Here is a 116,066-nt window from a genome sequence, read left to right as displayed (position 1 = left end):
GCTTAAAGCAAGCACCCAAAAGTTGGTACAGTAGAATCAACAAGTATTTTGCTGATCTGGGATACATGAAGTCCAATGCAGATCATACTCTCTACTACAAAGTTCAAGGGGAAGACATTACTATTGCACTTTTGTACATAGATGATCTGATTGTGATCAGAAGCAAGGATATCTTCATCAAAAAGCTGAAACAATACTTATCTGCAGAGTTCAACATGAAAGATCTTAGACTTATACATTGTTGTCTTAGTATTGAGTTCTGTAGAGACTCAGTCATAACCTTCATGAGTCAGCTCAAGTATGTAAGCAGTCTCCTAAAGAAGTTTCATATAGCAGAGTGCAAGATTGCAGCCACTCCCATGGAATAGAGTTTAAAACTTACTAAAGATTGAGAAAAGCCTATAGTCAATGATAGGTACTACAAGCAGCTCATCGGATCTCTCATATATCTAAATATAACATGGCCAGATATTTGTTATGCAGTAAGTTCACTTGCACAGTTTATGGCAAATCCAAAATAGTCTCACTAGAATGCAGCCAAAAGAGTCTTGAGATACATCAAAGGTACAAGACAGTTTGGGATAGAATACAGAGGAAGTCATCCATGGTTGCATGGATACTATGATAGTGAGTATGCCAAAGATCATGAGAACAGGAGATCCACACAGGGATATGCATTTTTCCTTGGTCAAGGTGCTATATCATGGTTGTCCAACAAACAACCAACTATTTCTTTGTCTTTGAGTGAAGCAGAATATAGAGCACTCACGACAGATGCATGTGAGGCTCTATGGCTTAGGAGACTATTGTCAGAAACATACTACTTTGATGAGTCAAAGCCGACAACAATATACTGGGATAACCAATTGGCTCAAGCATTGGCCAAGAATCAAGTATATCACTCCAAGACAAAGCACATTGATGTCAGAGAGCACTTCATCAGAGAAAGTGTTACTTGGTGACATCACACTGCAACATTGTGATAGCAAAGAGAATGTTTCATACATCTTTACCAAACCACTCGATAAAGAGCTTTTTAAGAAACAACGACTAGCTCTTGGTTTGACGCAAAGGAAGGAGTACATTCCCATTAAAGGGGTATGATGGAATGTAATGCTCAGTCCGTCTTTGATTCCCCAGAATCATCATCTTGAGGGAAGGCCTACTTCATGATGTTGATCTTGAGGGAAGGTGTTGAGAGATCACACTCAACATCATGTGATCATATGTGCATAGCACTAACCCAATAGAGTGCTATAAAGGAAAGGGTTAGATGCCCTAACCCTAACCCTAAGTGGATTTGTATATATTCTACATTTTTAACTAAATCTAGTGTATAGTTAGTCATTTGTGGTGTGCTCTCTATCTCTCCTCATCTCCACTTTTCTCCTCTCCCCTCTTCATATTTTGTCAACATGAGTGAAATGTTCTCATCGGCAGAGATCAACTATGTACTTGACAATGACTAAATGAGAAGCCTTGGGGAGCATGATAGCATATAATATTCAAAGAATTTAGCACTATGTACTCAACAACCCATTCATCTTCTATGTGGATCATCACATGTTGCTCTAATTGATCAACAAAACAATCATGAGGCCATCTTACTCTGAAAAGGCTAATCACATTGTCTTTACCCATTCCTTTTGCCGATGCTACTAAATTTTAATAAAAAGACTAACCAAGTCATATGGCTTGATTATAAAGTCTTTAGCAATGATTGCTATGTAGAAGTATTAAATTAGGGGGATTAATTACTATAAAATCTATGCAATCATTCAAAGTCTTTCATTATAAATCCATTCTTTACCAATTAATCACATAAGACCCTCATCTTATTCAAATGGTTTACTTTGACACGCCCATCTTACATTCTTAATTTTTTCAATTTATGTATTGAGATTGAGACGTGTGATTTATCCTAATTCCACTGGGACAATCCTATCCACAAAGGTTGCCTAAGTTTACAAGGATAGATTCACACTGAATCCCTAGTCACAGAAGGGTTTAAAAGAATAAGCATAACCCTGCACATATATACACATCTACACGTTATTTACACATGAAAAGGACCAAACAATTACCCATACATAAGACACTAAAATAGACTCATATAGCTATGGTTAGTATATAAGGATGTTTGCCAAGATATATTTAAAGACATCTTATTTGAACACATACATAAGGCAGGCATCCTTGTATTTGTAGAGCTTCTTTCTTTTAAAAATACTTTAACTCTAGAGTTTCTTACAAGCAACTCTTGAAATGATTTTATTCATAGCTATGAACGATCTTAGAGTAGTGATGTTCTTGATGTTATAAGGATCTAAGAGACAATCCTAAGGATCTTATGGAGGTAAAAAAGAGAGAAAATAGCAATTTCCTTAATGTTATGCAAAATGGACCATGGGAAATTGAGGGGAAATACATGGGATAGGGGGGATCATGGGAAATAACATTCCAAGGGAAATAGGGGGACCATGGAAAGCAACACTCCTTTTTCTAGACCTCAAAGATGCTATTTCCCGCACCTTCGAGAACAATTGATGTATGGCATTTCTTTATAGCCTTCTCTCAATTTTTGTTGGATTGTTATGTCATACACCAATGGCATGGGAAAAACGTCCAAAATATGCTCTTTCAAGGGCTAAAAATCCCAAAATAGCCATCCTTGTTTCCCATCTTTTCCCCCTCCATGACATAAGGCCCTAAGGAATCTTGGACAATCTAGATCATGGGAAGCCTCTCAAATGAGGAGGTTAAAGAAAAAATGCCGTCGAGAGAAGCCAGAGATGAAGATTTAAAAGAAACAAAGTGGGAAAAGGAGACACATGATCACGTACAAGAGACAATGGGAAGAAGGTCATGAGCCTTGGAGAAGACATCCATGCTTTGAGAACAGATCCTCATCTGAAGCATTTTCACTGTTACATCGACATATTTTCAGCAGGTTCTCTGAGTTCGTTGTCACGAGTTATACGGCAAATTAGATGTCGATACTGACGTCTTTGCCTGGTGTACACGTAGATGCAAGCTGAAGCTCGTGACCATACGCAAAGAGGTTTTTGTCGAGCTTTTCAACGGTACCCAGGTCGAGGTTGATGGATGCTGCGATCGCCCGTTTGGGGAGCTTGAAAAGAGCGTTTCCAGTGGTCTGTTCCAGATACGGCGCAGTACGTTAACTTAAGGTTTGAGAAGCGAACAGACATTGGCAGAGAGTAATATGAAATGCGATTTTTGTGTGTGTGTGTGTGTGTGTGAGAGGAAGTACCAAAGTGCCTGGATTCTGACTGTTGAGTGCTGAAATGAAGAAAGCAGTTTCCGAGCCCACGTTGAGCTCAAAATGCATCAAGCCGCGTGGAAATATTGTGACATCCCCAGGACTCAGAATATCGATGTGAGCTTTTCCTGTTAGAGCGAAGATGCGCTTTAAGTCGATTGCAATGAAAAATCGCTCCCTATTCGTCCAATACCCCATGCGCTCCAGAGGCTTGAGGATGAAATCCACTCACCTTGACTATCTATGAAACCAGCTTGCAACGGGCCGCCGCTGATGAGTGTGAGCATCTCCGTGGCCCTAGGGTGTGTGTGTGGCAGGTTCACTCCACAAGGCTTCATTTTGAATTGGACATACGTTATACCCTGGCCACTGCTCGCAGAACGCATCCATGGAAACCCTGATATTAGTCCTCCATACTTTTGAAGCCATTAAAGTCAAAAGAATCATGCATCAAAGCTGCACAGAAACTTGCCGACGAACGAGCAGATTCAAAGTAGAAATGAGTGGCTCACGTGATGGCTGGAAATATATCGGTGTTGAGAGCAGCGCGGATGCCACCTGGCCCTCTCGAGACATCTCCATTCTTGAATATGTCTTTAAGAGTGAAGCCGGAGGAGGTGGTTCTGACCTCAAGATCAAAGCTTGAGGCATTCGGCACGGCGGGTTGAAAATCCTGCAAAGCGTCTGGATCTGCCGCGAAAGTGAAGCTGGCAAGCAGCAAAATCAGCGATCCCAATCTCACAAGAACGGAAGAGGCCAGCATTTTACAGGTTCTTACAAGGCAAGATAGATGAGGAAAATGATCTCTCTCTCTCTCTCTCACACTCTCTCTCACTCGCGCTCTCTCTCTCACATACACACACTCACGCACACACGTCACTCAGTCACTCTCCCTCGGCTGTTTTGCTTCGGAAAAAGCTACTTTCTCTATTTCGCCCTCGTTCAGATCACACAGCCACAGGCTTGCAGGCCTGTCGTCTATGTCTGGAATGACCTATTAACTCACTTAAAGCCTCTCTCTCTCTCTCTCTCTCTCTCGCTCTCTCTCTCTCCTTGCTTGTTTTGCTTTCACGGCAGCTTCTCTGTGTGTGTGTGTGTGTGTATCGTCTGTGTGTGAGTGTTGCAGCTTCGACGGAGGCACAGCTTGTCCCTCTTCTCGCGTGTTGTCTCTCTTTTGGGCGATCTAGTTACATCTGGTACGACGGATCTGAAGTTTTTAATTGATTGTCGTGAGGAGTGCATGCACGCCTTGGATTGGCCTTGGCCGTGCATGCACGCGTACTGCAGGCCTGCTCTCCAAGATCCCCTGCAGCCACGTGGCGCACCCCAACATTCCAAGGATTTTCAATCAACAAATTTTGGACCTCGCCTTGGCCTTTAGCTTGACCTCCAGCACTAGAGAGTTTTACGGAATTCTCAAATCTTATGAAGCCACTTGGTACATTCCAAGACGTTAGATTTCACATAAGAAAAGCTTGAACAGAGTCCAGATCTTGATTCAGCTCTGTCCGTCCGTTCATCTCCGCGATCCTAGTCAGCCTCCTTGATGTCCAACCAATGGCTTACCAGCACAAGCTGGGCTACCCAAGCGATAGCTCCCAAAGGCTATGAGGGAAAAGAGATTTCAAAGATGGTGCCCGCACCCGCCGGGTGGAATGAATGAAGTACGCTATTCTCTCTTTGCGGTCCTACAGAACTCTCCTCAATTTAAGCTCTCCCTCACAAAGATTGTTTATTCATCCCATGGATTGATGCAGCTTCTGCTGTGTGATTGATCAATTTTCATTCGTGATTGTTTGAATTTCGTTGTTCGACATTTTTGTGTTCTGTTGATTCGAGCCCTCGCTTCGCCTGGTGGTCATATCAGTGGGGTGGTGGCTATGCCATGCTGTCCCAAAAATATGCGAATGGTACTTTTGTGAAGAGCGTCCGTGCCACAGATGAAGACCTCTTCTGGTCATCGAGAATTGGATTTGGGCTGATTCGCACCGGCAAGTTGGGGAGGGGCTGTTACGTTAATAAGAAGTCGAAGTTAGCGATGTGGGGACAAAGGATAGCATAAGGACCACAATAGGAGCAATGCCAATCGCGTGAAGAAGCTGGAGGAGGAAGAAAGGGGACTGTTTGAGTAGTGGTCTGCCAGCAATCTTGTCAAGTGCAGGCGCACGAAAGAGCTTGTCGCCTATCGAAGGAAGAGATTTTACGACTATAGCGTACAAAGAGCAAGCAAGAGCTCTGGAGATGGCAAGCTATGGCAATGGGCAACGTTGACAGAATGTCTTCTCGCTATGTTGTGATCCCAAGTAAACGTCGAAGAAGAGCATGGAAAGAGAGCCCAAAGAGAGAGAGAGAGAGAGAGAGAAGGCTTTGCATTAGCATCGTGCCCTCATTGGTGATTGCATACTTTGACTATTATAGAGGTGCTTGTTGGCCATACTTTTTAGATCCATGGCTTCATCTATGCCTTCAACTACACGGAAGAACTAGAGAAAGAGAGGTAGACTAATGCTTGTATTTTGGGGATGCTTCACCATTTTGTGCACCAAGGAGAGGGATGCTAAGCTAATCAATACATCTTAGCACCACCAACACCTTGAAGAGAAATTTAGATGATCATATACGCAATGAAACAATAATTATGCCCACCATCGGGAAGAGTCTTTTGCAATGTAAGTCATCAATGCACTCACCCATGGCAAACACAAAGGCATTGACCATGCGGACATAAATCTTTCCTTGCTTCCACCCAACGAGCTTGAACATTTTTAATATTTTATTGGTATAATCTTTTAAAACATTAACATTCAATCATCATTATTAATTTGCAGGTAGTATCAAGCCAATAGCAAATGATCAGAGTGAATTTGTCAACCAAAAAGATGCATTTAACACTCCACGTTAGTACGGCATTGCAAGATTGCTTTATTTTTGTGCTATACATCCAACAATGGATGTGCTCTCCCATTGCTACACCTCTAACACTAGTGGTGATCTTTTCTAAGATGGGGGAAAAGCACGTTCCCCTATTATTATAAACTTATGGAGAGATTTATGCCGGCTCTCCGCCATACATTTTGTATGGATTTTCTTTTCTTTTTTTCTTTTTCCACTTTCTTCCCCATCCTTGTGCATGCATTCCCATGAGCACCTTCGTCTAATGTGTGTTTGTCTTACTTCAGCATTCCATGCCAAACTTCTAATCGTCTTTGTCATTGTTTGTCTTTGCTAGACTTCGCAAACCCAAAACAAACTCCATAGTTTGGACGAATATATACCACATGCCACAACCTTTTACCTATGTTACAATTTGAAATGGATGTTCAGAAAAAACAATGTTTGAACATTAGAAAATAGATTGTATTCATCACGTCAATTACCATGCACTTTGAAAATTCTAATCACAGGAAAGAGGTTAGCAAGTTTACATGCCACTTATGCCCAATAACCTCAATATGAGTTCTGCACATGCAATTTGCATCCGAGCTAGCCAAGCATTCTAGTTTATGGGTTATAGCATAAGTGTAGGGCCATTTTGGAGCCATTTTTCTTCCAAAGGGCTTATTTCTTCATGAACATAATGCTTTCCCTTGACAAAACTTGGAATTTGCATTGAAAATCCTTTTATTTAGGCTTTCACCTACTAACAAAGAAACATTATTTTGTATTAAGTGACAATATTACGTGTTACCCACTTTGAAGATTCCCTCAAAATAGTATTAGATTTTAACTAAATTTTAAAATTGAGGTGAAATTTGAACCTATCCATTAAAAAAATAATACGTATATATATTTATTTATTTTTGGGGATAATTTTAGACATCCTAAAATTACTTTTTTTAATATTAGATCTTTAAAAGTAAATTTAAATTAAAATCTATAACTTTGGATCGGTTGTAAGATTCTAGGCTTGAGACTTCTTATTTTCATGTAATCCATGACAAACTATACAAGCCATGAAGAACACTTTAGTGAATATAGAACTACATAATATTCAAATACTCTCAAAGGGAGGCTCTCTTTGAGATGAGAAGCACTACATGTTTCAAAGTTGTACACCACTTTAATCTCATTTCTACTACTTAAAAGACCTATAAAATATAGCTTCACCCTCCAAAATTCAAAGTGATTGGGTGCAAAGGGAGCTCAAAGAGAGTAGGAAGACGTCTGATGATTGCTAAAGAATAGGTCTCTGATAAAGAAGCCCATGGCAATGATGGGGTAAGTGTATTCGGAATGGCTTCAGAGGAGGAATATCATAGAGTCTAGGGGGAATGGATTATTGAGGTCGATGTGATTTTGTATGGAGCTAGCAATGAGTGTCATGATGTGATGGTGCAAAGTGGTTTCTATTGAGCATACGTGCAAGGAGTGCATGACTAATCATGTGGATGTTGCGAGAAGCCTATCAAGCTCCTCGTATTGTCATTGAGTCATTAATGGTGACCTTTGTGTTAGTGTAGCATTCCTCTCAAGTAGTAGCAGTGGTACCTCAAGATATATTGATTTGTCCAACTCAATAGGTTCTTGTGATTCTACTTCATTTTTAGGAGCAAGTCTATGGACATAGATAATTAGATGTCGGTTTGGAACTCTATCTCTGAGATTTGCGGTACGGTAGTCTGTTCCAAGATTGAACGAGAAAAATATCATGGGGCCAGTGATGGCAGGGTTAGGTCAGACCTGGTAGCAAGTTCTTGTGATTCTACTCCAATTCTAGGAATAGGTTCTTGTGTTTCTACTATTGGTGCACCTTTGGTATGGGAGATATTACACCCTTTGCACTCTTGGGCCTCCATTCTTGCCATTGTTGTTGGAGAAGTACATGAACATTCTTGGATAGGTAGGGTTTGGTTGTCCCTTGCATGGATAAATCTATGGTATCTATAGTTTTGAGTTGTCCTCATAGTGTCCCTAGGCTTGTAATAAGGCTTGTGAGTTGTCCTTGTAGTGTCCCTAGTCTCAGGTATCGAAGATTCTCATCCCACTTTAAATGCATGCATAGGTCATCCAAGAAAACTTCTAAGAAGTTCCTTAGATATTCCTTACAAGCTATACTCTAAATTGTTGAAATGTTTTCAAAGCATCTATGAGCCCAAAAGGCATCACCCTAAACACAAATATGTCCCATTCAATGGAAAATGTTGTTTTATACTGGCCTTCAACTCTCCTTCAACTGCAATAATTACTTGATTGTAACCAAAGAATGCTTCAAAGAAAATGTATGCTCCCTTACCAGTTTTACTATTTCTAATACATGCTCAGTGAATGGTAGTGGGTAATGATCACGATGAGTGATGGCATCAGCATTTTGAGTTGTACACACACTCTAAATTTGCCAATCTTTTTAATTATGAGCACTATTGGAGACACCGACTCTGTATGTTCAACTCATAAATGAATCCTACATTGATTAGTTTTTAAATTTCTTCCTTTATAGTTATATGGTGTCCATAGGATATGGCCAATATTAGACTAGTTATCTATCATTGGAATGGTGTGTTGCATGACTTCCAGTAGCACACCTTTCATACCAAAATATTTCCTTAAAGCAGAACAATCCTCATATTGACAAAGGAGTGAGATCTAGTAGCACCTTTAGTTATTCCATTATTACAAATAGGTTTCTCGAATACTCACCATGTTCCTTCGGTGTCATGGCATGATTTTGGCTCGTGGGTCTTCTTGTACCTCAGAGCTCCACATGCAAGCGATTGGTCATACCATCATTTGAGGGAGGTTTGAGGACATAGCACTAGAGAAAGTGTTGCAAACAAACCACTCAAAATTAGGCAAAAATAATTGACCAAAAGTTGGAAAAATATTATTGAATGTTGTCTTGAAACCATCAGGAGTACAAGCCTGATAACTACTCCCGGAAGTGGAGCGGGGTAGTAGCAAAACTATTGCCAAAATAGTAATCTTCTCTCCTAAGTATGCACCAGATCCAGCCCCTCTACTTTCCCAATTGCTCAATTCAGCCTTCTATTTCATAAAATAAAATAGCCTAGGGGAGAGAGCTAAGTATTAGGACTCCCATCCATTTGAGAGTTATTTTCTTTGGTAGAGGGTAGCATTCCTATTACAAAGGAGAATGTTGCATTATTATCAACCATTTGAACAAGTAGAATGGATCATGTCACAAAAAGTTAGTTGCAATACTGACAATGGAATCAGAGCAAGAATTAAAAAGTTGAGAAAGATCAAGTATGGCCAAAATTACTCATGTTGTAGGGGAAACAAGACAGCATAAGTTAGGCAACTAAATACTAGCATAACCAACCAAGCAAGAAAGCCTAGAGTAGGGAACATGAGGAGGCTAAAAAAAGTAGGGGACCATAATAGAGGTCTCTAAAGTGTGTAATGTCTCCAGTTTCTAGTTTTTTCTAGAGCATGTGATGTACTACAAATACAACAAAGAGTGAAGCTGCCATGCTTCAACAATGCAATGAAGCTTTTAAGTAAGGTATGAGTGGAAGCTGCTACTTCCACAACAATTGGTCATCGGAGCTAGTGAGGAACAACTTTGGCAAGTAATACAATTAATAAACTAGTAATCGTGATAAATAAGTAAGAAGCACAATAGAGCACCATCAAAGTCTAAAGACACAAATCTCTTCGTAGTCTACAAACAGAGCATGCCAGGTAAAGGAAGATAGCAAGTTCTACACCTCATGCTTGCTCTAGAAACCGTGTGGTGATACACCTATGGGAGATACAATCGTCTCAACAAAATAGATATAGAGTAAATATTACTGGGTTGGAGGTCACTACAGCTAGCTGCTCCCTCGTAGATCATTCCTTATAGAAAACTTTAATAGGCCAAGCTAAGCATTCCATGCATCTTGTTCTTTGTAAAGATAGTGTCACCAAGGGCCAAGCTAAGTGTTGTATGCATTGTATTAAAAGATAACCTGACCAAGCATAGTTCTTACACCTGGAAGGGCTCTGTTGTTGCTTCACCCATAAGTAATTGCAGACGTTGCAATTCTTCAAATTGTTTGGAAATATGGAATTTGTGTAGTGTAGTATTTGTCTGCTAGCACAAGTAGTTCTAGAACAGCTCACCTTGATCCATGGATGAGTTTTCCAAGTGACTCAGGGCAAGCACCTTTAGCCATACGAGAGTTCGCAATGCTTCGAGTAATCGAGATGGCAAAAAGCTCAAAGAATCCCAATATTTGTCTTTAAGCTTAAGAAGTAGAAAGCTCCATAGAACCTCTGACTATAATGCAAAGGCTTGCCCAAGTCATTGTGTGGTCATTCATGTCTCAATGCAACCCCTTTTGCATACCATATTTGGGAATGATGCTTGGCCTTACGTATGGTACATCATGTATGATGTACCATCTCTAATGAGAAACATCAGGGGCAATATGGGTGGCTATAAATCATAGTATGGGACGTGGCCATAAATCATTTATATTGTCATATTATGGTGACACCCTAAGAGGACCCATAGCCAAAATTCATCTACATTGTCCCATAGTGCTGACAACCAAAATAAAATTTAGAAACACACAACCATGCTCAAATTTCACCCCATCTCCAAAGGTTACAAGGATCCCCAATGGGATGTGTGTGTGTGTGTGTGTGTGTGTGTGTGTGTGTGCGCGCGCACGCGCATGCGCTTGAGTGCATGTGTGTATCATGTGCATGTGCATGCGCATGTGCATGTGTGTATGTGTGTGCTGGGTGTGCGATTATTATGTGTGTGTGTGTGTGCACGTGCGTGTGTGTGTGCATGCGCGCGCGCGCGTGTGTGTGTGTGTGTGTGTGTGTGTGTGTTTAGATTAAAAAGTCCCATCAATAATTGAGCCATACAATTAATTCCATCAATTCGATAAAAAGTTTCTTTTAAGGGAATTATATAAGAAAAAAATGTTTAAGACATCTAAGTTGAAAAATGCAATAACTAAATTTTGCAAACAAATTCACCAAAATTAAGAATTTTCAATAATATTGAGTTTGACAATCACGATATTGAAAAAAGATGTCCACTTACCTGCCACCATCCAAACAAACTAGATGTTAGAACATCATAGTTAAGATTGGGTAGACAGGTAATGCATGTTTTCCCCAGCTTGTTATCGCTTTACCTAGGAATATAAACAAGCATATGGATTCTTCGATTATATATATATATATATGACGTTTAAGTCACAAGTGGACTAAGAAGTGAATCAGTGCATGGGTTGAGAAGGGATTAGTGAAGGTATGGGAGGATTAGTATGCTTGGTGCGTGGATTGACTAAAAAGATAGTGCAAAGGAGAGATTTCACAGGGGGTTACTTAAACAAATAATTCATAGTTAGGGAAGTATACGTGTGTGTGTGTGTAAAGAAATAAGTGTTTCTGTGAGATACATTTACTAATCAAATTTTGTGTGTGTGTTTAAGTTTAAAAAGACCCATAATTGATTGAGTCATACAATTAAATCCATCCATATGATAATTTTGTTAAAAATGAGACCATGATAATCAAGAATTATATTGGAGCACTATAGACACAAAATATAAAAAATAATTTTATTAAAAATTCAAAATGCCTTTTAGAAACTAATACAAAAATAACTTAAAGTGTCAAATCTTTTCGAAGTTCCAGGTACTTTGGTTGGGGTTCACTTGCCTGTCGCCATCCACGGAAAACCATTTGTTAGAACAAAATTGACATCATGTAAGAAGACAAGTAATGCTTGAGTTCCCCAGCTTGTTATCGTTTATACCAAAGAAACATAGAACACCAAAAAGATTCAAAATGTGTAGCACAACAAGAAAGCTTGGATGCCAAAAGTAATCTATTATTTCTCGCATTTTGCTTTACGATAAAAAAAAGGTCTACTTCTAGTTTTTTGTCCAATAGTTTCCATTTCCCTTCGTCCCTCCATCAATTTTTGATTAATATAGGTAATTTTAGCAGGGTCATAACAAGCGGACATCCTAGCGGTCTTATGAAATTTGTTTGAGTTCTTCATTGGAATTTCCTATAAAATTTAGTTACCAACCAAGTCAGGGGGTGGTCCATAACTATGGTATAGACAAAAAATTAAAATAGAGCAATAATATAACAAAGTTTAAGAGACCAAAAAAGTTTTTTTGATAAATGTATACTCTTGGGGGTTAATAAAGAAACTCAAAAAATAGGGGGGTCAACCACACCCTTGTGAAAATTACACCTTTAAACCTTTGTAAGTACATGTATTAATCAAAGTGAAGTACTAAAATTGAGGGATTAATTCAAAACCTAGATAAGGAGATCAAAAGACCGAGTTAAGAGTGTAAGTAACTTGGGGTGTTATAACAAAGTGTAAAAGAATTCAATTAAGGGGGGGATCAAACTGTCCCCAAGTGAAGAAAAGATACTGTTAAACAATTTTCCTTTGTATCTAAGTGCATAAAATGAAACATGATTAAAGGGGGTAATTTATGTCATAAAAATCTTAGGGGGGTACTGTGCATCCATAATTAAGAACGTATTTACAAAAAATGGGGGGTATTCCACACCCAAATTTTATTTATGATGACCAAACAATCATTAATAACATCAAAAGTATAAACAAAAATCTCTCTTGAACGAGGGGGGTATTCTACACCCACTTTTATTAATTTCAATGCTTTTAACAAATAAAAAGAGCATTAATTAAATAGCTTTACAAGGAAATAATAAAGTATAATTATGGGCGCATTTAAGTACATACTTATGTGTTTGTTTTGCAAATTACTATATAATTTAAGGCTCAAGTTTTAAAGAAATAGTTATGTTAAGAGGAGATTTAAACAATTACAAAAAGCCATGGAAAATTCATTAGTAATGAACAGTTTATAAGCATAAGGGATAGGGAGAAAAGGGTTTAAGACTCATGAAATCTTTTAAGAGTAAAAACCAACCAACCAAAAAAAACCTAATAAGACAAGCAATAAAAATTACACTGAAAGGAATTAAAAAAAGGAAAAGAAAAGTTGTATTAGCGAACAATGACCATAACTCATAAATGCATCAATTAGTAAAAAGGCTCAGTAGAGGAGAAGGGGCGCAAAAGCACTTTATGACCAAGGTCAACCAAATGGTTGACTGTTAGCAATAAAGAAAACAAGTGGTCACAAGGTAAGTATAAGCAGCAAAAGATGATAACCAATCTACATACTACGAGACAACCAAGTAGAGAAAGACCAAAACAGCGTATAGTAACAAGTAAGGCAAAGTCCGAAACAGTAGCTAAATTCTAAGCAATAGATCACTTATGAAAACTTTACGTAAAAAGGAGAGCTATCGAAAATTGGAATGAAGAAGATGGCTATTATAAGGAGCCCGTTGTATGCAACTAAGGGCAGGTGGGAAGTAGGTGAATACCAAGCTACTATAAGCCTAGCATTAAGCGACGCGAATGCCAGTGCCAAGGTCTCAAAAATTGTCTGCTACTATGAAGCAAGACAGAGCTTGCAGTAGGGAAAAGTAACCCAAAAGCAGGCAACACGCAACCAAAAAGTGTTAGCCAGTCCCAACAGTTAAACCAATCACCATAAATGCAAAGGGATGCGGAATAACGTGGGTTAAAATGAGCCATGAAGAAAAGCACGAGGACGGTCATAACTCAGACCCACAACTATGTACGACTACAATACACTACAGAGGGGAGAATATGTCTCAGTCTAGATGGTGGGAGCAAGTATTAAGCAGAAAGTACTAACCAGGGAAGTCGTAGAAGCCATTGCGCAGTGAGGATAAGAGGGAAAGGAAGCAAGCGAGGAGGAGACCAGTAAACACCACGATGGGGAAGAGAGGCTCAACAATATGAGCAAAAGAAGCATACCTTGTGAGTATAAGAAGGGTGAAGGACATGAAAGAAGTGGCAATCGTGGGGTGTGGTTCAAAAGAAACGGTTCCAAGGTAAGGGATGTGGCTGTTACTTGCAAGGTAAGGCTAAATTAGAAGGAAGGTATGGCTTGGGGGGAAATTGAGTTAGTGAGCATAGAATTCATGAAAGTAGTTTAAGCTAAATACTCTCCTTAGTTACAAGCGAGCTCTATAGAGTTAGAAGCTTACCATAATGAGGTACAAAGGGTGGGGTTTAGACACAAGAAACTAACTGAGGTACAAAGGGTGGGGTTTAGACACAAGAAACTAACTTGTAAGTAGTTAGTTGACTAAACCAATAGGAACAAAGTCTAAGTGAAAATTTTATTAAAATTTTGGTAGTTTTTTAAAAAAATATTAGTAAATTAATGGGAATGTTATACTCGGAGAAGTCCATGGTGTAAAAGGAAATATATATAACTGATAACTATATCGTAAATGGCATTAAAGAACAAAAAAAAGGAGAAAGTCAAAGTCTTTTTTTTTTAAACATGGTTTACTTATGTTGTAAGGGAGGGAAACAAAAAAAAATGAAAGCTTGTTGTTGAATTACATCTACAATACCGTGGGTCCTAACAATATTATGTAATAATTATCCTAAAAAACTATATGCTTAGAGAAGATCAATAAATAGCAAATTAAAGGTTAACTAAAGAAAAATTAAATGTATAAAACAAGAAAATTAAGTTAGGAAAGCACCTAAACAAGGGAGTCATACCAAGAAAGGTCAATTATTTATTTCTCTACCCAAGATAAATAATTCTTAAACAAAGGACACTAGGCCAATTATTATAACACATATTAAGAAAGGCAAGGGGTTAATACTACAATGTCCAAGGTAATGCAAAAATAGTTGTGTAAGCCAGTAAGTTTAAAACAAAAGCTGAAGCATGTATAAGAACTGATCACACTCAAAAAATTAGATTCATGTACAAGTTTTCAATCTTCCATCAAAGCTCAAGTTCCCATAATCACCAAAAAAGTAGAATCCATGATCTTCATAGCTATAAGAAGTCAATCATCCATCAGAGAGATAGTTCCCTGAAAATATAACCATAACCGGTTAACGGGAACATTTAAAAGATTTTGAAAACTATGTGTTTGTGCATCATATGCTCATGTAAGTGTGTGTGTTTGTGTGAAAAGCAGTAAATTTGTGTGTGTGTGTGTGTGTGTGTTTTGCCTATCAAACAACTATCCTACTACACTACTAGACCAGTTTTCAATGTCAAAATAAATCAATTCCAAACGTCCGCTCTTGCCCTTTTCAAACAATTAATGAGAGTAATCCATTGCTAACCACTCTCTTAATACTACCTAAGTGAGAGTAATTCATATCATATCGTTCCTTCTAGCAAAGTTACACAATGAAAGTCAATTTTTATACTCACATTCATGTCAAAACATTGCAAAAAGTACAACAATATTGATGGCTAGTCTCCAATAGAATGTTTAATCATATTTACTAGTACTTGGAGATAATCCACTGTAGAGTACGTTTCGAAGATGCCAACACCACCTTCCTGCCATAGAATTATCAATACAAATCTGATGGAGAGGTAGGCCAACTCACATACATCCATCCACAAACATAGCATGTTAGAACATGTATACTATGAATTGTGGGACTGCAGGCTTCAATGCTGGCACACAGTTGTTATTCGTGTCACTTGATCTAGATTAGCAAAATCAAATCGGCATTTTACTATTCAATAGTAATCAGAGGTGGGCAATTAAAGATACGACAAAATATAGATAAAATGTTAGTGAAATCCAAGTAATAATTGGGAATCTCAAATAAACCATAAATATGGGAGTTCCAACCAAGTCCAAGGAAATTCCCAAAGTCCAAAAATCTAGATATAGCCTCGGTATACTTATACCTTTTCTTGATTTCCCATTGGCATTTTCCAATTACCAATATCATAATTAAATTTATGCATACTTCAAAATTATAACAATGGGAAGTACCATGAAAATGAGGCCTATGCTTAGGAATTTTTCTAACTGAATCTTTCTAAAAAGGGAAATTCCTAATTACTTACCCCAATAATAACAAGCTCAAGCACCAATTCCAAAATAATATTAGATAGTGCTAAAAGAAATTATAAGATAATGTCTCCAATTTGTCCAAGGGAATGTCCAAGCTCTCAAAGTGGTGCCAAATGATTAACAAATGCTAGTTGCTACCCCAAGAATCACGTAATACAGGTTTATATGGCAAGGATCATAAGTAAAATGTCAATCTATACGTAATGACCATATCAATTCCCAATTTAAAATAGTTTAAATATATTTCCCAAGAGGTTCTCATCAGGCCTCTTGTAAAACGAGATTCTAAAATCAGCGTAAAGGAAGAGTAGAACCCAACCAAAAGATTCTAAAATCAATGTAAAAGATTTTCAGAGTATTCTTGGACATTAGAGTCAAGCCGGCCTGCCGTTCAGAACTTCTTGTTCTTGTGATCTTTCTTTGCATCTCGAAAGCATTAGCTTAGGCAAGAGATTTTTGCCTAGATCTAATCGTGAAGTAACCATAGCTTACTAGAATCCTACGGCTCATTTTGGACCTAAGCTGTTGGACAAAATTTATCACTATTGCCCTCTAAGATCGTATACTGGTGTATACTGGTGCCCATGCAAATTTTGGTCGATGACCGGCTCGAGGGACAGTTCAAACGATCTCTTACAGTGCATGGAATACCATCTCCCTGTGGGCGTACCCCTATGTAACATTAAACAAAATGAAAAATGGCCTCTCTCAGCTAATTTGTATCTCTGTCTATCCCAGATGAGATAAACATTTACCGCTTAAATCATATGTGAGTCCTTAAACCACTTCTCAAGGATCTCGGAATCCCGGTGCAAGAGTATATACGTAGGCAGGCTTTTTCGAGCTACAAAATCTAGTCACTAGTCTTCTTGAACAGAGCATTGCGCTCCTCAATCCCAGTGGGATGTAACGGGTATTTCAATCCATGCTTGGTGGAAGTTACTGAAGTAATACGAACTGCAGTTTCCTATTCTCGTGCAGACTCCATTCCGACTCGATAATGGCGGAAGCGCATAGGTATTATGTCGCATAGGACATGTAGGAGATGTATATTCTAACAACAATGGCAAATGTGGGGAAGAAGATGGGAAAACGATTGCCTGGGTAGCTAGCGTACAACCTCGAATGGAGCTAGGCCTCGTATATATGGGCTCCCAAGCAACAGACACATCTCTAGTGGCAGCTAAGCAAACACATCAACGTAGGTGTACCTCAAGCCCAGTCGAAAAGCATGCATGAAATACCTCTTAAAGGGCCGTCGTGCCGTTGGAAATATGCATTCGCACGGAGAGTTATATGCGCACAGAGAGTTATATCCTTCAACACAGAAATCCTTCAAAGGGACAGGCCATCGCTTGGCTACGTGATGACTGCCGGCTAGTGTTGGTGCTCCATGTATCATGCGTTGGATCAGGACATTCGTGAGCTTCCTGGCTGCGCCAGCGGACGACTAGTCTAAGGGCCATCAACAACACAACACTTTACCGGGAAAGATTGCCAACAATATAATACTTCTCGTTGGTGGGCGGCAAGTACCAAGCAACAGAGTATCAATGAGTATATGTCACGAAGTAAGTACAAACACAGTAGTCAGTGCGAATGTAGAAGGCACGTACAGCTTTCTGGGGTCGCACAGACTGATATCTCTTACAGTGCCCCAGCAAATCCAGCAAACCGAGTTCACAAAGGCTACAATCCATGGACAAATGGAGGGGTTCGAAAGGAGCGTGAAGCCGGGAAAAACTTCTCGATGAGCGAAGGGAGTGCATTGCTGCCTAGGCGACTGCTGCTAAAGTTTACCCTTCACCAGATGGGTAGGTAGGTGAACGACGAAGAAGAAGTGGATGCAGGAAGCTGAAGGGCGATGAGGGACAAACCTGAAGCTGGAAGGTGTTGATTAAGAAAAGAAATCTTTATTGCTGCTAGACATGCAATGACGTCGAGCGGAGCAGCCATCCCTATGGTGCATAGTAGCTTCGTCTTGTGAAGGAATACAACCGATTCAGATACAATTAAAGACTCTGTTGAGCTCCTATGCGAGTCCCTTCGGGCGGGGCTAGCGTGCTTGATGTATGAGGTCATTCCTCCGATATACACCCGAGAGTCACCGACAACCCGTGAACTGGTGTCCAGTTCAGTCTCCACGCCTGAGAGTCATGACCTTCATAGTTTTGAGCAGCAGATCATGGAGGGGTCTCTTCCGCGAGGTCATCTCCTAAGTTTGAGCGGGAGGTGGGGATGTCTTTTGTGCGAGGTCTAAGGTCTTCAAAGCAAGCCTCCATCATCTGCCCTTGATGGATACCATTTGTAATGGGCAATGTGGTCCCTAGACCACGTTTTTAATGGCTAAGTAATGCTTACATTTCCTAAGTACTATATGTCCTTAGACATTCTTAATGATCTATCCCTACACATAGGATTCTGTTCCCAAAAAAAATCATCATGCATTCCTTAAGAAACTAAAAAGCTAGGAGACATACCAAATAATCACAAGGTCTTACTGCATTCTACATTTTAGAAAACTTCAAGAGCCCATACGTCCAAATTCATCAATTACAAGAGGGTGAAGGTGAGGCATGGTGCTTTCAACACATAAGCTTAACAAATAGAAAGATTCCTAATCTCCAAGTAGTGATCCAAACCTTTTCAGTGTAGTCTTCTCAATGACACGGGGTCAAAGCTAGTAATATTTGTGTGGATTACCCAAATGTCGATAACTCCAAGATCACAAGAATCATGAAGGGGACGTGTGCGTGTGTGTGTGTGTGTGTGTGTGTGTGTGTGTGGACTAGGGATTCACTCCTGGAAACAGGTAGTGGTTCTATCCTGGTTAACAGAAATCTGAATTTGCAATTCTTTTTTGAAATATAACTTTATTAAATTATATATATATATATATACACACACAATTCTAAAAAGATGGATCTCCTGGCGAACGGGATGAGAGGAGTTCTGGTGTCAAGGATTGTTAACTGCATCCATCCAAGAGAAGAGATGTTAGTATAGACATAACTTCATCATGGGACTGCAGGTGTCATTATCCTTGACTGCTTGTTATCTCAGTCAAGAACACCCATCCACAGTTAACCCAGAGATTCAACATCTTAAGAATGTGGTTTCAATTGAGAATTTTGCCTCAGGAGAAGATATATACTACGATATATTAAATGGTGGAGCCCAAAATAATACTGTAATAATCTGTAGTTTATCACCTTATAACCAAGTTTGCTTTAAAACATGATTATATAACACGGACCTATTAAAACTGTCCCTTTTTTTTTAACTAGCAGATATTATGTGAGTGCAGGTCATATAAGCAGCCTGACAAACATCAATTTTGAGTAGCAATTAATCAAGAGATATTATGGGCATAAGTGAGAATGACGTGTGAACTGTTGGGTTAGGGCTGGGACTGCATAATCATCATTAGATGGTGGTATGAATCAACAAATATTATGAGAGCTACAAGTTATAATAAGCCTCCTGTCAGATAACAGTTTTGAGCAGCAATTAAATGGACACAAGTGAGATTGATGTGTGGACTATTGGGCTAGGGCTGGGATTGTATAGCCATCATTAGTGGGTGGTATGCAAGACCAGACTCTTAACTGTTCGTACCAAAATAACTACAACTTAGACAGAAAAAACAGAAAAAATAGCAAACATAACTTGTCAATGGATTCAAATAATGCAGGAACATACATGTGGCCATAGCCCATTTTATGAAATATGGTGTGCATGAAGTCATTTATGCAAGTAAATTACCAAGCAATCAATACTTCACAAGCTTATGAGAGTAAGGGAATAAGGGAGAGCTCACGTACTATAGACCAATATTATGGGTTTGAATGAGCAGAAATCCAAGGTTAAGAGCTATAGACACAGAGTCTAGCAATCATTAGTAAAGATAAAGGCAATCATTCACCACTTCACATATCTTTATGAGATTAAGGAACAGGGAGAGCTCACTACAGACCATTATCATGGGTCTGGGTGAGTAGATATCCCTAGTTAAGAGCTATATACAAAGAACCATGCAGCATTATTAAAGATAAAGGGAAGACTCGAATGCATCAAACACGAAAGGCATTCAACCTGTAAGTGATATATGCTAATCAACCATAAGTTACAATGCATTCATATGAATACCCAATATTATCTACAGGTTCCCTTCTCATGGCTGATCACCAACACATAGGCGAGTACTTAGATCAAGGACCTGATTTATTAGACACCTAATATGGGTTAATCATTGCTAGCCATCTCCATTAAATAGACATGCAAACCTCTAGGGATGTCACATTATGTATCCTAGCTGAAAAGATTTCAAAGTGCAATCTTATGGATAAACTGTAAAGTTAGACATGCATTATCGTAGCTATTATTCTCTGAATGACCCATCATTATGGTTAACCAATTTTGGATAAGCCAATAGTTAGATCAGACTTTAAATACCAGAGGAAATGAAATACTAAAATATACAAAAGGGGTTAATCATTGCTAACCAGCTCCAATAGATGCCTTACGAGTTCAGCCATTCTATTATAGAGTGAAAGGGAGATCCTCTAAGATCCTTTTGAATGGACCAAGCGACTAAGAACATTTTTAAATCCATATTTATAAATCTGCAAAGGCATTCGAAATTCTACAAAGACATACAACTTGGCCATTCAAAAATTAAGGGGCCTTTGATATATCAGAACTTGAGAAAAAACCAGTTAACAATAGGTGCTTTGGACAACAGATACCATTTGGAAATCTAACGTATGGCTAATGCTCAGCCATCTATCCATATGCCTCAGCGAGCTCCATTTCAGCCAGATTTAACACTAAACCCATTTAAGTCCACATATAACGCATCTATTCTACCTGTTGTGAACGGCATATTGAGAATGCAAAGGATGTAAAAGGTTGCTGTGAGTACCATAAACGGACATAGCAGAAATTTACAAGGCAAGAAACAAGAGACATAGTTACAAGTGGTATCCGGTAGAGGATAAACGTGGACTGTATCAAATTTATCAATCTAGAAGCAAATCAACGACAGTTTGCTACGAAAAGCAAGAAATCATGTGCGTTTGTAATGGAGATAGGTCATGAAAACAAGCTAGATAAGATGGTACTCTCTGCCTAGCAGTTGCCATGAACCAAGAGTGGTTATGGCAGCATGCACAGAGTTAATAGAGGGAGCGGGACCTGAGAAGCTGACAAGGCATCCTCAGCTGCGCCAAACACGTCAGAAACTATGACATGAGTTGAATCGATAGAGTCCGTCTACCGGTGATGAGTATGCTGCAAGGATCGAGGAACTGTCAAAGGAGTAAGGAGTAAGGAGTAGGAGGGAGCGAAAGGAAAGAAGCAAGGGATGAAGTGAGTGACGTGAGGTAGGAAACTAGGGAAGAGAGGTAGGCTGGCAGGTAAAGAGAATAGAGAGGTGTGCGAAAAGAAGGTAGTGTTGCAATATGTGAGGAAAGAGAGGAAGAGGCAAAGGAAGTGGCACGAGCATAGATGGTGGATGGAGTAGTCGAGTGCAGATAGGTAGATGGAGAAGGGAAGAGACTGCCTTCTTGCTTTAGAGGAGCGAGGCACATGAAGTGGAGATAAGTAGCCATTAGGTTACGAGATACAGGGTGAGGAGTAAGGGTTAGATATAGGCTAGGTAAAAGCTATGAGGAAGCCATTACCATAAATGCTAGTTATGGCCATTAGCCAGCTAATGTCAATCACCCGCTGTGTACCATATGTTCAAGTTCTCTTCTTGACTAATATGTTAAAAGAGCCTTAGGGACCAATCCAACTAGTCTACCTAAGAAATGGGAATCCAAGGGGAGAAAAGCTAAATTAGTACTATACCTTTTTAAAGGTTCTCGGTGACATTTTTTACAAGAGCTTTAACTGGTAAAGGAATAATTATGGAGGATAGGTAAAAACATTCATTCCAATGGACTGATAAGATACGTTGATATTATCTAAGGATAAATCCTAAGAGATTTACTACACCTAAGGTGAGAGTGGGAGAATTATAATTCCGATTAATGTCATATGTAGGATGGGAGAAGTGATAGTAGGTATGTGCCAAAATATCCGTCGTACAAATAAATATTAACTCATATAACTAATTGAGCATAAGAACTGGTAGTAGGTAAAGCTTAAGTATGTGTGTGTGTGTGTCTATGTGTGGGACGGTTCCAAGGTAAGGGACGTGGCTGTTACTTGCAAGGTAAGGTTAAATTAGAAGGAAGGTATGGTTCAGGGGGAAATTGAGTTAGTGAGCGTAGAATTCATGAAAGTAGTTTAAGCTAAATACTCTCCTTAGTTACAAGTGAGCTCTATAGAGTTAGAAGCTTACCATAATGAGGTGCAAAGGGTGGGGTTTAGACACAAGAAACTAACTTGTAAGTAGTTAGTCATAAACCAGTAGGAACAAAGTCTGAGTGAAAATTTTATTAAAATTTTAGTATTTTTTTTAAAAATATTAGTAAATAAATGGGAATATTATACCAGAAGAAGTCCATGGTGTAAAAGGAAATATGTATAACTAGATAACTATATCAGTAAATGGCATTAAAGAGCAAAAAAAAGAGGGAAGTCAAAAAGTCCTTTTTCTAAATCATGGTTTACTTATGTTATAAGGGCGGGGAACAGAAAAAAATGAAATCTTGTTGTTGAATTACATCTACAATACCGTGGGTCCTAACAATATTATGTAATAATTGTCCTAAAAAACTATATGCTTAGAGAAGATCAATAAATAGCAAATTAAAGATTAACTTAAAAAAAATTGAATGTATAAGACAAGAAAATTAAGTTAGGAAAGCACCTAAACAAGGGAGTCATACCAAGAAAGGTCAATTATTTATTTCTCTATCCAAGATAAATAATTCTTAGACAAAGGGCACTAGACCAATTATTTTAACACATAGAAAGAATCCATGATCTTCATGGCTATAAGAAGTCAATCATCCATCAAAGAGATAGTTCCCTACAAATATAACCATAACCGATTGAAAAGGAACATCAATGTGTTTGTGCATCAAATGCTCATGCAAGTATGTGTGTTTGTGTGAAAAACAGTAAATTTGTTTGTGTGTGTGTGTGTGTGTGTGTGTGTGTGCATGCATGTGTGCATGCATGCGTGCATGAGTGTATTCGTTTGTACATATGTGGGATTAGACAGTCAGGTCAAGGGGGTTGTTGGTGAGGTTAGGTGGAAATGGTAGAGTTAGTTTTATAGAGTGAATAAGTTGTGTATTTAAGAAAAAAGTAGTAATAGTGAGAAAGAGAGGGAAAATTTTGGGGAAATATGGGAAAAAAGGATTAATATGAGAAATTAAGGAAGAAATAGGAAAAAGAGGGGGGGGGGGATAGAGAGAATTAGGGAGAATAAGGGAGAGGAGAAAATAACGAGAAATCTAGGCTTCAATGTTGGCACACAGCTGTTATCCGTGTCACTCAATCTAGATTAGCATAATCAAATCTAGGCATTTTACTATTCAATAGTAATCAGAGGTGGGCAATTAAAGATATTAATAAATGCGTATAAAATGTTCATAAAATCCAAGTAATAAATGGGAATCTTAAGTAAACCATAAATTCATCATTTCACACTTAAAATCATGCCATATTCTCGACTCCTATTGGTAAAATCCCAATGGAAATCTCATACAGTAAAAAATGTTCAATGGAATCACATAAAATCCCAAGTCAAAGTAAAATCCCATGGTCCAATTCCAACTCCAATTCTCTTAATTATGACAGGCCTATGGTAGTCGAAAGTATAGGAATCCCAAGTAGAAGGATGCCTCAGTGCAAGTGTATGATTCCCAAGTAACAAGTGGTAGTAAGAGAGCTTATAAGAGTGGAATCTCCCCCTTAGCATCATAAACACTGTGAAGTGCAAGAAATCTATACTTTCTTGCCCTTCTACAAATCCTAAAAAGAACATCTTGAAAAAATCCTCGTAAAATTATTTTTAAGGAATAGAAAGATCCCATAAGAAATAAAGGGGATACCCATGGATACCCTAAGTCAAAGACCATGTAATAAAAATTACAATGGCAATATCCTTTTTGTTCATGAATCATTATACCAATCTATAGATTTTAAATACAGTCTAACCTTCTGATTTCAATTGGTAAGCTCAATTCCAGAAAGTAATAAATACTCTTCACACCTAGGTAAAAGTTATAATGAGCTCATCTCAAAGATATAATGAGCTCAAAGTTCTAATGACCTTGAGACTTCAAAATTATAATGAGTTCCTCTCTAATAAATTAAGATTTTTGTAAGCCCTGTAAGTCCAAGATTCCAACTAAGGTCATGACAACCTCAATGTATGTACATCTTCCCTTGATCTCCTATTGGGTTTTCCACTTCTTGGTTTTACAATTAGATCTAAGTACACATCAAAGTGAGGTAAAGTTATTGAGAGGGTCACAAGTTAGCATTCGAGAATTAATTACTTAGCAAATTATCTAAAAGAAATCCCCAAAGTAATGCTAATGGGAACCTCAAAATAATCTCTAATGGATCATAACCACAAGATCTCCCTAGTATATAATGAAATTTAGGTGGGTTCAATTCTCCATATCATAAGAAATGAGAACGGCCCAAGAACTGCAGTAAATATTAGAATGGGACTGCCCAAGGCCATGTTATAGACTATCAAAGGGCAAATAACCAAAGATGGTCCTTATAGTAAAACAATGCCATAAGAATAAAATGGCACATTTTCCTTTTCCTCTCGAGTCAGTTAATGTCTATTGAAATATCTATGGCCATGAAACAAATCTTATATGTAACATTCTATTTTATGAGTCTCCTATACTCATCTAGGAGTCCAACAAAGTAACATATATCCTACATAATATATCACAAGATTTTTTCTCATTTTTCACATTCCAAGGCTTTATGCTCAGGCTGGCTTCATTACTTACATGCAAGAAGGCATGCTTTAAGTTCAATGAATAACTCACAAACAACTTTCATCAATAGTAAATCCAAATCCTAAAAGCTAATTAAAAGGGTTTAGTGCCAAATTTAAAGTGACCTCCTATTATATCCATTCTCCTAGTAAAAGGATTACTTCCAAAGCTTAGCAAAAAATTATGTCAATAAAAAAGATTTTCCTCATATCAGTAATGACTAGGAAAACCCTTTCTATATCAATTAGTCCAAGAAATGCCATGTAACTACTTGGCCAAGCATGAAGCCTAACAATAAGCTAAAGAGTGTCAGGGTGAAGCTATAGTCTTCCAAGTAATCCCTTTTTGAAGGACAAGCCCCTTAAAACTACACTACCAAGAAATCCCTTTATGAAAGAATTACCTGTGGGAACATCACTAAAAAAGGAAAGGCATTAAGCAAGCTCTCTCAACATATATACATAAAACCCTTTTAAAGAGAAGTTTCCTTTCTACATACCCATACATAAATTATGCACTACATTGATATATCAGGTCTAAATCTTCTCATAGTCGATCCATCCTTCTACTTTCCACTTATAATTCCATATATCCAACTATTCTATGAATCAACCAATGTGGCATAAGTAGCTGTGGGCTGCGACAGTGGCAAGTATATGATAGTATCCTATTTCACTTCAGCAAGAAATATCGCAGAGACTAAAAAAGCTCAACGTAGAGCTCATGCCCAGAATTAACAACTAGTGAAGCGAGGCGAGACAACAAAGGTACTCAGCCATCACCGTCATTGTTTGCTACCTCCATAGCTAGTAGCTCGCTGAAACGAGGTTCTACCCACAGTTGGCGATCCAGTGGTTTTCAAGTTGTTCAGTTCAAATTCAGACTACACAGACACGTCCGATTCGACCAGTAAGTCCTCCATCGATAACTCTAGTCAATACAAATGGTGTTCATAATGAAAGAACAGGTTTCTTCTCACGGTCAGCCGTCCAGCGAAAGATGTTCACTAGAATGACAAACATAGGTGAAAGATGTTCATGGTATGGCAACAGGTCGGGTCTTTTAGCTATCAGAACTCTGGAACTTTAAAGTAGTGAGTGTCCTCAGCTACAGACTCGCTTCTCTGGTCCTTATATCTTTGTTAATGAGCCTATATTCCATGTGAGAGATCTTTTGACATATTTTTGTCGTGGGACTACTGGCTATAGGCAGAATAGCACTAAGCAATAGTCCAAAAGTGCCCAGTGAAGAATGCAAGCAAAATGTGTAAGAGATAAATACACGCAGTTCAAAAGCCAGTGAAGAGCACCAGCTCTCTACGCAAGCAAAATGTGTAAGAGATAAATACCGGCCCGCAGTTCAAAAGCCAGTGAAGAGCACCAACTTGGGGAGCTACGCTCCAACCAGTCCCACTGTTGTGACCTCTTTTTCCAAGGTATGGTTGCCGTTGGGATTGCATGGCTCCCACTGGCTCCTTCACTTGTCTTGCAATAGAGCGGACATAGGACTCAGAAAGTAGTGTTCCCATCCAGTTCCAGGTAGTGTTAATGTATCCACAGCTTACGACAAGTGATAATCGACAGGGCAACGAGGTCCTAAGTTTTCGCGATCTCGTCTTACTATGGTCCCCCGATGATCCGTGGAGGTATTATATACCATTAGCCTTACGTTGGTCCTCTGTCTACTTCCAGCATATAAGTGAGATAAGTTACGACAAGCGTAGCCAGGAGACAAGGAGAAGTGGATGCAGGAAGCTGAAGGGCAGGGATGATAGTATCGATGAGAGACAAACCTGAAGCTTGAAGGTGTGGAGCAAGAGAAGCAATCTTTACTGCTGCTAGACATGCAATGACGTCGAGCGGAGCAGCCATCCCTGTGGCGCATAGCAACTTCGTCTTGTGAAGGAATACAACATGAAGGAGGAGGGTAGAGACCTTTGAGGTTCGAGGCAGTGGTCATTAGTTGAGAAGGAAGGAGAGGCGAGTGGTTCGGCCAATAGAATGAAGAAGAGTCCTCCGAGAATTTTGATTCCTCAAGTGGATATCTCTCTCCACTATCATAAAGGCCCCATGTACTATCCTTTTTCTATACCCAATTAAATCTCCAATTTTCTACTAAAGGACTGTGCAAAGTACCCACAATATTTATGCCTTAGAATTCATCAATAAGCTTCTTCTGGTTTTTATTCAAGCTTATATAATATTATAATAATATGGGTTTGCCTTGACAGTCTCACGTATACTATATAACATAATGTCATTCAAAAATATCAATATCCCATCCACACACACACACACAAGTACTCCAAGCTTCCCGCTTAAGAAGCTTCCCCCTTAAGATTGCATCTGGCATCTCTCATAAATTCAAACCTATAAATGCTCTATCTGTCCAAGCAATTAGACATCCCGCATTTCACTTATATATCCATTAAATGATAGTAAAAAATCCCACCATTTTTTCTTTTATTGGTCACGTATTTCTTCTTGGATTGATCCTAGCCTCTTTTTCATTATAATAATGCCCAAGTATAATACTCCCTTCTATAGTGTTTCAGTAGAATAAGCAGAATAAGCGCGTGATTTACTTGCTGAGTTCTTGCTTAACCCGCCATGAATTCTCTATGTGGTCCCAACACACTTCCATCAAGTGTAGTTAGTCCTCTCCAATAATGGTCCAAGGGATATCATGATCCAAGTGATTGTCCAATGGATATTTTGGTATCCAAGGCCCGATAAATACCCCATGCATATTATGCCTTTAATACCACAATATATTCCAATGAAAATGTTTATAACCTCACTTATGTCATTGATATTCATAAGGATCTCCCCATGACCATGAGCATGCATGGTTGCTCATAAGGATCTTCCCATGACCATGAGCATGTATGGTTGGTCATAACCTTTCCCAACATGATTAACCCCCCAACCACAAGTCCAAGTTCTTTTTGTGGGGAACGATGCCAATAATGTACCCCAAATTCTTCCTCTAAAGTGTTCTCACATATAGACTCTACACAGGTCCCCCCGCGGGATGAATATGTATACTCAAAAATCACAAGGGACCCCAAGGGGAAGTGTGTGTGTGTGTGTGTGTGTGTGTGTGTGCGCGCGCATGCATGCATGAGTGCATTCGTTTGTGCATGTGTGGGATTAGACAATCGGGGACCAGGACAGTTGGGGTCGGGGGGTTATTGGTTAGATTAGGTGGAAATGGTAGAGTTAGTTTTATATAGTGAATAAGTTGTGTATTAAAGAAAAAAGTAGTAATAGTGAGAAAGAGGGAAATTTTTGGGGAAATAGGGGAAAAAAGGGTTAATATGAGAAATTAAGGAAGAAATAGGGAAAAGAGGGGGGGGGGGATAGAGAAAATTAGGGAGAATTAGGGAGAGGAGAAAAATAGGGAGAACAAGAACAATTTAGGGAGAGGAGAAAATAACTAGAAAAAAAGGGGTTTTTTGGAAAATTTAGGGAAAATGAAAAAAATCAAGAAAGAAATTAGGAGTAATAGGGGGAAATAGGAAATTTTAGGAGGTTAGGAAAACAAGGAAGATTAGGGTAAATTAGGAAAAAGGAAAAAAGGAGAATAATGTTTGGAGAAAAGTAGGGGAAATTAAGGAAAAAATTAGGCAAGAAATAGGGAGATCTTAGGAAGAAATTAGGGAAAAATAGGGACAAAGGGGGGAAGTAGATGGAGGAGGGGTGGGGCTAGAGGGGGGGGGGAGGGGGGGAGGGAAATTAGGATTAAAAAAGGAAAATTTTGACGAAAATTAGAAGAAAAACTATGGAAATTTTGGAAAATCAAGTTAGGCAAAAATTAGGGAAAATTTTGGGATAAAATTAGGAGAAAATAAGGAAAACTTAGGATAGTGGAGGGGTAAGTTGGGAAGGGAGAGGGTTTGGGGGAAATTAGGAAAAAGTGGAAGACGGGTAGAGACAGAGATAGAGACAAAGACAGAGAGTGGGAAATAAGTCTTTTTTGGGGGAGAAGGAGAGAGATAAAGAGAGACGAGGGAATTGTAGTTTAAAAGGGGTTTAATTAAAGGGGTATAAAGGTAAGAAATGTAATTTACATGGGAAGAAGAGAAAAAATTCGAGACAGAGTGAGGAAAAAATTCCAGAGAGAGAGAAAGGGGGAAGGAAGTTTTAAAGAAATTTCAAAGGAAAATAAAGGGCAGAAAAAAATAATTAGTGTGGTCAAGGGGAAAATAGGAAAAGTGTGTGTGTGTGTGTGTGTGTGTGTGTGTGTACCCACCTTTGCCCTAGTAGGATACAACACACTAGGTGAGATAGTAGGTCATCACCTAGTGTGATGACCTACTGTCTACCTGAAAAGGTAAAGAAGTATTGAGAAGTGAAATTTAAGGAATGAAAGGAGTGCCATTTTAAGTATTGAGAAGTGCCATTTTGAGAAGTGCTCAAAGGAGAAATGAAAGGAGTCAAAAGGCCAAAGGCCATGATTACTTAAATGTATTATTTGGGAGGTGGGAGCTGTAGTGAGTTGTAGAGAGTTTTGGATTTGGAGTATGACATCCGATGAATAATTATGCAAGTATAAGAGAAGGATTATAAAGACGTTTATTAGAAAAATCAAAAAAAATAAAGAACAAGTGTACTATGTGCAACCGTCTAGAGTGTACTATGTGCAACCATCCAGAGTTGCAGGGGAGATGAACTATGTGCCTTAATGACTTAAGTGTACTATGTGCAACCGTCCAGAGTTGCAGGGGAAATGAACTGTGTGTGGAAGACTCGATAACCCCCTTTGCATAGTAAAAAGACAAAAGAGCAAAGCTAGACAATGGAATAGGACTAATTGTATTAATGAAAAAGTTTGTACAAGTCATTAAAACCCGGTTTATAAAGGAAACTAGCAGTGGGCTACTTTGTGGAAATTGTATAGAAGTTTAGCTTGGATAAGTCCTGGCAAGCACCACTTTTATTAAAGAGGGGAGTCTGCCTACCTGCCAACATCCAACAAGAAAAACATGGTAAGAACCAGCTTCAAACTTAGTTGGGAAGGCAGGTGTCATAAACACCCCTCCCTTGTTATTGGGGTCACAATAAAAATAATAACTAAACCATAAACTTATCAAGCTGGATGTAATCCTATGAGTGTAAGGTTGAAAAAAAAGGATAACAATGATAGACAAACTTGGAAATAGAAGAGCGGTTAAGAATAATTAGGTAAAAAGGGGGGGGGAGTCTTTAAAAGGATAAGGGGTGGAAGAATTAATTTTATCAATCAAAAGTAAAGAGAGATTAATCATAACGAAAATAAAATTTTTTGACATGTAGAGTAATGAAAAATAATAATGAGGGATTAATCTTATCAATTAAAATAAAGGAGAGACTAATATAATGAAAAGAAAAATAATCTTTACGACAAGTAGAGTAATGAGGAAAAAGAAGCATATGTGAGTGATTAATTACAATAAGATTAGGAAAGATGAAATTAAATAAATAGGAGAAAAAGGGGGATATATATAGAGGGGGGGAATACGGGAGAATATGAATATGTAGGGGGGGGGGGAGGGGAGTGAAAATAGATAAAAATATATCGAAAGGGAGAGGAAGAAAAAGCCCTATAAAAGGGGTAAAATAAGTAAAATAGACAGGGGGAAGAATTAAAGGAAAATTAAGGCCTAACAGTCTATTTCAGTAAAAAGGTCGAGAGGGGACGAGGCTCAAAGCCCGAAACCAAACGTAGAGGCACATAAAGAAGTGCTTTGAGGACTCAGGAGTGCTCAACTGAGGGCGCAACAAGACCTATAGGCTAGGCCGGGGATCGGAGGGTGGGAGCTAGCGACGCAATGAAAAGTTTCGAAAGCATCTTTGTCCCTAGCATTCAATTGGAGGCTTGCCTACCTTTTCCATTTCATCCTATGAATAATGCTTATGTACGAGTAACTAGATCACTATCTTCAATCAATAGGGTGGGTACGAATAGTAGGGGGTGCATGAACAGCAAGGCTAGAGAATCGAGAAGAAGCAAACTATAGTGCGGGCACGAATAGTAAGAACAACACGGGCACGAATAGTATGAATATCAAGGAGGATAAGAGGGATTGAGAGGTATGTGAAGGAGTACGTAACACAAGTAGGGGTTTAACTAGAGAGATGGAGCAACCATCCCGAGGAGAATTTGGACAGTCGGGGTCCGGGGATTAGACAGTCGAGAACCAAGACAGTCGAGGTCAGGGGGGACGTTGGTTAGGTTAGGTGGAAATGGTAGAGTTAGTTTTATATAGTGAATAAGTTGTGTATTTAAGAAAAAAGTAGGGGGTCCGCATTACAGATGACCTGCAAAATGAGGAGATCCAATAGGTCATGGCAGGGATTTGGGAGCAGTCAGAGAAGACACCATGCGGGTTGGGCTACATGGGTGGCCAATGCAATTCAGAGGAGTAGTGAGGAGGAGGAGGAACCTTCAGGAGCATGAGCAGAGGACCCTTCAGGCTGCAACCTCATCCCCTAGGTGGAGGAGGACCCTTCAGGAGCGTGAGCAGGCTTTGAGGAGAGACCTTGCCTCCATCGAGAGGCTCAGGGAGTAGGACCCAGGTTTTTTTAGTGGCTTAGCGACAGATTCGAGAGCGCTCGTCTTGAGCTTCGAGACACAGAGTTGCGGCGGGATGAGTTCTCCTATCACTCCTCCCAAGCTTGATGGGTGCAGTAGGGGGACATGATGATGAAGCAGTTCTTTCAAACCATTGGGCCCTGATTGACAGGCACACAACAGCAACATCAGCGAGACTCGCAGGGCAATCATGCACACTGACTGGCAGGAGATTCTAGACATGGCCACCAGTTTTTACAGGCATCTCTTTCAGATGGAGAGGATGACCCCAGCTGGTCTTGTGGCCCAAGAGCTAGTTTGGGATCACGTTCCAAAAGTAGTCTCACAAGATTTATGCAGTAGACTTGAGGAGCCTTTCACAGATGAGGAGCTCTAGGAAGCCCTCAAGGCTCTCCCAACCTAGAAGTGCCCAGGTGAGAATGGCTTGACTCCCTTCTTCTGGAACTTCTAGGAGATTATCTCCACCCCTTTCCATTTAGCTTGCCAGGAGATTTTCGACACAAGCTTTCTCCCTCAGTCCTTGAGCAGGGGGTGGATTTGTTTGATCCTGAAAGCGGGAGATAGGTCAGACATCCAACAGTGAAGGCCGATCACTTTGCTTGTTATCACATACAAGATCCTCACCAACTGCTTGAGTTTGCGGTTATTATGGCCCCATCTTACCGACATCATCCACGACACACAGACTGGGTTTGTCCAAGAGCACAGCATCTTGGACAACATCTTCATGTTCTGGGAGGCAGTGGATTGGTCCAAGGAGGAGTCACAGCCGCTGGTTGTCCTTCTCTTGGACTTTGAGAAGGCCTATGATAGGGTCGAGTGGTCCTTCCTAGAGGGCACTATGAGGAGATTGGGTTTCTCAGACAGATGGGTCAGAGGAGTTTCAACACTATATGCAAGGAGCTCTAGTCATATGCTTATCAGAGGGCACACGGGTGAGGCCTTTTCTCTCTCGCTCAGTCCGCCAAGACTGCCCACTCAGTCCCTTCCTCTTCTTGTTTGTGGCAGAGGCTTTGGGCTACTACTTGAGATCACAGGTGGCGGGTCTCATAGGGTTGAAGCTCCTCCCAATCAGACAAGAGGAGGAGCTACTTCAGTCGAAATTTGTAGATGACACAGCCTTGTATGTTGAGGGCACCACATCGAGTCTAGAGAGAGTTAGGGGCGCCCTAGCTATTTACTATGAGGCCTCGGGGCCACATATCAACTAGACGAAATCTATAGGTTTCTTCACAAGCCTTGTGGAGACACAAGAGATCCATGAGTGGGTGAGTGACTTTGGCTTCAAATGTATACCGCGGGGCCAGAGAGCGAGATACCTTGGATGCCATGTGGATATTGACATTACAGCAAAGCAGCAGATTGCCTGGGTCCTTAAGAGTATTCAATGCAAGCTTCTCTATTGGAGCTCAGCCAAAGCTCATCCAAACTCTCCCTAGCAGGTCGTGCCTTAGTGGCAAACTAGGTCCTTGCCACGGCCTGGTATATTGCCTCCTGCTGGTGCTTTCATAGAGGATGCATTGGGCAGCTCCAACGGTTGGTAAGGAACTTCCTTTGGGCAGGTTCAGACAGCATGAGGAACACTAGGACCCAAGTAGCTTGGTAGATGGTGATCATGCCACATGCACTGGGAGGCTTGGGTATCATTGATCCAAAGATGCAAAGCAAAGCCCTTCTGGGTAAGTTGGTGGTTCATGGCCTCACCCCAAGTGCAGAGCCTTGGAAGCTCCTCTTATAGCGAGGGCTTCTAATGAACACCCCATGCACTGGGTGGCGGCCTTCACATAGATGGATCTTCACAGAGGACCCCCTTATGGGGAAGGGCTCTCCTTTGATGAGGAGCCTTCATAGGGTCTGGCGAGACTGGCAGAGGGTCTCATCCGTGCCGCCTAGCTACAGAGAGGAGTTTGAGCACCAGCCCCTTATGTGGCACCCAGACATCAAAGATCAGAAGGGATGTATGCTCAAACAGCAGACTCACATTGGTTGGGCACAGTGGGACAATGGTCCAGCAGGGTCGTTTGGCCGTTGGAGTAGATTACTTATGGAGACAGAGGCAAGGCTTGATGCCCTAGCACATCTACGAGGGGTAGGATAGCGGATGGGCGAGATTGACTTAGCCATTCTTGAGTCCTAGTGGGAAGGACTTCATGTTTGGAGAGACAGTATATTGTTGGGGCAAATTTCCCGTACTAGTGCTCCCTTGAGGATGTTGATGCAACGAGGCAGCACGCACCTCGGCTTCTTCCATGTAGGACTTGGAGGCCTACTTCAGCCACTCATTGAGAGACCCTAAGATGGATGGGCGTCTCGATGGGATTCACTAGTAGATGATTAGAGTGGTGGGACGTTTGGGGAAGGAGTGGCACATTGACCCTCCCAGTATCTCAGAGCAAGACGCCTCTAGATAGCGCCTTTGGCTATGGGAGTGTAGACCCTTGAGGGAGGTCCAGTGGGATCTGGGAGAGTGGTTTTGGCCCTCCAGGGGCAGCCTAGGTGAGCCATGGATGAGGTGCCCTTCTTTTCCTACACCACATGGATTGGCAAGAGGCTTCAGATGGTGGACTAGTTGAGGTGGACCCCTTCGAGGGAGAGGCATTGGGTGACCCAGAGAGTGCCCAGGGATGTTCGCTCCAGGTTTTGGATGCAGTTGTGGTCCATCTTGCACAGCCGAGGAAGATTTCATAGTTATTTTGGCTGGCCGCCCATGGAGGCTTGCCCATCGGACCGTGGTTGTTGGAGCAGTGGAGGGGCAGTGCCATTGTTGCTCCGATGGTGTCCTAGCCACATTGCCTGTGGAGCTAGCAAGGATCTGGATGGGAACCCTCAGGATCATGACACGTATGCAGAGTCTTCATAGAGACTACACCTGGGGTTGGCTTGGTTGACAAAGGGAGGACACGTGTTTCAGATTGATAAGATCTCCCTAGTCTACCGGATACTGATTCAGAGCATCGATAGGATTGCACTCCACGAGGCAGTCCCTCTTGATAGCCCAGCTCCTCCTCCTAGGGAGGATAGTGTTTGGGAGGTGGTAGCCAGCATCACGGCTTGGAACATTTGGGTGGCTCGCTACTGCAGTCTTGTGATGGGTGAGCACCCGGTTCCACCCTCGACTACCCTAGTTGTCATCTAGCAGGATATCATTTACACTCTATGGTCCACCTAGGAGAGTGGAACTCCAGGCTCCAAGGCGACTATCGAGAGGCGTGCTCATTTTTGCAAGGCTTGGCCTACAAGAGTTTTCTACATCTTCACCCCACAAGGGACTTTGCTGGCCATATAGTCCCCCTACTTGGCTGTTAGCCCTAGTTCCAGAGATCCCCTGGGCAGTGAGCTGGGTTTCTCTGGAACAAGCCGGTTTCTTTCTTTCAGCCTTTTCTGGTTTTTTTGATACTCAGCACCTTCGGGGCTACTGTTTTGTATGAAATCTTTCAAGCACTAATAGAAGGTTCCTTTCTTTGGAAAAAAAAAAAAAACCCAATCATCCAAATGGATAACTGATTTGGCAATCAATAGCTAGGGGTTCTCATCATTACCTTCAGATTTTGGGTTCTCTTCCGCCATGTATTTATTTTTTCTTGTTTTAGACACCCATTTTTAGTTGTCGCATAGACCCTTCAGTCTTTTGTAGATGTCAATAAACTCCTCTCTCTCTCAAAGGGTCTTTCGTTGAAACTCCTCTCTCTCTCTCTCTCTCTCTCTCTCTCTTTCTCTCTCTCTCTCTCTCTCTCTCCCTCTCTCTCTCTCTCTCAAAGAGGACATCCTTATGATCCAGGAGCACATGTTTTCAGCCACAAACATCAGACATCATCACCCTCTCCCAAGGATAGGTCTAGAGGAGTGGTCCCCCACAGTAGGACGGCAGAGTAGAGGGGTCTGCATCTTAGTCTCACAGAATTTGGCTCTAGAGGTCTACTATCAAGGCGGTCTCCAGGACAAGCAATTTGGATGGAAGTTCGGATGGGAGAGTCCAGGATTAGGATCTTGAACGTGTATGCCCCAGCGTGTAGCAACGCCCAACCTTTTGGAGGAGGTTGTCAGAGGGTTTTCCGGATGTAGACTCCTGGATTGTTGGAGGTGACTTCAACAACCTGGAGTTTGGCGAAGACCAGCAGAGCGGTGCCTCGTTCTCTGAGATGCCAGCACCAAAGCGTAGGACCTGGGAGCAGTTCATTTTCATCATTAGTGGGTAGAGAGCCGTGGAGAGAGCTAGATTTCAATAGGACACCTGGCAGCCTTCTCTTCTCCTTTGGATAGAGGAGACACGATGGATTGCTAGAGAGACTAGACCATTTCTATGTTGGGGACTGGACACTACACAGAGGCGGATCTATCGAGATTCTAGCAGGTACCATGATGTCAAACCACTCTCCAGTGGTACTTCACTGGGATTAGCCCCACCGAGGTCTCCCCCAGAAGGGGGTCTGCATTACAGACGACCTCCTGCAAAATGAGGAGATCCAACAGGTCATGGTAGGGATTTAGGAGCAGTCAGAGATGACACCGTGCGGGTTGGGCTAAATGGGTGGCTGATACAATTCAGAGGAGTAGTGAGGAGGAGGAGGACCCTTCAGGAGCATGAGCAGAGGAGGACCCTTCAGGCTGCAGGCTCATACCCTTAGGTGGAGGAGGACCCTTTAGGAGCATGAGCGGGCTTTGAGGAGAGACCTTGCCTCCATCGAGAGGCTCAGGGAGTAGGACCTAGGTTTTCAGTGGCTTAGCGACAAATTCGAGAGCACTCGTCTTGAGCTTCAAGACACAGAGTTGCGGCGAGATGACCTCCCAGGCCCGATGGGTGCAGTATGGGGACATGATGATGAAGCAGTTCTTTCAAACCATTCGGCCTCGATCGACAGGCACACAACTGCAACATCAGCAGGACTCGCAGGGCAATCATGCACACTGACCAGCAAGAGATTCTAGACATGGCCACCAGTTTTTATAGGCATCTCTTTCAGACGGAGAGGATGACCCCAGCTGGTCTTGTGGCCCAAGAGCTAGTTTGGGATCACATTCCAAAAGTAGTCTCGCAAGATTTATGCAGCAGACTTGAGGAGCCTTTCACAGATGAGGAGCTGTTCGAGATGGAAGCCTCCTTCATGATGAAATGGGCATGGAAGATCGGTATTGAGCCGGTATCCACCCTAGTACGACGCCGCACAGACACCAACTACTCGCCCTCCAAACCCCTGGCAAAGTCACACAAGGCAGTCTTTTTGGGACAGGCACCCACTCACAGGAGAGCCTTGTTCCCGACATCCACATCCTCATGAGCTAGACTATAGTGAGTTGGAACGTACACGAGCTCCACGATTGTGTTCGTAACTAACCACAGTAACTGATACTCTGGCAGGAGTTGTAGAGGGCAATGGTAGGGCGGGCAGTGGGGACATCCTTATGATTCAAGAGCACATGTTTTCAGCCGCAGAAATCAGACATCATCACCCTCTCCCAAGGAGAGGTCTAGAGGAGTGGTCCCCCACAATAGGACGGCAGAGCAGCGGGATCTGCATCTTAGTCTCACAAAATTTGGCTCCAGAGGTCTATGATCAAGGTGCGGGCAATTTGGATGGAAGTTTGGATGGGAGAGTCCAGAATTGGGATCATGAACGTGTATGCCCCAGTGTGTAGTAGCGCCCAACCTTCTGGAGGAGGTTGTCGGGAGGTTGTCAGAGTGTCTTCCGGATGTAGACTCTTGGATTGTTGGAGGTGACTTCAACAACCTGGAGTTTGGGGAAGACAAGCAGGGTGGCACCTTGTTCTCTGAGATGCCAATAGCAAAGCGTAGCACCTGGGAGCAATTCATTTTCATGATCAGTGGGCAGAGACCCGTGGAGAGAGCCAAATTTAAGCAAGACATCTGGCAGCCTTCTCTTCTCCTTTGGATAGAGGAGACACGATGGATTGCTAGAGAGACTAGACTGTTTCTATGTTGGGGACTGGACACTACACAGAGGCGGATCTATCGGGATTTTGGCAAGTACCATGATGTCAGACCACTCTCTAGTGGTACTTCACTTGGATTAGCCCCGCCGAGGTCTCTCCTAGAAGGGGTTCCGCATTACAGAGGACCTCCTGCAGGATGAGGAGATCCAACAGGTCATGGCAGGGATTTGGGAGCAGTCAAAGATGACATTGTGCGGGTTGGGCTACATGGGTGGCCGATGCAATTCAGAGGAGCAGTGAGGAGGAGGAGGGGACCCTCAGGAGCGTCAGCGGAGGAGGACCCTTCAGGCTACAGACTCATACCCTTAGGTGGAGGAGGACCCTTTAGGAGCGTGAGCGGGCTTTTAGGAGAGACCTTGCCTCCATCGAGAGGCTCAGGGAGCAGGACTCGGGTTCTCAGTGGCTTAGCGACAGATTCGAGAGTGTTTGTCTTGAGCTTCAAGACATAGAGTTGCGGCAGGATGAGTTCTCCTATCACTCCTCAAAGGCCCACCTCCCAGGCCCGATGGGTGCAGCAGGGGGACAGGATGATGAAGCAGTTCTTTCAAACCATTGGGGCCCGATCGTCGACAGGCACACAACTGCAGCGTCTTCGGGACTCGTAGGGCAATCATGCACACTGACCGACGGGAGATTCTAGACATGGCCACCAGTTTTTACAGCCAGCTCTTAGAGACAGAGAGGATGACCCCAGCTGGTCTTGTGGCCCAACAGCTAGTTTGGGATCACGTTCCAAAAGTAGTCTCGCAAGATTTATGCAGCAGACTTGAGGAGCCTTTCACAGATGAGGAGCTCTGGGAAGTCCTCAAGGCTCTCCCAACCCACAAGTGCCTGGGTGAGGATGGCTTGACTCCAGCCTTCTTTTGGAACTTCTAGGAGATTATCTCCACCCCTTTCCATTTAGCTTGCCAGGAGATTTTTGACACATGCTTTCTCCCTCAATCCTTGAGCAGGGGGTGGATTTGTTTGATCCCTAAAGGGGGAGATAGGTTAGACATCCAACAATGAAGGCCGATCACTCTGCTTGTTACTGCATACAAGATCCTTGCCAAGGTCTTGAGTTTGCGGTTATTACAGCCCCATCTTACCGACATCATCCACGACACATAGACTGGGTTTGTCTAGGAGCGCAGCATCTTGGACGACATCTTCATGTTCTGGGAGGCAATGGATTGGTCTAGGGAGGAGTCATAGCCGCTAGTTGTCCTTCTCTTGGACTTTGAGAAGGCCTGTGATAGGGTGGAGTGGTCCTTCCTGGAGGGCACTATGAGGAGATTGGGTTTCTCAGACAGATGGGTTAGAGGAGTTTCAACGCTATATGCAAGGAGCTCTAGTCAGGAGGACACACGAGCGAGGCCTTTTCTCTCTCGCTCGATCCGCCAAGACTGCCCACTTGCTCCCTTCCTCTTCTTGTTTGTGGCGGAGGCTTTGGGCTACTACTTGAGATCACAGGTGGTGGGTCTCACAGGGTTGAAGCTCCCAATCAAACAAGAGGAGCTACTTCACTTGAAATCTGCAGATGACATGGCCTTGTATGTTGAGGGCACCACAGCAAGTCTGGAGAGAGTCGGGGTGCCCTGGTTATTATTTACTATGAGGCCTCAGGGCCACAGATCAACTGGATGAAATCTATAGGTTTCTTAACAGGCCTTGAGGAGACACAAGAGATCCATGAGTGGGGGAGTGACTTTGGCTTCAAATGGATACCACAAGGCCAGACAGCGAGATACCTCGGATGCCAGGTGGATATTGACATTACAGCAAAGCAGCAGATTGCCCCAGTCCTTAAGAGTGTTTGGCGCAAGCTTCTCTATTGGAGCTCAGCCAAACTCTCCCTAGCAAGTCGCGCCTTAGTGGCAAACCAGGTCCTTCTTGCCATGGCTTGGTATATCGCATCCTGCTAGTGCTTTCACAGAGGATGCATTGGGCAGCTCCTATGGTTGGTAAGGAACTTCCTTTGGGCAAGTTAAGATGGCACGAGGAATAGTAGGGCCCAAGTAGCTTGGTAGATGATGATCATGCCGTAGGCACTGGGAGGCTTGGGTATCATTGATCCAAAGATGCAAAGCAAAGCCCTTCTGGGCAAGTTGGTGGTTCGTGGCCTCACCCCAGGTGCAGAGCCTTGGAAGCTCCTCTTATAGCAAGGGCTTCTAAAGAACACCCCATGCACTGGGGGACAGTGGCGGCCTTCACATAGATGGATCTTCTCAGAGGACCCCCTTACGGGGAAGGGCTCTTCCCTGATGAGGAGCCTTCATAGGGTCTGGCAGAGACTGGCAGGGGGTCTCATCCGTGCTCCGCCCAAATGCAGAGAGGAGTTTGAGCACCATCCCCTTATGTGGCACCCAGAGATCAAAGATCAGAAGGGATGTATGCTCGGACAGCGGACTCACATTGGTTAGGCACAGTGGGACAGTGGTCCAGCAGGGTCGTTTGGCCATTAGAGCAGATTACCTATGGAGACAGAGTCGATGCTTGATGCCCTAGCGCATCTACGAGGGGCAGGGCAGCGGATGGGGGAGATTGACTTAGCCATTCCTGAGTCCTGGTGGGAAGGACTTCATGTTTGGAGAGACAACAGATGGTTGGGGCAGTTTTCCTGTACTGGTGCTCCCTTGAGGATGTTGATGCAGCAAGGCAGCACGCACCCCGACTTCTTCCATGTAGGACTTGGAGGCCTACTTCAGCCACTCATTGAGAGACCCTGAGATGGTTGGGAGTCTCAATGGGTTTCACTGGCAGATGATTAGAGTGGTGGGATATATGGGAAAGGAGTGGCACATTGACCCTCTCAGTATCTCAGAGCACGATGCCTCTAGATAGCGCCTTTGGCTATGGGAGGGTAGACCCTTAAGGGAGGTCCAGTGGGATCTGGGAGAGTGGTTTTGGCCCTCCAAGGGCAGCCTAGCTGAGCCGTGGATGAGGTGCCCTTCTTTTCCTACACCACACGGATTGGCAAGAGGCTTCAGATGGACTCATCGAGGTGGACCCCTTCGAGGGAGAGGCATTGGGTGACCCAAAGAGTGCCAAGGGATGTTCATCCACAGCTTTTGGATGCGGTTTGTGGGGTCCAACTTGCGCAGCCGAGGAAGATTTCATACTTCTTTTGGCTGGCCGCCCACGGAGGCTTGCCCATTGGACCGTGGTTGGAGCAGATGCGAGTGGAGGGGTAGTGAAATTGTTGCTCCGATGGTGTCCTAGCCACATTGCCTGTGGAGCTAGCAAGGATCTAGATGGGAGCCCTCAAGATCATGGCACGTACGCAGAGTCTTCATAGAGACTACACTTAGGGGTGGCTTGGTTGACAGAGGGAGGACACATGTTTCAGATTGATGAGATCTCCCAAGCCTACCGGATATAGATTCAGAGCATCCAGAGGAATGCACTCCACGAGGCAGTCCCTCCTAACAGCCTAGCTCCTCCTAGGGAGGATAGTGTTTGGGAGGTGGTAGCCAGCATCACGACTTGGAACATTTAGGTGGCTCGCTGCTGCAGTCTTGTGATGGGTGAGCACCCGGTTCCACCCTCGACTACCCTAGTTGTCATCTAGCAGGATATCATTTACGCTCTACGGTCCACCTAGGAGAGTAGAACTCCAAGCTCCAGGGTGACTATTGAGAGGCGTGCTCATTTCTGCAAGGCTTGGCCTGTAAGAGTTTTCTACATCTTCACCCCACAAGGGATTTCGCTGGCTATGTAGTCCCCCCACTTGGCTATTAGCCCCAGTTCCAGAGATCCCTTGGGCAATGAGCTAGGTTTCTATGGAACAGGCTGGTTTCTTTCTTTCAACCTTTTTCGATTTTTTCGATCCTCACCACCTTCGGGGCTGCTGTCTTGTATGAAATCTTTCAAGCATTAATAGAAGGTTCCTTTCTTTGAAAAAAAAAAAAAAGCCCAATCATCCAGATGGATAAGTGATTTGGCAATCAATAGTTGGGGGTTCTCATCATTACCTTCAAATTTTGGGTTCTCTTCCGCCATGTATTTATTTTTTCTTGTTTTAGACACCCATTTTTTAGTTGTCACATAGACCCTTCAGTCTTTTGTAGATGTTGATAAACTCCTCTCTCTCTTAAAGGGTCTTTCGTTGACATTAATAAACTCCTCTCTCTCTCTCTCTCTCTCTCTCTCTCTCTCTCTCTCTCTCTCTTTTTTAATTTTTGGATGTAAGAGACACAATCTATTTGGTAGTGGTGTCCAATCCCATAGATCTTAAAGGTCTAAAGCAAATCATATCATCTCTACATGTGTGGGCATGCGTGAGTGCATATGTGCATGTGTGTGCACATGTGCGCGCATGGGGAGGCTGGGTGTGGGTGCATGTGTTTGTGTGGCACACGTGCGTGTCATACACATGCACATACACATACATGTATAAGATCTATATTCCACATCAGACAAAAAGGCTTTCTCATTTACATATGTTATATCTTAAATCCCTCATCATTTTAATATCTTAACTTTCCATGGTTTGGTGGTCACATCACCTTTAAATTATACTAATTATTTTAATGATGAGGCCTCAATAGTTTTGGAGCCTTGTGCAGTTTCTTCTAAACCTTAGTTGCCATATGAAATGAAATTGTAAATATCTTTCTTAGTCTCCTTCCGAATGTGGGAAACAAGCCGAATATTCATTTAGATCTTCTATACAAAAGAGCCCACTTATTACCTCTACAAACGACGCTTTAATTCCTCACCCCATAAACACCTTACATAATCAACTCTCTCTTGTTACTGGGATGATACCAACAAGTAGTGGTTCTAGATGCCAGATATTGCTGGTATGTTATGTAGTGCACCTGTTTGAAAGTTCATCTAGGTCACCAATGACACCTGAGTATTACCACATTGGTGGTTGTTCCCATTGCTTCACTGGCAATTAGTTGTTCCCTTAATTTTCTTCCCTTTGGCAACTGTTAAGGGATTTCGAAATAGGAAACACAGAGCATTGGAGCCTTGCACATTAGTTATCCATATTGACTGCTTTCACATATGAGAGCATATCCCTCGCTACTACATCAACACATTTTAATATTCTTCTTTCCTTGATTCTTTTGCAAAGAGCTTTCAAGTCATTTGTCAAAATCCTAATCGCTTTCTTGGCTAGGATTTGTCGCTCTTTGTCCCAAGTTTGAGACAAACATCTAGGTTGAGTAAAATGCTCATTCGCAAGTCCTGAAGCGTTAATTTTTTTTCAAATTTGACAACGGGGCATTCTGCTTCAATCAATTCATCACAATATTCTACATCTATTTCTTCCCCTTGCACTTGCACCTTTCTGTTCTTACTCGCATTGGTTTTGTGTTTGGTTTGTTCCTCAACAGACTTCACATTTTCCTCTGCTTGTCTTTGACTCTCTCTCTCAGCCTCTAGTTCCCCTTCAGCCTTGTTTGCACTCCTAGCTGTGTGGACCTGTTCATCCCTATGGAAGGTCATCTTCTCAGGATCTTTCTGGCCTTGTCTAACACTGAACCTCTCAGCCTCAACTTCTTCTTCACCCTGTTCCCTCTTCCTTGGAAAAGGGCCCCGTGTCTCTGTTTTGAGATACCTCCTTGCCTGGTTATTCTGGCCTTCCATAAGGCTTTGTTTCTCTGATTCCACCTCTCTCTCAACTTCTTCAACAATCTCTTTTCTTCTTCTTGCAAGTAGGGCCTGGGCCTCCATTTTGATGCGCCTTTCCATTCGTTCTATTATTTCTCTGCGCAAAGAGTCAAGAATATCTGATTCCTCCTGTTGGACTTGCGTACAAACTCTCTCTAGCATTTCAACTCGTTCTTGCTGAAGCACAATGCGCTCTTCATCGACTAATTTCTCCTCTATTCTATCCCTCATCTGAGACATCCTGCCTTCAATTATCTTCATCTCCTCTTCCTGCATCCTTCTCACTTGCACATTCATATTCTCCCTTTTTCTCAATCTTGGTTGCGGTTCCTCCTCTGCTCCAGCCACACTTGAAGGGAAACTAAGATTTTCAGTTTCCCAAAGATGGGAATTCGGCATTGATTCTGAAAAAGAACAGAACCTAGTCAGTCGTTGCAAAATAGAAGATTAGATATTACTTCAAGTTTCCAATGACAAACACAAGTTTTAAAATTAATTCGGCATGCTTTCATTGCTCTTGAAACAATCCCATATTATAGTTTTACAATGAAAACCAAGGGGTGTGTCCATATATCGCAGTAGGCCTGTATTGACAATAGTTTTGCTAACCAAGGGAACTGAAAATGCAAAAATCAACGGACATTTTGGGATAGTGTTCTATTCAGGTGATTTGAGAAAGGGTTTACTTATGATTTGACACAACTGGCGGTGTTAACAGTAGCATTTCTCACCCACTTTTTCCTTCTTGTTTTCCAACAAAGATCCTTCTATTTGAGTTAGAAAACAGACAAGACAGAAAGTAACAGATCCATTCTAAAGTGACTGGTTGCACGAACTTTGGAGCAGTGGCCTAGGACACATCTGAGGAGAAGAAATCCCAAACCTTTCCCCAGTCACACAATTCTTGATCGAAAATGGTCAAAGCAACCAAAGTGCAAAACAGGAGAGCTTGCTGACGAGCGGCTAGGTCAGGGGAGAGTGCTTTCCAGAAACTGGGATGAACATGACTCAAGATTGTTAAAAGAGTCTCAGGTCTATCCTGAGAACCCAGGAATCTGCCTGGCTCTCTCAACTACCTCTCACTGACAAACAACTAGGCCAAGGGAGAGTAATGCCACTTGCTTCCGGCGCACTGGTGATTATCATTCCCGATTCTTTTTTAAAAACTCAGATCTATCCTGAGAAACCCTGGAATCCTCCTGGCTCTCTCTCAAATACCTCTGGTTTAACACTTTCAATGACTTTAGTATTTGGAATACACATGAGCTCACACTTTTGCACGATTTAGAATTACAATGTATATTGCTTGTTAAAAACAAAAATGCAAATACTTATTTCAATCAAAAGGATGTATACACAATATTGTTTTTAGGCCATCCACCTAGTACTCTAGAGGTCTCAGCAGATGGCAGGCTCTTTCAGATGGTACAAAAAACTTGCCATTGAAAGATGCAAAAGCTTGGTCCTGTCTTGTCTGAGGTGCTGGCAAACTCCTAGTCACAAAATTTCTTCTGTAGGTTGAGAGCTCCACTGGAAAGCATGATACAGAAAAACTCTTGCAAGCACCCTTGAAACCTGTGGTGACCAGAAACAACACAATCGTAATGAGGTGAAATGATGCTATTAAATACATTCAATAAATCACCTGAAACACGATGCATTAAACTTCACTCTTTATCAAAGAACTTTCAATAAGAGACAAAATAGAAGGAACACAAATCAAGTCATGAACTTAATTGGAAACCAAAGAGATAGAAGGTGAGAACGATATGCAAATAATGGTAGCACAATGTATTCAGCTTATCCATAATACTTAATAAACATTGAAACAACAGGCAGCTTTTTGCACATCTTGTCCCTCGCCTGAATTTCAGATATCATCTCTAGATATGCTGACATACATGCTTCTACATGCAGATACAGAAAATGGCTGGAAACTCCATGCATTTCATCTGTGAACACCAGCATTTAGCTATCTTATGCTCCACAAAATATATGCAGGTACCAGACAACAAATGACATCCGGACAAAGTTCTTACATCACCCCCCTGGAGGAAGGAGAACCTCAGAATCACTCCATTCTTGACAATGTTCACTGTAGACACGAATTAAGAATATTATCTAAATCAAAAGTAAAGGAATATCTTGGAGTGATGCAATTTTTGTAGATGACACACCTGCACATTAAAGTCCTATGAGTTTTGCACAAATAGGGATATTGCAACAAAAGACACTAGTCTTACTATGATTTCTCAATGAAACACACTTTCCAAACAAGCCCAGATTTCACATTTTCCTAATACCATTTGATATGATAATTGTGGTGAAAGGATGCTTATTATCTGTAGGATCAATGGCCTCATGATGTCTACTTACTATATATCATTTGACGTGTTTAAATTATATTGGTATGTGTTGAAATGAGAAATGTCGCAATATTATTTTGGCATATATATGTATATATATATTGATTTAGCATATGAAAGATTGGTTTGTCTACTCTTGAAGGCATTATTATTAGTGCACTTCAAGAAGAAGAAAGGAAGAGGGATGCTCGAAGAGCCACTAAAAAAGCCTTTGCACTAAAGTTTAAGAAGGGCAGGCTCAAACCTTGCAAGACCAATCACTTGGAAAAAGATCATTTCAAAATCAACCCTTGCAAGAATGTGGCAAGACACTGCACCATTCAGTCACAGCATTCAGCTATCTTATGCTGCACAAAATATATGCAGGTAGCAGACAACAAACGACGTCCGGACGAAGTTCTTACACCACCCCCCTGGAGGAAGGAGTAGCTCAGAATCACTCCATTCTTGATAATGCTCGCTGTACACTTGAATTGAGAATATCATCTAAATCAAAAGTAAACGAATGTCTTAGTGATGCAGTTTTTGTAGATCTGCACATTAAAGTCCTATGAGTTTTGCACAAATAGGGATAGTGCAAAAAAAGACACTAGTCTTACTATGATATCTCGATGAAACACACTTTCCTCCAAAAATAAGCCCAGATTTCTCATTTTTCTAATACCATTTGATATGATATTGTGTTTCAACAATGTTATCCTTGACATAACTACCATGCGTAGGATAGGTATGGGTATTGGAAGTGCAGGAGTGGATCAGCAATTGACCATTATGGAACAGCCTAGCCGACCAAGAAGTGGCACGAGGAGCCGAAAACTAGGGGGGATCCAGAAAGAAGCAGATTGTCATCATAGCCAGGTGAAGACACAAGGCCTGGGTGTAGCTGAAGAGTGAAAATGGAAAGCGGCACATCAATCTACTGTAAGGAGCCACAGGAGTCAAGGTTCCAAGGGCAACTCTGCTACCATCATGGGCATTATAGGCCCATAAGCATCTGTCTAGGGCAACTACAAGAGCTGCCAACAGCAGCAGGTCTGCAACAAGGGAAGATGACAGTAGGCAATGTGGAACTGCCATGCAGGCAGCCACCTGGAATCTGTTAGGTTAGCCCTAGGTGTGGCCTTGTAGGCTAGTGCTAGTTATTGTTCTAGTACTACTAGTTCATTTTAACAAAGTCAAATCTTATAACATAAAGTTGCCCATGTGTTGACCAGGTTAGGGCTTAGGTGAGGGAGGGTGAGAGAGATAGGCAGCTGCTCCCCTCCACAATCGGCCTTCATAGGCTCGTCTTTTCAAGTCACTTGTACACTTTTGCACTTGAGTACTTGCTACAACAAGACGTACTGTTTGATTCTTTCCTCGATTGCAGCGCCATGTTTCTATAACTTGAGCTGCTGCGTTTCTGCTATCATTCCCATAAGTTGCATAACAATTGGGATCTCTTCGGGCTTCATATTCCACCACTTGGGGTCTAAAAGATACCCAACACTATGCAAGGGATTGTGAGCTTGCTCCCATCGAGGCCTAAACAATTGCCACAATTCCTTGCGTTTTGTAGCATTAAATGGTCTTCTCTCATTCTCTTGGCCTAGGCAAGTAGGGGGATTCCTCGCAATAAGAGCTTGCTCAATACTCCAAAAGTACATCCATGCTTTTTTGATTGTTGGAGCCTTTCAGTCCAAAGCCCTAAGTGCATATAATACAAGTTTCATAACATTAGCAGCCTCCTCAAACCGTTTCCATAATGTAGGGGATCCCGATGTTTCTTTCAGGTCATGCATTTTCTCCTTCGTTGCCCTATCGGTCAACTCTGACATCCATCATTCAAATGCATCACAATGAAATGTCTCTTTAAGAAAACTCCTATTCTCTACCAAGGATTGCAAAGTGTAGAAGTACGTGCCAATCTCATGGTTGCTGGCAATTGTAACATGGTAGAACCATCACGAGACATAAAGATTGCTTCGAGACATTGCTTCGATCGTATTAACTTCACGATGTCTCAAGCCTCACAAACAATCTCTTTGAACCATGGCACTTGTTTATACCAATCTTTCAATGCAAGATTGCGTTCAAAATGCAGCTGCATATAGATTGGTATACTCCCTTTGCAATATTCTACCCGCCTTTTTACAATCTTGGCATTATCCATGACAACCTACACAACCTTTTCAAGGCCTAACTCTCTTATAACCTTTGCTAATATACTAGCTATATAGGTCCCCTATTTCTTTACATGTGAGGCATCAATTGATGTGTGGAAGGCCTCCCCACACGGCGATATAACCATCACATTCAATAAAGCATGGCGTTTTATGCTTGTCCACCCGTCTGAGACAATTGTGCATCCGGTGTTGTGCAATTGCTCGAAAATGCTGCGATTTATGTGATCTTTCTCTTCTACAAATTCCTTGTCTACCGATGTTGTACGCAATGTGTGGTATGAAGGGGACTTGAAGCCCGGTCCATAGTTAGCAATGCAATTCCATGCAGCTCTCATATCATTGTTATCGACCATACTCAATGGATATTCTAACCACAAGATTGATCTACCAAGTACATACTGTGCATTCTCCAAAACTTGAATCCGGATGCTCTCAACTATTGTGGGTTGCCTGAAATTAGGAGTCGCACTTGCCGATCTAGCTTCTGGGTCATACGTGCTATCTTGCATGTTAGTGTCCACACAAGGAGTTCTGGCATGGAAGCCTACAACACTTGTACTTCCGCCGTCACCATGTGCTTACAGACTCTACTCCACTTACACCTTGACTTTCCCAAATTGATCCTCTTCGAATTTTCCAGAAGATTGCAACTTCTCTGTCAAGGTGCGAGTTGCTGCAGCAACTCATGGGGCCACACAACACTGAATGCTCTTTCTTGAGTCACCAAGCAAGTGACCCCTTTGCGAGGCGCTCCCCCTTACATTGCACCTGTTAAAGGTTAGCCAATGCATGCATTCTAAGTCTTTAGAGTAATTCTAGTCCTCGGTGGGAATCCCCACCATGCAATAGGCAAACTCAATTAAAAAGATAGAAACTTTTCTAGTTGACAAAAGTCAACTCAATTTGACCAAAGTCAATTGACCAGAGTCAATAACCTTTGACCAAAGTCAAAATAAAATATTTCTCTCTTTATTTTTAGGGATAAATACCGTTTTGTGACATGTCGCCCAGAACAGCTGTTATAGTCATCCAAAACAAGAGTTTTGTGACATGTCACCAGAACAACAGTTGTCTTCGTCACCTTTCTTAGAGGACTTTTGCTCTTTGAAGACTAAGTTTTTTGCAAGTCGTCGTCAGTGAACAAACTTTAACAATGCATAGTCTTGACCATGTTGATATTGTTTTTTTATTGTACAGTCCATATAAACTACGGAATCTGTTAGTTACACGTGACAATAGCTTGCATTCAGTTCACTACAGACTGCAACGGCCAGCTGTCAATTTGGAGCCTTGCAAAAGCACTGGACTCTTGCTTCAATCAAAGTTTCTCATAAACTGTGAATCTGTATTTTATTGCATTTACTGCCCAAGCTGTACAAGTTTCTCGTCAAAGAGTTTGGGCCTGCTTCACCCTTTCTTTCTTTTTTCCAGAGAAGAAACTTCTATTGATGCTTGAAAAAAAACCCATGCTTCTAGCCTCCATAAGGGGGCTGAAGACGTAAATATAGTGAAAAGGCTGAAGACGGTAAATATAGTAAGAAAACAGCTTGTTCCTAGGGCACCGGCTCACTGCCCAGGTTGCCTCAAGAACAAGGGCTGACAGCCACCATGGAGGTGGTCTATACATCTAGTGGATATCACACGCGGAGAAAGTGTAAAAAATCCATGCATGCCAAGCCTTGCAAAAGCAGTCCCACCTTTCGGTGGTCCCTCTTGAACCTGGACTGCCATGCTCCCAAGTAGCACGCAGCGTGACGATGATATCCTAGCAAATGGCCACCAGGGTGGCTATTGGAGTCGTCGTCTGTCCCCCCATCACCTGACTACAACAAGCAACCCAAATATTCTAGGCGGTAATGCTGGCCACCGTCTCTTAGACATTGTCCTCGGGTGAGAAAGAGGGACGTCAGCAGGAAGGCGGTACAACATCATAGGCCTCTATCCAAGAGACCTACTGGCCATGGATCCTATAAGCTGGCGACACTGGGTCAATGGAAAAAGCGTGCCCACCCTCTGTGAGTCATGCTACCATCCCCAAGTGAAGTCCCTCTGCATCCGCTATGTACTGCCACTATCCGAAAAGATGCAAGCCAAATCCTCTGAGCAGCTACGCAGCCCCACAGGCAATGGGGGAGATCTCGTCTCCAGCACGCCCTCTGCACAACACGGCATCTGCCATCGACTTGCATCTGCTTGTGCCAAGGGCCAATAAGCAATAGGAGATCTTCCGTGGTCTCAGGCTAGTCCAGATACGCGAGGCCAGAATCGTGAGATCCTCCTGTCTGATGGAAAGACGCATCCCCGTGAGCCCAGCTGTCTGGAAGCGAAGGAAGTAGCCCAAAGCCTCCACTACAAAGAGGAAGAGAAAGGGGGCGAGGGGACAGCCTTGGCGAACCGAGCATGAAAGAGAAAAGGTCTCCCCAGTGTGTCCGCCAATCATCACACCTGACTAGAGCTCCCCACGTAAAAAGCCGACACCCCTCTAATCCATCTATCCGTGAATCCTAGCCTCCACATCGTGCCCTCTATAAAAGACCACTCCACCCTATCATAGGCCTTCTCAAAATCCAAGAGAAGAATCACGAGAGGCTGTGAATCCTCCCTCGCCCAATCCACCGCCTCCGAAAAAGTAAAAATGTTGTCCAAGATGCTCCTCTCCTGAACAAAACCTGTCTGCATGTCGTGGAGTATGTCCAAAAGGTGGGGCCGCAACGGCAAGCTCAAGACCTTGGCCAAGATCTTGTATAAGGTATCCAAAAGCATGATTGGTCTCGACTCTCCACTGGTAAATGTCTGATCTATCTCCCCCTTTCGGGATCAAGCATATCTAGCATCAACTTTATAGACTGCAGGCCAAAGTCAAAGATCTCCTGGCAGGCTAGCCTAAAAGGCGTACTAATCTGAGCTCTTGGTCCATGAACGGAGCCTCCAAAGACCTACTCAAACTCAGTGTGACCACTGTAGGAACCTGGTCCCAAACTGCCTCACATGCTATAAGTGTCTCAGGGGACGCCACCTCTTCCTGAAACAACTACCAATATAAAGCTAGGGTCATCTCAAGGATCTCCTAAGGGTCTGAGTGCATCTGTTGCTATGCATCTCACAACCACTACAATTGTGTCCCTGCTGAACAGAGTCGAATAGTCTGAAAGAACTGCCTGGTCATCCTGTCCCCCTGCTGGAGACCCATCTAGACGAGTGATACAAAAATTCAGCCCTGCGAACCTCCGTATCCTGTAAGATGAGTCTCGCAGCCTCATGACGGTCTCAAAGCCACTGAGAGTCCGAGTCGTGAGTCCGAGTCATGCTCCTTGAGTCTCTCTATAGAGGCTAGATCCTCAGAGCTCTCTCACGCTCATGAAGAGCATGTCTCCGTCGCAAGGCCTGGGAGTGAAGCTCCTCACTGCTCCTCTAAATTGCATCTGCAACCCAAGCCACCCATCCCTCAAATGGCCCTTCGCCCTATTTATGGGCACATTTGACCTTTGTAGATTGGGGCTTTTGTTGCCTTTGTTTTTTCAATAGGCCAACATACCTCGGGGTTTGATTGTATGTCATTTCATTTGCAGCATTGTGCAGCCAACACATCTTTTGGTACTGACATACCACGTAGGCTATTGACCTTGTGTGGTCAGAATCGGACATTTGCGCTTCTTTACTGGAGTCATTTGATTCAGTCATATTTCTTTGGGTTCTTTGCAATTGTGCCTTAGCTGCAATGGCAAACAATGACCTCTTTGGCATGCTTGCTCCTAAAGACAAGATGGCACCAAGTACACATTTGTGGTATATCATTGTAAGTTTTGAGGTGAGACCTCCGTCGCAAGCACCTTCCAGTGCACTTGTCACGACAGGTGGTGGCAATGTTATTGACTCTTCATCTCCTACCACTTCTTCCCTAGTCCTCCTACACAGGAACAATTCAGATGGGATGGCAGAGATGCTCATGCTCGTGCCTTAATTGCATTGTTAGTTAAGAGGATGATATGCAAGACTGCAAAGGATGCTTGGGATAAGTTAGCCTCTTTGAATTAAATACAAAAGGAAGCCTGGGTCACATATTTGTGGAAGCAATTAGATCCCTTGAAGATGGATGAAGGTGAAAGCATGAATTCATGTTTGACTAAGTTCAAGAACTTCAAAGAGCAATTGGCCAACATTGATGAGATTATGTGAGATAGTCAGATTGTGTCCAACGACACTAAGCGGACTTCCTCACTCATATCAAGGGTTTGCAACCACGTTGAGGTTAGTGGCTATGGGCGATCCCAACCATTTGAGCTTTGATGAACTGCCACTTTATTATTGCAGGAAGAGCAAAGCCGTGCTAATTGAAATGACTCTGTTTCAAGTGCTCGGGCCTTTGCTACCCATCATAAGGGGAATGCAAAAACAACTAAGCTTTCTGGGAAACCCAAGCACAATTGTGGCAGTACTTCAGATGAAAACAAGAATGCAAATAAGAAAAAGAAGAGATGCAACTATTGCAGGTAACCAGCTCATGATATTTTTGAATGCCAAAAGCGCATCAAATTAGAGAAGAAGAAACAATCTAGCCTTGCAGTTACCGATGCTTCATCTTCTCATGAGAAGGATGAATCAGCCAATGTTGCTCATCATGATTGGGCCTTTGTGGTTACATGCCAATATAATCCCTCCATTCATGATTCTTGCATGGCTGTTTTTTATGCATTCAGCACTTGGTATTTTGACAGTGGTTCTTCTGAGCACATTGCTTGTTGCAAGAAGTTGGTTCTTGCTTTGCATGGTGCACCGAAGGGGGGCCCTGTGACTTGTGCCAATAATGCATCTTATTCCATGAAGGGCATTGGCCAACTTGAGCTTACTACAACATCAAGTGATCCTGTCTCACTACAAGATATTTAGAATGTTCCAGTAATAAAAAAGAACCTCATATCCATTTCAGCCATTGCTACATCCTGATATAGAGTTGTATTTGACGGTCCATCTACCATTGCTACATCCTGATATAGAGTTATCTTTGATGGTTGCTATCTAACAAGGGTTTGCAACCACGTTAGATTGGTGGCCATGGGCGATCCCAGCCATTAGAGCCTTGATGAACTACCACTTTGTTATTGCAGGAAGAGCAATGCTGTGCTAATCGGAATGCCTCTATTTCAGGTGCTCAAGCCTTTGCTACCCATCACAAGGGTAATGCAAAAACAGATATGCTTTTTGGGAAACCCAAGCACAATTGTGGTAGTATTTCAGATGCCAACAAGAATGCAGATAAGAAAAAGCGAGATGCAACTATTGCAGGAAACCAGGTCATGATATTTCTGAATGCCAAAAGTGCATCAAATTAGAGAAGAAGAAGAAGCAATCTAGCCTTGCGGGTATTACTGATGCTTCATTTTCTCATGAGAAGGATGAACCAGCCAATGTTGCTCATCATGATTGGGCCTTTGTGGTTACATGCCAATATAATCCTTCCATTCATGATTCTTGCATGGCTGTTTTTTATGCATTCAGCATTTGGTCTTTTGATAGTGGTTCTTCTAATCACATTGCTTGTTGCAGGAAGTTGGTTCTTGCTTTGCATGGTGCACCGAAGGGGGGCACTGTGACTTGTGCATATTATTCCATGAAGGGCATTGGCCAACTTGAGATTACTACAACATCAGGTGATCCTATCTCTCTACAAGATATTTAAAATGTTCCAGAAACCTCATATCCATTTCAGCCATTGCTACATCTTGATATAGAGTTATCTTTGACGGTTGCCATCTGCCATTGCTACATCCTGATATAGAGTTATCTTTGACTGTTGCCATTTAGAAATGGCAATACCATTGTCATTACTGGAACATTAACTAGGGGTCTATATAGACTTGATGCCTATGAAAAAGGGACAGACACTAAAGCACTTGCAATAGAGGATCTTGGTTACAGACACTCACTTGTGGCATGAGCATTTTGGGCATCTAAATTATGGCAGTTGTCATGTGCATGGATCTTATCTGACGTGTGCTCAGGCGCACAGGACTAGCTTTGATAGCCTAGGGAGGCTAGTGGCTAGGCAGGCGATTCTCAAGTTGGGTTGCAAGGGCAACGAACGAGTAAGGTTTCCTGCTATTTTTAGCAGCACTGGAACAGAGCCTATATAACGGGCCCAAGAGTTCAGTTTTCATCCACGCAAGTCAGAGCAGGTCTAGCTCTTCCTTGCTGATTTGGACCTTGGATCATGTTGCAAACTTGCACCTGCTTTGTAGCGTAGTCCAGATTCCCAACGTGGCCCTGAGGCCCTATGGGCGCCTTCTGGTGGTATGGGATGCCAAGAGGTTGTGGACTGGTTGGATATACATGTCGTGCCAGCAGCCCGGCCTCTGGCTCGGGGGATGGTCGGATTCTGTGGGTCCTACACCTGTGAGCCTCATGGTTGGGTAGTGAGCATGCCTTCGCCTCTCTTTGTGGTTCTATGATCGGTTGTTTGTGCTTGTGTGTAGGTCCGGATTCCCAGAAGCGATCGTGGTAATTCTTAGACACTTCTTGTGTTTATTATACTTCTCAAGCACTCTTCTCTCACCCTGATAACCTGCATCAGAGCCACTCCTGGATGGCGAATTTCTGAAGGAGATAGTGATTCCTGTTTGGATCTTCCAGATAGGTGTGAATTTCACTTTTGCACTGCTTGGCTAGAAACTTCACATTTTTTGTTAGTAGGTAGGGATGGAGTGATCTCCATGTGTAGGAAGATGCATCCTGGCTGGTTTGGTACCAGTTAGGGAGTGAATCGTCAATTCGTTGGAGAGGAAGGGGTCCAGTTGAGATAGGAGTGGCGATGGATTCCGGGGGTGATTAGATGACATTTTTTGGGTCTGGAGTTGCAATTTGTGAAGGACAAGAGACACGGGGTGGAGCTACTTGATTGGAAAGCCTAGAGAGACCTTCTGTTGTAGGCACCTACCGGGTAGAAATCCGTCAGGATGCGTTGAGATGTCAAAAAGCACCCTTGCTTTTTCGTTAGAGTACACTGCAAGGCATCCAGGTAAATTTGGAGGATTGTGCTTTTTCGGAAATTAGGGCACCAATTTAGGATTTAGAGCTTTATTCCCTATAAAACTGGGGCACCCTAACCTCTCCCTCCAGATTGTTCATGTTTAGTGGATGCGCCGTCAACTAGCCGAATCAATTTCTTCCCTGCAACCTGCCACCAGCCGCCACTTCAAGGCCATCTCTCCCCTCTGGGAAATTTGTCCAGCTCAAGGCTTGTAGGCGCCTTCATCATTCAGGTTTTGGCACAGCTCACGGGCTGTGTGGCCAGCAGGCTGTTCGCCTCTGTTTGGGCTCCTCAAATTCATTCGTCATCTCTTCTTTCAGCTGTTCTTCAGAAAGGGCAGCCTATAGTCATTTCTATCTCATCGTTCAGTTGGTGCACCATGCCTTCCCCCTCCAATCATCATCTCTAACAGGTTTTGCAGTTTACAGCCTATTTCGTTGGATATTTCCTTGCTGGTTTTTCCATGGCTGATACTAGTAATGCCCCTAAGTATAACCAATTCCAACCAGCTTTCCCCATGTCTGAACGGGGATGTTGATGGGGACAACTATGATGTCTATGAGGATCTGGTTATAAGGAGCCTTTCAACCAATTCCTCACGGGATCGGATGAAAAGATTATGTTCCTGAGCTCGAATCGTGAGCAGTTGTTCCAGCAAATCGTTCCTATAGAAAGAAGTCGTGGATACTTGGCTGCATAAATAGCAGTCCACTTCGACTTTCACCCCTACCCGCAGGACAAGAGAATACAATTAGCAGTTGGATACCTAGCCGGAAATGCTCCACTCTGGTGGAAGGAATTGAGGCCTCAGCCATCCACTTGGGCAGAGTTTGAAGAAGCTTTTAGAACTGAGTTAAAAAAGGAAGATGATTATGACATTGTAGCCAAGTTCAGGGCCTTGGATATCACCAAACAGAGCCACACTTTTGAGACCTATCTCCAAAAATTCCGAGACCAATAGACCCTCGCTACAAAGATGGATCATGTCATCCTCTTGGGTTTCTTTGTAGTTGGCTTACCTGATTCCTACTGGTTGCAGGTCAAGAACAATCAAAGCTCGACCCTGAAGGAGGTCATTCACTTTGCGCACACTTATGATGATACCAAGAAGTTGACTACACGCGAGACCCAAGGCAAGAACAAGAGAAAGTTCTTTAATGCAGTTACTAGCACGGGAGAAGTCAGATCCTCCAATACTCCTCAAAAGAAGCAAAAATTCGCTAAGGGCAATAAGGAGCGCTTCCTCCGTTCGCTTCGGCTTCAGAAAGAAGGACAATACTTTATTTGTGAGGAGTGTGGCATACCCAGGTTGATTGCCCAAAGAGGCCCAAAGCCTCACAAGGACCTCTACCAAAGCTCAAAGGGCCACCTACGAAGTCAAAGACAGCCGCTCGGACTACTTTGACAAGTATTTGTGTCAATGTCCTCTCACGCCCTCATTCTTGTGATTGTTCTTTTATAATTCATTGTTTGGCCCCCATGATCTCTACCGGGCTTATGGTGAGATCCAAGGGACCCAGCTTCACATTCTTTTTGACCCAAGTAGTTCTCACAACTTTGTTAATCACAAACTTGTGCAGAAGCTACAACTGATTACGACACCTAGTGATCACACCTACGAGGTGCAGCTTCCAACTGGGAAGCAGTTTCGGCAGCCCATAAGTTGCATTTGGTTCCCAGTGATGCAAACAGCATCGATTAGGGGCTATGCATCCTTTGTTACTTTTTTGTATGATTTCACTCAACATACTTGGGTTTACACATTGAAATCCACATCACATGTCTTTGCTTGCTTTGAGCGATTCCTTGCTATGGTTGAGAATGAAAGCAGAGACAAGCTTCTCACACTCCGCACTGATAGGGGGGTGATTATATGTCCCCCAAGAGTTTGCTGATTTTTTAGCATCTCGTGGTAGCATACCTCAGTGTACAGCACCATAACACCACAACAAAACAGTGTTGCAAAACGCAAGAACATAACCTTGATGGAAATGGCACAGTGTATGCTGAAGGGTAAGTCTTTTCCCAAGAAATTCTGGTTGGATGCCATTGTATGTGCCAATTATTTCTTGAACAGGTCACCCACGCAGGCATTGAAGACTATCACACCTTATGAGGCTTGGACAGGTTGTAATCTGGTCATCTCACACATAAGTGTATGGATGCCTCACATGTCCCATCTCAGTTCCAGCATAAGCTTGAGGACAAGGCAGTTAAATGCATTTTCATTGGTTGGCTCAGAAAGCAAAGGCTATCGGTTATACCAGCCTAGTATAGGCACGGTTATTATTAGCACAGATGTTGTCTTTGCTGAAAACTCAGTCATGCCATTGCCGGACTGTCAAATACAGCCAACTATTGTTGCTCTGATGTCTTTGACATATTATTGCCCTTGTTCAAGTCTGCTTGAGATTTTGATGAGTCCGTGGAGGCTCCAACTCAGCCACAAAAAAGTGCTTTAGAGCCACAAACAGGATTTGATTTTCTCACAAGGATGAGGCTACCACAGATCAAGCAAGAGAGGGCTGTCACAAGGCAACAAAAAACAGCCCCTATATGGCTGTTCGACACATTGAGGGGTAGCAAACAAGCTGAGGTATTTGACCAAACAAGGGCACCCTCTCGTCATATGAGACACTTAGTGGAGGTTGCATTGATTGCTATTGTTTGCAATGAAGAGCCACTGAGCCACAAGGATGCCTTCAAGAGCAAAGATTGGACGGATGCCATGAAGTCTGAGCTAGACTTAATTCATGAGAATGGCACTTTGGAGTGTCTGACTTGCCTAAAGGCAAGCGTGATATAGGCACAAAGTGGATATACAAACTCAAGAGGAAAGCCGATCTTAGTGTGCAAGAGTTTGTTTTTCGTTTCTGCATATGATGCCACTCTCTATCAGATTTGCGTCATCACGCAGCCAGATCTTCATATGTTGTTTCCCAGTTGCGTAGATTCATGCATAGTCCCGGTACACAGCATTAGCAGGCTATGAAGTATGTCTTCCAATACTTGAAAGGCACTCAAGGTTTGGGCCTTCTCTATGGCCACCATTCTTCACTTGCATGCTATCACAGATAATGACTGGGCTGGATGCTATGACACTAGAGTGTCACATAGTGGCAATGGTTTTATGCTTGGAGCTTCAAGCATCTCTTGGTTCAACAAAAAGCAGCCTACAATTGCTACTTCTAGCTGTGAAGCTGAGTACAAGGCAGCTTTTACAGCCATACTAGTATGTATTTGCCTATGGAAACTACTTGCAAATCTTGATGTTGTTTAGACATCTCCCACCACTATCTACACTGACACTCAGAGTGCTTTAGCCATTGTGCAGAATCTAGTGTTTCATGTGTGTACTAAGCACATTGAGGTTAATTATCATTATGTCAGAGAGAGACTGCCAATAGGGGATATTCACTTGTCATATGTTCTGCAAGACAATTTGGAAATATCTTCACAAGGCACTTCCTCGACCCAAGTTCGAAGCTTTTCGGCAAGCTTTATGCTTGATTCCATTTGTTGCATGATTCTTCCCTCCCTATACTTCCATAGGTTGCTATATCCTTTCAGATGAACATGTGCAACCATGACACTAGTCCCAGGTATCTCTGAGATGTTTCCAGAGTACTTCACCCATACCATGAGAAAGGTTGGGGGGGGGGAGGGGGGGGGGGGTTGTTATCTTGCTAGTTAGGGTTCTAGTACTATTAGTTCATTTTAACAAAGTCAACTCTTATAACATAAAGTTGCTGTTAGAATAGTTATATTACAGTCTCATGGTGTAGATAGGTCAGTGTGGGGGTTTAGTTGGTAATACTTGAAGGAATGGGGAGCAACCCTATCCTAGTTGTATAAGTACTATTCATTTTTTTAATAGAAGTACATTTTAGGGTTACTCTTGTGTGTTATCTCTGATCCGGTGCCAACACTTGCTGTCTCCCTCATCTCTCATTTATAAGACCCTCTCATTCGGATTTAGCTAGCTGCATACTTGACTCCCTCAACCCTGTATGGATCGCATTGACTTCGCTCTTCATAGGGTTGGGGTGTGCTTAGCTTAGCTTTCCAAAGGATGTTTCCTTTTAAGTCTAAAACATAAAATCAGGTATATTCAGCATTACACATAACAACAAATCCATCAGACAATTTATTTTCTGAATGAGTAGGATGAAAAAAAAAGATGCAATTGTCAAACCTACACAGTATAACTGTAGATGTGTAACCTGTAGACACATCTACATCACTAGCTTAATGAGTTTGAGGAAAGATAATAATATCTACGCACAACTTTCATAATCTGTTTCTCCAAAAGTCTCTTAAAAATTCAAAAACCCCAAATTTAGCCATCTAGTTTGAACCTGATTGCGAAGCAACCACCTTACCCAGCATACTAGAGTCCATCACATTATCATGGGCTTGAGTACAGATTTTTGAAACCTGCAACATTAACCTGGAAAATCAGCAACCTTCTAATAAGTGAAAAGTGATACAAGTTTTAATAGTTTCCTAACATATATTCTGCTGCTGTTTTGGGACTTTAAAATGCTAAAAAACTGTAAGCAGAATACTCCTTTGCAGACTTTACTTCCAAAGGTAGATCATCTAGCCTGTTTGTTCACTTGAAAAGCATGTAAAACTAGATAAACCTTTGCTTTTGGTCCAGAAAAAGACTGCTTGCACTGCTTCTGACAATGGTTTAGTCTTCCTACCTCCTCTCTGTATATGTTTCTGCATTGCAAAAGTAGACATAAAATATCTGTGTTTTCCTTTGCAAAAATAGAAGCTTATGATTAAACTTTGTAAAAGAATACAACTCAGCAAGTCATCTGTTCACTAGGCTGCTGTGCAGGCCAACCTCTCATAAGAGTCTTGTTCACTACCTAGAGAACTGATGAGAAGTCACAAGAATGTAGTTTGTGGGACTATACGACTGGCAGATAACTCTTATCCATGATACGATAGAAATCGTATGCAAGCCAGGTCTTAAGAAAGCGTTCATAAAGCTGAAATGCCTTGTGAATACTCCTTCCCTGGCTTCCAAATCGAGAGCAAGTCATACATAATGTCAAGAAAGATGGCAAACAAAGCAGCCACAGGTGAAGTTGCCAGGTGAAACATGGTGCCAGGGTTATCCGAGCAATCTCAGAACAGATCACCAAGGCCTCTTAGACCTGGGTGAAGGGGGGGGGTGTATATTGCCTCAATCAAGAAAACCTGCTCCCATCTTGAAAAGCCAAGAAACCATCCCCCAGGTCCCACATTGGGGCTCCTATCGTCATGTGGTTCTTGAGGTCATGTCTACAAATTAGTGCCACATGGCAACTCCAGAGGACTGCTGGATAGTCGCTTGCACTGATGCAGCTGTGACAGGTGCTGTCTTGTCTTGTCTGCTCGAGCCAAGGACTACTTGGAATCCCTCCATGGGCAGCCAACCATAAAAAGTGTAATGGTTGATTGTTAGAACACTGGGGAAAATCTGGTGTGGAACCTGCTCTTGAAGCCAATGTCTCTCTCGGAAAGGGGTCCAATCCCAGGTGGCAAGCTGTAGACATCTTCCCAGTGCAAATAGTGTACTCAAAGAAAGGAACAGGCTGCAACTAGAGTGACAATACGCTCACCAGAGACAAGCTACCTCTCAAATACCACCGAGGAGGAGAGAGGGGCCTAGAGCACCGGCAGCCTCCTATCACGAACTTCCTTTCTCAATAATGCCAATCCTCACCAAAGCCATTGTCGTCCGAGGTCATATCCCCCACCCTTAGTCGATGGGCGGATTTGGTTCCCTAGATAGCATACAGAGGTTTCGACACTTTGAAGAACAGTTGACCGACTAGCCCATTCACACAAATCTCCCCCTGGCTCTCATGTGAAGAGCTATGCTAGGCTCTCTCCAGCCTCTGGGAAAGACATCGTGGTGTATTCTCTATTTGTTATTCTTGTCTTAAACATCAACCTTGGATGTGGATGCCTGCTTTAGTGAATCCAGCCCTTAGCTTTTATTGTATTTGGTTTTCTTCAGTCTCATAGACCCTTCAGTCTTTTGAAGACTTTAATAAACTTTGCACAAGCGCAAATGGGCACTGCATCCTAGTTTAGTGGTAAAGCAAGCATTTTTGGTTGCAAAAGAGAAAGCAAACGATTTTTTGAAGGGCACCGGGCTATTAAAAGGCAATGTTTGTAGGATGATCTCCATAAATGGGAATTTGATACACAATAAATTTTAAAAAAATAACACATGGAAATTCACAAGAGTTTCAATCCTTCACTACAGCACTCCCTCTAAGGAGGCAGTGCTAATAACTTTCTTTTGTTCTACCAACCACTCAAAAACGTGCAGGTATGGACGTACCCAAGAGCTCATATGCAAGAGAAGCTAACACTGCATCTCTAAACGCCACTCAAATGAACCATGCCGGTTGTTTTGGCTCCCCTCATTGTCAAGGAAACATCTCTCAAAGAGATCACCCCCTCCCAGTCCCTCTAGACTGGTAGCCAAAATGGCTGCATCAAACTCAAGATTCTGACTGCTGCCCCCTCCGCAATGATAGACATTGGGTCACTGGTCTGGAATCGTGGACACCAAATGAATGTGTGCTGGCCATACAGGCACACCCACAAATATCTACACATGTGTGCGTGCAGAAGTGTGGATGCAGGAAATCTCTCTCTCTCTCTCTCTCTCTCTCTCTCTCTCTCTCTCTAAGTTGCCATGTGTGCTCCTCGACCCTCTCTGGTTTATCCAGATGACGTAAGGATTCATGTTTTGCACTTTGTCCCATAAGCCCGTGAGGCTTTCTACAGACGTTAATAGATCTTTCTTTCTTTCTTTTCTCTCTCTCTCCTTCTCTTGGAGTTGTGTTCCCTCCTCTGATCAGGGTTCTCCCTTGCTGCAATATACAGCCTCAGTTGTGTGTGTCCTCTCTCTCTCTCTCTCTCTCTCTCTCTCTCTCCCCTTCACGGATGGTTCCATTCTACTGCCAGACATTGACCTTGAGGGAGCAGGTATGCTACGGGTTTCGGTTGACACGGGAGGCGGTCATATCTTATGGGTAGGCCGGATTGGATCTAGGCAGAATGCATGGTCTCATTGTTTATAATGGTCTTGATAGATGGCCCGCCTCAGGTGGTCTCACATGCTTTCCACATGGGGGGGGCTCTAGCATTGTTGATTACATCATGGGATCCCCTGCCTTCACATCTCGCATCACTGACTTTACAGTAGCACCTCCTCCTCCAAGGTCTGATCATACCTACCTATTCTTTAGTATTTCCACTGCCCGTCGCATAACACCTTCCACCCCACACATTCCTTACTCCGCCTATCATGGCATACGCTTCGACCACGATCTCTCACCTATTTACTCAGACCGTCTGTACACACTTCTCACTTATATTGACTTCATACCCCTATTAGAGGACCGTGCTACCCTGATCACCCGCTCACTACACAAAGTTGTCCTTCACGCTTTCTCTGACACCACTCGCTCCACCCGCCCACCACCATCTGGGACCATACCTTGTAATAGTTGGTACGATGATGAGTGTAAGACTTTATGCCGTCAGCTTAGATTCGAAACGAATAACAATCTTTCAAACAAACCAGAGACGCTACGCAGGTATCGTCGACTGGTACGTAGGAAGAAACTAGATTTCATTTGCCGGAACAAGGAGGAACTACTGAACATTTTGTTTAGTAACAACTCTAAGGACTTTTGGTAGAGCTTTCTAGAGGGACAGTCCCCCTCACCACTCACTAACACTCAGGTCTGGTATAACTATGCACGCACGCTATATGATATTCCAAATCACTCAGTTCCTAACCTCTCACATTTGCCACGCCCCACATCCTGCACTCTTCACTAGGGGAGGAGTGAAGGATGCCATAATGAAACTTCATAATCCTATTTATTCAGCTCGTCTTTACATACTCCTCACATATATTGACTTTATACCCTTATTAGAAGATCGTGCCGCTCTGGTCACACGCTCACTACACGAGGCTTCTTTTCACGCTTTCCCTCACACTACTCACTCCACTCGTCCACCACCACCTGGGACCGTCCCTTGTAATAGCTGGTACGATGATGAGTGCAAGGCTTGACGCCGTTAACTTATATTCGAAACCAAAAACCACCTCCTGAACGAACCAAAGATACTACGTGAGTATCGTCGATTGGTACATAGAAGAAGTTGGATTTCATCCACCGAAACGAGAAAGAACTACTGAATATCATGTTAAGTAACAACTCTAAGGACTTTTGGCGGAGATTTCCAGAGGGGCAGTCCCCTTCACCACTCACTGACACTCAAGTCTGACATAACTATGCATGCACACTTTATGATATCCCAAATCAGCCAGCTCCTGATCTCACACATACCCCGTCCCACATCCTGCACACTCTTCACTAGGGGGAGTGTGAAGGATGCCGTGATGAAACTTCATAATTGCGGAGCGAAAGATCATGAGGGCCTACGCACTAAATTCATTGCATGTGGGATCAGTCTCCTAGCCCCGATCTTAGCAAACCTCTTTAATGAAGCTGTTTGTCTGGGGTTCCCATGCACCTGGACTCTTAGCCTATTTCACCCATCCACAAGGCAAGGGTTCCCATGAGCCTGGAGAACTACAGGACCATTATGATCGAACATGTCATGTCCAAGATTTATGCATCGGTGCTAGATTCTGAGGTCAATCGATTTGCAGAGATGCAGGGACTTAGAGCAGATGGGCAGGCTAGATTTCGACATGATCATGGGACTATGGATCACATCCTCACACTTAGATACATCATTGAGGAGGTGAGGGCATGGAAACAAAGGGTTTATTGCTACTTTGTGGATTTTCGCAAAGCCTTTGATACAGTTCCGAGAGCCCGCCTCATCAAGCGTCTGCAGGACTTGGGTTATCACCAGGAGATCATTTGGGCTGTCGTGGCACTTTACAAGAGGGTCTCAGGCAGAGTTTGGATAGGGTCTGGATAGACAGATGAGATCACGAGTACCTCTCTCTCTCTCTCTCTCTCTCTCTCTCTCTCTATATATATATATATATATATATATATATTATGAATGTCGGTTGAGACCCAACAGGATCTATAGGACCATGCATGGTAGATGCCATGTCCAACTCAGTACCAGCATTGCTCCAAACGAGTAGCATGACCCATCTACGACAGGTTAGACCCGCTCTATTGGGTCTAAAGGTGGGATCTTAAATTTCAAGCTCCCTCAACTGCGGGCACCGCTTCGCTTGGCTCTATACTCAATTTACTCAACGATTTCACTAGATGAGCAGCCACATGACATTGATTGAGGGCAAAGCATTTGTAGAAAAACTCTACCCCCCCTCTCTCGCCCCCACCACACACACACCCCTTCCCTCCCCCCCCCCCCCCCCCCCGCTTTCCTTTGACCCTCTCCCTCATGCATGGTAGATGCCATATCCAACTATTCCTGTTGGTCACCAGTACCAGCGTTGCTCCAGATGTGAATCTTTGTAGAAGCTGAGCACAACCAAGAGCCAACATAGCTAAAGTAAAAGGTGGCAACAGCTCTTTAACACACCTTGTATATGGTTACCTGTAGTACTCATCACAAGGGTGATCCCAGATGCTCTGTCCAGTTGCAAAATCGAAATAGTATATCTCATCTTCTTCTGTCAAGCTGCAGACAAGTAGGCTATAAAATAAATTGCTCGAGCTACTAAAACAGGCTATGAGAAATGACACAAAGCAACCAGCCTACGCTTTCCAGGCTACTGCAATGATTAAAGATGAGGCGACAAAAGCTTGTTCGAGCATGCACGTAAAAATGAATTAACGTCTAAAGAGCAAAAGGACACGTTCTCTCTACAGAGATAGCTACAAGGCAAATTAGCAGAGCATATACCATCAGAGCTTTGGTCGAGAACTTGGGAAAGTTGGAAGACCAATAGACATTGAAAGCGAGAGGCCATTTTGCGCTGAAGAAAGTTAGCCTGAGAAGTTACCAGGGTTTCCAATTCTCTGGCAGAGGGGCTTTCAAAGCATCTTTTGCAATCCAAAGTAATTCCTTATGGTTTGGCAAGTCCATTCCAAGCCAAGTTGCATACTCTATTAGCTCTAAATCATACACGAGGGAAAAAAACAACCTTCTAGTGTTAGCTGCATTCCTTTTGGACAAAAAACCACTGCTCACGTGAAACTTTTGTCATTCACCGAATCACCTTCTTCCGTGGGCTCGTAACTATCGTCGATCTCCTCCTCCAAAATGACGTCTTTTGGTTCTGGCTCCATGCTTCACGATAATCGACGTACTTCACAAGTGATTCGTTCAGCGACCTGCAATAACCCACATTTCTACAGCGGATTCTAAGTCCGATGTTTGACATGTTACGTGTGACTTTCTTTCAGCGAGGCGTTGGGACGTCCAACTCTCATACATGGTCGTGTCGTCATTGCAGGAATTGGATTTGATTCGCAAATGACACTTGCGAATTGCACAAAGCCTGAGCAAGGAGAATGGGAATGGCGATCACTGGACAAGAGACAAAGATCAACCGAATTCAGAAGCGTCGGAATGGGATGAGAAGCGTTGGAGGCGATCATCAGACGCAGGAGCAGCACGCAGAAGCCATGGCCAAGAAAGCCAAAACGCAGAAGGCGAAGCGATCATAACCTTGGCTCAACGTTGCAAATTATTAAGGGTGTTTACAACACACTAGAGCCACGTGTAAAAAAGGTGTGCGTGTGTATGTGCCGATCTTCATTTCAAACCTCACGGGCAGCTCACTCTTGATTGGTCTTCATTTCAAGCCCCACGGGCTCACGCAGCTTAGTCTTAATTTCAAGCCTCACGGACAGCTCAGGATTCTATCTTGGTCACTCCTATGGAGACACTATTGCCACTTTCAATTTCAATATAACTCCAAAAAAAAAAACACTAGAGCCGCTCGCATTCATTGATTTCAAGCCTCAAGGGCAGCTCATGCAGCTTAGTCTTGATTTCAAGCCTCAGGGACAGCTCAGGATTCTATCTTGGTCACTCCTAAAGAGACATTATTGCCACTTTCAATTTCAATATAACTCCAAAAAAAAAACACTAGAGCTACTCACATTGAATGCATCTGGACTGTGGGTTTGATGTGGGCGGACAATCTTGCCCATCCATGATCTATGGGCAATGCCCATTCTGCACCAGTCTGTAAACACCCTAAGGTTTAAAGGGGTAGAAAACATGTAAGCCCATCGCCAGTATGAGGTGGTTGGCTATTAGTCATTGGCTTGCCCACGTGGAGTTCTGGTGGTGCGTGATAACTCGTAGCAATTGATCGGTGCATGGCATCCTAGTGATGCAGTTTTGGCAGTACATGTTGCATGTGATAGTTCGTAGCAATTAATCGTTGCATGGCATCCAAGTGGTTCATGGCTATGATGTGGCAAGCCAATCTAATGGAGGAGGTCTTGAGTTTTAAGGATGGAAGGTGATGTTCTCCACCTCTTTTTCAGGCCACGAGTCCAATGAGAGTCGACTATTATCTTTTTGTGTTCCGATTGAAGAGGGAGTTGTGCTTGCCAATTAGTAGAGCCCATAGTCAATCGTACTTTGTTTGAGTCCTGTGTACGAAAAACAACAAATGAGCTACTATTAGTCCATCATAATAGAAGGTCATTTTGGTCTTGAGTTGTGTTAATTCCTTCAGTGCTCTTCTACAACAAAGCTACATATTCTTGATATTTCACATGTGAGAGTTTTGGGTTGAAAGGTCTTCTCAATCTTGTGAGTTGGATAATTATAAGAGAGATTAGAGTGTCTCACTTAATACTTGCAATATATCTTCTATCATTTTATGTAACATTTCATTTCATATGGATGGTGTGAGTATTGTATGCATTCAATTCTACATGTGGTATCAGAGCAAGTTTATCATTAGAGGAACTTCGGAGCCAGAAAGGGCCTCATAAAGAGTGGAATAGAAAAATGGATTAGTGAGTTCATCCCATAAAGTCTTCCCAATGGGAGGGCCCCCTCTACTTGGAAAAAGGTGCCCCTCTTACATGCCAAGGTGGTCCCCATATCCCAAAAGGTAGCTCACAGGTACCACTACCCAAAAACTCAAAAGTTTCAAAAATAGCCTAAAACCCTTCCAACCCTTCCCCCAAACCATAACTATACCCAAATCATTTTGCAAGCACTAAATCGTTCTTCTTCTCACCATAATCACTTTCCAACCCCTAAATCCTAATTCTTCTTACCATAATCACTTTTCAATCCCTAAATCCAATTTCTTCTCATCACTTTGTTATGTTTGAATCCCAAACCTTTACTGCTTCCAAGGGTCCTACTCTAGCCTGTGCTAATCTCAAATCTTAGTTCCTTTGACTTCCCGTATTTTAGAAATCCTTTCATGGCTCCATTGCAGGATCGCACCAATAAGCCCAAAAAAAGCACATTGAAGTTGCACCTGAGTACACTACATCTCTTCAATACAATGGCTACAAGGTTGTTGACAAATAAAAAATATACCAATTACAACAACTTGTGGAGTGTTGGTGGACTCTATCAAGTGGATCCTTTGATAGGTGGTCCTTCTATCTTTGGAAATTTATCAAGTTTACTTCAATATGTGGGAGGTGGTCTTCAAGCCTTAATTGGTTATTGCAAACACATTGGTCTGAAGCCCATTTGCCAAGATTCACTTGCTCAAATAAAAGAAGAAATTAAAAATCGTATAGATGCTATGCACACTCTATGTGAACTACTAACTCAAGAACAAATAGCAAGTTTGACTCTCAACAAAAAAGTTGTAGATCCTGAAATTGAGATAAAAATATATATTGATGTGAAAGAACTATCACAAGAGGTAATTACAAGATTACTTGATGAGAAGATAAATTAATTGAAAGAGACTTGGTCCCTCCAGCTCCAGCAACAACTTGCTACATTGACTACAAAAATGGAGAAAATAAAACAACACCTCTCTGTTACAAGCATAGTGCAACCAATGGAGATCTTGGCATATGGTGGTGGAGCAAGGAAACATAGGGTGCAAGCTACACAATATGTATCTATAGATTATTTTACCCTATGCTTGCACAATATGTATCTCTAGACTATTTTACAATTGCAATGTTTTCCAAATAATCATACAATTGTGTGTTTTTAAATCTCATCCATGCTTTTTGTAGGAATATTATGATGGAGGTTATTGGAAGAGAAGCATCCGTCAAACTTTATGCGGTAAGAACTGCAAAGTAAAGAAGAGGAATTCATTTCCAATTCTTAGGGATCCACATCAGCATGCAATTTTGCAAGAGGTTGCAACTGATTTATGGAACATTGTAGACCCAGCAGAAGTTGTCCATGCATGTAATGTTGCTGGCATTGGTAGACAAAGGTACTTAGCTGTATATAATGTTTTTGGCTCTTCTCTTGAGCATGGGACTTCATGGAGGAAATGTGAAGCTCTGCAACTAGGGTGCTTATCTAACCGGGATGTGAGCATGTGCAGAATCCATATGGACTATGTTCTTTGCTAAAAGTTCTATGGTTATTTTTCATTGCTGGTAATATCTATATTATCAATAATCCATAGTGATGACATTTCTTACAACTATGTGTTGACCACTACTTTCGATATGCATGATAAATTGACATTATGGATAAATGTCTATCTTGTAACATTGAAAAAATGTCATTTTTAAAGTGCAAAAATGCAATATAGGCAAAAAGTTGTGTTATGCATACCTTTTGACGAATAAATAAGTCGAAAGTATGCAAACTCTAGCAAAAACATGTGTAGGAGTTGTACGGATTATATTCCTTGCTAAAAATGTGATTTTATAAATGTGCAGAAGTCGTAGTGAGGCAACGTGTTAACCATATGGATTAGTGATGATGTTGGCATATTGTTAATTTTTTTAAATAATAGGACTTTGAAACATATATATCAAGTACCTATCAACATCGTCACTAGGCAATAAGAATTTTGGATGAGCATGATAACTGATACAATGAATACAATCACGTTTGATGTCTATTTCCTAATGTTCAAACTTTTTTTTTTAACATCCATTTTAATTTGCAACATAGATAAAAGGATGTGTTATGTGTACCTTTTGAAGAATATATTCGTCAAAAGTATGATGGTTGTTTTGAATTTGCAAACTCTTGGAAAAATAAACAAAAAGAAAAGTGATTAGTAGGTTTGGCATGGAATATTAAAGAAATATAAAGATGCCTGAAAATAAAGTGCGCAAGAGAATACATGCACAAGGAAGAAGGGGGGGAGGGGGGGAACCATACATAACGTATGGCGGAGAGCCAGCACAACTCTCTCTAAAAATTTATACTTGTAGGGGAACGTGCCTTTCCCCCATTTCAAAAAATTACCACCATTGTTGAGGAATGCCCGGTTGTGACTATCTATACATGCTCGCAGGTCGGTGTTGAAAAGATGTGCTTAAAATACCTTCAATGGTTGACATACATTGTGGCACTCGATAGGAATACTCTCAAAATAGTATCATGCTTTTGATAAAAATGGCCTAGAGACATAAAGATGTGGCATTGAAGCATACGTACCTCAAATACTACTCAAATAAATGATTGACGTTTGCAAGGCCAAGTTCTTCGGGTGGAGGAAAAACACAATGTGAGCCATTGGGGATCTCAAAGAATCTTGCACTGATGATCATTTTCAAGATCCATAATATTGGCAATTAATTAGGAATCAACAATTTCTAGAGGAGTATTCAACTGCCTTGGCTAGTGCACCAATTTTCAAGCAATAATATGTCAAAACTCCTTGCGTGAATGTCCCAAGACATATACACCATAAACCTGACATCCCAAAAATTACCATTTGATGTTTGTCCAATGCATACCAGTGAGATACTTCCATAATGAAATGCAAGAATCGGACATAATGAAATGACTCATGCCCAATTGAAAAGTTGCACCTCTATCAATCTTCTCTTTGTTGAGAACTGGTGTATATGAGGCATTCATGTTGATTAATCCCTATGTGGCAATAGCAACAACTATGGAGTTATAGTTATGGAGATCAATACAATCCTATAGTGAAAAAAATACAGAGACATACATTTGTTTATGGGCAATATTTCGCTCTTTCAAACTTTTAATACATCTATGAAGTTGTCTGGCACACACTATTGCAAGGTATTTGCCAAAGGCTTTATGCTCCTGTGGGATGGTTACATTTTTTATGTCATCCCTAGCACTGGATTTTATTGAAATAACCTTTTCTTCATCTTCAGGTAGGGGGGACGTATTGTGAAGATTATATCCTTCCCTTGAAACTCTCCCATATTATAGGGCAATTTCTGTGTAAGATTCCAATTGGCATCGTGACGGGGCAACTTATCAAACTAGCCAATGCAGTATCATCTAATTGGGGATGTTTTTCCTATTGCTCCATTACCCTTTGGAAGTTACTAGGATCGATCACTATGTTAATGCTGGGTGATGAAGGTGCTCTGGTCTCTACGGTTGCCATCCTGTCTATCTCAAATTTCTCTTGCTCTTGTTGTTCCCATTGCTTCAAGGCTTGATAATGAGCCTTCTCAATTTCAGCATTGGGGTATGCTTCCTTGGCTTCTTGGGTGGCACTTTCAGTAGATGTGCTGGGCATGGTCTCACTGACTTGTGGGATAGGCATGGATTGTTTTGCTAGATGGCTCTTTGCTTTTTGAGTGGAAAGGAGTTTTTGCCATGCCGCTTCTTTTTGTTGTCTTGTTATGATCAAGACTGGCTGTGATACCACACTTTGTGTTGCCACACTGTGATTTTCCACACTTATCATCCCCAGGGGTACATCAGGTTTTGATTCCTCAGTTGGCTGAGGCTTTGCTCTTAGTGGGCAGTCCATGCAGGCATGCCCAACTCCACATTCCCTGCCAACAGGTTGAAATTTAACGGGGTTACCCTTGTGTGGGCATTTTGCTATGTGGTGGGTTTCTTCACAACTGACAAACTTGATGGGTGTTTGATATTTGGTGGGCCTTACTTGATTAGCATACACCAAAATGAGTCCTTTGTCACCATCCATGTAGTACATAGGGTATTTTGTTTCATATTGACAGTGAGGTTCCAACTCTTTAGGTTGGAGTTGTTGCACCGAAACTATTGGAGCAAGATTGGGAGCTCGCGAATATTACGGAGGATTGGGATTCCTCAATAGTTGAAGCACTTATGTCCTCACCGGGAGGGGGTTGAGACGTGGCACTTGTGCATTAGGTCCTAGTGCTGGGGTTGCTTGTATATTGGCATGGGCGGCAGCTGTTGGTATTGTTGGGGCCGAGGGGCCGAGGTTGTGCTACCCTTATATAATCGCAACATATGCCCTACAACATTGCAAATGGGACACCATAACCATGGGGGCTGAGCCACTTCTGGTGGGTTTAGTCTGTTCATCAGGATTGGGCATTCATTGGTTGTATAATTGGCCATACAGTGTGGGCACCAAACATTTTCTCTCCATGGATATTGTTGTGGCTGAGAGATGCACAACTTTCGCTCGATGGCCTACATCATTTCATCTTTTACTCTTAGGGCCATGGCTTCCACTCTGTCCTCGATGGTGCGATCCTTGTTGGAAGTGCTTCGCTTCTTCAAAGATTTCTTGTCGCGATGACTTGATTTATGGTCATCACTATTGCTGTCAGAATCGGTCATGCCATCCTCAATGTCAATTGTAGCTTCATGAGCATCGCTGAAATGTGCATAGCTGCTAACTTGTTTCATGTCCTTGCGAATGGATTTTTTTAGTCTAGAGATAAACCATGCTACAAGGTACTTGTCATACGTACGGGGAACACACTTTGCTATTAATCTTTTCATTCTTCCTAAGTATGTTCTGACCTTTTCTTTCTTACGCATTGCTATATTTCCTAGTTGTAATGCAGGGTCATCTTACAGCCTTTCTATTTGGAACCTTCTTCTGAACTACTCAGATAGTAGTGTTGTGGCTCTCTCTTCTACAAGAAGGTCAAGGTACCATTCTAAGGCATCATCGGTTAGGGCCATCAGAAACTAGGGGGATTTGGTTTCATTTGATTGATCGCCCCTAGCACAGCATGCTGCGTGACCATCGAAGAGTTGAAGGAATCTAATGGGATCCCCTCATCCATTATAATTTGGCATTTCCAATTTTCCAAAGTGTTGTTGTTGTGGTTGCGTTGTTGGTCAAAGTAATCTGCAGGATGCAGATCGTCATTATCAATTTCTTCTTCAACCCTTAGATCCTCCATGTTGCTTGTCGATGGTGAGAGGCTAAATTCTTAGAGAGTGTCGAGGGCAGAAGAAAGTTCACGAAAGTATCCAGGTACTAGTCTTCATCCAGATCTGAGATGCATACACAATGCTTAATTGTGTCTTAAAAGTGAGTGCATTTGACTTTCAAATCCACAATTGATTCCAACCTTCGTAGCCCAAAAATGGCAAAAAATATACAATCGATGAATCAAAATCAATGCCTACATAATAATGACTATTGAGACTCAAAATGAGAGTAAAAAGACTTTAAATTTTTTTATTGAGATAGGTCTTTACGTGTGTGAAATTTCAGTTCAGACCAGGTGCGATTTGAAACGACCAAGACACGGGCCCCCAAAGAAGGGGAAAAAATGTTGAGGGTTAGATATGTGTTATTGTAGTAGTGACCGTTGTGTTAAGAATGTGCCTAAGATTGTCCCATGTAAGTGGGAATGTGCCGGTGTAGACAGATCATCAATCGGAGGTCACGATGGAAAGTTATGAACGAATTAATATGAAAAGGGCCCGCACAGGGGTGCAAATTGACGAGTGTTAAGGATGCTTAAATGGTGTGGAATGGGTTGTAAAAATTCCCCGTATCATGGTGTTTTTGTGTGTGAAGCCGTGGTTCAATCCGGGTCCAATTTGGGTCCCCAATGAGCGAGTTATGGACCTTTAAATTTGAGTCAATTTTATGCCTTTTTGGGGGGTCTTAGGTCTAAAACTTGGGTGTGAATGGACTTAAGTCTAATTGACCTAGTCAATTGACTTAACTGAACCACTCCCAGTTGATCTAGCTATCAGTTATACTTTAACCTAACTTAGTCTAACTATCCTTGTTAACCTAACCTAACCTAATGAAAGTTAACGTAACTCACCCCAACTAACCTAACCCAATCCCAGTTAATCTAACCTAAATAACATACCCTAACCTAACTTGTGTTAGTCTGTAGGTTAGGGTTAGGGTTATGTACTTTTTTTTAAATAAATAAATAAATAAATAAGAGGGGGGGGGGGGGGGGGGGGGGGGGGGGGAGGTGGGTGGAGGAGAGGCATGGGGGGTTTGTGGAGGGAGGAGGGCTATAGAGGGGAGGCCATCTAGGAGGGCTATGGCGGAGGTAGATGGAGGTAGCTGGCACAGAGCCTGGCGGCCGGGCAGGGTGGAAGGACCGCTAGAGGGCGAATGCATCGTCGTTGGTGGCCAACCGAGGCAAAGGCGCGAGGGCAAAGGCTAGGGCGGGCGCCATGGCTGATGACTAGGCAACGGGTGCCGCCGATTATGGGCGGGCATCATCGTCGTGGCTGGGTTAGACGCCCATAGGCAGCCTTGCAACAGGCCCTTGGGGCCTTTGAGAGGGCCTTGAGAGGGGTGTTAAGGGGGAAGGGGGGTTTGTGAAGGTGGACCAAGGGGGGCAGGGGATGTGGTGGAGGTGGAGGTGGAGGGAGGGGAAGGTAGGTGGTGGAGGTGGAGAGGGGGGTGTGGAGGTGGCCGAGGGGGGTGAAGGTGGAGGGGGGGGGGAGGGAGGTGGAGGGAGGAGAGGGGATATGGAGTGTAAGGAGATGGGGTGGTAGAGAGAGGTAGAGAGATGGTAGAGTGGAGGTGGATGGGAAAAGGATGCTTACCTTGAGTGGGCGAGATGGGGGGGGTGGACGGAAAAGTGGAGGTGGTGGGGAGGAAGATGATGGGAGGTGGAGATGGAGATGGAGATGGAGGGGGGGGGGGCTGACGAAAAAAGTGGTGGTGGAGGGGGGGGGGTTTTGACGGAAAAAGTGGCAGTGGTGGTGGTGGTGGAAATGGTGGATGCAAATTTGAGAATGAAAAACAGAGTAAACGAAAAATATGGAGGCTTAATGAAATTTGGAGATGGAAGTGGCTTGGAAAAGTGTGGGGAAAGAAGGGAGGGGGGGTTGGTGTTGCTTTTACAGGATGTGGGGGGAGTAAGGGTTAATTTTGGGTGTTTAGCCCCCGCTCCCCCCCCCCTCTCTCTCTCCCCCTTAAAGCCCCCTCAAGTGGTCCCTAGTACCCCTCCCCCCCCTCCACCCCCACCCCCTTCTCCAGGGAGTACAAGGTTAGGGAGTGTAAGGGTAAGGGCATGTTAGAACACAATTGTGTAAGAGAGAATGGATGCAATGGAGATCAATCATATGAACACAATAGTGAGCTTAAGCATTGAACCCCAAAGAGTGGGAGCTTCATTCCATTGAGAGATACTTATACATGCTGATCTCTACACAATCTGTACGTACCTCCATGGTGGGACCTCTTTTGTAGGAGACTTTTTGGACAAGAGTCCCTCCACTTTTGGGGGGGACCTTTTGGGTCTCTACACAAAGTGGGGGGACCTCAAAAAGTGTAGGCTTTTGGTATTTCTCTCTCTAGATTTAGTCTTTCTCTCTCTATATCCTAATTTTGCAAGTATGATTGGATCTTTTCTAGGGAGGATTTTGGCTATCCTCATCCTTTAAGACTCATCATACCATCTTTTAGGCTCAAGATATTACAAGCATATCTTTGTCGCTACTCTACACACACATAGATCTCATCTTCGTTGCTTTAGACTATAGTTATGTCCCTTGTTGCCACAGGGTTAACACACTTCTTTGCATCTTGTAGTGAATGTATTTTCAAAGGGAGATGGACTGTAATACCTAAACCCCAGTATGAAAAAGATACTTTCGATTCCCTTATCATTTTTTCAATCTCTTTATTGCACTTCGTGATGCTCTCCAATACTATGATGGGCTCTTTGTTGTTGAACAAATCATGTTCAAACTGTGCTATGTACTTTTGTTGATGCATCATTTGAAGCCACAAAAGAAACCATGGTTGCACATTCTCCATCAAAGAGGCTTTGATTTCTTTAGGATCTTGTACTTCAAACTTTGGAAGTAGTAACATTGGCATGGATGGGTTTTAGTAATAGTTTTTTTGGGCAAAAAAGGCTCGAACCTTACCATCTCAATAGATAGCCTATTTGCCTTCTTTTCTAGCCACCTTCATCTTTGCAAGCTCTAAGGTTTTTTTCTTTCGCTGAGTTTTTGTGAGTTCCTTTGAAATCAACACTTGTAGTCCTTTCAACTCGTTGGACTATCTAAGAATGATTCTAAATCTTACCAATCAATGATAAAGATTTTCAGTCTCTTCTCAAGAATATCCTACTACATTCTAATTGTATATGGTAGCCCTCAATCTTGAGCTTCTTTGGGTTGAGCTGCCTTTCAATGTGTTCCTTTACTTTGTTCTACAATCATGCTGACACGTATTAAGAGTGCTCTCAATGGAAGTAAGAACGGAAGAGGGAGAGAGAGAAACAGAGAGCCACACAAGTTTTGGTGGGTGCAGAACACTCTAATCTTCTTTTTCATTCATTTATATATGTGTTTGAGTATTGTACATAACCGGGGTAAAGGCACAGTGACCTTTAACCCCCACAACCTCCCACTTAAAGGACAATGTGCCTTTAAGGGAGAACAACCAGTGAGCACACTATCCAATGCCCATCAATACACGATAATACTCAAACCGCTGACTAGGTAGACTCTTCGTTAGCATATCTGCAGGGTTATCATCTACATGAACCTTGACAAGCTCTATCCGCTTGTCCTCAAGTACCTCCCTGATGAAATGGTACTTGACCTCAATGTGTTTGGTCTTTGCATGAAAGACCGGATTCCGTGCTAGCTGAATAGCACTCATGGAATCACTATGCAATGTCAGTACACCTGTATGAATCCCCAAATCTCCCACTAGCCGATTAAGCCATATAGCCTTCTTGCAACCCTCTGTGGCTACAACATACTCAGCCTCTGTGGTAGACAAAGCAATGCACTTCTGTGCGCGATACATCCACGACATTGCACCACCTGCAAAGGTGAACACATAACTAGAAGTGGATCTCCTACTATTCACATGCCCTGCATAGTCTGAATCTGTGTACCCAAGTACACGCATGTCTCCTCTACCAAAGCAGATGCACATCTCCTTGGTACCCTTCATGTACCTCATGATGCACTTAACTACCTCCCAATGCCTCTTTCCTGGATTAGCCATATACCGGCTAACAACTCCCACTGCAAATGCAATGTCTAGTCTAGTAGCTATCATAGCATACATAAGACTCCCAACTGCTGATGCATAAGGAACCTTGGCCATCATGGCCCTTTCCTCATCTGATTTGGGACTATCTGTATGACTCAATTTCACATATGGAGGCAATGGAGTACTCACTGCCTTCCCCCCCTCCATATTGAAACGCTGCAATACTTTTGTAACATACTCTTTTTGTGAAAGCCAAAGGAGTTTCCTACTCCGATCACGCGTGATGCGCATACCAAGAATATGACCTGCAACTCCCAAATCCTTCATATCAAAGCCCTCATGCAACTTGGCCTTTAATGCATCTAGCTCATAAGTATTCTTGCTAGCCAATAGCATATCATCCACATATAGTGCCAAGATTATCAGGCTATTATCCTTAGCCCTTTTAGTGTAGAGGCAGTGATCAATTTCACTCTTTCTAAAACCCTGGGACCGAATGAAAGCATCAAACTTCTGATACCATTCTCTAGGCGCTTGCTTAAGACCATAGAGACTCTTCTTCAGCTTGCAAACTAAATGCTCTTTGCCCTTTTCTTCAAAGCCTTCTGGCTGCACCATGTAAATCTCCTCATGCAAATCCCCATGCAAGAAAGCTGTCTTGACATCCATCTGCATAAGCTCCATATCCTCTGATGCCACTAGTCCAAGCATGCATCTAAGTGTGTTCATCTTCACAACCGGAGAGAATATCTCATCAAAGTCCACACCCTTCTCTTGCTTGAACCCTTTAGCGACCAAATGGGCCTTGTACCTAGGCATATCATCACCTGTGACCTTCATTTTGTAGACCCATTTACATGGCAATGCTTTCTTTCCATGTGGCCAAGAAACCAAGTCCCAAGTCTTATTCTTCATAAGTGAACTCATCTCTGATTGCATAGCATACTCCCACTTGCATTGATCCTCGCGCATCATAGCCTCTTTGTAGCAAGAAGACTCCCCGCAATCAGTAAGCATCACATAGTCTACTCCTAGAACAAACTTATCAGGTGGTCTAGACACTCTAGATGATCTTCTCAAGGGCATTTCAGCTTGTTGTCCCACTTGCATATCAGCCACATTTGGCTCATCATTTCCACCAATAGATATTCCATCATCTACCCTTGATTGTATACCTGTGGGAGTACTTGGTGGTACCATTTCTTGCACATTTGGTGCATGGACAGCTTGCTGTCTATCAACATATGCAGGTGGATTCACATCTTGGAAAGTGATTCTCCTCATTTCCACATCCCTCATGGGTGCCTTATGCATCTTCTTCTCATTGAAGACTACATCATGGCTGCGTATGATCTTCTTTGCTTCTAGATCCCAGAGACGATAGCCCATCTCTCCACTTTCACCATAACCCAGAAAGATGCATTTCCTAGACTTAGGATCTAGCTTCTTTCGAAGCTCTTTTGGCACATGTGCATATGCCTCACACCAAATATATGCAAATGAGAGTAAGAGAGCTTCTTGCCACTCCATGCCTCTTCAGGAATACCACCATCCAAACTCTTACTAGGTGATCTATTGATCACATGCACTGCAGTCTTCATTGCCTCAGCCCAAAAACCACCAGAAAGACTTGCATTGGAAAGCATGCATTGCAACCTTTCTTGAATGGTACGGTTCATCTTTTCTGCAACTGGATTTTGCTCTAGAGTACGAGGGGATGTGAGCTCCCTCTTAATCCCACGTGTCTCACAGAAATGCTGAAAGTCATGAGAGAGATATTCTCTACCATTGTTAGTCCGTAGGCATTTAGGCGTTCTACCTGACTGATTCTCAACCAAGGCCAGCCATTTCTTAAATACCTGGAATACATCACTCTTCCGAGCTATAGCATAAGCCCACACTTTCCTAGTTGCATCATCAATGAATATCACATAGTATTCAGCCCCACCTAATGACCGTGTAGGCATGGGACCACATACGTCTGAATGCACCAAATCAAGCTTTTCAAAATCTTTCTTTCCCCTTCTTTTATGGGCTGATTTAGTCTGCTTCCCATAGAGACAGTGCTCACAAAATTCAAAATCAGAGAAACTCAAATGCGATACATAACCCAAACGGCATAAGAATTTCATTCCATTCTGGCTCATGTGCCCTAACCTACAATGCCACAAAGAAGTGCTTGGCTGCTCGGTTATTGCAACAACATGATCAAATACCCCTGATACATGTAAGGGATACAAAGTCCCACACTTGGCACCCCTGGCCAAAAGCATAGAGCCCTTTTGAATTTTCCAACTCTGAAAGCCAAAAGTGGTGTGAAAACCAGCATCATCTAGCTGACCCACTAAAATAAGACTCTTGGTCAACTTAGGCACATGTCTCACATGTTTCAAAATAAATGCAGACCCATTTGCAAAAGAAAACTTTATGTCACCTACTCCCACTATGTCACATGCATAGTCATTTCCAAGATGCACACAACCTGTCTTTCCACTATCATAAGTGGAGAACCATTCCCTATGGGGAGTAACATGGAATGAAGCACCAAAATCCAAAATCCAATACTAGGAATATGCATCATCTGAAGTGGTAAGCAACTCTACAGATAAACTAGACATGAAGAGAACGTCATTGTCACTATCATGTGTGACTGCATTGATCTCCTCGATCTTCACTTTTCCTTTATCCTCCCTTGGACTCTCTTCCTTTTTATTTGCACCCCAATTTGCATTCTTTTTCTTATCCTTTTGCTCTCTTTTCAGCTTGTAGCAATCCTTTTTTATATGGCCCTTCTTGCCACAGTGGTAACACTCAATGTTCCATGCCTTGGATTTGCTACGAGACTTCCCTCTTTCTTGGGACTTCCCCTTGAACTGTGATCTGCCCCTTTGCACATTTAAGGCTACATGTTGCCATCCATAGACTTCCGTCTAATCTCCTCGGCCAACAAGCTACCCACAACATCATCAAATTTTAGTACTCCACCAGGTGCAGAGTTACTGACAGCTGTACGGAAGGTATCCCATGAGGATGGCAATGAATATAAGAGAAATATTGCCTTAGTCTCCGCATCAAAATTCATCTTCTAAGCCTGAAGCTGGCTGAAAATAATATTGAATTCATTCAAGTGAGAAGCAATGGAGACCCCTTCCTTCATCTGCAGCTCAAACAACCTCTTCATGAGGTAAAATTTATTAGAGGCAGTTTCCTTTTCATAATGGCACACAGTTTCTTCCACAAATCTTTCATAGTCTGCTCATTTACTACTGTGAAATAAACTGACTCTGCAAGATGAAGTCTAATAGTAGATTTTGCTAATGCATCCAACTCATTCCAATCATCCTCAGACATATTTGCAAGCTTGGCTTCAATCCCTACCAAGGGTTTAATCTGCTTCTTTTGAATAAGCACATCCCTTATTTGTTCTTTCCACAAAGAAAAGTTTGTCCCATCAAACTTTTTAATGCTGAAAAACTCCTTTTCAGACATGGAAGAGGATGCCATGATGCAAATAAAGCAAAATCCCAAATGCTAGTGCCTATAAGAGAGAATCACACCAAATACCAGGTGCACCCAAATGTGTATGCCACAATAGAGTGAAATATCACCAAATCTCATGTCTCAAAGCATCTAACTCATGTGCATTTACTATGCATCCATATGAGCAAATCTGGCCCAAAAGAAAATGCCAACTGCAATGGCAATCCAAAATGCCAATAAGTGCCAAATGACTCAAGCATAAACACCGTCCACTGGTATATGCATCAATTCCCACAAGGCAATTTGGGCCTATCAGCGCATCCAATAAGGACCGCAATGCATCCAAATGGCCTATAAATCATCCACTGCAACCCAATGCACACCACGAATGAGCGCACACGGCTCAAACTGCAACCATAGTGATCTGCATAAGGTATGCTCAAGAAATCATGGTCCCACGGTAATGACCGCTACTGAAAATAGAACCTGAGATGCCTCGAAACATGGGCGCCATTGCATAATCAGACTTAGCAAGAAAATGTGCAAATATCTCTCTTCTGCCGAAACTCCAAAATCCCAACCGATGAGTGTGAAATGGGAGTCAACACTTATCCACTGCCATGTGGCATAAATCTAAGGTTTCAAAACCTTAGAATGAAAAATGCATAACAGAGAGACGAAATCGAATACACAGAGATCTATAACTCTGAAAATACTCCACCGAATTGCGCAAGAACTGATAGGTAGGGGTTTTTGGACATCCGAAACGCAATGGGACAGACGGTTTTGGAAACCGTGGTCTCAATCACTGGGTCCAACACACGGGCTGAAAAACGTTTTTTGAAACAGAGCTGTTTGTAAACTCCACCAGAGTATAGAAGTTTTAGGACCTCCTGAGTCCACCAGAACTGACAGATTTGCAAATGGTTGCTCCAAACTTGAGTTCCAACACCCGGGCAGAAAAACGCAGAAACTGACACAGTGAGTCAAAAATCCAATGAAACGATCCTAGATTCAAGAATGAAGGTGTTTCCAAGCTCCTAAAGTGAAGTGGACACCAAAAGCAAGCAATAGTTGCCTCTACAAGTCAGTACGGAGTCTCTGTCATTGAACGGAACAGGGAAAAGCTCAAAAAATGACTTTTTCTTTGAAACCACTTAACAGGCTCTCAAAACCACTTCGGAAAGCCAAAGGTTCCTCCAAAGGTCTCTGCACACTTAACTTTTCCAAAGGTTCCTCCAAGGTCTCTGCACACTTGAATGCAAGTAAAGTCCCCCACAAAGCTTCCCACAGAGCTTCTCCTTCCTCTCACAGAGCTGCTGAGCTTTAAGCATTCACGCACGCTCAGCTAGATCACCCGGGCTCTGATACCAGTTGAGAGTGCTCTCAACGAAAGCAACAACGGAAGAGGGAGAGAGAGAAACAGAGAGCCACACAAGTTTTGGTGGGTGCAGAACACCCTAATCTTCTTTTTCATTCATTTATATATGTGTTTGAGTATTGTACATAACTGGGGTAAAGGCACAGTGACCTTTAACCCCCACACATATGCATCTAAGGAGCTTTCCACTTCTTTTATCTTTTCTTGGGTCTTTCACTTACGCTTCTTATGCATCTCTTCTCTTGAGTCTCTTAAGCTTGTTATGCATCTCTTCATCTAAATTGAGTCTAACTCACTATTCTCCTTCTTGAGAAGGAGAATCTGCTGGTGGAGGGACTATGACTATATTTTGCCTAGTCTTTAGGCAAAGATGATGCTACTATTGCTTCATAGAAAGGAATGGGTCCCCACTTATGATAGTGGAAAGAAAGGTTATGTGCACCTTGGAAATAACTATGCATGTGACATATTGGGAGGAGAGGATATAAAGTTTTCTTTTGCAAATGGGTCTACATTTATTTTGAAAAATGTGAGACATGTGCCTAAGCTAACCAAGAGTTTTATTTCAGTGGGTCAGCTAGATGATGTTGGTTTTCAAACCACCTTTGATTTTCAAAGTTGGAAATTTTAGAAGGGCTCTATGGTTTTGGCAAGAGGTACCAAGTGTGGGACATTGTATCCCTTATATGTATCAGGGGTGTCTGATCATGTTGCAATAACTGAGCATCCAAGTACTTATTTGTAGCATTGCCGATTGGGGTATATGAGCCAAAAGGGAATGAAACTCTTATGCCGTTTGGGTTATGTATCGCATTTTAGTTATTTTGACCTTGAATTTTGTGAGCATTGTCTCTATGGGAAGCAAACTAAATCAGTCCATGAAAGAAGGTAAAAGAAAGAGCTTGAAAATCTTGATTTGGTGCATTCAGACATATGTGGTCCCATGCCTACACGGTCATTAGGCAAGCTGAATACTATGTGACATTCACTGAGGATGCAACTAGGAAAGTGTGGGCTTATGCGTGGGCTTATGCTATAGCTCGAAAGAGCGATGTGTTCTAGGTATTTCTGAAATGGTTGGCTTTGGTTGAATCAGTTAGGTAGAACGCTTAAATGCCTACGGACTAACAATGGTGGAGAGCATCTCTCTCATGACTTTCAACATTTATGTGATACACATGGGATCAAGATGGAGCTCACATCCCCTCGTACTCTAGAGCAAAATCCAGTTGCAAAAAATATGAATGAAACCATTCAGGGAAGGTTGCAATGTATTCTCCTCCCCGGTTATTATAGGGCATAGCTACATTCTAATACTATCAATGGCCTTTATAACATCAATTTAAGACTGAGAGTCTTTGGGTTTGGATTTGAAGTCCCTAATTAGTGCTTTCCCATCACGATAAACCCACCCATTTTCCTGATTTGTATGCTTCCTTTGATAGGAAGCTCCTAGACCCATTTTAAGTAACAGAGCATCTCCCCCTAGGCTAGCCAAGGAGTTCAACCCGGCTAAGGGTAGGAGAGAGGGAAGGATTAGGAGAGGGGCTAAGTAGGAGATCTGAGATGGCTGAAAGCATTGATCAAGGAATTCAAAGCTAAACCAATAGACCCTCACTCTATAACTGATGTATGATCTCTGTTTGTTTTCTTTTGTTCTTAGTTTTATGGCTTAGCAGTTGTAATGTTTGAACCAGTTGTATTCAATCTTAGGTGGTTATCTTATGTCTTTTAAGGCATAATACCCCCAAAAAAATCACCTCAGAAAAAAGAAGAAGAAAAGTGCTTGAACCAATCCATATCCTCCTAAGTCCTTGAAAAAATGGTTTCATAACCACACTGAATCCTGCTTGACCTCGCTAGTCCTAAGCTCTTGTACCTTTATGGTGTGAGAAACATGCACGAAGAATCTTTACACTTTGCTTCTTTAGGAAGTGCTACTAGAATAGGAAACATGTTTTACCATTATGTATAATGTTGTAGTGATATGATTTGGGTTCATTGCTGCCTCAAAGGGTCAATGTGGACCCCTCATACATAATTGGATCAAAGTGCAACTAAGGGTGTCCCTGCACCCTATTTCCAAGAGAGAAGGGTCGATGTGGAGCACTCATAAATAATTGGATCAAAGTGCAACTAAGGGTGTCCGTGCACCATATCTCAAGGAGAGAAGGGTCGATGTGGAGCACTCATAAATAATTGGATCAAAGTGCAACTAAGGGTATCCCTACACCCTATTTCAAGGAGAGAAGGGTCGATGTGGAGCACTCATAAATAATTGGGTCAAAGTGCAACTCAGGGTGTCCCTGCACCTGAGAGAAGAGAGCATCCTAATGGTATTAAAGAATATTTTGTGTAGTTTTGCAATACCTCTATAATCTAAGTCAACTAGTCTATCCTTGGTATGCTTGGAGATTTTCCTTGAGAGTGGAAGGTTTTCTTTGGGAGTACCTTTAAAAAACATGTTCTTACCTCTTTTTGCTCTTACAAAGAAGGGTATGCATTTTGTGTGAAGTGAGACCTATCGGCAAGCATTCGAGCTTCTCAAAACATGCATTGCAAAGTCTCCTACCCTCAAATTATCAGATTGTAAAATCAATGTGATGCAAGCATGTATGCTATGTACTGCAGTCCTTTCAGATGCAAAGGTGAACTATCATACTCGTGACAACGAACTTTATGACTTTCAGGCATGTAAGACAAAAATCCACGTGTAACAAATTTCTCTTCATTCTTCTTGGAGAGGTGTTGGTGCCATTGGGGGCAAAGGGAGGCATAACAATTTGAGGGCGATCCATCAACGAATGGCAACAAGTCCATACGACTGTGTCTCTAGTCTATCTAAAATGTCTAGATCAATCCAATCCCATTTAGCATACTCAAGCCTATTTTGCCTTACCTAATATCGTAGAATGGCTGTTGAACACGCATGCTACCATACATTAGTATTCACATAGATGGACAACCACCATAGTTTTTCCTTCTCATCACCATTGGGACCCTAGCATCCTGTGGCTTCAAATTCTCTTTCTCGACTCTAGAAACACCATAGCGGTGACTCTAAGAAAAATTGGAGCCATAAGGGTAAGGGGGCCTATTCTTGCGCATGAGACTCCTGAACTTGGAAGATATGAACAGAACGACTGACTGACTTGGAGAAAGCAAGAAGAGGCTAGAAGATGCCAAGGTATACTTTGAGTGTACAACTAGTGAATTGGAAACACCAAATTTACTTCACTGTATGGAAATGTAGATGCTGCCAAAGATATCAGCATGCAAATCTATTTTGCATTTGCTTGGTCAGTCAGATGAGATGGAATAGATGGAAGAAATGGTCACATCTTTGATGGTATGAATGCAACATGCCTGTTGCTATAGATGTGCATCCAAGGTGCTCAAATGAAGTGCCAAAAGAAAATTAGTCAAGAGGTAACCCACTCTATTTTCTTGTCTAGGTTCCTATCCACACTTCACATTTGCATTGATACTTTGCAAAATTTGCCCATGGCCCCTCTACTTTCCTTTGTCAATGAGGGCTGAGACATGCTATGCTCGTAAACAAAGCCACGAGCAAAGGCAATGGGAAGGCTATCGTTGGAACATCCTATACCTAAGGCAACCATCGGGCCTTAAATCCCTACACTTGCGAATCTTTCCTGTCCAAAGAACTTGAATGATCAATTGCCAATCTGTCGATGGTAAATTGCCTCTACTGTTGGTAAATTGCCTTGGGTTGGCCCCTTCCAAGTTGAGCCCATACTCAACATGAAGATCATGCTTTGTGTGACAATATCTTCTAAGCTTGGGAAGCTCAACAATTGGAGGCTACCAATGGGGGCGATCCTAAGTTTGATAACATTGTTGTGATTGTAGCGAATGGTTCGCTTGATTATAATCTAAAAACATACAATTATAGATGTTGCATATGGGAAGAGTGGAGAATTTGCAAGCTACAAGCTTCACCTTAGCTATATTCCTCAAACGTCTCCTTGCAAGTCATTGTCTTGAATATTACACGCTCGCATTTCTCACTGTGCTATAAATGAAAGCCCCCAAACGTCACAAGTAGGCAAGACACTCACACACAAGCAACTGAAAGATTGTACCCACCACTATGATGTAATGTGGTGGTGAATATATATAGGAATGTGGCATAATGTTTCCACTTGAACTTTAGGAAAAAACAGTCCACAAAAAAAACATAAAGCTCCTAATAGCCATGGTGCATCTTATCATGCATACACCCTTAAAGCAATGAATTAATTAGTTGCTTACATTATTTCTCTCTATTTTAAACATGCTTGACTGTGCACAAGAAGGGGGAGCCTCAAGGGGGAGAGGCTCTGAAGAGGAGGGACAAGTTTGACGAGAGGGAAGTAGGAAGAGGATCAGCAAAGGGAAAAGGAGTAAGGGGATATTTTGCCTTCATGAATATAGACCACCCATTTCAATCAAAAAGCCATTCAGTATTGAGGTATTTGGCATTTCTTTTTAAAGAACTGAGTAGGAGCTTAGATTCTCTCTCTATTTTTAAAGCATGCTCGAGTTCATGAAAGGAAATATACTCGAATCTATCTTTCTTATTTTCAAAAATAAGACGGTATTCTTTAGAGACCTTTGGCAATCAAGCAATCAGAGGTCATGTTCCTTCATGATCTCTGCACACTATCAATGCAATGGAAAATCAAAACGTCTGCCTTCAAACCAAAATATATTTATGTAGTGATAATCAAGATAACAACATGAATATGCTCTCAACCAAACCTAATACCTATCCCTAATCAAGCATTACAACGTTGAAAGACTGGACAAAATATGCAGAGCAGGAAACAGTTGAGACACACGGGATAGAGAATGGAGGAAAGGTTTGTACGGATTACACAAATCTGTATGTACAATGAGATTCCAGTACTTTGCAGGCCCCACACAGATGCTCAAACACTAAATGTATGTCCTTTGAAATTCAATCTCGAAAAGAGGCCAAAAATTCATGATCATATAATACAATCAATCATGACCAAGTCATTTGTCAAATTGCACATAGTCGCATGCAAACCTTGCAACGAAGTGTCCACCAGAGGAGCAGCATCTTTGCTTCTAAGGTGACATGAGCCAGTTGCTTGTCACGTGATGCCCTTCCATACTACGTCGAGAACGTTACGGCTATGAATGCACAAATTGTAGTAGTGGATTTTTATTCCACATCACTTTGGTAGCTGAGGGCTATGATAAATCTAATGACAAACAAGAACAGCAACTGGAGACACGGCTGCAAAGACAACATAAGGAGTTTGTTGGACGAGTGCAGTATTACTTCACTTCACAACTATACAAATGTCCAGCCAAATGCACAGAAGGCTTGATACAATAAGGCCCTGTCTTCTGGTATTATGGTTTTCTTGGATTCTGGACTTATCTTTTTGCTTCCAGAATCCAAATGCTGGAGCTGCAGTTGGAAGATTTCATGGGCCCATGTGAAGATAGATAATGTACACGTTCAAGGAGCTTCAATGGTTATAGGTGTTCCTTTCCAACACCTTTCATTATACAAGGTACCATGCTCCAATTTGGAGGGCACAATATAGTGGCACTAAAATACCCCTGACAAAATACTCTATTTGTTTTCAAGTAAAGACGTCCTCCTTGTCTGCCTCGATGTGATCCCCTTCCTCCAAGTTACAAAATTCTAAGAAGTGTGTTGGCCTATGGTCCTCGTGGTAATATTCCCGGGGGGTTGCAAGTTTTAGGCCATACTTCATGCTGGCAGAGTGTTTTACACCCATGAAGTTATAATTCCAGGGGCCGTTATCAGGAACCTACGAAAGCAACATAGAAATCATAAGTACAAACAGTATTGTCGACAAATCAAATATGGATAAAGAGGGAACAACCGTCTAGAATTTATCCAGAATACTGAAATGGCATCATCAAGTAAGTTAGCATACCATGTAATACCCCAGGAAGCGATCACTGAGAAGCATTTGAACTTTCTCATAATGAGTTACCATGTAGCCATGCGGGTTACTCCCACTGTCCTTGTTAAGACGACCCCACTCATAGCCAGAAGGCGTCAGTTTGTATGCAGTCAATGAGCAAGACCCCGGAGTAAAGCTGCATGTAAGAATGATGCACCTTTCTCCATCCCAAGACTTATTGTTTTCTAAAACCTTTGCATGGCTCGTCAAATCCTATTTAAAAAAGTTTTTTAAAAAACATGAGATTCTTCCTAAGCGTACTGTCAGAATAGATAATAGTGCCATTGCTCTCAACTTCTCCAGCCTTTACAAATTTACTTTTCTCACTTGAAAAAGCCTAGGCGATGGACAGAAATGAAAGCCCAATAAACCCAGCATGAATAAAAAGAGCCAAATTTCCTTGAAACAGTACCTGCGGCGACAGTTGAGGAAACTCGTTAGGCTGCGTGTGCATCCAACCCAAGGGTTCTAGCTCATTGAGATACTCGTGCTCAGGTAGAGCAGAAGGAAGATGGACTTGTTGATGTGTGCCCCATTGAGGAGGCATAACAATACAGCGGATTTCTTTGACCTGTGGATTGTCAGGTGGGCTTACACCATACAAATAGCCAGCAATCTGAGTCCTCAGATCAGCTATACAGATGAACTTTTTTAGAATATTCTTGGGCATAATGTATGTGTAGCCTGATTCCTGCCCAAAAGAAAAATAAGGACAGAAGAGCAGTGCTTAATCGAAGTGCGAAGCTCTGTTAGTCAACAGCAAAAGGAATAAGAAAATCTAACACATTCTTGATCATATATCTACATGTATCTAGCAACATGCCCAACCTCATCCTCTCAAACACCACACAGAAAGCCGTTTCAATCTCATTGACAGTCACAAGATTGAAAATGTACCTTGATGTCATCCGAATTAACATAGATATGATTCACACGGAGATAGAGATTTGTTGCTGATATGGCTCGCACACGCCAATCAGTTTTAGAGCCAAATGCTGCTTGCTCATAAGGACTTGTGGTGGTTACAATCAACTCATCACCATGAACGTTTGTTGTCTTGGTAGTTACTGCAGTGAGTTGACTAGCTTCCTTGGCCTGTTTCCCAAAATACCCACCCCCAAAAAAGGTCAGTGAGTAAAAAAGCCAAACAAGCAGGGGGCAATGCCTCTTCTTTTGAGAATTGACCAAAAATGCCAAACAAACATACAAAATCGATCATGACACCACGCAAGTTGTACTCTCCCAAAAAGTAAAAGTACAATTCATGAAACAAAGAGGAATCTTTGAGCTAAGAATAAATATATGGAGTTAAGAGTATGGAAATTTTAAAAAAAAGGCGCATTGTGTGATATGGACTTGATACATATAGGTAAATTGCCAAGCAATCATGATCAATGACTCTTGTCTTGTCAACAACATATCCTCGTAAAAAAGAGACAAGGAACAAACGGAAAAACGAGAGGGATAAAAGGGAATGTGCAAGAGAAATAAGAAGATCAAGAAAGAAACCTGTTTCTCAATTTCTGCAATCTGTTGCCGCTGCTGGGATGGTGGAGTTATTTCAGCACCAAGAATGATGTCTCTAATTTCAGATTGTGTCAGAGCAGATGTATTCACATTGTTTTTCTTGGCATAGTCAGAGAGGATAAGATCCCTGAGAGCAACTTCCACTTTCATCCACTGATCGTCTGAGAGACTGGGCCAAATGTGATGGGACTCTGTAATGACAGTCTTGTCTGGCTTCAAAAGCATCTTAGCCTTCTCATTGTTCACATGAAGAGCACGAAGGATCAATATTAACCGTGAAAATGCCGTGTATGATGATATCGTCTTCAACCAGTCATCATAGATATTGAAAAGTACCATTTGTGGCTCCGTAGCTTTCAAAATCAAATCTCCAAACTTCTCTATTTTCAAGCATGCCTGGAATGGCAGCTGCAATTCACTACCTTTGATCACAATATTAGGAAAGTCGAGCAAGTGGACTTCCAAGGGATCAAGCATTCCCTTTCGAGTCACAATGATCTGTTTGGGTTGTTCTTCAGCTGGTAGTGATCGTACTAAAGCCGCAACCTCTTCAGCAGTTTTCCATTTTGCCAGCTGACCAAGACGCTTTTGCCCAGCCCACACACTTGTGTGAATAACCTTCAAAAACAGCTGTCCTGTCCGAGGATTGAAAATAAAGATGGCACCATTGATGGGCTTAGTCGTAAGATTTCCCTCAAAAGTCTTATGTATAGTTACACGATAAACATTGGTATCATCCACAAACCATATTATCTGGTTACTGAAAAGTTCTCCATAGTTCTGCGATGACAGGTACGGTTCAGTAGGCTCTGAAGAATAGAGCTGCAGCCCCTTGCGGACTCGTTCTCGCAGTACGTACAAAGCTGGATTTGCCTGTGCATATCCAACAAAACAACTTCATTACTCAAACCTATGGAAAAGGTAATCAATGAGGCTTTAAGAACTTCAAAACACAAGAATTAATGCTCCAAGAATCTGTGATCAGTAGAAGAAAGTGTATGACCAGTTTCTTTCTAAGCCTTCCCAAACAAATATTAACAAGCAGCATTTGTCAAGCAGCTAGCTCCTATGAATCCCATCGAATACATCAGGAAATGATGGCTTTGAAAATAAAGAGCATGCAAGATTTTCGGTAAGTCTCTAGAAAGATGTAGAAGCAAAACAGCTCTCTCTCAAGCCAAGTGCTAAATAATTCAGTTCATGGTGCCGAAATTGAGTACCTCCTCCACAAATGGTCTCTCATTCAGCCCTTCCTCCTTCAACACATTCCATTGAGCATATGACACAAAGCAAGGCCACAAGACAAGGGAAGCTCAAGCAACAACACAAGGAGGACAGCAGAAACTGGAAAAGAGGACATCAGAAGCAGTTCCTGAGCAGCTGTTTGGCAACCATTGGTTGCATTCAAGCAACAAGAGAAGGACAGTAGCAACTGGGAAAGGACATCAGAAACTGTTACTGAGCAGCTGTTTGGCAACCATTGGCTGTTGTTAAATGCCTAAGAGGGCCATGATCCGGAAGAAGATGTCCTACCCTTAATAAAAAGTAAGACCGAGCCATTCATGGACTAGCCTGTGCGTGCGTGCGTGCGTGCGTGCGTGCGTGCGTGCGTGCGTGCGTGCGTGCGTGCGTGCGTGCGTGCGTGCGTGCGTGCGTGCGTGCGTGCGTGCGTGCGTGCGTGCGTGCGTGCGTGTGTGTGTGTGTGTGTGTGAGAGAGAGAGAGAGATTAACGTCTGCAGGAGGCCTCACGGGCCTATGGGACAAAGTGACACCAAAGAGAAAAACTCATACAAGCCACAAGGGGCTGAGGCAAAGGGCGAGCTAAGACCCTTTGCTGAGTACTGTGAGGGAGCTATCACATCAGCAAGAACAGCCCCCATGTATTATCAATATCCTCCTTGAATCAGCCAATAAGTTAGAGCATCCCTACTCTTTCTTATTAAGAGACCTCAAAAGAGACACACAACTTTTCGACTCTCAGGATACACCAATTGCACGATGGACTCAAACTTTGAAAGAGCAACTCGCCAAGGGTATAACAGTACTAATTGGAAACAATTCCGGCAGCAACTCAAAAAGCATATAAAATGCATTTATAAACATGTTTCTTGTGTACCTTCATGATTTTGTTCATGGCTTGAGCTAGGAGCGTCTTGGATCCAGGAAACCAATTTCCATATGCAGAATGCAGGTTGTAAGCCAAATCAAGACCAATCATCACTCCTGTAATTCCAAGAATGAAAGTCAGTGACGTTTGTCACCTGCTCCAAAAAAATACCATCCCCGGCCCACGAGGGGGGGAGGTGCAGCGGCGGCAAAAGTGAAGAACAAGAATTGAAAACAAATATCTTTCCAAATCATTTGCTTTACTAAAAAGTTGAGTCTGGATCAAGGAACAAACCTGTTGGAGCAGGGTAGATTGACATGTTGTCCGTGGTGTAATCCAGGAACTTGGCTCTTGTATAACGTTCAATATCATGTGAATCATAATCTCCCCACCTCAGCTGCACATCAATCCAGTATTTATTGGTAGGCTTCTGATCATGAACATCTTTAGACTCCGAAACAAGGCTAGGTTTACTCATGTGCCACTTGAAAGCTGCAAAAAGGAGTACATCTGCACATGAACTATTCATTTTGTAACTTTTCCGAGGATGAATAGTCTCTTTCTGCACCGTCTCAATCTCAAGTGCATCCAATTCTTGATCTAACACCTGGCATAGATCCATAACTACACTTTCATGAACCTTTTGCCACAGATGAGCTCGAAAGATTTGTATCAAGGAAATCTTAAGGGTTGGAATCTTTCCATGCATGAATATTCCAGTCAAATCCAGCTGCACTTGAAAACCAACATACACATTTGCACGGTTGATTGTTGGAGACCACCAAAGAGTAAATCGCCGATTTGGAATCTGGTTGAGACCAGACCTCTGTGCATTTGTAAGCTTTTTGTATTTCATAGATTCCTCAAAACCAGAAGCTTTTTCCCAGAACAAACCCTCCCAAGTTGGAAAACTGAGTCATGCAAAACCAGACACTAAAAATCAGGATATTGCCTAAACAAGAGGTCTGAGAGAAAAGAATTAAATCCAGCATATTAAAACAACTTATTCAAGGAGAAAGAGTAAAACAAGTGCCATCCTCCCTTCCCCAAAAAAATAAGACTATCACTTCTCTAAAATCAATGGTTCAAAGTTACTCACTAAGTTCCTTTGAAAAGTGTATGCTCAAGGATGCCTTCAACCCCTCCCAGTGCCTGGATGACGTCAGTTCGGTAGTTATTCAAGTTCCAAAGCTTCCCATCATGCCTCTGGTGTGTCCACCAGAATGGATTTTGCTTCAAAACTTGAAATTGCTTGAAATCAGTTCGCACCCGCCAACCTTTGTCATAAGCAAGAGTGTGTCGATCCTTTTGAAATAATGTATTGATGCGAGGTATGCCTCTGTCCCAAGAATCCTGCCAAAAATAAAGGAACATGGATTCAGCTGGAGCCTTCCATCTCCCCGGGTAACTCACATAGGCAACAATCACATATTAGACAGTAGCTTGCATCATGTAATACCTCAAGATCTTCCAGTGTCAACCTTCTGTTCTGAGCTTGTGCTTCCTGTCTCTTCAAGGCATACTCAGCCCACACCCGCTGTGAATCTATGAATTCACTCTCCCAAGGCTGGAAACAGAGGATCCATAAAATCAGAATTGCATAGCTTAGACAGATAAGATGGAAACAGAACGTTCATTAGTGCCCACAAGTCTTTCCCTGTGCTTCTCCCTTAAGCAAAGAACACACAACCATAAAGGACAGGATACATCAAATAAGATCCCTACTGTAACCTATTATGTGAAAGTGATGAACAGTTATACTTTAACTCTGAGCATGAGAGAAATCATACGTAAATTTGGATACAGGGAAGCAGATAGAACTATTAATTCAAACTGCAAAAATGAGGACTCCAAAGACGCATATCCTTGTCTGTCAGATTCTGAAAAAATTACAGCAACAAACTAAAGGAGAAATTGAAATCTTCAATGCAAGAGAATCAATACGAACCTGTATGTACCGATAAAGATTTGGAATCAGCTGCTCCTCTTCATGACTCATTCCACTACGAAAGTGTGTGACACCAACATCTGTTTGTTGACTGTACCTTAAATCGCTCTGGGGTATTAATATATGACCCATAGACAGCATCCCCAGTCCTCCAATTTCCTTAGGAGTATAGAATATAACAGGAGGAAACCTATTGACCAAGACAAAACAAACAAAACATTAGGTTTCTACAAGGTCCCAAGCAATATACATCTCTCAGATGCAGTTCCTATTCATTTTTCCATATACCTGCTAGGCATTTTTGAGTTCAATCCAATCTTGATGCGTGTCTGAATCTTATTCTCACATTTCACAAGCAAATCCAGTAGTTCTTGAGTATGCACTGTTGCTTCACGGAAATAAGTCATAAGACCTGCACAAAAGATAGGGCAAGTTACGTTTAGATAATATACGCTACCAAGGTGAGACTTCACATATACAGAGTAATATGGCAAAAGACTGTTACCAATTAGTGCAGTATTCCACTTGTTCACAATTTTGGTAAATGTTGTCGATCCAGACGACATGAGGATCTGCCTTACACGGTTCTCAAACACCTTCAAGTGTTCATCATCTACACGGAGATATGCTACAGCTGTGCGTTCTTTGGTTTGCTCATTTTGTAGATGCCACACTCCATCCTTGTTTGTGAAGGCTTCTTGAGACATGCGTATCTTTGGTAATATCCGAACTTCAAAGCCACACCTGCAAAACAAACCAACCAACTATCTCAACTTTGCAATAGAGGAGATATCAAACTGCACATTCATTTGTTTCAGACAAAATAAGGGCAATTAAAAGGTCTTTTCTGAGGATGACCAAGTGCTTTGACATGTGCATAAACGGGACCTAAAGTGTAGATAAAAATGACTTCGTCCCACTTATATTTTTGAGATATCACATTTTTTATTCAAATTTTACATTAGGACCCTCTGCAAACATGATATACCATCTCTCTGTGCAGTTGCAGAATGTCTTGGCAGCTGGTAAAATAAATTGTGAAAACACAGTGCAGATGCAAGGTCAATTAGATTATACATTAAAAAACAGAAGCATACATGCTAAAGAGCAGATTTGGATTGTCTTTGCTGTAGACTGAGACAAAACTGTTCTCCCATTCCAATGTTGTGATACTACGCGGCAGCCTGTTCTTGATATCCCAAAACACACTCCGCCCAAGATTGACTGTCATTACAACAGTAACAGGTCATTTAAAAGACAACACAGCAGCAGAGATAAAAAAGAACAAAACTACAAAGGTTGTATAAAACTGTTCATACCATCATGTTTCATGAGCCGCATCCGAGCATCACGCGGCCAGCACTTTTTGTTATTGTAACCTACTATGTTCTCATTGTTAGGATCCGGATGCTCAGTCAAATAACGTTGAATAAGCTCCCGCGCATCCTCATGCGTAAATCGGAACAGAATATGCACCTTGTCAATGTATCTTGAGTATAATCGTATAGGATGGCGTGTTTCAACTTTGGGATCCCAATATGTAATGAACTCGTTTGGCATCTGAGGGGGGCCAGCAATTTCACTTGCACGTGTAAGACCCAGCACCAAAAGATCCAACACAAGCCCATAGTATTGCACAACAAATGATGCAAATTGAAGCCCTCTTATCAGACCATAAGAGTTTGTATGACTCATATCCTTGTATGAAAGAATAACATTGTTCTTGGCAGTGACATAATCTGCAATATTATGATCAAGAACCAAGCGCAATAACCTGCAAGAGTAGAGTCATACACTAACTCAGAAAAACAAAAGTGCTCTTAGCAAAACATGATTGCACAAGTTAAAAGCATGGTGGAATACATTCATTGCAAAGTGTAAGATATAAAGACACATCGTGAAAGTAATCAGAGAAACTAAATTACAGTTTACAAAAAAGAAGTTACCTGTTGAGCATTGTAAGATCAATCTTTTCAAAGAACTTTTCAAACTTCGTCTGCAGCATAACAACACACTCTCCTTCACTTGTATCCCAAATATCTTGCAGGTTATTGATGCCCTGGCACCATTTATATACCAGGAGAGGTGGGGGTTCAGAATCAGCAGGCTTGATCCAATTTGGAAACAGATGGCGCTTGTCACCTTCGTACCAAAGATACTGATCAAGATATGCATCTGTAATCTTCTCAAGAGGTTCGATTTCATAGACTGGAATCAAGTAACTGTACAAGTCCATGAACTCTATGCCGACCTGCAAGCAAAAGATCCACATTTTACAGTACCTTGGCTCAGCAAACTTTTATAAGCCAGCGGTATGCGAAACACTAGAAGAGATCACCATATATAACCACAGCACACGAAGGACTTAATCACACAAAAATACCTCTTTGAATGCACGTTGTGTTAAAAGATGTCGCTTGATACGTGACAAAGCCTCGTGCGGGTTATCATAAGCCTGCCAACACAGCATGAAAACACACCATTAATAATACAATTTATTTAGTTTGATTTGCCGAAGACATGCAATGCCAGTTGCAAGACAAGCAACAAAATATGCAAACTATGGCAGGAAGGAGACTGTGTAATTGCATAAATCTGCAATGCCCTAGATAAAGGCTGTGTATTTATTGTCTTGCTTTTCATTTTGACCTTTCTGGTGAGCCAGAAACTGTTTAAATGGCATTTGAACGACAAACACTGTATGTTGGAATGTAAATAGCACATGTAGTCTTACTATTGACAGAATGAGATAAGGAAACCAGGAAGATGGATAAAGGTAGAGCACATTCAGGTCTGAGGAGGCAGGCAAGAGGATAGACGGAGGGAAATCAACCTGACTTCTATTTTTATCAGTTCCCATGTATGGCCTGTCCTCAAGCCAGACTTCTATTTTTGATAGTCAAGCCAGACTTCTATTTTTATCAGTTCCCATGTATAACCTGTCCTCTGTAATTTCATTGTTTGGAGAAACCTGGCACTTACTAAGATACATGAAACTTGAAAGCCCGCACACACACATACACGCACGCAGTGGATCAGTGGGTTGAGAAGGGGGGGGGGGGAGGGGGGTCTGGGCACCTTATCCCTAATTATAGCATTTTCTCTATCCTAAGTATCCTGATATCAACCATACTACTAAAGCCATCATACATGAAATCTACACTTGCCCTCCCTCAGCAAGCAACCTTGCACTGATGTGGAAAAAAAGTTCATCATACCTGTTCAATGAGACCAAGTTCCTCACGCTGCTGTTGATTGAGCCTTACGGCAACACTGTATGACTCCTTTAAGCGTTCCAAAGCAAGAATTAGAAGCTTTGTATCATGCTTATAGGAGAGGGGAGGGAATGGAATTGGTGAGAATTTTCTGGACTCCAGCCAATGCACAGTAGTTGTGTAAATTGCAACTGCCTCTTCAGGAGTTACATAAGGCCCATCCTTAAGATAATTATGCTGTCGTTCCTGCAAAAATATACTTTGATATCAAACAGGAGTCTGAAAAGAATTAACTGCTACAACCTCTGTTCAACAAAGCATCAGTGGAGCTATATTGAGCTGCAGCTCACCTGCTCAGCTTTTAACCATAAGCGGGTCAACCTTCCGAGATTTTTACGGCATACAGTCTTATCTACTGTAGCACCCCGACGAATTCTTTCCCTATTATAGTGAGCTACATTTGTCCACCAATCAGCCTTTGACTTTACATATCGTAAAATCATATTCTCAATGGGTACTGGAAGACCTGGAACCTGGAACACAATAAAACATCAGCTTGTAAACCTCCTTTACACACTCAAGCATGATAGAAAGGGAGTACTTCGGTATTTGAGAAAATCTTCATGCCAAAAGAAATCCTATCAAATTTGAGGATTGCAACAATCGCTACATGCACGTCCAGCGATCTTATGTAAGCAAATATACCTCCTCTGCCCCATGGCCACAATATCCAAAAGCTAATATACCTCCTCTGCCCCATGGCCACAATATCCAAACAGATTCTCAAACAAGGATCAGACAAACTTGCACCCCTCAGACACAAATATGAGTCTTTTCATATGTCCAACATACCTTCCATGGAATATTGGCCTTCCAGCACCGCCAAGCTTCACTAAGATGCTGCAAGATAGTACGTGCCTTGTTCTGCTTAATCCCCTCTGCCAAGCGTAAAAGAAAAAAGCAGTTCAGACATCATTAAGATTTCTGGAGAGCAAATTACATTACACAATATTCAAAAGGGAAACAAATGAACAGAGACATACTGGAAGCTCAAATCCTTACCAGGCATGGCATCAAGTACATCATGCATAACAGCAGCTCTCAGCTCCAAATCAAAATGACTTTCCACACGCTGTTTAGTCACAGTTTTTGCAACACCCTTGGAGTGACGTCCCTCAAATTGGCGAGCAAGCAGATTGCCAAGCCACCGTTCAAGCAAAGGAACAACGCCTCTGAGGAAAAACAACCAGACTCTCCACATGGGTGCCCAAAATCCACATCCAGGGCCTTTTCCCACTGGTCCTGTGTTGAAACGGTAGTAAATCAAGTGTTTCAAATCCTTGCACATTCTTATTTGCCGCATGAGCCTATACTTGTAACGGTACATGCCTGTCAGCTGGCCCACATGTGAAAATGTATACTGCAACCCATCTGCAAGCTGGAAGGCATCTACGTTCCCTAAACGAAACTGAATGTTCGCATCAACTACCAATTTGGTCAACCGCAAAATTTCTCTGCACAAATGGAAGGCATTCCCAAACCGAGACTTCTTGCGCTCTTTTGTTGTTAAGGTCTTGACCGGTTTCAAGTTAAAGTTGTAATCTAAATGGAGGTAGTTCAAATTTTTCCTGTGAATGAGCAAATTGAGCATGTTGTATCCTTGCTTGCAAACTTGTAATCCAGCCTCTGCCCAGTCCAACTCAGTAGTCTGGAAAAACTTTGTAGCCCGCAAAGAACGAAACAGATATTTTTTCTTCTGCCCTTTTGGAGGTCGGTGGTGAAGCTCATTGAGAACATAGCACTTGAGAAGCTTCTGATAGCTAACCCTAACCTTCACAGGATATGTTGGGGGGCTGACAACACATAAGAAGATACGTGAGCTGAAAACAGAAAACTGCACAAAACTTAAAGAGGACAAGAGCAAACAAACATTAATTTGCCACATACCAGTGTTCCCTGTACCAATCAGACACAAGTGGAATATCTTCTGCTCGGCGCATTCTTCCAGATCGCATATTAAAGGGTCTAGGAGCAAACAATAGAGCAATTCCGGCAGCCGTTGTGTCCGTATACAAAGAGGTGCTTTGTAGCAGAGGTTCTACACCTTCAGGGATGGAAAAGTCATCTTCCTCCTCATCTTCAAAAGGTCTCTTATCTTTCCGTTCGGTCTTATAATAGGCAATTGGATGAATAAGAGGATCAAAATAAAAAGCAGGTAGATCTGGGTCTTCAGTTCTGATATACATTACCATAGGGGTATGGTAAATGCTGAGTCTCACTTTCCTAGGCCTGTTATTATATAAGTGGGGAAAAGCAATCCTGTATTCAGTACGAAGAGGAGATCGAATTATCAACTTGTTGATGTCATTGAACTCATTCCAATCCTCATCCCCCTTTTCCATGTCACGGTATAGAGGTTCAAACTTTGGACCACCTGCACAACGGACATGAAAAGGTGAGACTCTATAAAGATGTACATTCACATGATTAATTTGTGCTCAAGATTTAAAAAACAAGATGGCAAAGCATCAACAGGTCATCTTTTTACCTACAACACTTCTCAAGCACCTCATTCTTTCAGCTTTAAATTTTGAAACTCGATCCAAAGCACTGACCTGGAATGCACATGTTCAGTGCCTTTGCAGTGAAAAACGATTCCATATCAAAAAGATAAAAGTAGTTCCTATCCGTCAAGTCTGACAGTAGCTGCCCAGCCAATCTGTGTAAGGCTGCCATAATAGGCAAAGATAAATGCCACCTTTTGTAGCTTGGGCCATTTATCAACTTCGTCTTTACAAGTGGTTTGTGGTCATAGAACCACACATAAACAGCTGAGTCCTCTTCCTCGTCCAGCTCAAGTTGTATCGGTTCCAACGGATCAACATCAAGCAGGTTATCAGCATAATCTAAAGGCGGCTCTTCATCATCAAAGGGTGGAAACCGCATTCTCTTGAAATGTCGTCTATCTCTCTTCTCACGCCTCATCATTATCCACATGGTACCCCACTGCAGAGCCAAACCCAGGAATACCAAGGAACAGCTCAGATTTATTCCCAAGCTCACTATTACAAATTACAAAATGTATATCCCGTTTTACAATCAAAGTCCTAAAGTATACCTTAATGCATCAGGGCCTGTATGCAGGTCAAAATTAATTAGATTGTATAATTGTACGGATGGCAGGGGGAGGCGTTCCCATCTATTTCATAAGCACCCATACATATCAACAAACAAGCATGTTCTTGATAAGCTGTAAGATGCAGATCGAATACACGGGAAAAGAGAGAGCCAGAGAGAGAGTGTGTGTGTGTCTTTGGCATGAAACAATGATGATAGTTTGCAAAAAATACTCGATCATCAAAGAACATTAAACGATCATCCGACTGGATCTCGAAAGACTCAACGATTTCTTCATAACGATGCATTTACATACAGAATCCAGACCAACGTCATGAAACCTCACCCCTTCTCTTAATGCAAGTAGCAGACTCAACTATGATGTGAAGGCCAGCTCATCAAAACAGTTGAACGAGTATTCCTGAACAGCCCAGGTTTCTCAACAACTTTGCAACAGAGACGAGATACTTGAGATACTGACTTTACAATCGTCCACTCAAAGAACTTAAACCTCACCATAGCATATAATACCCTAGTCATGTGGCTAGTTGGGGAATCTGCATTAATAAAAAGGAGTAAAATAACATAAAAAATTAGGTGCAAATGGAAGCTCTTTGGCAAAATTAGTATATTCACAACTACACAAAGGCATACCTATGAGAAAATCAAGTTCAGTCACAAAAATCTACAAAAGGCATTCACAAAATCATGGATGCATGGAAGAGGCGAGTAGTTCACTGTCAGGAAGGCAACTGCAAAGCGCATTAAAAAATTAAGGCACACTGGCTTCACGTAAGGCACAGCTGTGAAGGGGGCCCCAGTTCATGAAAGGCATAGGGGGGCCCTCAATTTTAATTGCAGATCAAAGTTTGTACGTAAAAGCAAGCCAAAACAATTTGGAAGCACAACAAGTAGCAATTCAACATAGGGATGAAGGGGCCCTGATTTGCATTGCATGCAGACTATTGCAGACGCAACGATACATTACAATGTAGCAATCCCTGGGTCTACAGCAGCCATACATACTACGCATTAGCATAATTTCAGTAGCAACAAATTCACCCATACACACCCCAGCATGGCAGGACACCAAACGGCATGGAAGCAGGCATGGTACGAAGCACACACGAACGTACAGGAAAGCATCCAATGTTGACTCAAGGCGAGACACATGGCTTCCACAGAAAAAGCCATCCATCAACACTCCATAGTCAACTTCAAAGGTTACAGGCCTGGCTTTCCTTCAATTCATCCATCAATCACCATTTCCTGCATTGATAGTAAGCTGTAATTACTCGTTCAGAGGAGGCTTTCTCGTAGACCCTCGCAAGACTAGAACCATTGTGAGTGGCATGCTTAGCCATATATCTAGATGAATCCAGGAACATGCCCACACTCATCCTTTGAAAACACAACATATAGTGCAGTTTCAAACTCATGATAGTCACTCACACAAGGTTTAAAACGTCAACAGTATGGAAGCAGGCATGTTACGCAGCACGCACAGCGTACATGTAAGCATCCACTGTTGACTCAAAGTGAGACACATGGCTTCCACAGAAAAGCCCATCCACCAACATCCATGGTCGACTTCAAAGTCACAGACCTGGCTTTCCTTCAATTCATCCATCAATCACCATGTCCTGCATTGATATTGAACTGCAGTTACTCGTGTCTCTCGTAAACCCTCACAAGACTTGAATTTATCCACAGAATCATGGTGAGTTGGCATGCTTAGCCATAAATCTAGATCAATCCAGAAACATGCCCAGACTCATCCTTTGAAAACACAACAAATAGTGTAGTTTCAATCTCATGATAGTAACTCACAAGGTTGAAAACCATAAAGTCTATCACTAGCTACTATGACATCTACACCAACGTCATCAGCGCCCAACAGTGTGGTGTATACCAAAGTATAAACAAATGCTCTCACACATACATATCCACACACCCATGCACACTTCAGCATCCATTTATACAAAAGTCTTCGTGAACGAGTTTCTGTCAGCACTCCGGAGGTGAAGGGCATACTCAGCCATGACAAAGGCTAGCACTTTAGGAGAAGGCTAATCAAAAAGTAGTGCGCAGTCCACATTTTTTTCATTCAATCTACAACTGCTTGTGAGGGCTATAGTGTTTCATTTTGGTCTCTCCCAAACGAGCATTTCTAAGCATAAGATGCTCAGAAAAGAAAGCTGATAGGGCAACGCACCACTCAAAATAGAAATAATTTATCGCAATATCAGCAGGCCGCATCATGGCCGAAAACTTCACAAGGAGAGAATTGCATCTCCAGTAACAGCAACATATGTCCAGATGAATCCAGGAACATGCCCAGACTCATCCCTTGAAAACACAGATTACACCAAAAAAACACTTCCACTTTCATATTTAAGAGAACATTCAAATATATTTAATTTGGAGGCAAGAATGGTAAAAAACAAATATTCGAATTGAATAAACTTGAGACTTTATCACCCCCAAAGTTCAACACCAGTCTCTAGGACCTAAGAGAAAGACAAAGAGAGAATTATGAAAGCAACCTAAAAAAGCACACCAACAATACAGCAAAACAGTAGATTGTGTAACGCTTATGATTTCAGCAGTGCCAGACATAATCTGCCTCATAAGGCAATTCCTTTGGAAAAACATCAGGTTTGCAGTCCTTTTAAGATGGCATAGATAAATCCTACCCACATTAAGGTTTTTTCGAAAGCTTACCTGAGCCAGAAAGATAGGTTCAACCACCCATGGAATCTCGTCAACGAATGTAATGGCCCCAGTTATGTGATATAGCACCTTCACCTCCCTTACCTGGAATGCAAAGGCACATGACAAAAATCAAATACAGAAACCTTAGATGGCATTCAATCTACTCTTACAAATTGATATTTTTTAAACATTTATCGGTACATGAAAAAGAGAAAAACAAACTATTCAACATGCTCAACTCCAAAAAACTAAGAGACTAGCCAAATTCAATGGCCGGACAGGTTATGCTAGTCTCCTTGGATTGACAGAGCATTATGTGACTGGTCAAACAAAATACACATAGCCAATATGGTATGGCACAATAGGGCCAACTCCAACAAGAAAGCTTTCCCAAGGCGGACCATTGGAAAGACCAAGCATGTTATAAAGGCACTTGCATTAGGGAAGTTAAGGCCAAATCCCTCTTAACTCCCCTCCCCTCTTCCTTTCCTCTTCAATATGGACTTCACCTACGCAAGCTAGGAGCTAGCGGAAAAGGGCATCAGGATGGATGATCTAGAGGTAAGTCAAGTGCAAATTCAGAGAGATTAGAAAGCAAGCATTCGTGAGATAATTACCTGCTCCCAAGGCATCGGCATGTTTTCGAGAAGCTTATATACCGCATGCGGCACGAACTTTAACGCTCCAAGGTAGACGCGCTTATCATGCCTATATTTTTTAGACGACATGTCGCCATGGTCTCTGCACAGTTAAATTTGATGATCAGTGCTCGGACAACCGACTCAAGGATCATCCAATGCAGAAACTAAGCCGTGAGAAGATGAAGGGTTCTTCTAGAATCTTTCAAGCAAATCATTTCGGAAGACAGCTGATATTCACATATCACAGCATCCAAAATTGTACACCCGGGGTCTCAAAGTGGATGCATTGTGCGTTTGTTACTTGAATGAAAACCAACACATCGCGCCCACCTTGGAGTATAGAACACGGGCAACGCACCTGATGATTTTCCTAACGTGCTCTGGTGGCATATCTTCTTTCTGCGTCTCCACGAACCCAAACTTCCGCTTCTCTCCATATCGCTTGGTATTCAGCTGCATCCATTTCCTGGCCTTTTCTTCAAGGCGAGCCTCGGCGTCCAAATTCCCGGCATCAGGAGCGGGGCCAGGAGGGGGAGGAGGTGGCATAGGAGCTTGAGAGGGGAGCTGAGGTGGGAGAGGAGGCTGAGGCGGTGCGGGGGGAAGAGGAGGCATCATCATGGGAACCCCCGGGGGGCCCCCGGCGTTGTACATCATTCTTTCAGCCTGCAAAGGGACGAAGCTCAAATGAAGGAAGGATGACGAAGAGAAAACCTATTCGAAGCTGCAGGAGGTCGTCCAATCCAAGGAAGCAAACCAAACCAAAAATCCGTTGCAAGCTATTGAGATCTTCGTGAAGTTCTGAGGTTGAAGCCAAACAAACAAATTGTGAAGTTGAGTGATGACCTTGAGTGAAGCTGGAAGCTATGGAGGAGGGCGGTTGTGAGACGACCCTCAAAATTGAGAAGAATGCAGAGCGGAATGGCAGCCAGAGGACGGAAAAACACACAGTTAGGGTTTTTTTGGAGAGTTGCCCTGCCGAGCTAGCTCTCATATCAAGCTTTGGCCAAATCATCTGCCCCCTTATATATGTATGTATGTATGTTTGTATGATGTTGTGTGTATGCACAACACACTCGAGATTATACTTCTCTTAAAAGTCCGTTAAGAGCCACACACATTATAGGGCTTTCCCACGCCTACCCTCGCACCCTCCGAAGCACTTTGGTTCGGTAGATGTCATGGCAGGGGAATTACTCACAATAGCTGGCGCAATGATCTCCTAGCAGCAGGAGCCATACAACAACACCCAGCAAACCGATTCAGCCAGTCTAGCAGTGGAATGTCCCCAGCGCACGTTAAAATCGTCAGTGCACACAAGATTACACTTCTCTTAAAATTCGGTTAGGGCCACAATATGTGTGCCCTTTGGTGGGGAAGGCGATTGTTGTTATGCAAAGGGAAAATTGGCCTTGCTCGTATTATTGGCATACCCTGCACATTTTTGAGAGGCAGCAAAAACCAAATTTTCGAATTTATGTTTCAATTGTCAGAAATTTTTTTATCGTGTGATTGGATGAATTTATGGCACAGCTTTTTTAGGGGTTCTAGAATCCCGCGTGTAGGTTCGTTGCTCCCCCTTCCAAATCACTCGTCCTCCTTCTTCGTCTTCCTCCTTAAAATGTCCCAGGATCCACGAAAGTATGATAGAGCCACTTTTCTATATGCCTCATCCATTCTGAGCAATTCTTCAATCAACTCTCTCTTGCATAATGCGACTATTACGAGCGTGGAGAGCGAGCAACAAAAGGAAATGTTGCAGATAGGTGGCTGGGCAAGCAAACATGTAGATTTGCAAAGTTTCTATGACGCGTTAGAGCGTATGCAAATCAATTGAGGAAGGGGGTTGACGCAGTGTCATAAATTGATTGAACATGGCCACAAGAGGTTTGGGGGCATGATAGCAGCAGCCAAAATGGAAATGTAGCTTTAAGAACACCCCCTATTCTTGAACCTTGAAATTTCCAAGAATTTAAAAAAAAAAACAAAACGAAACTTACACTCAATGAGTGAAACATTTTAAAGTTTTTGCTTTCATTTCTTCTTTTGAAAAGTGGTAAAATTTTACCTCATCCTTCTCTGAAATGTAAAATGCCTCCCTCGAGATTCGGCATCTCATTAATGTGATGCTTTTCCTTCCAACAAATAGCCACCTTGCAATACCAATATATATATATGTGTGTGTGTGTGTGTGTGTGTGTGTGTGTGTATAGGAATACACTTAGACCCTAGACCCAAGAATTAAGCTACTAGGACAAAGAAGGCCCTTAAATACTTAGACAATGATATAGCGGGCTACATCATGGGCAAACCATCACTTTCAAGTGGTAAGTATTTTTGGGATGACAGTGAGATGTTTGTCTATTTTATAAAGGAAAGATTTGAACTACTCAAAAATTCCCAAGAGTTAAAAACACTATAAAAATTCAAATTGGTTGGTCTAAAATCAAATATGTTGTATTTCACCATGGGGGAAAATATACCTCCATATCTTTTAGAGAGTTTTGCAAACGATGGGCATTCATAGAGAATTTTCTTACCTATAGCACAACAAGAAAATGGAGCAATGGAGAGAAAGAACCTCAACATTATGAATGTGTTAGAAGCATGATGCATAAGGACATGCTGAAGAAATTTTAGGCAAATATGTGTTATGCTCAATGGTTTTTTATGATAAACCAATCCCCCATGAATGCTTAATATGATCTACAAACTCACAATTTGAGGATGTATTTCATGGTCATGTAGACCATGAAGTCCCAAACCAATGCCAAAATCTACAAACTCATACGGTGTATCTCATGTCATGCATAAAAGTCTCTTCATTCAAACCAATGCCAAAATGGGCCAAGAGGTTAGCGCTTCAAGCAAGAAACATTGTCAAGGACATGAAGTCTAGAATATAGCAAGTAGCTTATGGGTGTCATGTTACACAAGTTAGAGCACCTATCTCCTTCCAATATGCAGTAAAGTTTAAGGAATGGGTGCATGCAATGGAAGAAGAATACAATGCCATTCTCAAGAATGATGCTTGGGAGTTCACCCAACAGAAAGAACAACATAGGTTGCAAATGGGTCTACAAGGTCAAGCACTTGCAAGTATATTCAAATTTTGGAAAGTCTATGCATAGCTCACGGATAGTGGTTTTGTTCCATCGACACTTTCCATTCTATCAAAGGATCCATTTACATAGTTCTATCAACCGATCCAGCCCTTTTGTCTACATCAATTGTCCATTATTCAATGGTATGGCTCACTCACGACCACATCTTAGAATCTTATCCACACTGAATCCTAGCATGGTTCTATGGTGGACACAGACTTTGATGAAGATTGTGGTGCATCAAGTATTTTGGCAAATTTTTGTATAGCTCTATTGCGGATATCGAGCGCATCATCAACTTTGATACTGCCACATCATTAAGGCTTTATATAGTTCCATGTCGTCGAGGTCTTATGAAGGTACATGTCATCAAGTCCAAATTCCAAATCTCAAATCCATTATCATTATTATGGATTCTACTTCTCTCCTAGATTCACATTCACTTGTCATATATCATTTTGATTTTGTTCCATTCTCGATCCTAACATAGCTCCCCAAAAAAAAATTGACTTCATATTTCGGTAAGCTTTTTGTTTTAAATCCTAGCCTTACTCTTGAATTCTAGTTTCATATTTTCTAGATTCCTTTGAATCTAGATCCATGCTTATTTTGAATTCAATCCGATATTAATATTGAACTCGTATTCAAATCCAATATAGTTCCTAGCACTTATCCGAAGTGAAAAGTTTCTAATCCCAGTGGCATTTCTTGGATTTTCCAATTCCAAATTCTAGAGGCATATTCTAAAATTTTGGGTATTTTAGGTTTTCAAATCTGGAGGTACATTCGTGAATCCCATATCCATCTCCACATCAAGACATTTGGACTTTAGCTTCACCTTAGCACATTCAGATCATCATATTTGGATCTTAGATTACACATCTTAGACTGGTGCCATGCCAGGTGCCACAATAGCATGATCCCATGCACATTGTTTTCAATATTGAGCATAGTCTTGCCTCTTAGTTTTTGTTTTTGTCATAATCCTAGCTCGTTCAATCTTGTCGAGCCTGACACTGCTGGTGTTGCAATACTCCATCTGCATTGACTATAGAATTGGTTATGCAAGAATGTTAATACATGATGTGTGTTCATAGTGGGTCGTCGACTCATCATTAGATGGTCGAATTGTCAAAAGGGGCGATCTGAAGAGGTCCTAATGTTGTGCTCGAGTGACCCATCACTTTTACTATAGACCGTGTCATTGTTGAGATTGATTAGGTATTGTTGTTGGTGTTCCTGGGAGGAACTTCGTCGGATTGGTCTACGGACCGCATGAGCTGGTCGAACTACCCCATCAAGCTTCTGCAGGGTGAGCTTGATTCGAGGATGGCAATATACTTCCAACATGTTGATCTCCACTATTTCAAAGTAATGAGATTGCACTATATTGACAGGCGTTGTGGTTGGATCAGGTCCAGCATATGGTTTCAATCGAAAGTCGTTTATAGGTTTGCTCAGTGGGTTATTGTGTAGGTCTGATAGAAGGAACGTACCTTGAGGCATCACTTCAGTGGGTTATTGTGTAGGTCTAATAGAAGGAACATACCTCGAGGCATCACTTCAGTGATTCTGAAAGGACCATCGTACCTTAGTTTGAACTTCCCTAGCCGTAGTCCCAGTTTGGAGTTGTACATCAATACCAAGTCGTCCTTTTGGAATATTGGAATATTTTAAACTTAATATTCTGGTTGACCCAGGCTTGCCTTCTTTTTTGAATGGCCTCGGAAATAGCAGAGCTTTGTATTATTCATCCAAATTGAGCAATTGCTCAATGCAATGATGTAGGGAATCTTTTGGAATATAATTTGTTTTCGACAGCAATTCGGAGGCTCCCTATGATAAACTCCATTGGCATCCCATAGACGAGTCTGAATGGCATCATCCCAGTGGTGACTTTGAATGATGTGCGAAAGGCCCATAGCACTGAATCAAGCATTTGGTCCCAGTTTGTCAGATTATCTAAAATAGTTCCTCTGTAAACATTCTTCATAATCTTGTTAAAACTCTCTACTTGGCCGTTTCCCTAAGGGTAGTACATCGTAGATTTCTTGTGAATAATCATGTGAAGTTTTGTTAGCTTTCGGATGACCTTGTTTATGAAATGTGTGCCCTGATCGAAAACAATTTCGATTGGAACTCCAAATCTTGTATGTTTTTATATAGAAGTTTTGCCACACTACTTGCCTTGTTACCTCTGAGAGCAATAGCTTTGACCCACTTCGTGCAATAGTCAGTTATTGCAACCAATATATACTGGTTTTGTGTGTACTTTACTGGAGATTTGATTGGACCAATAAAGTCGAGTCCCGATTTCTGATAGGGTTCGAGTGGCAGGATCAGTTGGTGTGGCATTCTATCAACATCTGTGGGTCTTCCATCCCTTTGGCATGGTAAGCATTCCTTGGTGTATTGATGTGCATCTTTGAATATTGTTGGCCACCATAGGCCAGCTTGCATAATTTTTCTTCCTATAATCTCTCATGAGCAGTGACCCCCTGTTGTTCCCTCATGAGCCTCAATAAGGACAGCTTTTTGTTCATGGGTAGGTACACATCTTCTGATCACTTGATCAATGCCTCATTTATACAACACTCCTGCAATCACTAGGTAGGGTCTGCTTTACAATACTAGTTTCTTTTTCTGATCTCGAGTCAGTGACTCTGGTATGAGACCATCAGTTATAGGAAGAAAAGCATCTTGTCATACCAATTTGGTTGTGCTTCCACTCGGACTAGAAAGATGTCTACATCAGGTAGGTCATTGGAAATACCTGTAGGGGGTTCTCCCTCGGTAAGTCTGCTTGGACAGTCGGCTACAGCATACTGTTTCCCAGGTGTATGAATGATTTGGTATTCGAATTCTTGTAGGATGAGCATCCATCGAGCAAGTCTACCTACAAGTTGATCTTTGTTGATCAAATAAATCAATGATGGGTGGTCCACATGGAAAATCACTTTGTTGGCTAGCAGATAATGTTTGAATTTTCTTAGTGCATACACCATCCCCAATGCTTCCCTCTCCGTGACTGCATAGTTTCTCTCTACACTAGACAATACTCCGTTGGCATATTAGATTGGTCAAAACCATTTTTGAACCTTTTCCTACTGCATTAAAACTGCTCCTACAACCACATCGGATGCATCAACAAACACATGGAATGGTAAGGACCAATCGGGTGGTTGCACAATAAGTGTAATGGCGAGCATTTTCTTCAAAATATCGAAAGCCTTCCTTTGACTTTTGCCCCAAACAAAGGGTACATTATCCTTAGTGAGCTTGGTCAATGGTTTGCATATGTGAGCGAAATATCTCAAGAATCAATTGTGCCATTTTATCTTACCAACAATGAACCTGGATAACTGCTTAACATTTTTAGGAGGGGAAACTTTATGAACTACGGATACCTTCCTTGGGTCTATTGCAATACCTTCTTTAGAGATGATATCTCCCAAGAGTACTCCTCGTTTGACTACAAAAGCACACTTGGTAGGGTTAAGACTTAGTTGGGACATCTTGCATTTTTTCAAGCATAGTCGGAGATGGTGGAGATGTTAGACTTTTTTCCAAAGACTGGAAAGTCATCCAAGAAAACTCTCATGAATTCAGTCAAATATGGTCAGAAGACATCTTGGATCCATTTTTGAAATGTTGGAGGGACATTTTTAAGACCATAACCCATGACATTACTGGCAAACACTCCCCATTCGGTGATGAAAGTTATCTTGTCTTTGTCTTCTAGTGCCATTCGAATCTGGTTGTAACCACTAAACCTATCGAGGAATTTGTAGGTCTCATGGCAAGCTTCTGCATCAAGCATAGTGTCGCAAAATGGTAGTGGGAATGAAGCTGTAATTGCAGATGCATTGAGCTTTCTATAGTCGACATACACTCTAAGCTTACCATTCTTTTTGTGTACAATGACAATAGGTGAGAGCCATGTCACTTTGTTTATAGGATAAATGAAACCAACACTCAGGAGTTTGTCCAGTTCCTCTTTGACTTGTTTGGCATAATTCGGATTCATCTAATACCTTTGTTGCACCATTGGCATGGCATCTTTTTTGAGGTTGATCTTGTGCTGACAGAAGGAGGGATCAACACCCTTCATGTCAGTGTAATGCCAAGCAAAGATGTCCTTGAATTTTAGTAAGAGTTTGTGTAAATCTGCTTTGAATGTTGTTCCAATTCTGCACTGACATAGACTAATTTCGAATTGTCAAGTAATCCTAAATTGATCTCATCTAGATCATCCTCCTTCACCCTGGAGCTCTTGCTCATTTGTTCTGCAAATGCTCTTTTTGCCTCAAGAATAGCCTAGCTCTCTGTTATGTCAAATGGATTTGTGGATGCACTCGTTGAACTAGTCTGTTTGGCATTAATACCATCTGACTTTTGAGTTTGATCGGTGGACTGCTACCTGTTCTGCATCTCCCTGTGAGTTTTGTTGGTTGGACTGGGTCCTGTCTGAGGATTACTGTTAGTTGTGTACTGATCCATAATCTTAACTACATCTATCTCAAAAAGAGGCACTACAGATGGGTTTCTCTATAAAAAATACTCTTCATCTTCTTTGAGCTCGATAACCATGCTAACTCCTTTCGCCTGGAGTAGTTGGAGTGGCTGCATCGTTCGATAGATTGGGTGCTTGTGTACCAATGGAATCTTGTATTTCTTCTTACCTCTTCAGATTGTAATCTGATCTACTCCCCAGTCTTGCTTCACCTTATCAGTAGTTTTGTCATCCGAGCAGCATGGCGTAGGCGCCATCTTCTCCTTCCATTTTAAGGATGACAAAACTCACTGGAAAAGTTAGTCCATGAACTGTGATTTGTTGATTTCTCACAATTCCCAAAGGTTGGATCCTTTGCTGATCTGCCATTTTAACTTGGAATGGTGCTGGGATGAGTTCATGACAACAAAATGTTTTGTATAGAGATTCAGATAAGATATTGACACATGATCCCCCATCCAAAAGGACATTGGGGAATTTTGTCTCTTGTACTCCACTTGGATAGTGGGTACTTTGTAATCGACCTCTTCTACCACGGAGACATAAGTCTCTAGATCTTTTTGCTCAAGCGAGTTGGCAGCCTGCTCATCAATTGTGAGAGGTACTAGTTTTTCTTGTAGCCTGGATATTAAATCATCTATGAAAGCTAGTACCAAGTTGAGAAGTTGATCTAGTGTCATGCTAAGTTGGGATTCTAGCAAGGCTTGAAACAATGCATTAGATAAACCTTTGCTATTCAAGGTGCAGCTCACTTTGAGAGGGTATATCTGCTGCCCATTTTGTTGCTTCTGGTGTCCTGATTAAATGGGGTTCCCATTTGTTCCGATCATCATTTTCTTGTGACAAGACAACATTCTGGCCTGTTGGGTGGTTCATCTTGAGCTGCCCTTGTTGTTGGGAGTTAAGTGGTAAGATATCTACCATCCTTTCTTTTCCATGCATGGCTACTTTGGCTGCATTAATCTCTTGGATGTGTTCAAGTGCTTGTTGTCGAACTTTCTCCTATTGTACCCAATCAATGGGGTGCTTTGAATTGGTCAAGGGGTTATATTTCTATTCACGATCATTTGGAACTTTGCCCTTTGATCGGGTCATGGCCATAGCTTCGACCGTAGGTGGGTCGGTATGACTTGTCCTTGGTGGAGTTGTCACACCTTCAGGCTCTTCCTGGATTGTTTTGAGGAGGATTGCATTGATTCCAATTGTTGCTGGTGGAGCTTGCTGCTCTTGCCTTGGTCTTTGGTTGTATTACACTATTGATATACCCCGTTCTCCTCTGTGTTTGCACCACAATTCACACGAAGGTCCCTGCCAGTGTCCTGTTACTCCACAATAAGTGCAAGGCTCATTGGCATTGGGACTTGCTAGTGGCCCCCAATTTTGATTTTGTGGTCTTCTTGTGTTATTGTATCTTTATTGTTGTGGTGCTCCCATTTGTACTTGATTGACAACAAGAAGTGCTGGAGCATTAGCCAGTTGCATATGTGTGGGTAGTCGTCCTTAAAAGTTGGGATTGTTCCAACACTTGTCTTCATAGTGGTTGTCTTTGGAGCAGAATCTACAAGGAGTTCTATCCTGTTTTGGTGACACCCCGAGGCTCTTAAGTTGCTCCTTAATGATCCTTTCTAATTTTGAGTCTCCTTTTGAGCTTTGTTTCTTTTTGCCAGTTGTTTTAGACTTGGCCTTGTTGTTGGTGTGTTGCTTTTTCTTCTTCTTTGAATCCTCATCTGAATTGGATTCTGACTCTAAGCTATCTGAGGATGATTCTTCACTATCATCCTCCTCTCAGTTGGAAGCTTCTTCTTCAACGGATTCTGTGTCAAAGTCCTGATACTTCTTCTTTTTTCCTCTTTTGTCCTTTGGTTTGATGATGCCAAACCTTCTTTCAGCGCGCTGAGCTACTTCCACAAGGTTATTGAAATCGTTGGCTCCTGCCAACTAATCTCTTCCTACCATTGCAGTTCTTAATTGCTTGTTGAGACACGTACAAAAGTAATCTCCTAACTGTGGTTGTTGGGGTGGAACTGGTTGTGGAAGTGGAGCAGGCTGTCATCTTTGAGGTTGAGGAGATAATGGGTCGAAGGTTGAGGAGATAATGGGTCGAACAGTTGCCTTCTGGTTGCTAAACAGATTCCTGCAGCCAAGTGAGTCCCACAAGTAGTCTCTGGATGAAGACCACAGCTGGGTTGAGTGTTTCCAAGAGTTGGATGTCGGCTTTAACTTCCTAAAACTCTGAGCTCCGGATAGAATCTAATAAAGAGTTGACGTCGCTAGGAACATAATCAAAATCCTCCATATTGTTGTTGGAATGTTCAGAGATTGTTCTGTCTTCTGAGTGATCTTCATTGGGCTCTCTCTCAGGTGAAGTAAGGTTCTCTATTCTCCTCATCTGACATATGTTTTGAGACTTTCCATGAGAGACTGGTGCTACTCTATCAAGTTTGTTGTAGTGTCTTGTCGTTGAAAAAAAAAACAATGCCATGGTCAGTTGTGATCTTAGAGAGGTCACTTTACTCAGCTTTAGACCAGATGGTATTGCATGAAATCCCAGTCAGATGCTATGCCACTGTGGAAAGTCGTCAATTCAAACTAGTAGGATGCCTGTAGTGAGATCTTTCGATCACCTTTTGCCACCCTTGTCTGGATAAAGATGTCATATTTCTACCCTTTCTCCATCTGAGCACGGTCGATGGTGCTGTTGTATGTTGGTAGAACTTTGCGCGTTGTTTTTGCTCAAGAGTTCTGCAACATAGTTGCTTGTCCGAAACACGTTCTGAGCTATTGGTCAGTTGTTCTATCACAACCAAAGTAATTCGAGGTCGTTTAGAGGTAGGATCACCAAATGTGTTAAGGGCTAAACTTGCCTAGAATAGAAATGTGTATCAGTTATGCAAGGCAACATGACAATATAGAAAACAGAAGGTAGTCAGACACAAGTTGGATTGTGTATTTACTTAGAAATGTATCATTTAAGGCAAAAGTAGACATAATAGAGAAAGATAGGAGCAAAAATCTTTCATCTTCCAACACCAACAGTACAACTTTCTCTTCTCCTCATGATATTCAACTAGTGAAGAGAGAGAGAGCTGCTACACTTATCATATTACCATGACTATGTTTTGTAACAGAGTCCAATCAGTCATAACTACCCATGTGGCTATTTTCCCCACTACTACTATTACTTATGTTGATTACAAAAGTGTGTTCCACTTAGTGCTAGGTTATCCCCTAACAAAGTAATTCTACCCCATCTTCAAGTTCTAGTTCCTCTTCTTCAATGGGCCTCATTGGTGGTTCACCTTTAAATGGCTTCAAAATGCTAACATGGAAACCATTCTTCATCCTTTAGCTAGTAGGCAATGTCAAGCTATATGATGTTGGAGTTCCCTCTGGATGTATAATCTCTAAAACTTGGAAAGGTCCATAATATTTTACTGCTAGCTTTACAAACTTGGTATTTCTGCGGATTGTCTTTATACACCTTTTGTCAATGTTAAGAACCCAGTCTCCCTTCTCATAATGTACATCCTTTTGCTTCTTATTCACAGCCTTCTTGTATGCTTCTTGAGCTCACTAAATATGTGATCTAACTTGTGTAATACTTCCTGCACATCTTCAGCAAACTGATCCACTACCAAAATTCTATCTCCTAAATGTGCAATGGATGTGGGAAGGACTTGGCCATAAATGATCTCAAATGGTGCCTTGCGGGTAGCAAAATGGGTTGAGTTGCTATACGCAAAATCTAATAGAGGTAAATATAGTTTCCATAGGGTAGGATTGTCATGGACATAACTACATAACAAGTGGATAATAGCTTGGTTAGCTATTTCACTCGTCAGTCGATGGGTGATATGTAGTGGAGAATTGCAATTTAGTTCCTAAGTTCTCAAAAAGAGCTTGCTAGAATTGGCTTTGGAACTTGGGATCATTGTCTGATGTGATAGATTTAGGTAATCCATGTAATCTAAAGATTTCTTTAATAAATAACCTAGCGGTTTCTCTGGTAGCGATGCTCTTCTTACATGGAATAAATGGGCTTGTTTACTAAGTCTATCTATAATGATAAGGATTTGCTCATTTTGTGTCCTTGTCTTTTGGAAATCCTAACACAAAGTCCATGGTAATATGCTCCCATCTTTCACTAGGTATGGGTAATGGCTCAAGTAATCTCGGTGTCTTACCATGATCACTCTTAACTTTGTGACAAGTTAAGCACTGTTGGACTAAAGTAGTTACGCTCTTTCTCAATCTTGACTGATAAAAACATCTCTCAGTTCTATCGATGGTTCCTCTATTACCTTTATGTCCAGAATAGGGACTACTATGCATCTCTTCAAAAACTAGGGATCTAAAAGTGGAGGACACACATGTGAAACGTCCTCTAAGAAGACACCCATCATGAATTGCATATCCTTATAAAGAATCACGTTGCCCTTGAAGTAACACATCATAGATAGTCACAAAGTCTTTCACCTTTGAGAGATTCTTCTCTCACTATGGAGACATAGTTTACACTCGGTCTATGACTTAGTGCATCTGCAACTATGTTCTCCTTACCAGCAGGTTGATATTCTAACTCAGGTTGTCCAAACCCTTGAAGATATTTTACCCACTTGATTTGCTAGGTTGAAACTATTGGTTGAAAAAAAAAATGTTTAATACTTTGACGATCTGTCTTAATCTTGAACCGGATCCATAAAGATAATGTCTCCATAACTTCAAAGCATGAACTATAGCTAATAGTTCCTTCTCATATGTGCCATACTTAAGTTCAGCACTTTGAAGTTTCCGACTTTCAAAGGCTATAGGATGTGCAATCTCCAATGGATGTACCACTAGCATCCGTACACATGACAAAGAAAGGCTTATCAAAGTTCGGCAAGACTAACATAGGGCTAGACATTAAAGCAACCTTCAAATTCTCAAAGGCACTCGAATGTCTATCACCCCAATGCAAGACGTTGCTTGTGTTATTTTTCATTTTGGCTATAAACGGGCTATACACTAAAATATCATCAAAGGACACAAATACAAACTTGCCTATGTATGGTCAAAGAACTCTTCTCATTAGCCTACAAAAGGTAGCAGGTGCATTAGTCAACCCAAAGGACATAACTACAAATTCATAATGTCTTTTTTGTGTTCTAAAGGCAGTCTTATGCACGTGTTCTTCCCTCATCCTAACTTGATGATATCATGACTTTAAATCCAATTTGTTGAATACCTTGGCACCTTTCAAGAAGTCTAACAACCTAGGTATACGAAAACTATTCATAATTGTCAACTTATTAAGGGCTCTATAATCAATACACATCCTAAAGGTTCCATCCTTCTTTTTCACTAAAAGGACTAGAGCCCCAAAAGGCGAACTACTTGGCCTAATTAGACCTTTCTCCAGCAAGTCCACAACTTGCTTTTCAACCTCCTCTGGCTCCATCTTATTCATTCGATAGGGATCTCTACATGGAGGCGAGGACCCTAGAATCAACTCAATAGTATGATCTTCAAGTCTAGAGATAGGCAACTCATGCCGATCATCACTAGCAAATTGATTATCGGATTGCTTAAGGAACTCTAAATGTCGACGTTCCTGATTACTATGTTTGGGCTTTAATTCCCTAACATATATCACACTACAAAGCACTCCCTTACGTATCTCTCTTTTAGTTCTAGTATGAGATATGAGTGGAATATGGGAAATATCTCGCTCACCTTGTAAGGTGATCATTGTACCTTGGTGCTGAAAGGTACAAGTATGTTTCCTTACATCCATAGATGTACCTTGGTGCTCAAAGGTACAAATATGGAAAATATCTCGCTCACCTTTTAAGGTGATCATTGTACCTTGGTGCTCAAAGGTACAAGTATGTTTCCTTACATCCATAGATGGTTGGAAATCATATCTCCAAGACTTGCCTAGGATCATATCAACTTCCTGCAAAGGAGCAACAAGGAAGACTATACGATCCTCATACTTTTTGATCTTGAAGAGCAAGTTCTCAACTTTAGAAGTACACTGCTCTTCATTCCCTCTAAAAGCACCACTAATACTCATATCCCTCAAAGGCCATTCCTAGCCTTAACTATATTGGCTAACCTATCTGAGATATTATCGTAGTTACTACCATCATCCATGATGATACATTGACCCCCAACATACCCATGTAGCTTAAATAAGTTGTGTCGATAAAAGGTGTAATGCAAACTAGCATTATTTTCTTAGCCTTTTCTAATGAGTCTACCTGGTCCTCAAATAACTT

General features: G+C 42.1%; 3 protein-coding genes and 1 long non-coding RNA gene across 4 annotated transcripts; all 4 read right to left on the bottom strand.

Annotated features, from left to right (window-relative positions):
* Positions 1 to 2,986: 2,986 nt before the first annotated feature.
* On the bottom strand, positions 2,987 to 10,398 carry LOC147897176 (germin-like protein 1-3). The gene is made up of 6 exons (XM_087381225.1): positions 10,346 to 10,398; positions 4,291 to 4,362; positions 3,793 to 4,029; positions 3,513 to 3,649; positions 3,272 to 3,408; positions 2,987 to 3,154 (listed from the first exon to the last, which is right to left on the bottom strand). The coding sequence occupies exons 1-6, from the start codon at positions 10,396 to 10,398 to the stop codon at positions 2,987 to 2,989; spliced, it is 804 nt and encodes a 267-aa protein (XP_087237351.1).
* Positions 10,399 to 14,970: 4,572 nt separating this feature from the next.
* LOC147897175 (uncharacterized) lies at positions 14,971 to 26,630 on the bottom strand. The gene is made up of 2 exons (XR_015541729.1): positions 26,460 to 26,630; positions 14,971 to 15,172 (listed from the first exon to the last, which is right to left on the bottom strand). It is a non-coding gene; the product is annotated as an uncharacterized LOC147897175 (long non-coding RNA).
* A 16,108-nt stretch (positions 26,631 to 42,738) lies between these two features.
* LOC147897174 (uncharacterized) lies at positions 42,739 to 65,173 on the bottom strand. The gene is made up of 7 exons (XM_087381224.1): positions 64,996 to 65,173; positions 64,780 to 64,891; positions 64,371 to 64,454; positions 59,438 to 59,519; positions 59,174 to 59,228; positions 44,677 to 44,811; positions 42,739 to 43,640 (listed from the first exon to the last, which is right to left on the bottom strand). The coding sequence occupies exons 1-7, from the start codon at positions 65,063 to 65,065 to the stop codon at positions 42,739 to 42,741; spliced, it is 1,440 nt and encodes a 479-aa protein (XP_087237350.1). The 5' UTR covers positions 65,066 to 65,173.
* A 21,323-nt stretch (positions 65,174 to 86,496) lies between these two features.
* LOC147897173 (pre-mRNA-processing-splicing factor 8A) lies at positions 86,497 to 103,173 on the bottom strand. The gene is made up of 26 exons (XM_087381300.1): positions 103,033 to 103,173; positions 102,548 to 102,852; positions 102,166 to 102,289; positions 101,558 to 101,650; positions 98,332 to 98,722; positions 97,664 to 98,150; positions 96,779 to 97,569; positions 96,569 to 96,654; positions 96,067 to 96,249; positions 95,720 to 95,962; positions 94,885 to 94,956; positions 94,448 to 94,752; positions 93,821 to 94,275; positions 93,599 to 93,725; positions 93,007 to 93,245; positions 92,790 to 92,913; positions 92,502 to 92,691; positions 92,013 to 92,120; positions 91,653 to 91,906; positions 90,848 to 91,464; positions 90,563 to 90,669; positions 88,429 to 89,319; positions 87,817 to 88,014; positions 87,332 to 87,610; positions 86,890 to 87,132; positions 86,497 to 86,760 (listed from the first exon to the last, which is right to left on the bottom strand). The coding sequence occupies exons 2-26, from the start codon at positions 102,841 to 102,843 to the stop codon at positions 86,569 to 86,571; spliced, it is 7,095 nt and encodes a 2,364-aa protein (XP_087237426.1). The 5' UTR covers positions 102,844 to 102,852; positions 103,033 to 103,173; the 3' UTR covers positions 86,497 to 86,568.
* Positions 103,174 to 116,066: the final 12,893 nt, after the last annotated feature.

Source organism: Dipteris shenzhenensis, chromosome 11 (assembly GCF_047967505.1).
Source record: "Dipteris shenzhenensis isolate YYH24624 ecotype China chromosome 11, Dip_SZ_1.0, whole genome shotgun sequence".
NCBI classification, from domain to species: Eukaryota; Viridiplantae; Streptophyta; class Polypodiopsida; order Gleicheniales; family Dipteridaceae; genus Dipteris; species Dipteris shenzhenensis.
The sequence above is the reverse complement of the archived record's forward strand: the minus strand, read 5'-3'. Positions and strand labels throughout refer to the sequence as shown.

What these genes read in the sequence shown, in the direction of transcription:
- LOC147897176 (XM_087381225.1), bottom strand. Translation starts at nt 10,398, where the DNA reads ATGGCTAAAGGTGCTTGCCCTGAGTCACTTGGAAAACTCATCCATGGA. An exon ending in GAGAGAGAGAGAGAGAGGCT is followed by an intron (nt 4,030 to 4,290) that starts TTAAGTGAGTTA and finishes GCTGGCCTCTTC; the next exon opens with CGTTCTTGTGAGATTGGGAT. An exon ending in GATATATTTCCAGCCATCAC is followed by an intron (nt 3,650 to 3,792) that starts GTGAGCCACTCA and finishes TTCTGCGAGCAG; the next exon opens with TGGCCAGGGTATAACGTATG.
- LOC147897174 (XM_087381224.1), bottom strand. Translation starts at nt 65,065, where the DNA reads ATGGAGCCAGAACCAAAAGACGTCATTTTGGAGGAGGAGATCGACGAT. An exon ending in CCAGAGAATTGGAAACCCTG is followed by an intron (nt 64,455 to 64,779) that starts GTAACTTCTCAG and finishes ACTTGTCTGCAG; the next exon opens with CTTGACAGAAGAAGATGAGA. An exon ending in GATGGACTCTAGTATGCTGG is followed by an intron (nt 44,812 to 59,173) that starts GTAAGGTGGTTG and finishes TGGTCACCACAG; the next exon opens with GTTTCAAGGGTGCTTGCAAG.
- LOC147897173 (XM_087381300.1), bottom strand. Translation starts at nt 102,843, where the DNA reads ATGATGTACAACGCCGGGGGCCCCCCGGGGGTTCCCATGATGATGCCT. An exon ending in AACCTATCTTTCTGGCTCAG is followed by an intron (nt 98,723 to 101,557) that starts GTAAGCTTTCGA and finishes TTGGCTCTGCAG; the next exon opens with TGGGGTACCATGTGGATAAT. An exon ending in TGACACTGGAAGATCTTGAG is followed by an intron (nt 91,907 to 92,012) that starts GTATTACATGAT and finishes TATTTTTGGCAG; the next exon opens with GATTCTTGGGACAGAGGCAT.